Raw genomic sequence first — 144,179 nt, 5'->3', positions numbered from 1 at the left:
TTATAAGAGATGATTTATGCCACTAAGGTCATGTCATGGTGAAGTGGGACTCAATATTCTCTCCATAAACTGGAATACCATAAAAAGGACAATAAAGAAACCAATTTAGACAGAGCCAAGCTCTTCTCTGCAATAATTGCTTGATTCTGGCAGGGCACTGGTGAGATGAATGCATCACTCTGTGTGTGCTAATCCAGCACGGAACAGAATTTGAACTGTATTACACAGAGGGACAGTGATTTATGTGAACATGGAAGTAGCCTGGGTTTGAATTGATTACAGGTTTCAGGTCTTTGGATCCTCTTTGGGAGATGGCAGGCTTCATCACCAAGTTGCTGTGGATTACAAAGAATTCAACAAGCCAAAATCACGAAAACAAACATCTTATTTTTAAATATGGTGTTCTCTGCATCAAATCAAATACCTGATTACTTCAGTCACATACAAGAGTATATGCAGTGAACTGGATTGTTCCCTGGAATTCAGTAGCAGTCCCTGAACTATTGCTTTTTGGGAGCTGTAGAGATTATACAGGTGGTATTTTGGGCTTCTGAGAAAGCTGAAGTGTGCTTTTTTTTTTTTTTTTTTTTTTAACCTAGTCGATCAGTGGGGGTGGCATGTGAGGAGACTATGCAAGGTGGTGAATGTTGTGAGAAGGACCAAATGCAGTGAAAATTGTAGAGCTGTGTAAGAAGTAGATATTTTTGTCATGCTTTACATTCTAGAAGATAAAATATTTTTAAAATTTCTAATAGAGTGTTAGGATATTTTAGATGGACCTAAAGCTTGCACTTTGAGGAAAAATTAAAAAAAATGATTTTCCTTATGATCTTCAGAAAATATTTTCTGTACTGAAGCTATGCAAGCAGTCTCTAATAAAAAGCCTGACAATAAAATTAATTCAAATAATTGATTTGAAATAATGACAAATGCTTTGATTTTTGACTAAAATGCCTGCCTTGCATCTGTCACTCTGATTTCAGCTAAATACTTTTGACCTTTGGTGGGCAGTAAAACAAAACCTGAATGTCTTCCCACATGGAAGATGATGCGGCTTTTTTCCATTCACCCTTCCCCGAGCACAGCCCTGGGCTGCGGCTCTGCTCTGTGCCCGTTCTCAGGCTGGGATCTGTTTGGGCGAGCCCTGCAAGGCAGGCAGGGATGTTGTGGTACCAGCTGATCAAAATGGCTTGAAGTGAAAAAGTTCGAAGTGTAATTTTTTTCCTGTTTTTACTACACTGTTTAAAATCAAGCAAAAGCTGCCACTGGGACAAAAGTGCATTTGCAGCCACAAGATGAGTCAGGATTTTTCAGCTTTCTCCCTTCTTTGAGCAGTGGCTGACAGCTGGTCCTGTCCAGATCGGGCTGGCTGCTCGATGGCCATCTCCTGTCACCGTTAGCTGATGTGGACCCTCGATGGCTGGAGGCTTGAGTGGGTGCAGGAACCGCCTGCACTAACTCACTGGTGGGGTCTGTTCCTGTGTTTGCAGATGAGCTCTCTGCCTGTTTTTAGGGGTAATTCTCTGTCTTGTGTTTGGATTGCCTAGATGCTTCTTGCCAGAAGCTTTTTTTTTTTTTTTTCTTTATTCTTTTTTTCTTTCTTTTTTTTTTCCCTTTCTGTAGTTAATTATAGAATTATAATTGCCAATTAAGTGATAAGCCACAAAAGAGTTTGTATTCCTGAGGTACTGGTGCGTGCATACAGTGTATTGTGCAGCACAAGCAGCATAGGAAGTAACATGGGGTGCTTAGGAGGTCATCATAAAAGCCAGACATTTTTTTTCCATTGTCTATTGTGAATTTTAGAAAAGAAGACATTGCAGGTGTGAAATGGAGCTGAGATTTCCTTGTGGACAGGGAAATTAGAAGTGGCAACAGAAATCAGATGAGGAACAGAATGAAAATTCCTTTGAAACTCTTCATTCCTCTGCTCAGAGACTCTCCTTCCCTGCAGTTTAGTTGCTGTCTGTGTCAGCGTGGGCTCCATTTTGCTTCAAGTAATTTTTTAACATGGAGATGCTGAATCATTCTTAGGTTAGTGGATAGCAGCGAGAAGTGCTCACACTTTGGTTCAGGCTGATCAGGGCCTTTACATCCCCTTCGGCTCTTTGCAACAGCAGAATGCATCTCTCTCATTAGAGAGTACTTTTCCTTGGAAGTTTCATCAATGTTAATGTATTAATGCAATAACATTGCAAACAACCAACCAGCAAGTCCATGTATATATTTAAAAATATTTTCAAATAGAAAATAATACCCTAACAGATTTTGTAGAAGACCTATACAGGTAAGAAGTCAGATTGTTAATTAATGCAAATCGGTATAACATCGCTGCCATTAAATGGAGAATGTTCATTTTGTACCTTAAACTATGTACCTCAGAAAGATGCAGAGAGCAAACACATCGTATTCATGGTACGTATCGATACTGAGGTATTACTGATGTTCATTTTTGGTGAGAGCGTCACACCATTTACTTCAAAAACTTGTGCAGAGCCACATTGATTGTGGTGAGGATCTGGTATGGGCAGAGGGCCCCACCTGAGTGGGTTTGTTGTAGGGGCACATTACGGCTTACACTTAGTCTAGTCTATTTCAACAAGAATTTTGTTGCAGACTTGAAATGATTCAAGCTCATGCCTTGGAATCAGGGGCAAGTGTGATCGCTGAAGGGAGCTGCGGTTTGCAAATGGTGTTCAATACTGCCAAGCAGGCAGCGTTTCAGCCAGGTATTTTCTTTTCTGAGCAAACTGAATGAGAAATCCCATGTGCTGTGTAACACATCTAAAAGGGATTCACTACAGCAGAGAAGCAGATGGTCAGAACCTAGTAGGTTTGTAATGCTGCGAAACAAGTGGTGTATGCTGGGGGAACACACCGGGGGAGAGAAACAGTAAGAGATGTAGTAAGCTTTGACTGTATTTGAATCAGAAGCAATTGATTTCAGATCATGGGTATCTCCTGAGTAATACTGTTCATATTTTCATAACAAAGAATGACTTCTGTAGGAAGGCTATTTCTAAAGCACAGGAATGTGAAGGAGCTGAGGTTTTATCCATAGCTGTCACAAAAGAGCAAAAAGACGTTGTCATGGATTGTGAATAAATTTATTGTACATTTATAGAATGATTTTTTTTTTCCCCTCTGGAAATCTCATTATCCAAACAGAAAACCGCACAAAGAAAAGTTATTTGGACAAGAATTATTCCCAACTTTTAAAGTGTTTTAAAGTAAAACATTGTTCTTAAATGTAGTGCAGTTTGAAAATCTTGTTAATGAGGGTGAAAATCAAAATGAAGTTGTTCAAAATGACCAAATTGAATGTTTCAGTCAAGTCTTAAAGCATATTCTTTATTTTGTTAGTAACCTAACAAAAACCAACTAACCAAACAACAACAAAACACCACAACCTATTTATTTCAGCGTTGAGAAGTATGCTACATCTCAAATTGTTACAAGATTGGGAAAAGTTTCCTGCTCATTCTCATCAACTGAGTTAAGTTTGAAAAGCAGAACAATGCATTTATTTGGTAAATAAAGTGACCTATTGCTAAATTGATACTGTAGTTATCCTAACAATAGTGACCTACGCAGCACAAACAAACACCAAAGCAACAACCTTGTGGTTGAATTACTCTAAAAGGATTTTCAAATCTAATTTGGAGATCAATAGTGCTCTGAATACTTAGCAGAATGTGCTTCAGTGCAGCAGCTGCTGGTAGAAGAGATTGCAGATGCTTAAAAGCCTTCTATGGAATTTGGGAACACATTTGATTTTTTGGCTGTTTTAAAACAGAAGCGCTGTATTGTGGATCAGAGTTAAGTTGACGGCTAAATTGGTGAGCTATGAATCTGGGATCTTGCATTCAGTAATAACAGCAAATAGCATCTCGTCAGTCTGACCTGAGTTAAACATCTTCTCATGGCTATTACCATCAATTGTGATGCTAAGAATGACAATATTTTATTTTATGGTTGAGGCTCAAGATAAACAGAAAAATGGCAGGCTGGGTATTACGGATGAGGCTTGGATTAGATTCCTGGTAAATCTGTTTTATTCAAGGTGTGTTTTTTTTTTTTTTTTTTTTTTTTTTTTTTTTTTTTTTTTTTTCCTTGTTAGTCCTGCTAAGCTTTTGGAGTCAGTGGATGTTGTAATTTATTTCCATTAATCAATGTTATGCATTTATATATGGGGTCTGAACAATACAAAGGGGTAATGAGGCATGGTGTTTATTTTGATGCATTTTGTAGGAATGCTCATCTCTGGAAGAAATGAACTGAAACTTCTCTTGGGGAGTACCTATTAATGCATTACACTGAATACACTATTTCATTTTCACCTCCCTTAGGAGAGAGCTTTTTTCCTTCGGTCAATTGAGTATGGCACAAGGGTAATAACAAGTCTAATGGATGCTGTAAACCACCACTTTTTAAATGCATAATGTAATTGAATCAGAATGTAGTGTCTATACTGATGGAGTCCCTGGTGCTTTAACAACTGAAATTATGATTAGAAAGATCCAGATAATGCTGACTTCTCATACATTAAGCCCCTATTATAAAATTTTCTTTCTTCAGCACATTCACTTTTACTTTTGAATTATGCAGCGCTATCTTAAATAGTTTAATTCTACAATGGAATCAAATTCAAAGCTTCAAGAAGGCTTTATCGTTTTTGTGGAAATACATATGGAAATAAATCTGTAGTGGTGCTGTATGACTAATATTTCCTCCAAACAGCTCTCATATCAAATTCTCCCTTTAAAATTGAATTCTTTGGCAGAAAGTTAATTGGAAAGGTAACACTCCTCTGTAAGCCAGCTGTTAGAGAACAGAAACTGGCTCGTGAGCTGAGTGTGCGAGGGGCTTCTGCAGGCTTGGAGATAGCTGGGCTTTTTCCTTTTCTCCAAAATACAAACTCTGAAGACTCATTCTAAGCAGAAGTGGATTGAAGAAGGTGCTCTTAAAAGGCCCCATAAATCATATGGCCAGTGGGCTGCACATGAAATATGCTCTGCTTTCACACTTAGAGAGAAAACTCCTATATCACTATTAGCTGACAAGACGCTTCATATATACATACGTATATATATATGTACCAAAAATGGAGATTTCTAAATTGTTAGTTTTGCCTGAGTTGTCTGAAATACTCATTTGCAAAATAGCTAGGGTTAGGTTCTTCAGACTTTTATTTACATTTGCAATCTATGGTATGTATTCGCTGAGCAGGAATAGCTACAGTAGGCTGCATTTGAGTATTGCCCTCAATAATATGCTTGTGTCATTTGGGATGCTGGGGAACTGGACATATACAGAGCTCATTCTCTCTCACATGAAATATTTCACTAATTAGATGGCAGTTATGCTTGTTGTAAGATCAGTGTCTTGGGTACTCAGTATGTGTTCTGTAAATCTCATGTGGGTTCATAAAGTCCAAAGGCAGCTTGTCATATTTTCTCTTCTATCCATCAGACTTGTGCTGGTGATTTGAAGGATTTTTTTTTACGTCCATGATGTGTCCATCAGGCTGGTTTATTTCTAGGAGGCTAATAGATCCTGCACCATGGTTTTCACTATCACTACAAATAGGTTTTCTTAGCTTTTTTTTTGTTTGTTTTTAACAGGTGGCAAAAAATGTACAGTCAGTGTTGGGATATGATATTTAATTTAATGAATGACTTCAGAGATTTCTCCTTAACAGGTGTGTTCAACTGGGAGATTCTGGTTACTTATGATGCCAGTAAGAAAGGCACTCAGATTCTGAAGTATCTCTTTAAATTCCATTTATATGAGCTAATGCTATAAAGAAAAAGAGAAGTTTGTCTGCATTCATATGTCCCTTCAGGTGTTGGGAACCCCAAGTTTTGTGATATTGAGTGGGTCTCCAATGGCTGAGGTCATACCTCCAAAGACAGTGGCTCAGAATAGCTGTGTGGATAAATGTATGACTTGAATAAAGTTGAGACATAAATGCATCCTGAAGGAGAGAATATAATGTTTGAGAAAGCCTAGTGAAAACAGGCTTGTCCTCTCTGTTCAAAGCCTGCAAATAGCGACTACATAATTAAAAATATTTTATCTTCCTTGAGTAGCAGATATGCCTCTTCACTATTAGCGTAGTCAGTGAAGCTGTAGTGTAACAAAAAAGAAATGTGAACCCATGCTGACTGCCTTTCAAAACACCAAAGTGGCTTTTTACTGGTGTGGTGGCTTGAAAGATGCAGAAGAATTTGGAATTGCAAGGTAGGAAGTGCTGTATGTCAAAGGGGACCAGAGGCAGCATACAGTGTTTAGCCTTTGTGAGAGGGAGAGTATCTGTGGGAGTCTTCCTGTGCCACAGCAGAGAACTTTTACTTATTGGCATTCAGTGTAAATTTCTTGCTGCTGAGAAGGTTGATTTGAGCTAGTACCACTTGGTATTAAATATTTTTTTGAAATGGGCATAATGAAGGAAGGCTGAAACTTTGGCTTTCTGTATTTTAAAACATCTAACATTTATTCAAGAAATCTTCTTTGTCTTAGTGGATAGAACCAAGCTTCAGTGAATGAAGTATTGATCTTCGTGTGAAAGCTACTGAAAATTGCATGAACATTGGAGATGGTTGAGAATACAGAAGTGGTAATGGAAAATGCTATGGAACGTAGCTTAATAGTTCCTTGTATCCTAGCCTTGTCACTTTGCTTCATAGCTGACAGGCATGTCCTATTAATTAAACTTGTTTATGTACACAGAAGGTTTTACTCAATTCTGTGGATCAAATCAGGTGTTTCTTAAAAACTGAAGTCCTAAACATCTATGTACTGAGAAGAAAAGCAGGAAGTCTTGCTGAGCCCAGGTTTTAACACAGATTGAGGATGACAAACTGTCCCTTAATGTGACTAAACTCTCTGAGAATATGGAGATCATACTTGATCTTCAGAGATTTGGTTGCAGCAGAGGTTTTTTTCTTTTAGAAAAGAATGATGCAGAGATGGATTATGAGTCTAGGTGGGTTTGCGTATGCTCTATTTCTGTCATCAATTTAGCTGCGATTAGTAGGCAGCCCGCAATTTTCAGAGTTAAGTGAAGAGGGAAGTATTAGACACAGATCAAAGACTTCCAGCTTCTTTAATATTGTTAGAGATCCCTAACCTTGGGATCCAATCCTGGAATTCCACCTGTATTAGATACCTTTGAGTTATTTCTGTGACAGTATTAAAAACAGAAAAACATATCACCAACAAAAAACTCCTTTGCTTCAGCAGAGCAGTGTTACGTGAATGAGAGACTTTCTTACCATTTAACTGATCAGAATGGCACAGGCTGCAGAAAACATTTGATCTGTGCCAAAAGCAATCAGCTAACTAGCTTGGAAAAACTCTGAAAATTATTTTTGCTTGCAATAGTTTTGTAACTTTAAATAAGTCCTAACTGAATGACAATTTTAGTTCAACTACTAGCTGGAAATAAAGGTTTTAACTACATTGAATGTTCACACAAACCTAGGAAATCAGTAATGTGTGTACAAATTCATGCAAATCACTGCTTAGTACATGTGGGACTGTAAATCTCTCTCCATTGACTCCAGTACCAGCATCACTTAGCACAGATGTTGCTGTCTGTCATTTCTACTGGTTAGTTATACTCCATGGAATACCTTGATCTTTTTTTTACTGTTCATTGTTGAGCCCAAATGATTCTTGTTGTAAAAATCTTGTTCTTATTTCTCAGCTGCTTTTCTTTCGTTGTAGTAATGAATTTCCCTGATGTCAGCTGTCATGAGTGCACTTTATCTACAAGGAAATGCGTACGCTCTTGGTGAGGTTGCTTGTGGTGATTTCTAGGTCTCAAGCAAGTCTTAAATTGTTAATTAAAAACAGGTAGAAAAGACATATGCTACTTCAGATTTGTGAAAAGAAAGCAAATCATGCTTGTGTTGCAATTCATGTGCAACCCTTATTAACCCAATTAACATCCTAGAGTCGAACATGTTTTTTTATAGACTGCTTTATTAAAAGCTTCTTTGTTTTTTCCTAATGCCTCTTACCTGAGATGTGGTAATTGGCCTGTGATATCATATGCTGTCAGTCACTTCTGTTGATGCCACACTTCTTCAAGAGTCCATGAACCAGGTCATAGGATACTTGTAGTAATGGTAAAAGCTGTTTAGGTCATTATCAGTGTTAATTTGAGAACAAAATTCTACTAACATGCATGCAAATAATAACAAGTAGCAAAATCCATGCATTTTGCTTTTATTCAAATTGCAGGGAACAAAATCTTGTATAAACGAGTTTTTCAAGTACAGAAATAAAGCCATTCAGTTCAGTAGAAGGAGGTAATACATAGTTTGTTTCCATATTTCAGGCAGTTCTCAGTGGCTTTGTATTCCATAGGGGTACCTCTAAGCCTAAGCCGAGACTCATGATAGTTAATGAGAACAGGCCTCTGTTCTAGCTCCATTTGGGTGAGGACATTTTGGTTTCTTATAAACCAATGTTACTTGCATGCCATATCTTGAATTAAAATGACAGATTAGGCATACTTAAAATTATTTGGGAAAGTTCAAACCCTATAAGCGTACTGGTGAAGGAGAGGTCATACCTTAGTTAGTTTTTATTTTTCTGATAAATTTCTCTATTTAAAGTTAAATTACAAGGGTCTAACCCAGTTTCTACTGAAGCCAGCTTCTGGCTGACATCAGGATAAAGTTAGCAGCAAGGTAAAGCTAAGAGGAGCTGTATGTGCAAAATGAAGGAGATGAAGACAGAAGTCAAGAGAATGGAGGAAACCAATAGAGAAAATTGTCTTGAAAAGAGGTCTCCTGCAAGAAGACCTTAGGGATTGGCACGAGCAAGAGCAAACATGCAAGGAAAACCTGGTTTCTTTGTAGAAAATGGTGGTACAGTGGAGTGCTGAACAAAGCTCCCGGTGCAGTTCATTAGGTGGATATGTTTCTATGGGACTGCAGGTTTAAAATACTCTTTGTTGGATGAGCAAATATTGTCAGTATAGGAAAACAGCATGATTCATGTCAGGTACTTCTCAAAGTCTTCAGCACCCTTTTCCCTGTCTCTTCTTCCCAGATGGAGATCGATGATTATGTGAATGGGGGAGTGCTCATATTGCTTAACCATTTTCTTCTTTAAAAGCATCTATTTTATTTCTATTGAGAATTTTTTCTCTCTTTCCTCTATATTTTTTTCTCCGGGCTTTTTAGCCTAACTAGCCATTCCCCTCTTTGTTCCTGAGGACCGTGGGGTAGGTTGTACCCCCAGATGGCAATGCCGTGCAGATTTGCTTTGGCAGTGTGAAACACATCAGGCTTTGCTTTCCTAGGAAGTTTGTTTTTTGTTTTGTTTTCAGCTTCCAGTAGAAATCCTTGAGTGCATCTATCTTTTCAGGTGTTACCCTATATAATGGGTTTGCTGTATCTCTGTGGTATAAGCTGTTTGAATTAAATCAGTAGAGGGAACAATACTTGTAGTTAAAAATGCATACGCTAAATTATATGGCATCATAATTGCTCTGAATTGTGCTTGTCCACATGAATAAACAGATATTTCCTGCCATCGCATGTTGTTTTAAGTATTTTCAGTTAGCATTTAACTGAGAGAAAATGGCCATGGGGAGCACAGCCAAGATATTTACTGAATTCAGGTGTTCCCCACTGTGTTGATTTTCTGGGCTCCAGAGACAGCACAGCTGTTGGACTGTCACCGGAGGGATGTATTTTCTGTATGTTCTTACCTGCAGTAATCCTGTAAAGTTAGTGTATGTTCTTAATCACGAGGGGAAAAATAGGGAGAAATATGAATGAGGGGAAAAAATCAAACCAGCGTGAGTGGTGCGTATCTTCTGATTTTCTCCGTTGAAGTTCCTTGAGGCATATTGCATGAAAACAGTTTATTTTGCTGTAGACCCCGTGAGTGGGAACTTATGCTCTGTGCTGCAAGGTGAGAAGCAAATTTTCCTTAAACGTTCTGTTCAGCAACACTGGGGACTCTTTCAGCTTCCCTAGCATTGCTCTGGCAGCAGACTTGCAGGTATAAGTTAGCAAAAAAACATAAAAACCAAACTTTTTTTTTTTTCTCAGTTTTTAGTATATGTTTTTTGGAATAGCAAGTTTTTTTTTTGCAGTCTCTAACAGTGCTGAGATTTTGACTTGTTAATGATGTGATGTTTGATAACATTGCTCAGATGCTATAACAGAAACAATGAGAAAATCTGCACAGAGGAAAAATAGTCATTATAAAATAGTCATAAACCATCTCAGGAATTTGTAAGTACAGCAGGGTTATAAATGCCATGTGTGATTGAATTCACTACATGGTCTTAAACAGTTAACCTATTCTCACAATCTGTTAGTTATGGTAATAAATAGAAATATATCAAATAGTGTAAAATTATATCCTTCAAGGATAAGCTACTATATCCTTCATAGGCCTTGCATTGAGCCTATGAGCAGCACCTTTGAAGCTGACATTGCTAAATCCATAGTGTGAAGTAACTGCTTAAATATTTTGGTGGACAGTACTTATGGACTTGAACTCTAGAAATGATTATTCTGCTTGCAAAAATAAGTCAGAAATAACATTGGTTACATGTCTCTCTAGTCTTTTATTTGAATAATGAAGCTTTTTGTTCATGACTTGTCCAGTAAACTTTAACAGCTAACATTCCTAGGGATGAGTAATGATAGTTCTTAATATTTCTGAGTCTTTCTAAATACTTTTTTCTGCATATGCCTGTGTGTTAATATACACAATATTTTTTGAGCTATGAAGAGTTAAGGTCTTTATGTATAGGAATTTATTGGGCTCAGAGATGAGCAATCATTTGCATTTTACAGAGCAGATGCATCTCCTCACCTATGGTTACAGAACCAAAATAATAGTTCCAGAAACACTGTTCCAGACTTTACCAACGTCCTAAGATGCAGAAAATCTATTTTTCCATCTTGGGGTTCTCTTGAAGTATGCTAATTACATGGCAGCATGGTGCTTAATGGTAACTCAAACAGGGTAACAGTCAGTATGAGCCTGTAGCCAAGAGTCCTGGGTGCCTTAAATTTAACTTCTAAGTTAGGCACCTCCCTGAAAATGCTAGCTTAAGGTTTTCAGTCGTAGTGGTGATCAGCCAGGTTGACGTGGATTCATTGTATGTTCAGAGCTCGTCTCCATTCTGCCTGAGCTGCAGCCAAATTTAATTTTTATTTATTTATTTTTAACCAGGATACCTCCTCTGTTTTGCTATTTATTTGGCCTGTGTCCTGGGTCTACATCTTTTGTTTAGTGTGATCTTTGGTTGTGAAGTTCAATTCCCGTTTGTACAAGAACTGTAGAAGAACTGCACACTTCTAACTAAAAAATAAAACTTGTTTGGCTTATTAATATTCAATTGCATTTATTTTTAAAGTGACTTTGTTCAGTGCCCTAGAATGCTTGTACAAAGCTGCTTTATAATGTAAATTTGATTTGATTGAAAGTTCTGTAGAAGCCAGATGTACTTGGCAGTGATTTTGAAGTCACACATCCTGATGTTAAACCACAGATGACAAAAAGAAGATTGCTATGCTTGTATGTGTAAATTGTTTGAAAAAATCTTCAATGGGTATGAAAACTAGATATAATTAAATTCTCTACTGTATTAATTTGCAGTGTATTAACAAGGAAGTCACATCCTTTATTCAACATTTCAATTAAGAAGGGCTATGATGTTCTTTACAAGTTCTATATTGTCTTGGACTTCAGCAATCAGTTCTGTTTCACAAAAAGCTGTGCTGATATCAGGTGGAAGTGACTGGAGAGTCCATGCACATAAACCTCTGGGATAAGTGGTCAGATGGACTATGTGCTTAAAGAAAATGAGCAGCTTTTCTATTTCTTATAATAGAATTTAATACGGAGCTTTCCATTTTTCATCCATATTTACTTTTTTAAGTAACCTATTTCTCTGAAAGTCTGCTCTCTACAACACAAGCTGATTAAACAGAGTTTAAAAAAATAGAAGTACCGAATAATAAGGAACTGTAAAAGAAATAAAATAGCTGATTTATTCTCATGGGCTTCACATGTCATCAGCCTGAGTGCTGTCATCAGTCCTGGTGATGCTTAATACTAACCCTGCAAGGTTGGTACACAATATATCAGCAGTAACTTTACAAGGGTAAGAATAGTATACTAGTAAGTAATGTCTATCCTGCCTGAAAAATATAATGCACATCTGTGTTCAACCACTGTGACAGTATGGAAAACAAAAGAATAAGGTATCTTACTGTATGAGGCAGGCCACAATCTACTGGGAAAAAATAAATCCTGCTTAAAAAGTTCTGCTGTATGCTATTAGGACAGGCAAATGCAGAGAAGGAGTAATAGGGGCATGTTGCTTTAAAACTACCAAGCAATAAACTCCTCTTAAGGAATGATACTTAAACTCCTTATTGGAGAGAGAAAAGGAATAAGGATGTAAAATTATGTTATCATGTTCTACAGGTAATTGAGACTTGAAGGCACAGAAGTGAGAATTTTTTGGACTAGCACTTAATGCATCCAGAGCTTCAAGATGCTGGAGTCCCATGGGAGTGTTAATGAGCAATAACACTGGACAACATACAGCAGCAGCACACACCATCAGGCTCCACTTCTTGCTTTTAATGTGTCATCTGATCCATTTACTAAGAAGTCAGATTTTTTTTTCTTCCTCTCAAAGGTAAAGCCTAAAGCAAGAAATGCATAAGTAATAACACGTTGAGTATTGACTGCATTACTGGGTCCCTAGTGGGAATAATTGCCAAAAATCAATTATGTGGGAGAATGCTTGAGAATTTGAAAAGAAACCAGAATTAAACTATATGAAATTTCTTTGGAGAAGGAGAGGGGAGAATCAAGTATGGCATCGAGAGAGGCTTTGAGGTGAAAAGAAAAAAAATACTAGAAATAGATTTAAAAAATGAGGTCACCGGGCATTCATGCTTATCCTCAAGAAGAGGCAAGATAATAAATTTCATAGTCAAAGCCTGAAGCTTCCTTAATCATTTGTAGACCAGCTGTTTAGTTCCTGCAGCGTATATCTTCTCTGCTTTTCTCCTGTGATTTAGTGCAGGTCCTGGTTGTTTCTTCTCTCCCTGTGGCATGAGAAGATCAAAATAATAGCAAGAGTTTTTTTTTTCCTAGACCATATTTTCTCTTCTAGGCATAGATCTCTTGATTATTTCTTCTTTGTAACAATGTCAGGATAATGGTCCTGAGCACCTTAATGTCTGTTTTTAGGAATGGTGATTTGTGGGTGTTTGTGCTTTTCCTATAGCAGTCACCTGCAAATACAGTGGAAGAAAATGAGTTATCAGGCTCTTCGCCAGGCTATTTGTCAGTTGGAAGATTTGCTTCTCAGAAAGCTGGATAGCTGAATATACTCCTTATAATCAAACAGAATTACTCGGTGACAATAAATGCTGTCTGTGGCACTCAGAAAATGGAATCTGGGGATAAAGTTTCTTGAAGGTCTGTGTTCGTATTTCAGCTTCTCCTGAAAACGGCATGTGCCTGGGACTTCTGTAAAAACAGATTTTTATGGAACTGTTCAAGTGTGAGCAGTTTGGAAAAAGAATTGGGAAGGAAAGAACATCTAGCATAGGGTTATGCAGGAGGAACACGTGGTGGTGGTGGATCATGTGGGCATGCCTCTTGTGCATGGGTCACCTCCCTCAGGGGATGGGGCAGAGTCAGATTGTGGTCCTCCTCCCTTTTTATGGGTGATTGGACAAGTTCCTAAAGGCATGAAAGAGATTCAAGATCCCATATTCAAGAAGGGCAGTGGGACTCACTCTTCAACATGGTGTAATGTCCTCCTACCGCTAAAACAACAAAATTGGAACAAAACAACTCCTTTCTTGCTGTCATGTGGCAATGACTGTTTGATTCTTGACACAGAAGAAAATAAGGGACAGCTTGAGTTTGCTTCTATCTGATTGTTTGAAGTGCATTTCTCTATGTGCAATTTATGGATGTTGCTAGTAAAGCATGCAAGTAATTTCTTGCACCTAATGGGAAAAGATTCTGCAGCAAAGGTGCATGAGAAGATGAAAGTGGAAAGCAACAGTAGTTCAGGGAAGAAGAGTTTGCAGGAGGACAGATGACATCACCAAAGGCAGCACACTTTAAACACTATAGCCAAACTGAGCGTAAATTGGACCTACTGTATTCATTATTTTTTTTACTGCATTGACAAAAAAGCTAAGAAGGTCTTTTTTTGGGTGATAATACATTGCTGGCTCTGTCCAGCTGTGCAAATTGCAAACTGTGGGATTTACTCAGACTGAAGTTACTTGTGTCCCTGTGATGCTACTCATCTCCCTGCAAACCAGGAAGCTGGTCATACCGCAGCTCCTGAAAATGTGCATGTGGGGGGACAGAGATGGAAAGCCATCTCTGTCTGAGCCTTGCATAGGAGAGAAGAAAGTTTCAGCAGTGAGCCCCCACAGTACAGCTAAGAAAGCAGTCATTTTAGGTTCTTGGGTGTACCATGCCTTCGGCTGAGTGGTCGGCCCATTCTTATTCATGAGCTATCGAGCTTTCAAGAGCAGCACAAGTCTACAGCGATATGCTGCCGTGTTTGTGATGCTGGCAGCTCTGGGGAACTGGATCCAGGTTGTACTTGCTCGCTACTTACACACTGCCTATAGTAGCACATCCCTATCAGAAGGCTGTTGGCTATCTAGAGGAAAATACTTGGCTGTACTGGCAAGCAGCAGGCCATGGTCCTACTTCTTTTCTTGGCGTTGCCAACAGCGGCTGTGCCAAAATTCTGCCTAGACCAGGAGGAGTATTGATTGCTGTAGCTCTGTAGAACAACAGAAAGGTAGTATGGGGGAGACAATTGGGCTGTATCTACAAAATTTGTACCTTGTGAACGATGTGCATAGTTTTTAAAATAACCATTGAATATATATACTATTTCTGAAGACGCTGAGTAGAAGCCTGAGATTATACGTCCAATTCAAAAAAGGAAGGCGTTTAAGATAACTCTTTGAGAAGGTGTTTCTTCCCTGCATTTTTTCTGATGCAGAGAATTTCTCTCAACAAGTCTGAGTCAAGGTTTACAGATTTTTTTTCCTCTTATATATACTTTTTTTTCTTATTTCTAGTGGAGCTAGGAATGTGCTTTGGCTGCTACAGTAAACCTTTCATTTAATTAAAGTAGAGGAGTGAAAGAGCATGGTTAAGGACTCAGAAGCTGAGTGAGGTCATATTTTTTTATGGACTTTGCACAGATTGTTTTGTATTCTTACTGTTACAAATAGTTGATCCCCCCAGAAAAGTTTTAACATCGATCTAATTTAAATATTTGTTTGTTTGAAAATGGCTATTGATTTCTGGGGATCTATTTGGAATTTACGAGAACTTGCCAGACAGCTCAGCCCATATATTTCTGTGATTAGCCTCTTTGGGAGCTGCTCATTTTGAATTTTCATGGTGTGTGACTAGTTACCTAACTAGCACATTATTGCTTCTGTTTCATTTTTCAGCGGCAAGCTATTAAAATGGAAGTGAATAAATAGAGAGAGGCTTATAACAGATACACAGAACATGTTTTCTGTGTGATCCTTGGATCTTTTCAGCTACCATCTGTGAAAGATTTAGGCTTGGTATTTCCATGAATAAACCCAGGATCAAATACAGGAACAAAGAATAACAGAGTGAACAAGCAAACTTGTTTATATTTCAGAAACATTGGTAACTCACCTAAGGAATTGCTTTGCTCAGATGAGCTGTGAAATGGAGCACGTGAAGTGTTTAGTACATGTGACAGTATTCTGTATGTGGACATTCCCTATGAATTTGTATGTAACATAACATTTGCAGTCTGAGACATCAGTCAGTGAATTACTGCATCTTAAACTATTTTACAACCCCTTTTGTGTACAAAACATTAGGAAGATGAAAGAAATGACTTAAGCTGCATTTTAATTGTATTACTAGATTAGCTTTGTCTGCATTGCTTTTTTTAGTGTTGACTAGTTTTCAACCCTGAAGTTTCTCATCTTTCAGGACAGAATGCTGAAAAATTCTGGGACTTACTGGTTGGTTCAGAGTTCCTCAGTGTTTGGATTATGGTACTTTCAGCCTCTACAGTCTTTCTCAGAATGTAGAAGTTCTAGAAGGAAAACGATTTCTGACATTTAAAAAAAAAAATAAAGCTTTTTTTTTTTTTTTTTTTGAGCTTTGTTCATTCCTTCATTCCTTTCTTCTTCTTAATGAAGTGATTTCACTTGCTTCAGGAATGCTGATTAAAGGCTACCTTAGAAATTCTGTTGGTTATAATGGCATTGGGGAGAGCTGAAAAGGAGGTCACAATTGCTGATGATTTTATTACCAATCCATTTTTTTTTATTGGACTGATCACTGGAAAAAAGGTAACAAAACTTTAATTCAAACAAATTCTTGGTTGGCAAGCTAAGACTATAGTGACAGCATGGCTTCAGAAAATAGGAATGGAGAGGACTCGCACGTAGGCAGTTGCATTCTGTTCTAGTTGTATATGAACACAGTCTGTTCATCTTTTTCTTTCTCAAACAAAGACGCATGCAATTGTTTCACTTTTTTACTTGTAACATCAGGAGGATAAGGTTGCCACTCTCTATTGTCTTGAGTGCACAATTCCTTTAAACTATTTAATTAAACTATTTAATAAATTGTTTTCCCTGTTGTCAATAAAGTTGGTGGCAAGGAAGTTCTCATTCTTGAAATCTAAAAATAAATGTTGGAAAACATGGTTCACAGGCAAGTCTTTTGTTATTGCTACGGGGCCTTGGTGTAAGAAAAGATCAAAACATTTGGTTAACAAAAATGAGATGTTTGAGGTAATCAAGATGATGAAATGTTTATTGTGGGTAAAGGTGCAGAATATTTTTGTCAAACATAAAATGCAGGGCCTGAGTATGTCACTCCATTACTGTACCACTTTGATCCAGATCTTTGGGCTTTATTCAGCTCACTTGGTCGTGACAGCTCTCTGCATCTTCCTCATTTAAAAATAAAATTTTGGATCTTTTCTTACATATTTACCAGCAGGATAGCATAAGCTAATGAGAACCTAGTTACTTTTGCCTGAGGCATTTATTTCTCAAACATAATGTTTTGGCAGTTTTGCCCTGTAGCAGCAGTCTACATCCTCTTGCAGTGCAGCCTGTTGTGACCTGTACTGAAGGAAGAAAGATCTGAGACATTGCTGTCCCTTCTGACCAGCTGCTTTGCAGCAAAGATGTTTAATTTAGGCCCCAGGCAAGGATCCTTGGTCTATGTTTGTGTCATGGGTTTGGCTGGGATAGAGTTAATTTTCTTCACAGAGGCTTGGATGATACTCTGGTTTGGGATTTTTGAAAATAGCAGTGTGTTAAAACATAAATTTTGAATTGTCAAATAAACCTAAAAGGAAATTCTGGCAGATTAAAATCGTTTTGAGAAGGCACAGAGGAACGTCCAGTGGAATATGAGGATTTAGATCAGTCTTAATGTCAGAAAAAGAGAAGGAAAGGCATTCAGATTTTTTTTTTTTTTTTCCCTCAACATTTTAATATTACTAGAAGTTAGAGGTATTGATTGTGATTGCCAAGTTCTAGGTTAGTTGGAAAGGATGCAGAGCCTACGTTTTTGGTCTTCATGTACAGGGCTGCATCAGAAGGCATTTATGCAGGTGTGGAAGAATCTTATTCCCTTCTTTTTCCTGGGATAAGAGGAAGTATCATTCCGAAGTCCCCAAGTGCCAGTGCACTGTAAACTGGTTTTGAACCAGTTTTTAGGCAGATGTAGCATGCTAGTGTCCCTGTTATGCATTAAGGTAAAATTTTCAAGCTTAGCCTTCAGTATGGAGCAACTAATTTAATTTACAAAGCTGCTTGAAAATGTTAGGTGTACGCATGCTGTGCTGAAAAGTCGTGTTGATTTAAGTGAGAGCTTTGTTCAGATAAAAAAGACTAGATGTATTGTGATATGTTGTTGCTCTAGGCTTTCTTTTCAAATAGAAAGTACAAAATTATTTCAATTTCTCATGGTTTTCTCTGTACTTTATCCTGATTCTTAATTGTTCCCATTTTATAAATGCTGTTGTCCACTGAAGATACTCACGAGATATTCAGTGTGGTGATTAATAAAGCAAAAAAAGGCTATGGAAAAAATCCAGTTTGGTGTATGTTAATATGAAATGCGCTATTTTTCTTTAATGAACTGATTTCTGTCATTGAAGTGTCTAACAGTGTTCTGGTGCAAAGGGCTGACATGGATGACTAGCAAAATCAGAGCAAAATTAGATAAACCCCAATTAACTCAACGCAGTTTGATTTTTTTGATGTAGCAGAAATTTATTAGTATATCTAACATGAATCCAAAAAGCTACAGAGGATAATTTAGGAACAGATATGATTCTTTGTGAAGTAGATGTAATGGAGAAAAACATTCGACTGGCTTAGAAACAGCGATTGCAGTGTCATTCCCAGGATCATCACAGACAAAGCATATTGCGTTGTGATGGCTGTATTTGAAGACTTCTCTGAACTGCAAATGTGGTAAGCAATAAACATGGGAATCCTACAGATTCTGAGAGAATTCCCAGCACTTAACTGAAACCTGCTTAGCAAACAGGAAACAAAATCCCCTCTCTCACTAACTTAATAATACTTTTGCAGCAGGGGAGGGGATACCAGTCCTAACAACATCAGAGTTTTCTTGCAGAAGAACAAAAGGTCATCCATAATGTAATCATCAATATGCTTATGTAGGAAATTGGATGAATGCTGCTGAACAATCAGAGGAATTGGGTCCTGGAACAACCTCGTGTAGTCAGAGCAGTAGGGGCAGAATCCTTCCTGACCAAGATAAAAACTTCTTGGCTTCAGGAAAGGCACTATGACTTTTGCAAGACTTGCTGCTTTGTTGGGAATGCTCCTATGTAGAAATACTTTGGAGTCAGGGTGAAAGACACACACAGTGACACAATCAGGAATGGGGTTGCCTAAGTACAGCTGTATATGTGAAAACTGGTAGCAAGCAAAATTCTGCAGTCTCAAGGGTGCAGTAGTTTTTACTGCTGCTGTATGCCATGTCAGGAGAACCTGATGAAGCCTCCTTGGGGAGTCCTGAAATCAGTGCCAGGGAGTGCTCCCAGTACAATGGACCACTGAATGTACCTGAAAATCAGTAAAGAGTTATTGCTCTTTTTACTGACATTTTTAATATTATTATTATTATTATTATTATTATTTTAGAGAGGCACAAAGGCGAAGCAAATGAAAGCCTTTAGTGCAGATGAAAAAGGGAAGTTTTGAAGGCTCAGCAGTTTTGCTTCAGGAGTCTTAGATTCTATTATTTTATTAGATTTTATTATTTATTAGTTTACCATCAAGGTTTTTAACTGAAGTGGTTCCTCTGCTTGTAGGATTGAAAGCTATGGGAGGGGACTTCAGGGACAGTCAGAGTACAAAAAAAAAAGTAGGCTTTTTAGTACACACAAATGGGTCACTGAGTGTAACAGATGTTAAGTCTTATTCTTTTATTGGCATTATCTTTAAATTAGTGCAATTCTTCTGGCTGCATTGGCATTTCTCATGATTTCCATCTGTGTGAATATTAGAGTTAGACCTAATGATGTGCAATTTCATGTGCAAAATGGAATGCTAATTATCAACATGCAAAGTCTTTGTACATTTTTGAACAAATTTTTTCTTCATTGCTAGAACAAGTCTGCAGAGTCATAGCTTGTCTGCAATTACAATGCACTGTGAAAATAGGAAATCTTGTGATAGGAAAATGGCTTGAATGTATTTGAAAAATTTCAGCCATAATGTTCATGTTAAATATATTCATATTACCTGTCTTTCAGTGTATTTTGGAAATGTGTGCTGTGCTTGATGAATTACTGATTTAAAAGCTTAATTCAATTATCTATAACTACTGAGGAAAAAATGTATTGGCATTACTTCATGCAATTCGCTGAATGTACCTGCTCATTGCCTTTTGCTGGTTAGTCACAGACATATGTTTTTTTAATAAAAGCCTACAAATTAACCCTTAAAGTACAGGGCTGTTATAAATCAGAGGTATCTCATCACCTTCAATACTGGTGCAGGTGTTATATTTTGTCCCAGAAGAGATACTGTATAATCTGCGAAAGCTTACACGTACTGCAAGGTCAGTGATTAGGTTGAAGACGTAAACTAAGATGAAATGACAGTATAATTTTTACTGGAAGTTGAAAAGTCATTTGAGTATTTCCAATTATTACATTTCATAAAGTATAGAGAAGATATGGTGAATTTAAATACAACAGTCAGAAACCTGACAAAAATACTTTGTGGCACATATTTATCATGTGATGAGAAAGAGGCTCAAAAATATGTAGGATTTAAGGGTGACACATCTGTGATTAGATGGGATAGAGGTGCAAGAAATTAAGAACCATAGAATCGTTAAGAATTAGTTTAGCTGCTGATATGTGAAAGTAAAATAGAAGTTGTCATGAAGTCATTTTTGGTGAGGTACATGATTGCTTTTATATGTTTGCGTATACAACAGTACTAGGAGAGGAGTAAATGCAAGGAAGTAGGTTCATAATGTTTTCTTTGGTTTGTTTTCTTTAAATTAACTTATGTATGAGATGGAACATGAATCTCCTGGTTCAAGATTAAAGTTGCATGACAACAATCTGGAGTGAGTAAGAAGCTTACATCGTAAAATAGTTGTTGCATCATTATTATTTGTGAATATTTTAACTTCTCTTCCTACTTCTTCCTTTTTTCTCTCTCTCTCTCTCTTTTTTTTTTTTTTTTTTTTTTTTTTTTTTTTTTTTTTTTTTTTAACTATAGTTCTGATACTGATTAATCTCAGAAATGGACTGGGATACAATTACTCTGTCATGAGGCATTATGTTTGTAGATCTTTTGGAAACAATTCTCCAGTTTCTTACGAAAAGAGGAAAGACTTCAAAAAAGCTTTTGAAGGGTTTTTAAAGACTTTCTTGAAGACTATAAAAATGTTTATTTCATTCTGTTTTCTATGTCTGTTTTGATATCTTTTCTTGGGTGGGCAATATTAACACCTGATTTTTGTATCTCCGTATGTATTAGTTGGAGAACAAAGTATAGGATGGGAGCAGAATCATTCCACCTAGTTAGAAAGTAACTTCTGGACAGCCATCCACATAGTGGCAGAGTGAAGTGGCAGCAGGAGTTTATTTTAATATGTTTTTATTTAGGAGTTTTCATTTAATATGTTTATTCCCATTAACAATTAACTTAGCTATATTTAAACATACAAAAAATAGTTTTTATTGCAAGTAACTAACAGTCTTTAAAAGATCCTATAATGTTAATATTAATTAATCAGTGGTGGAGCTGTTTCTAAGAATGAATCTGTCAGGAGACTTATTTAAGTTGATATAATCTTTGATATCATGTTAATTAGTTTAGCTGATTAAATTTGTAAAGAAAGGGTGCTACTAATCAAATTAGTTTCTTCTGATGGGTAGAAAGCTTTAATGCCAGTGACCTCATGCCTGTTGCATGCTAGTGTCACTCTATTGAAGTCAAGGGATTAAAAAAAAAAAGTTAGGAACTATGAGCTCTAGACTTTGTCTTAATGGATTACTTGCTTGTATATAAGGCCATATTAATTCTTTAGTCATATTTGCAAAATTTACCGAATTTCATGGGTTAGTACTGTATATAATTTCAGTAGGAATTAAAACCGTATATAGTTCTTATCTGAAAAAGAAGACAATAAAATACATTATAGAAAGAAGTGGAAAGTAGTAGTAGGCAGAGAAAATAGTATCCATGCTATGTAGGTCTAACTTTTGCTCCCATCTGAATCAGTAGTAAATCTGTTACTGGATTTAATGAGGGTCACTTGGGACAAAACTGAATGCCTGGAAAAAATAATTATTTTAGGGAATTTAATAAGAAACTTTAATAACATGTTGAAACAAAGCAATTGTTTTGGCCACAAATGGAAATTACTGCTTGCTTATATGTACAGGTTTTAGAATGAATTTGTCCCACTTAAACCATAGAAAATTAAGTACCCAGTCAAGGGGTAGTTCATCCAGCCTTCCTTCTGATCACATAAAGAAGGTGAACAACCCAAGCAGGTCTAGGCTAATTCCTCTCCCTCCCCTTCACCCCAAGTAAATTGCCATGTAAAAGTGATGACACTTCTGTTGAACAACAGTCAGTAAATATGAAGAACTCTGTAGTCACTATAGTTGTGACATTATGAAGAACTTCAAGAATATATAGAGTAGGACCAAAGTTTGTAACCATTTAGTACTGCAGTTTGGGGGATGGTATTTTACAAATATTCACTGTGACAGCAGTCATTGCAATTCTTTCCTTATTTGTAAATCCATTAAATTTTTTTTACAAGTAAATATTTTCATTATTCAATCAGTCTAGAAAAAAAATAAATCAAATTGAGAGAATAACAATGACCAGTAGAAGATAGTATTTGTTCTGGTACTGTCCAGAGATTGGTGTGATGAGCACAATAAACTAAGCTAAAAGTTAAAGGGATTATAACCTTATGCAAATGTTGGGAATAAACACTGACGTGTACAGCTCGTTGACTAAAGTATATTACAGTAAGAACAGGAATCACGAGTGTGTGATTTATTAAAACAGGCATGGTTTCAAAGCATGAGTAGGAAGGGATAATTCATTGTCCGACAAGTGAAGTCAACTTATTATGAATGCCCTAAGCACCAGAAATAAAATCTGTCTAGTAGCCTATAAGAAATAATTGTTAGATGTAAATGACATCACACAGCTTTGGAAATATGGTTATGTACATTCATGCTCAAGAGTGAAGTGATTGGCATGTGATGGTTATACCAGATGGGAAGCTACAGTGGTTAATAGTAACGCCCATACAGCAAGCACAGCTATGCTTCCCAATGAGTTTTCTGTGTGTATTTAATGACGCCCTTTCTTCACTGCCATTTATCACAGGACCTTGTAAACATGAAGAAAGTAAGGAAAATGTATTGTGTTGTATTTAATGAAGTCTGTATTTATTCACAACAGTTTTGTATGTGTTTTTCATTACAGTCTCTTTTATCTCCATATTTACAGGTGATATAATGGCAGTGAGGAAAAAAGGATGTTATTTCTTCAGAATTTTTCTCCATATTTAGAAGATCTTGTCATTAAACTCTATTCAGGGAAACAATGTGACATGGATTCAGAATATAAGTCATGCTGTCAACTTGTATCAATCCATATCCATCCACTTAGCATTCATACCTGTTTGTGATTTGTATAACCTTGGTAGCTGCAGTGGTGTTTGATTGTAAACAGAAGGAAAACCATCCTCTTTTGCTTGCAAGCAGGATGACATTCAACAGCAGTGAAATAGGGTGTTCAGTCCTCCTGGAAGCAGGAGGAGTGATTTATTCATCATAATTTCTTGGATTCCTATTCAGATTTACACTCATTACTGCAGTTAATGCTCTGAGTGTGTAGCATGTGATTTTTCTGGCACAACATTTGGTCATTGCTATGATTCTTCATCGCACTGAAGAGTTTTTTTCTTCCCAGAGGCTGTCTTTGTCATTCAGTGGAGCTTCCCAGAACCCCCACATTTATTTTCATCTGCATCCTTCTCCATTCCCAGTGTTCTTCAGTTCACTTGTTTGACAGTTCATTTTCATTTCTATTCTTTGACTCAGATATAGACAGATTTTATTTTTCCATTATGCAATTTTTCTTTCCTTACCTTCAGAAGTTACTAGTAAAAAATTATTTCTTGCTGCTAGATCCCGCTTTCTTTGTTTAAGGAAAAAAAATCACAATTCTTTCACGGCATTGTGTCAATCTCGTGTTCCTCTAGCAAATCTCTTGCTCTGTTACATGGGAATTTTTAATGGTCATAAGTGCCCATGTTCATGTCTTACTGGTTTTCAATAAATTTTCATTCAAAAATACATGGATTCTCTTAACAGTAATTTAATACATGCCTGATTTCATTTGGAAAGTCTGTGTCAACAGAAGTTGTATTAAACCAGTACTGTATTTATCTTTCAAGTCAGACAGCGATTGATTGAATTCAAACTTATCAGTGTTCCAGTTTTATACCTATAAATATAACTTAAATATTTGCTTGAATGTTTTTATCCAAAACCTGTTCTGGCTCTTCTTTAATTGCTATTTGGTGTTTGTGGTTTATTATTCTCGTTTGAAATGTTTCAGTCATTGAGTCAAAACACTGGCAACATATAATAAATTAGCCAAACATTCCAGAAATAATAGAGGAGTGTGGCACTGAGGTGAAGATTTTACAAGAGTACCAAAGACTGAAGTTTGTTAACATTAAGTGTTCAGCAAATACTTGCAGGTAACTAATGTTTGAATAACATTATGGTCAATTGTTGGAGAATTTGGGATTACGAGGGGACTAAATTCACAAGAATATGATTCACAATGAATAATTCAGTAGGCACTGAACTAACCTTTAAAACTCTAATTTGCCTCATATTTCACAAATTTCACATCCTACTGTACATTATTAACAGTTAAGATCTCTAGAAAACTAATTAAAAGATTATCTATTACACAACCTTAGAACAAAAAAAAATTAATTACAAAAGTTTCTTTGAAGTTGGTTTATAAGGAAGAAAACATGGTTTAATTGGTACCGTTGACTTGAACAATGGTATTTACATAAGCCTGTAGAATGGATCTCTGTTAAATAGTAAATTTTAGAAATTCTGTATAGGTGCCTTGTTAGGCTTAGTTTGTTGCATTTTGATATTTTCTGTTTTGTTGAGTAGAATCATTTTAGTGTCTTATTTTATTTTGCAGGAGCAGGAGACTGTACCTTGGTATTTTTTTATACATAATTTTGAGGTATTATACATAATTTTGAGGTAAATTATTTGCTTAGTAGAGATGCTTATGTTTTATGATGAACATGGTATATCTTGTACTTTTTAAATAATGAATTATCGATGATCAGGTCTATTTGCTTTTAAAAATTATCTTCAAAAATAGTTCTTGACCTCAGAGAACTGAGGATTCAGTGTTTTCAGGTTTCCTAGCTATATATATATTTGACACCAATAGTGTTTACAGAAAGGGAGTTTACTTCATAGAAGGAGGATTGGTGAGTATTCCAGGCTGTGTGGGAAGGTTTTTGATGTAAACTTAAGCTTAGTTTCATCATCTTTTTACTAACTTCAGATAAAAAAAAAAGGTGAGTTTGTGTTGAGTGTGGTGCTGACTTATCAGCATATGAAAGTTGAATTGCTTTCTGTAAAGCACTTAATATTAGTAATGAAAAATTGAGAAAACAAGCTTACTGTATCATGAAGTGCACAAGTAAGAGGAACTTCAAAAAATGAATTTTCCTGTAGTTAGTTTAACCATAAATGTCATATAAAGCCTTGTGGTTTATGTGCTGTATGACAGACTGTATGGGTAAAATTTTAGAGATGGTGTAGTAACTAACTTCTAGCTTCATCTCTCTCTGTGCAACACTATTTTAATTAGTTATGAATTATGCAACTACTTCCCCAAACTGGCAGAAATTATATACATATACACACACACACACACACACACACACATATATTTGCCTTCTTTTCTACAAACACAAAATTGCTTAAATTATTCTCTCCAAATAAACAGCTGTGCTGTTGGCAAAACAGGCATGCTGCTGGGGTACCTTATGGTTGGTCTTCAGCGTTTGTCAGACACAAGACTGATCTTCATGTACAAATCAAAGCACTTCAGTTCTGAAGATGCAACCATGATAGCAAGGAACTCAGTGATTATGTCTTAGAGGAAAACAGAATAAACTAGTATGTGTTAGTCCACCAAGTGATGTGAGACTTGCTTCCTGGGAGATTTTTCCAAGCTTTTGCTTGCTCTCTCCTCCTGTGGCTTGCAGCTGAATCTTGTGGCCCTTTCAGAACAGGGGAATGTGGGATAATGGGGAGATGGAGCAAATCCTACTGATCTTAGGATTTGCGTTCCCTACTGAGTTCAGTAGGCAAACACTGATTTAAGGAGTACCCAAACTTCCATAGCAGCAACTTTGGCCTAATGCAATGAAGTGTATTACTAAGTTTCTCTGTTTCTCTTGTATAACCATTCAAAAATTGTAAATGGTGGCTGTAATTTTGAGGATTGAAAAAGAGACCCCAGCTGGACTTGGTCCTTGTTCTCTTATTTGTCCAGTAACGGTGAGTTGCTTGCTCAGATAAACCAATACAGAGCATGTTGTTATACAGGGGTAAGAATTATTGTCTTCATAGTGCTTTTTCTGAAGTGCTCCTCTGTATGATTTTCAGATCTTTTCACCTCTACTGCTGATTTTTTTTTTTCTAATTGCATATCAAGAAAATATTTACCCAATAATAAAGGTCTAATGTCTTGCAGAACCAATTTGATTGAAATGACTGGAAATTAAAAAGAAACAAAACCAGCAACAACAAAAACACTACCTCAGCTGCTGGTGAGAGGAGTCCAAGCTGTTCTGCAAGGTGAGGGCTGATCTGGAAGCCAGTGCTGGCAGCAGGAAGCTTCCTGTTTGCTGCAGCAGGCTTTGGAGTAAGCATTTTTATTGCAGACATTTTCATGAAAACTTTTATCTGTCTGTTGTATGTTACTGTGTGTAGTGGATAATTGATCTGTGCAACACATTTTAATTAATCAATATTTCTATTTGGGCTAAATTACTTATATGTTCGTAAAGTTTTTTTTTCCAAACAAGAATTCCCAAGAGATCGTTCAGAAGAAGGTATCAAAGGTATCATGCTTGATAACGTAAATTTTAATTCCTTCAGGTAGGTAATATCTGATAATTAAACAATTTCTGGTGTGAGGCTTTTCTTCTGTAGAAGATAGGGATTAGTGGATATATCAGGGTGGTTTCTAGACATTCAAGTAAAAAAATTGTCGAGTCTCTACTGCCTGAGGGTTTGGGAAGAACAGACAGGGAGTGATATTTTGGTTTGTTCATAGCTTCTAGCATTCTCAGAGAAGGTGAATTAAGTTTCTTGATCCTAAAGGAAGATAATTACTAGTTCTCTATAATCCCCCAAAGAAAATCTCCTTATTATAATGCTAGATCATATACCAGTTTGTCCCTCATCTAATACGACTGGCTAATTATTAAAATTCTCCATTTTTCTCCAGCTGTTGTCTTCCTGGGTAAACAAATTGCTGAGTTCAATTGGCTTCCATTTGCACTTCATTGCTTCTTGACAGCAAACACTCTGTAAAAATGAGCTGCCTCAGGGTGTTTATAATCTCCAAGGGAAGAAGAAACAAATGTATGCATAATTTCTCCAATTTTTTAGTATTGGCTTCCACAAAACGTAGCACTTAAAGTTTTGAGTGCAAAACTGTTTTTTCAATAAGCTAATATCAAGGTTACAACATTACCCTTTTTGTAGGCAGAAAGAGCCCTTCATTTGTTTCAAATCGTTTTCTGCTGCGACGATGAAAATTGCCTTCTGAGAAGTGCAAGGTAATTAAAAGGTCAAACCAAGGGCAAGAAGTATATGGCTTTACTTGTGTAAAGAATTCCGCTCAGAAATGGCTCAAACAGACTTAAACTGTGACCGAACTGCTCTGAAATGTGTTAATCAAGTATTTGGGTTCTTTGCTTCATTTATACTGCAAACAAAAGAGAGGTAGGGAGGGAGGAGAGGGACACAGTCACATAGTATCAGCTGATGCAAGTCCATCAGTGCTGTTGTGCCCATCCTCTTCCCATAAAAAGTTATACTGTGGGTGTTCTCAATCATATTTCTGCTGCAAAATAGCAATATCTTAAAAGCTTTTCTGTTTATTTTCTTTAGGTGTAAGATAAGAGGTAGATAATCACTAAGTAATAGGTATTAAGGAATCGAATTCTCTAAGGGGGTCCCAGAATCTCTGCCAAGAAAAAATACAGGCTAGTAGTTTGAAGTTCTTAACCTCCCAAATGAATTTTTAAAGGATCCTTAAAGGATGTGTATGTGCATGTGTAAGCCTGAATAATTTTAAGACCTTGGAATGTTATTTTTCTCTGCACTACATTTAGTTTCATGTCACTTCTCATGTGAAAAATCTTGCAAAGCAGCAAGAAGTAACGTAAGAAAACGGTGGTGCTGGAATTCTGCTTTTTCTATATATATATATATGTAGTCAGCAGGAAATATGAAAATTAGTGGCAATAATAAAAGGCAAATAATGTCCATGGCATATTTTGCACCTTTTCAAATCTGGTGCACTAAAAAGGATCTCCACATAAATTTTATGACTACAGTGCAACTGTAGGCAAAAGGTCATCCTCCATTTTGGGTTACTCCTGTAGGGAAATCAGGGTTATAAAGATGCTCTGCCATGTTCTGTAGCACAGAACTTCTGTTGGTGAAACAAAACTTTCTTGTTTCAATGAAATGCATAGAGTGGTGAGAAACCTTAGAACTAATCAGATCACTTAGTGAATTTTCTCATCTTAAATGAAGTACATGGTACATATTACAAAAAAATGTAGATAAGTGCATTTGTATTATTAAAAATAAGAATTAAAATATTTTACATAAGCTGTCTTTCCTCCTAATAATTTGAAGTTACCATTTTAAGTATGAAATATTTTACTTTCATACCAATACACTAGAATTAGTACACTTGGCTAGTGATGCTTCTGAAAATTGCTGTTTGTTTCATAACATAACATTTAATCATACTGACACTTTATAGTAATTAATGTACATTCTCTATATTTATATTTGGAGAACAAGTCCTACGAGGAGCGGCTGAGGGAGCTGGGCTTGTTCAGCCTGGAGAAGAGGAGGCTCAGGGGTGACCTTATCGCTCTCTATAGGTACCTCAAAGGAGGCTGTAGCGAGGTGGGGGTTGGTCTGTTCTCCCACGTGCCTGGTGACAGGACGAGGGGGAATGGGCTAAAGTTGAGCCAGGGGAGTTTTAGGTTGGATGTTAGGAAGAACTTCTTTACCGAAAGGGTTGTTAGGCATTGGAACAGGCTGCCCAGGGAAGTGGTGGAGTCACCATCCCTGGAGGTCTTTGGGGGACGTTTAGATGTAGAGCTTAGGGATATGGTTTAGTGGGGACTGCTAGCGTTAGGTCAGAGGTTGGACTCGATGATCTTGAGGTCTCTTCCAACCTAGAAATTCTGTGATTCTGTGATTATTCCCTTTTCACGTAGTGCTTCATACATGGATGCGCAACCTCCCTTATCATTGTAAGATAGGACTTCCCTTCCATTACTATCTAGTATCTATTTATGAGTTTATATGCATATGTGTTTATATATGCTCATGCGTATGTGAATATTCACATGATTATGCCTGAGGAAACTTTGCTGTTGATATATCTAGAGCCAGGGGGATTGAATTTAATTTCTGGTGTTAGCAGCTGGTTTATGGTAAGGATGGTAATGATGTGGCTGTGGCTGAGTCATTTCATTGCTTCACCTGTTTTTTTTGTGCACTCCCTTTACTTTTTTTTTTTTTTTTTTTTTTTCTGGAAGAAAAGAAGGTAGTGTTTTGTGAAGTTATGCCAGCATATATTTTAAAAGATGCCATACTTAGTAAGAATGCATTGGTTGCATACTACCACAACACTCATACTGTTCTATTGAAGATTGCTGATGTAATGTGGAAGGGGAAAGGAGATGAATGATTTCAGATTCAGCCTTTCAAAGAGGAAGATTGTTCAAAACCAAATAAAATGTGAAAAAGTTGGTTGTGTTCTACAAGTTTAACCCATGTCATTCAAGAATAAGAGTATCATTTATTGAGGAGTCAAGTTGGCTGCAGTATTATATGTGAGCATCTGTAGGTATGGAGAAATGAAATTAAAAATGAGAATTTGGGGTCTCAGTGACAACAATGGGCAAAGTTGGCTACAGTAAACTAAATTGCTGGAGTGCTTGGTTGTGCATAGATATATGTGTGCCAGAAGAAAGAGCTGTGAACTTCTTCCCACTTCTGCTTGTCTGTTCTGTTTTTGAGCAAGCTGTCATAATAATGGCATGGTACATGCTCAGCCTTATGTTAACAACTTTCTGGAGATGATATACTATTCCCTTTGGGCAGCCTGCATGCCAGCACTTGGCATATGCACAAAGGGAAGAACTGAGAAAGGGAAGGGTGGGTATTTCTGTGATCAGCAAATATCTGGGAAAAGATGAGACAGCAGGCTATTTCCATATTGCTCAGAGGTAGCCTTATTTTTTTCCAGTCTTTTCCTTAAAAAGATCGAGTGCTGATTAGACCTCAAATACAGTTTTTATTTTACTATTTAAACCAAAAACAAACCCCCAGACTTCACAAACTATATCCTATTAATTTGTTTTGAGGTTGTTTTTATCAGAATAGGAGTTAGCCCAGATTTGGAAAACAAATAAAACCCACCTACAGTGTGAGACTGATACGCTGAAGATGTCATCTGAGTGCCTATGCAGTAAGGCAAGGGTGGCTAAATTGCAGTGCTGTCCACAGGAGAGCAGTGCTGGCCACCAAGCAGTCTGCAGAACTGGGGCACTCAGCTCTAAGCCAGTTTCCTTGTAAGCTGTAAACACCAGCGATTCATTTACTCGCCCAGTAACCTAGTTAGATACATCAGTTCTATGATTCTGTGATTCAACAATGTGCTCTTCATTCCACGTTCAATATCATGCCATGTTCAGCGTAGCATTCATTTTAAGGTGTCACTGAAGTCTTGGTTCCTAACATAGATTTGCAATGTAGGTATCTTCTACAGATCTGTAGATGGACACTGCCATTCTGACAACAAAGTGGACATTTTTTTAGTCCACATTCTCAAGTCATGGCAGACCAACTCTCCTCCCCTCTCTCCCCTCCAAATTCCTTTTAGCCACGGTTTTGAATTCCTAGATATGATGGTCAAAGTTCGTGGACATACTGGAAAGAGTCCAGCAAAGGGCAACCAAGATGCTCAAGGGATTGGAGCACCTCTCCTGTGAGGAGATTCTGAGAGAGCTGGGACAGTTCAGTCTGGAAAAGAGGAGGCTTGTGGGTGGATCCTATCAAAGTCTGTAAATACCTAAAGGGAGGGTGCAAAAGGGATAGAGCTGGGCTCTTTTCAGTGGTGCCTAGTGTCAGGATGAGGCATAAAATATTCAATTTGCCATCAGAAAAAGTGTACAGAATCACATGCAGTAGCAGCAGCTGAAACATAGCCTTTTGTCAACAGTCAGGTTTCTTGTCAAGCTATGGCCGTCTCAAAACCTAGTGATATCATAAATTTGTATTTATTTTAATAGCATTAAAGCCTAGTTAACTTTTTTCATCTGTTCCTAGCAGCAATATATCGTAGAGATACAGTAACAAGTGCAGGGAGACATATACCATGTATTAAAATCAAGTGTACTTGGTTTGAACTGTACAAATACTTCCATTTCAACGCGGGCTTTTGAGGAAGAAGATACTACTCAGCTTGAGTAAATTAATCAGAATCTGGTCTACCATGAATGCTCATGAACTTGTAGCTTGAGTTTTCTGATTGCTGGAATCTAGTGTTGAGACTAGCAAGACTTGAAGCATACCTGCCACTGTGTGCTTGGAATTTCATATTTTCATTTAGGATTATGCATCTGAGATATGGTAAGCAGCATTGTGCATACTTTACAGCACATGCTGTTCTGGCACTTCAAAAAAGCCCTGCACTTTGAACAGACAAACATTTCTAAGTTGTAGAAATCAAGCTTGGCAGTATACATGGTTATATGAACTCAAACTTTTTTCAAGTCGTGTGCAATTAAAAATGCCACCATACTAATTTTCCTGGTATGTGGGGTGAAGTTAAGCAGACAGCTTGTGCAATTAGATTCCTCACGTGAATTAAGAGAACAATCCTGAGTAGGACTGATACAGCTTGCAACTTATTCCTGCCAGAGGCTTCCCCCTGCCAGTTTCCTTAGGTCTGTACTGGGCCCTACCATAAACTGAGAGAGACAGAGCTCCTAGGTCTGTCTTCATGATTTTGCTAGCTAATCCTGGCAGTGGGAATTTTAGCAAGGCAGAATCCCTAGAAGCTATACTGTTTCATTGCCCAGTCAGTACTTTCATATTTGTGGAGCTGGGATAACCTGGAAGAACAGGCTGCAGTCTCTATAAAGGATCATCTAATTCTCCACTCCTCTACAAAAGATTTATCAGGATAAATATTAATTTCTGGTGTTGCTATGAAACACTGTAGAAGTGGTCCAAACCTGTGTAACCACATTTGTGGCAATCTGTCCAGGTGCTTTTCCACTCAGCAATATTTTTAAAAGATTTATTCTGTATTTATTACGGCGTCCCTTCAGGAGTCCAAAATTAACTGTGGACCACTGTGCATAACCACAAGTGCTGGCCAGTCTTTTCCTAAAGAAGTTAGTACAGTTGAGACTAGGGTGAAGCAATTCCTTTCCATTGTGATCAGGCATCTTTTCAATAATCTGTATTCTATAGTTCGATGTAGAAAATGTTTACTCTATACCCTTTTATTAACTTGTTGTTCAAAAACAAATCTGTACATATAAGATTGGGCTACCAAGTTATATGTATTCAATGTATTAAAAACTGTTCTAACTGTTCTGGGCAGAAAAGGCTGTCTACTGGTAAGATAAATCCCTATGCATAAAAAAGTTAGTGGGTTAGCTATCTACTCTGTTCTTCATCCTCTGGGTATACTGCAGCAGCCTGGCTTTTGCAGGCAAACTGGAATTTAGAGTAGCTGTGATGCAGCTCTAATTTACATCAGAGAATAGGTATGTTCAGTGTGTCCCTGAAGGGCTTTTTATTAGTGAGTCCAAAATAATCTCCTTTTTCTGACCTCTGGGCAAAACCTTTAACAATACGATAATTCGAATCCTTTGGGTTTAGTAATAATGAATCTGTCTCAGACTGTTTCCTTATAAAATTGAAGTTGTTCTCAAATGTTGTTCTTTCACTTTTCAAGCCAAAATACTGCAAGTTTATTGCACTTATAGTAGAAATGAGAAATGAATATATTACAACGGTCATCCTTACTGCAATAGACAGCTGGGACCAACCTGGTTTTCTGTTTCATGGTTCAGATTCCATGTGCATCTTCATAAGCATCAGATAGGGAATGAAAGTACCACCAGAATTGTTTGGATACTGTGTGTGTTATTGCAAGCATCAGAGGGGGGAGAAGCTATCCCCTGAATTGTTTTATTTTCCTATGTAAATGTTAGCTTTTTTTTTTTTTATTTTGCTTCCTGGTTTTACTAATATTCTGAAGCCAAAACGTTTTTGATTTCCAGTGCACTATGAGTTTTGAGGTGAGCTCTGTCTATTAATATTTCTTTTAAGGTCTTCCAGTTTGGCCACCCACAAAGGAAGGTGGACGGAGTCACAGTTTACTTCCTAACCTAGACATTGACTGATGTGTCTTATCCCTCAGTCGCATTTTATCTGTAGGAAAGTATGACTTCAGTGGTGACTTTAATTCAAGCAGGTGAGATTTTCTAATGTTTGAGTAAGAATAGAAATTTTATTAGCAGATGAGAGCTGGCTGAGTGATGTTTATAGCCCTATTAATTTTTGTGTAGGCTATAGCACCTGGCTTGCCAGACAATTGTCTGTTCCAGTCAAAGATCAGGTGAAAGAAAAAAAAAATCAGTCAGGGATTGCAAATATGATCATACATTCTATTTTAATCAATTTTTAAAGTTGTAGTTAAAGATGTCTTGCATGCATTTCACACCAAGTACTTTGTATTTTTGCCAACACCACAGTTTAGCACATCCTAAAATCAAATCTAATCTCTACATCATCCTGAAAGGTGCTGAATGTTACATGAGAAACCACAATTATTTACACGTTTCTACTGAAATTATGTTAGTGTATTTGTTGACTTTAATTTGGTTGTAAACAAGTATTTTTATCAACATTAAAGTGCTCTTATTCATGTCAAGCTGCACCTGCCTTTCCATCCTTTTCCATGCCTGCAATATTCATGGGCAATTAATTATCCAACAAGCAATTATAGTCTCAGGTGTATTCTGGGTCTCTATCGAAAATTGGGCTGATGAATCTAATGAAGCTGGAATTTCAGAAATGTCTTTCAAATACTAAGAGTCAGAGTGTGGTTTGTTTGCTCACTCACCCCTTCCTCTATTTGTATTGCTTCAGAGAGGCATTGTGCAACAGTGTAGTTACTATAAGGGTGACTAGAGAATTTATTGTTTCTCTTTAAATTCATTCTTCCCTCTTGTGCAGAACTTGCAAAATATTGAGTATTTAAGAGGTGAGATGTGCTTTCATCTTCCTTTGCCTGGAATAAGACATAGGAATGACCAGTGTCTCTGTAGAAGCCTTCTGTACAGGTGTAGTGGAGACAATTCACAGAATATTATGCCTAGGACGGAATCAAATTTTCTTTGCCTTCTACTATAGCAAAACATATCTTTTATAATTTTATAACATTTAATAAGTGGAACTCAGAATTATCTGATTAGCTATGCAAATTGCAGTATGGAGGACTATAAATAAAGAAATTTGGGGGCAAACTGTAGAGCATTTATAATCATCATCAGTCAAATTTTACTGAAGTTAAATGAAGCTGTGATCTGTAAGCAGCTGAGGAAATTATTTACACCTGCTTATGTCCCTAGCTGTTATGCTGGGAGGGATCTAGAAGGCCAAAGAAACCTGCCAGTCTTCAATTTTCTTTTAGCATACTTATGGATATGATGCCCACTTAGTGCAAATTTAGGAGTTTCTAATCCTTCCCCATTCTCTGTTTCTTGGTTGAGATCTGCCTTTGTAAACATCAGGTAGCAACCTGCTGCTTTACTTTTACTATTTGTACAGTAAGAGGGAACTTAAATATACTCTGCATACTGCAATGGAAAGAGCGAAGGAATCACAAACTTTGCTCAGTTCATCTTGAAAAGTTTTAAAATAGAGAGGTCAGACACACAGAATTTTGCATTCTCATGAGTTGCCTGCTGGTTCTTATCCTGCCTGCCAGGGAGCATGAAGTAGTAGCACAGCTGACAACTCCAATCACCCTGGATCCAGCTCCTGCCAGCCACCTCCTCCTAGCTGGTCTGCACACAGGTCTGGTCCAGGCTTTTCACTCTGCCATCAGGTCACTTCACAGCAAAGGGAAAGCATCATTATTTTATAAGTAGGCAGTTTTTCTCTATTATGAAGAACTCTTTGTTCCTGGACATAAGTAAGCGGAATATAGTGCTAATATAATAGTAACTCATAAGATGTTGTCTGAAGAGGAAAAAATAGTGGTCTGGTGTTTCAGAATTTATCTGTATCACTTTTGAAGTTCTTACAGCAGCTTTTCAGCTTTAAATTCATATTCAGATTTTTGCTGGAAAGTTTTTGTTCCTCTTTTTCACATCTTGAAAACATCTTGAAATCTGGGTGTGAGATGCATCCTGGCATGCTTCAATTTATTTCTAGTATCATTTCATTTGTGGTTTATTTAGATGCTGTTTGTAGTCCCATGCTCAGTATACAAGTTAGTGATGTCTTTTCATGGTCCAAAACAATTGCTTCATAATCATACCAGGATGAAAAGAAAGGATGTTTTTTAGCCTGTTGTTTGACCCTCTACTTGCATTATATTCTATGTGACTTTTCTCAGCTATCATATCACATCTCTTTTGATCAAACACCTCATTAGGAATAGATGAATTGTGTTCTTGGTTGTAGAACTGACTCTTGTCCCCAAACTGAATTCAAACTAAAGCTGTCAGATCATGTAGAGAAAGATAGCCAAGAGCAATGAAAACAAATCCATTAGTGTCAATTGTGTGCTGGTGTTGGAAGAAGTTGTCATAACATTATTGCAGTGATAATTATTCCTAATATAAAATAATAAAGTGGCACTTCACTAAGAAGATGCACTGAATATAGACTACAGGTTACTCAGTGAATGATACTAATTATAGAAAATCAAATATCTTTGAATCAAAAAGTTTATACTGAGCACATTCTCCCCATGTCTCCCTTTTGATTAAAGAAGGGAAACTACCTATGAAGACCTAATAAGATGCTTAGTTTTGCACACTTTTTTTTTTTATTACATGAATTCAACAGAATTAGACTCATTATTGGTTACTTTTTTAACAATATTCACTAAAATTGTTTTTTTCAGAGGGGTGTCTGCTCTAAATGACAAACTTCTTTATTGTCTTTGCCAAAAAATTGTAGTATAATTAAAATATGTTAAAATATAATCAGCATTCACTTGACATTGTGCATTGATATCAGCAACAGAATTGATACTACTTGAAGAAATTCTGAAGATGGGATATTCATGCACTTCAGAACGAAGAGATTCATCTAGTAAAGCTTTGTATAGTCACATAGATTCAGGCAGGAAGAGTTTTGAAGCCTAACACAAGGTTGGAGATAAAAGTTATTCTGTTTCTATTTTACAAGTGAGCAGTGGTGGCAGAGGGAACAAAATTGTTGAGAGAATTTCAAAGCCTAACTTTTAATTGCAAGCAATAGGAGTAGGTGCAAAAATGTACTTATGGACTGTCATGCACAAACAGACAGAAATTAAAGTAAAATTTGATAAGGGCCATTTATCACCATTAATTAAAAAAAAAAAAAATCCAGGAGATCTAAATTAAAACCAGAGGGAGACGTTTATTACATTTATATAATGCCTGCAAGCATCATTCTCTTGCCCTGGTTAGGCATTCAGGAAGCACTCTGCAATTGGCATACCCAATATTTCTGCCAGGCAGAGTAGGACCTGGGAGTGACGCTGGATAGTCGGCTGAATATGAGCCAGCAGTGTGCTCAGGTGGCCAAGAAGGCCAACGGCATCCTGGCTTGTATCAGGAACAGTGTGGCCAGCAGGGCTAGGGAGGTGATCGTCCCCCTGTACTCAGCTCTGGTGAGGCCGCACCTCGAGTACTGTGTTCAGTTTTGGGCCCCTCGCTACAAGAAGGACATCGAGGTGCTTGAGCGGGTGCAGAGAAGGGCGACGAAGGTGGTGAGGGGCCTGGAGAACAAGTCCTACGAGGAGCGGCTGAGGGAGCTGGGCTTGTTCAGCCTGGAGAAGAGGAGGCTCAGGGGCGACCTTATCGCTCTCTATGGGTACCTCAAAGGAGGCTGTAGCGAGGTGGGGGTTGGTCTGTTTTCCCATGTGCCTGGTGACAGGACCAGGGGGAATGGGCTTAAGTTGCGCCAGGGGAGTTTTAGGTTGGATGTTAGGAAGAACTTCTTCACTGAAAGGGTTGTTAGGCATTGGAACAGGCTGCCCAGGGAAGTGGTGGAGTCACCATCCCTGGAAGTCTTCAAAAGACGTTTAGATGTAGAGCTTAGGGATATGGTTTAGTGGGGACTGCTAGCGTTAGGTCAGAGGTTGGACTCGATGATCTTGAGGTCTCTTCCAACCTAGAAATTCTGTAATATTGAATTATCACTTATTCACCCGTAAACACCAGCGTGGGGCAGCATAACTTAACAGTGATCTAAAAGCGTGATAACTGGGGTGGAGAAGCAAGCTTAAAACTGTGGCCCCAGTGCTGCAGAGGCTTGTTACATGTTTTTAATTGTTCAAACTCTGAAATCTGCTGATCACTGTGAATGTTATGCTTAGAATAAGTTGTCTACGTAGAGTCATGGCTAGTTAACCTCAGTACAGTGCCAATCCACAACGCAGTGTTACTTCTCACAGCAATTGATATAGATGAGCACATGTATTCTCAGTGTGAGAAGAGTCAGATTACCCACTTGGTTGGAAAATGTAAAGGAAACAATTATCTGTTTCCAGCAGCTGCAGTGCAGAGGACCCCCGGGCACTCCTGGATATCATCAGCTCTGTGCAGCCCACCCTCAGAACCATCTGTAGGCTCGCAGCCACCACAGCTCCACTGCCTGCTGGTCTTAAGGAGGGATGGATGAGTCAGAATCCAATTCTGCTTTGGTTTAACTGGGATGCCTTCTTTGTAAATAACTGCAACAGCTTAAGTACAGAAACACAGCAACCCATAATCTTAATTCAAGCTAATGTAAAAAGAGATATAAATGGGAACCATTGTTTCACTCATCAGTGCTAATTATATGGTCACAAGGGTTCAGCATCTTGCTAATTTTTAGAAGTGCTTGATCAAGAACTTTAGCTATGAAATATGCTATAGCATATTATAGCATAAATTGTTAATGTTCATATTTAAATGTTATTTTACTGGTTTTTGAAATCCACCTACCATAAGATAGTCCCTTGACTATTTAAAAATTCTTTGTACTTAAAAACAACAACAACAAAAACACACACACACACACACACAAAAACAACAAAAAAACCCACAACCAAACAACAACAACAACAAAAAAAAAACAACATAGGAATTGTAGGTGGCAAGTTGCATCTAAATCTGCTTCTGAAATGAAAAAGTATTTTGTATTTACAAATTCAAAAGGATAAGTAATTGAAAGTGTTGTGTAACAAAAATCCCATCAGTTTTGAACTGATAGCCCAGGCCTAAACTTTCTGCCTGATTTGATTTGAAATTGCTTGTTAGTAAATGTACAAAATTGGAGGCAAAATTGTTAAAAGCTTGCAGAGAGTGTCTTGAGCTCTTCTGCAAATAGTACAGAAAAACAGACTTTTTTTTTTTTTCACCTTGTATTTTTGCCTTAACTGTGAAATATTGCTCTTGGTGTAACTGCAAAGAGAAGGCAATTATTCTGTAATGCTGTGTATTTGCTAGACCAGCACAGGGGTAAGATTCATAGCTGATCCACTCAATTACTGTTTTCAACAATGTTCTTACCAGGATATTGCTTTCTGGGCACTCAAGAAAACTAAAGATTTTATTTTATGCAAAATAAACCATAAAAAAGGGGGGGGGGGGAGGGGAGGAGGGGGAAGGGGAGGCTAAAGAGCACTTAGTTATTGGCTCTAAAAAACTTAAATTGTCAATTTAACAGTTGATGTTTCTTGAAAGTTCCGATAATATTTTTAGTATTAGAAAATAAAGGTGTTTGAAAATTGTAGCACAGTCAACATGAAATCTATTAAACAATAGAAATTACCTTTTACTTGTTCTAAAATACAGCTGTGGTTCTAATTTTAGGAAAAAATGAATCCCATTTGTTTCATGCACTACTGACTTCCTCTTGATATACCACTGGGTAAAAAAAATAAACCAGCTCTGGAGCTACTAGTATTAACATTATTTTTGCTGTGGAAATTATGTATTTAGTAAGATATTTCTTAATCTGTCTGTTCTTACACACACCCCACTAGGAAAGAAAATGTTAATAAAACCTTATCAACTTTACACCGTATGGGATCTTCCCTGGGCTTTTCCAATCATTTTTCATCTTTTCTGAATGGAGAGTTGTAAATCAGATACAGGATTAAAGCTGATGTTATGAATTTCCAGAGTTTTGAAGATTTATTTAATGTATATATGTCCAATGCCTCTACTTGTATATGGCATGTACTAACATACATATTAGTACAATTGTGTTTTTTTCTTTTTTTTTTTTTTTTTTTTTTTTCTACACATAGGAGAGTTCTAATTTCATTTTCAGCTGGAGGTCAAGGATAACACCTTTTTTTTTTTTTTTTTTTTTTTCTTTTCTTTTCCCCCCAGATAAATTGTTATCTCTATCCTGTACTTTCACAGGACACCAAAAATAGTACTTTATACTCATACTTATTGCATTATATTGCATATATTTCATACAATTTCTTCACCTTTCCAAGATATTTTTGTATTAGAATGCTGTTTCTTATACCACTGATAATCTAATTTTGTATCTTCTGCAATTTGATGAGCATACTCGCCATCCTCTCAGTCATTACTGGAAAATATGGACTAGTACTAGGCAGAAGCAGAACTCCAAGAAATCTCACTTAAGGCTTCCTTCCAGTTTGACAATGTACTTCTGACAACTGATTTTCAAGTCCAGTTATTCAGTCAGCTGTGTACCTGTTTTACAGTAGTCTCATTTTTTACTGCATGTTTTCTTAGCTTGCTTATGAAAATACTGTGAAAATGTTATGCCTGACTGAAACCAAGGTGCATCATCTCCAGTGGTATCCTCTACCCCCCATATCTAGGTGTCTTACCCTGACATACAAGGAAATTAGTTTGGTTTGGCATTATTCTATGGGGGCTGCACCTTGTCCCTGAATTTTAGTAAGTCTTCAGTTTGTGCTTATACCAAAAAAAAAAAAAAAAAAAAAAAAAAAAAAAAAAAGTTGATATTGGGAAGATAACATTGATTGCAATTGAATTTTTCTTTAAATGTACAGAAAATCTGCCAAACAAATAGAAACTCTCACAATGGAGCATGGAACGAAACAAAGTTCAAAAATTTTACTTGTAAATCATTTGCATTATCTCTGTCTATGGCATGTCAATAATAGGACCGATTTTAATGGAACGCTGCACAGGGTTGTTAGTGTTCTGTGTATGAATGCATGAAACACAACAAAGCTTTTTTTTTTTTTCTCTAAATTCATGTATGCTGCTAACCTAAGAATCAGTGTATGCTGCAACATTGATCGTAACCCTGTCTTCGATTTGGACCTTGGATTTACTGTTCTAGTCCTTTAATGTGTTATCAGCCTAGAATTTTCCAGACTGAGAAAACTGAAGAGAATTGTAGAGAAGCACAAATGTGTTTATCTGCAGTCCTGCATCCTGAGGGAGCCTGTGCTTTGTGTGCTTGTGGTCTAATCAGTAGGACTGCCCTTACAAGCTCAGAGTCAGTGTGGACTCTTAAACCAAAGAATATGACCAATGAAATATCTGATGCCTGTGTATGTGTTAAATGGGCAGATTTTAGAAGTGAAGCAGTCTTATGGGCAATACACTAGGGACAAGATGTCTCTGTAGTACCTTGTTAAAGATTCTCCTTTTCTTTTTACTGAAAGAAAAGCATTGGTCTGCAGGTTGGGAACAATTTTCATTCTGCTTGGAACTAGCATTTCATTCAGTTATGCAAACTGTGAGGAAATGAATAAACATTGACTAAGAATGAGCTGGGTATTTTGTGTTATAGCAGGCACACAGGAGACACTGAATGCTGCTAAAACAATAATTGTTGGTATGTGTGCATATTTATTAGAGGCACAAATGGGAAAAATTGAGAAAGCCCTAACTTGAATTTTCTGCTGTTTGATAACAATGGCTGCAGATGTCTCACCCTTTAAAAACGTTCTTTACATTCTTAATGCTAATATTCCCCCCCTCCAAGGAGAAGCTAATGAACTGTTTAAATTAACTGTTTTAATTAGTGAACCAGCTGAATGCCTGAATGTGCTTTTTGCCTCTTCTAAGGGGATCATATTGAAAGGATTGATATAGAAAAGTGAATGCTTCTGTCTTCAGTTGAGAATATTCTAACAAAAAATGAATAGCAGACCAATTTTTGCACTCTCAAACTTTAGAAAGTTATGGTATGTTCAGTAGGTAGTATTTTTTTGTGTGTGTGTTAGAATTTGCATTTTGGAATCTGATATTTAGCAACATTGTTTTTTTTTTTTTTTTTTGAGCATTTGATTACGTACTGAATTAAACAAGAGCTTGGGGAAGTGAAACTATAGTGATGCTGTTCCTTTGACATATATGGACCTGTGCTAATTCCCATTTATGCATCTGACATAATGTGTTCTCTAGAGTTCAACCTCTATCACTAAAAATTAGATGTTCCACTGGATGCGGATTTCAAAAGTCAAGTGTGGTTCTGTAACAGGTCTGTTTCAGTGGACCGAAGTTGATCTGTGCACTATATCCCAAAGTTAATAAGTGTACACCAGCTGAAGTCACAGTTATGAATTGTGAATATAATTTAAATTCCCAGAAAACATGTAGGCATTTTGGAAGTTCACCACATTTGTTTTTAATCCATGCTTAACAATGTACTGTGCTTTACATGTACTTTTGACATCTTCACACCATTTGATGAGGCACACCAAAATCTTTCGCTGTCTAGAAAAATGTCCTTTATCATGTACAACCAGAGATGTGCAGAGATTGACAGACCTACTCTAGTGCCTGAAAATCAATGGTTAGGTTAGCTGTAGGGGAGCAGGGAACAAAGAGTCTGTCAGGCTCCTTATTGATTTTCTGAAATATGAGTGAAGTGATAATGATACAAAGCTGTGCATCATCCAGTGTTTTCACATGAAAGGAGGAGCAAAAGACAGCTTCTCTGGGAGGAGGTATGGTGCACGTGTGTGGATGGCTATTCTTCACTGATTTATCTGTCTTGTCTTGCCTTTTGTAGTCATCAGGTTCTGGGTGTAAAGGGGAGCTAAGGATCAGAAATGAAGGCAGTATTTATTTTCCTCTTCATCTTACTCCTTTTTCCCTGATGATGACAAGGAAGCTCCAGCTGGTAACGCTTAGCATACATGTATATGTATACTACTCATTGTGTGAGGGAACCTGCCCTGGAGAGGTCAAGTATCAGTTAAGAAAACAACAGGACTCAGAGCTGACTGAAGGTCATAAAGGAGTTGAGATCAGAGGGTCACCCTGCCTGATATCTTACATTTGCTTCATGGAGACATGATTGTAAACCACTCTTCACGGTTGCTAAAGCTAAGGTAGATATTCACCCTCTTCTTCATCTTTTTGCAGAGAAGTGAATATTAAACTGCCTAAGGCTCCATCATGCACTCAATTATCAAAGCATAGAAGTGCTGGAAAGATACTTTGCAGTTGCAAAATACCACAAATTAGTTCTGGCACTGAAGCGCAGGAAAATCCAGTTAATTGGAAATGGATTTTGTTAGACCAAACATTGATGGAGTCTGGATTTATTCTGCTTTTGTTTGACATGCAACTCCGTAATAGTTAGGTTAAAAGGAATCAAAGTAAACACTACTAAATATTCCTCTTTGCAACTTGATCAATACAGTTACTGTCTTCCACGAGATATTAAGTATTTAAGTAATACTTATTTTTCAATAATATTTAGTATTTCATGAAAGGAAAATAAAAGAATACAGCTTGTCTCTCTGTACCTACTTACATACATATTGCAAATTTCCCCTTTTTTTTCTAGATAAAAAATGACCATTTGACTGACTTTTGAAGCTAATTTGTACGTAATCTTCTAAAGAAAGCTAAGTATTTTAATTGCATGCAGCTACTGACACTTCTAGTTAAAAGAAGGAAAAAAACAAGCAGCGAAAAGAACAGATACTGTAGGGTACAGTTTTTTTTTTTTTTCTGACTACTCTTAATACATTATTTTTTCTTCATGCTGTGACAATTTAAATTTATATATGGTTGTACTGCCAATGCAATGTGTATCCATCAGAACTGCTGTATAAAGAGAAAAATGTCACAGCTTTAGGAAGGAAGGATTGTACACGCTGATAGGAGTGTAAGTCCTGGTGGGAAAAGAAGTATTACATTTGCTGCAGTCATGGTCAAAAATACTGTCAATTACAGTTTAGCTATTTATTTTGATAAAGACATTTCATGTAACCAGACCCTTTGTAGAGCAAATTGGCCATATTAATGAAAAGCATAAAATATTCATAACTGATGGTTTTACACTCAACTGAAGTGAATGAATGGACTTCAGTGTTATTTAACATTCACTAGCCTTCTCATTTTATGAATAAAATTGACCTTACAGTGCATATTTGTCTTGTCCCAATGATCAATGCTCTTTAAGGTGTGGAACTTCAGGTTCTTGTGTTTCTGTCTATGATTCTTCCTTTGGCTTTAAGGCATATTTCCTTGATGCTTAAATAGTTGAGAAAGACTTGAATGAGTGCTAAGACATATTTATCATCCAAGTACCCAACACTTATCCAGTAGTTGTGAGAGTCTGAGTTAGTTCCTGGCAGAAACTGGAGTAGGTAGAAGGAAGGAGACAATTGCTTCAATTCAGAAAAGATGGTATCCATTTAATTTTGGTATTTCTTTTTAACTGCAATACATCTCCAGCAGCTGTTCTGTTCAGGTGGTAATTCCTCACACCTTTGAGTCCTGTGCTATGTAACATCTGCTGGGGTATGGCAAGAAAAGAACTCATCCAGAACCAGCATGCGGTCCCTTCTTCTGTTCTTGGTGCTATTTGGCAATACATATGATGCAAAGTAATCAGAATATTGGGATTTCCTGCAGTTTTCTTATTGAGGGCAGTGTAAGTTTCTGATTTATTATGTATTAGGCATGGGTGCGTGGCTGGGAAGTAAGCTTACATTTGCAAAAGCAGATCGTCTTCTTTGCTATATCCTGCTCTTCATTGATCTTGTGCCAATGTTGTGCATTGATGTTGTGCCAATTTTCAAGAAGGGTCAGAAAGAAGACCCTAGCAATTACAGGCCTGTCAGTCTCACGTCAGTGCCTGGTAAAATCATGGAGAAGTTGGTTCTTGGACTCATTGAGGCGCACCTGGGGGACAAAGCAGTTATTGGTCCCAGCCAGCATGGGTTTGTGAAGGGTAGGTCCTGCCTAACTAACCTGATTTCCTTTTATGATAAGATCACCCGTATGGTGGACCAAGGGAAACCAGCTGATGTGATTTTTTTGGACTTCAGCAAGGCTTTTGACACGGTTTCCCATAGGATCCTACTGGACAAAATGTCCACCATACAGCTAAATAAAAACATCATACGATGGGTGAGCAATTGGCTAACGGGCAGGGCCCAAAGGGTTATGGTAAATGGAGCTGCGTCAGGCTGGCGGGCGGTCACCAGTGGGGTCCCTCAAGGCTCCATTTTAGGGCCGGTACTTTTCAATATTTTTATAAATGATCTGGATGTAGGAATAGAGGGTATTTTGAGCAAGTTTGCTGATGACACCAAACTTGGAGGAGTTGTGGACTCAAGTGAGGGCGTAAAGGCCTTACAGAGGGATCTGGACAGGTTGGAGAGCTGGGCGATCACCAACCGCATGAAGTTCAATAAGAGCAAGTGCCGGGTCCTGCACCTGGGACGGGGAAACCCTGGCTGCACGTACAGACTGGGCGATGAGACGCTGGAGAGCAGCCTAGAAGAGAGGGATCTGGGGGTCGTGATAGACAGCAAGTTGAATATGAGCCAGCAGTGTGCCCTGGCAGCCAGGAGGGCCAATCGTATCCTGGGGTGCATCAAGCACGGCATCGCTAGTAGGTCAAGGGAGGTGATTGTCCCGCTCTACTCTGCGCTGGTGCGGCCTCACCTCGAGTACTGTGTGCAGTTCTGGGCACCACAGTATAAAAAGGACATGAAACTGTTGGAAAGTGTCCAGAGGAGGGCTACGAAGATGGTGAAAGGCCTGGAGGGGAAGACGTACGAGGAACGGCTGAGGTCACTGGGCCTGTTCAGCCTGGAGAAGAGGAGGCTGAGGGGAGACCTCATCGCAGTCTACAACTTCCTCGTAAGGGGTTGTCGAGAGGCAGGAGACCTTTTCTCCATTAACACTAGTGACAGGACCCGCGGGAACGGGGTTAAGCTGAGGCAGGGGAAATTTAGGCTGGACGTCAGGAGGGGGTTCTTCACAGAGAGGGTGGTTGCACACTGGAACAGGCTCCCCAGGGAAGTGGTCACTGCACCGAGCCTGTCTGAATTTAAGAAGAGATTGGACTGTGAACTTAGGCACATGGTCTGAACTTTTGGGTAGACCTGTGCGGTGTCGAGAGTTGGACTTGATGATCCTTAAGGGTCCCTTCCAACTCAGGATATTCTATGATTCTATGATTCTATGATCTCCTCTGAAGTAGCCTGTAAATTTTAGTTTTCTGTATCTTGTCACCTAATCATGTTATCAGCTGCTGCACGTTTTTTTTTTTAAGTAGTTTTATGAATTCAAAAATTGTTAGAGGAAATCGTCCAAACACATGTCCATCTAGGACAGTATAAGGCTACTGTAAGCTTAGGAAGGAGAGGGCTGCTCTTGGAAACGCATGCTGGCACATTTCTGTTTTATTTGTGGATGATATGTGGATGTGTGATATATATGGATGATATGTGGAGGATATAAGGATGTGGTCTACCTTGACTTCAGCAAGGCTTTTGACACCGTCTCCCACAGCATTCTCCTCAAGAACCTGGCTGCTCTTGGCTCGGACTGGCGCACGCTTCGTTGGGTTAGAAACTGGCTGGATAGCCGGGCCCAAAGAGTCGTGGTGAATGGAGCCAAGTCCAGTTGGAGGCCAGTCACTAGTGGCGTTCCCCAGGGCTCGGTGCTGGGGCCGGTCCTCTTTAATATCTTCATCGATGATCTGGACGAGGGCATTGAGTGCACCCTCAGTAAGTTTGCAGATGACACCAAGCTAGGTGCGTGTGTCGATCTGCTGGAGGGAAGGAAAGCTCTGCAGGAGGATCTGGATGGGCTGCACCGATGGGCTGAGGTCAACTGCATGAAGTTGAACAAGGCCAAGTGCCGGCTCCTCCACCTGTGGTGCAATAACCCCAAGCAGAGCTACAGGCTGGGAGATGAGCGGTTGGAGAGCTGCCAGGCAGAGAAGGACCTGGCAGTGATGGTGGATAGTCGGCTGAATATGAGCCAGCAGTGTGCTCAGGTGGCCAAGAAGGCCAACAGCATCCTGGCTTGCATAAGAAGCAGTGTGGCCAGCAGGGCTAGGGAGGTGATCGTCCCCCTGTACTCGGCTCTGGTGAGGCCGCACCTTGAGTACTGTGTTCAGTTTTGGGCCCCTCGCTACAAGAAGGACATCGAGGTGCTTGAGCGGATCCAGAGAAGGGCGACGAAGCTGGTGAGGTGCCTGGAGAACAAGTCCTACGAGGAGCAGCTGAGGGAGCTGGGCTTGTTCAGCCTGGAGAAGAGGAGGCTCAGGGGCGACCTTATCGCTCTCTACAGGTACCTCAAAGGAGGCTGTAGCGAGGTGGGGCTTGGTCTGTTCTCCCACGTGCCTGGTGACAGGACGAGGGGGAACGGGCTTAAGTTGCGCCAGGGGAGTTTTAGGTTGGATGTTAGGAAGAACTTCTTTACCAAAAGGGTTGTTAGGCATTGGAACAGGCTGCCCAGGGAAGTGGTTGAGTCACCATCCCTGGAGGTCTTTAAAAGACGTTTAGATGTAGAGCTTAGGGATATGGTTTAGTGGAGGACTTGTTAGCGCTAGGTCAGAGGTTGGACTTGATGATCTTGAGGTCTCTTCCAACCTAGAAATTCTGTGATTCTGTGATCGGTACTTCAGTTTTGACTGCTTTAGCCTTTTGAATTGGTCTGTTTTGGTTTCGTTGGTGAGGTTTTCTTTTTGTTAACGAGAGACCCTGACCCTTGGAGATCTGGAGAAAAAACGGGTCGAGGCAGGGTTTCATGGGGCAGCCTTTCTCTCTGGCAAGCCAAACGGCCTGGGGGGGAGCCAGCCCCAGAAAAGGGGGCCCTCAGCCCCCCCAGCCCTCGTCCTTGCTCCACATGAGGGCATCTTCCGGGCCTCTCCCAAGGCAGCCGCCTTTGGCCTCGCACGGGCCGCTCCATCACAGAGCTTTGCCGAGGTCACAGTGGCCACCAGCAGGCCCGCCCTTGCCCCGGGCCCTATAAAAGGGGCCCCCCTGCCACTGGCCCTCCACTTGCTCAGCGATTTGGTCTTCTGAAAGCCAGCGGCTGAAGGAAGGCCAGAGTTAGGAGCAAAGGGAGAGAGAGGCGAGCAGCAGCCCTTCTCAGTGCGAGGACAAGAGATTGTTCCTAGGACCACTGAGGAGGATGTCTGCCTCTGCGAGAATGCGCCATGGGTCGAGGGCCAGCGCCTCCAGCACAAGAACCAGCAGTGCCCAGGAGGTGCCTGGTGCCCGGCCCAGAGGCTATTACGATCAATATCACTGGAGCCGAAGCGATGTGGGGAGCAGGCCGGCCCCTCGGATGGACACCAGCAGCAGGCCTGGGCCTAGCCGGAGGTCCAGTGATGACAGCAAAGATAGAGAGCGTGGGTTGGAGGGCCACGGGAAGCGGAGCCGTGCCCAGCGGACGGAATATGATGCGGGACCCAGCCGTGGCCAAGGGAGAGATGCCGTCAGGAATTCCGTGAATGAAAATCAAGCGGAGAACGGAATGGACTCGAGGCACGGAACTGGGAGGCGTCCTGGTGCGGCACCGTGGCCGGAAAATATGCCCAATGGAAGGCAGCCTGTGTGGGCAGTCCCTGCCAGGGACTGGCTCGTCCTCCAACCCGCGGAGCCCATGGAGGTGGGTGCACAAGATGAAGAGGAACCGATGGAAGTGGACCCACCTCGGCCACAACAAACATGGGACTCCCCCGACAGCTCTCTGAAAAGCGTCCTCAAGGAACACCGGCAGCTGTGCAGAAGGGCTCGGCAAGCTCCCTATTCTGCATCGCCCAGGCTCCACTCCAGGCATTAGCCTGGAGCCACGTGGCAATAAAGACCTTTGCCAATTGTCAGGGGTTGTGTGAGTGCTTCTTTCCCATCCGCCAGGCCTTGTGCGAGAGGTGGCAGCCCTTCTGCGCAGAGCCTCGAGGAAGAGCCCAAGAGAGGCCCCAGCTCCCTTCGGGCTGCTGCGCTGGGGTGACAGGTGGAGTCCCCAGGGGCCACCATGCACCTTTAACATTTGTGAAAATAAACCGAGGGGTGAAAACAGTAGTGTGTGAGTGATTATAGCTGGCTAATTTCTTATATTAGGAGTGAGTTTCTATATCCGAGTAATTGGTAATGACAGACGTGGAGAAGGCTGAGGTACTCAGCAACTTCTTTGCCTCTGTCTGCACTGGTAGAAGGGCTTCCCACATCTTTAATTTCCCTGACCCCATAGATGGAGGCTGGGGGAGCAGAGTCCCACCCAGTTTAAGTGAAGATCAGGTTCGAGACCAGCTGATGACTCCAAAGAGGTACAGGTCTACGGGACCTGATGAGCAGAATCCCAGGGTCGTGAGGGAACTGGCTGATGGAGTTGCCAAGCCTCCCTCCATCACAGCAGAAAAGTCCTGGTAGTGGGGTGCTGTCACTGGGGAGTGGAAAAATGGAAACGTCATGCCCCTACTCTTCAAGAATTAAGGAATTGAACAAAGAGCACTGCTCTTCAACAGGTAAAGCAATTAGGAGACATTACTTCTCAGAAGAGCAGTCAGGCACTGGGACAGGTTGCCCAGGAAGGAGGTGGTGTCACCGCCCTGGGGGTGTTCAAAGCAAGGCTGGATGCGGTGCTTAGGGCCATGGTTTAGTGGGTGACATTGTTGGTAGGGTGATGGTTGGACCAGATGATCTTGAAGGTCTTTTCCAACCTTATTTATTCTATGATTCTATAGTTTCATTTCCAAGTTAGTGGAATTATTTTTTTTTCCTGTTTATTCCCAATTGAAAAGTTTCCCTGGCTGCCCAGGGAAGTGGTGGAGTCACCATCCCTGGAAGTCTTTAAAAGACGTTTAGATGTAGAGCTTAGGGATATGGTTTAATGGGGACTGTTAGTGTTAGGTCAGAGGTTGGACTTGATGATCTTGAGGTCTCTTCCAACCTAGAAATTCTGTGATTATTTCTAGTTTAGGATTTTAGAGATTAAAGCTCAATTTCCTGCAGGGTTTTAGCTCCAACAGCACATACCATTAAATTATGTTTTCTGGGGTAAACAAACAGTGTAGTTTTAAATTCAGATCTGATGTCTTTATGTTGGTTGAATAATCTGTTTTATTATTGTATATGGTGTTCCTGGATGGTATGAGGTACTCTTTCATTGTATTTCCTATCTTGTGTAATCTGAATTCCATAAAAGCAACAAACAAACAAAAAAACCCTACTCTTTCTCTTATCAATACTTTTTTTTTTTTTTTAAAAAAAAAAAAGCCCCAAAAATATTAATTGAAAATGTTTGTCGCTAACAAATGTTAAGAAGCTGAGAAAGCTTGTCTGAACACAAATATAGTCATATAAAGAGGTAGAGCATTTGAAATTGCTGTTGTACGTAGGAAGAAGCTGTTAAAATGCCATTTCATATTTTTAAATATTCATTTGCAGTTTCACTTTGATAGATGATTTTAAACTATTGGAAAGTCAACGTAGAAAATGTCTTAATGAATTTCCTTAGAAAGCCGAAGACTTATGCTGGAGTTATATGATAACAGATTTTTTTTTTTTTTTAAACATGCCTCTCTGTGAACAAGAAATGTATTTGGCTCCAAATGCCTATCTTTACTCATGCAACAAAGGTGCACTACTTGTTCAGCCACCATCACTGAGTTATTGGAAACAAAATGCTCTTTCAGTATTGTTACTGAATTGAATATTTTCTAGGCTCAGTAAGAAGACCAAGTATCCTTAGAGAGAGGAAAGAATAGCATCAAAATAACATTTTATTTCTAGAACCTCTAAAGTCTTCAATGTTTGTAGCATGTAATTAGCAGCTGAAGTACTGAATCCTGTATCAGACTAGAAAATTACTAAATCAGAAATAATTATTCTAGGTGAGGTAAATCAACTTTTCTCTGAGAATAACTCTGAATGCACTTGACATTCTGTGAGCTGTTTCCATGAAAATATATTACCGATTTCAATATTTTAGTGAAACAAATCAATATTTCATAATATAGGTAAAAACTCAATGACACCTGAATACTGAGCCTGCCCTGTGTGATTTTGAAAGGCGATGGGGAAAACTCAATCAGTTCTTTCTTCTTCAGGAAACAATATTTTAAGAATATTTTAATGGTTCAGGATCTATCCTGAGTTGAATGAGTGCAGATTTGTCTGGCTGGGGACAGGTAAGTATGCTGGGTCCAGGCATACTCTTCCTTTTAACCCTTGGGGATGCTATGAATGTAGTAATTAAGGCTGAAGTATTATAGTCATATGCATGGGCTCAGAGACATTTGTGGAAAGATACTTTCAAGGCACCCATGTGGTGCCTCTAAAGGACTTGCTTTCTCTTATTGTGAGCTATTACCAAGTTCATTTGGTGAGGAGCAGAGTCAGAGGTGTGATAACCCATGCATGTGTGGTCCCTGAAGAGCTGTACCAGTGACGTGAGCAGGATAAGACCTCAAGGAAGAAAATGCTAGCAAAGAGGTAGTAAGAATGGATGCCAGCAGTTTGTTACTGGTGGTCCAGAAATGGACCCTGTTGTTTACTTGGATGGAAGAGGTTTAAGCTGGTGGCTTTTCTGGTTGGAAAGGTGGCTCCCTGCCACTTACTGATTTGAATCTACCAGTTCCCAAACTGTGAGATTCTCAATACGCTGTTTGTGTTTCATCTAATTCCTGCCAAACAGTCCAATTTTTGGATGAATGACATGCTTCATAAAGTTAAGAACCTCCTTTTGTACCTAATGGTATAGTAAATCTCTCTCATTTACATGAAGTGAAATATGTTAGCTTTGCACTGGTGGTTCAGAAGCAACATGTTATTCACAAGCATCATATTATTCTATAGGTGAAATCTCTACACAAAAATGTTTGGGGTGACAGTGTTCTGATGTTTGACCTGGATTTATCTTTAAAGCAATTGAAACATTCTATATCTAATATATTTCTCCTCCTTTTTTTTTTTTTTTTATTAAAAAAAGCTGTTTCAGATGAAATCTGTTCAATAAATTCATACACTTTAAAACTGTACAAGTTATTCTCATACATCTTTCTATACTTCTGTTGAAGTCTTTTATTTTCACTAATATTCAGAGTATATTAAGGCAGTTCTGATATAATCCCTTATCTTGTATTCCTGACCATTCTACTACTAGCAGTACAAGTTACAATAAGAAAAATGCTCATCTCTGGGAGTTTTTCTCATGGTTTAATCTTAACAGAAGTTCTTCAAGGTACTTATGTGATTAAAGTAGTATTGCCAGTATCCTCTTGATTTAGGGAGATTAAAATTAATTCTTTAAGAATCATCATTATTTTGTTGTTAAAGAATGAGCCAAGAACGATAGCTGCTAGTTCTTTCACAAACATAATCCCTTATAGCGTTCTTTTTATTTATGCACAGAACTGCTGATGAATGAATGGAAGTAGGATTTAGTGGGATTTAAAAATACTCTCGGTAGAAAGGCTTAATTTAATATGCAAATTCTAGTGGGAATTTTCTTTCCCAAAGAGATTTTTATTAGCATTTAGACATTTTAAATGTACAAAACAGAGATCCTGCTCTAAAGCACAGAAAACAAGTCCCATCAAAGTATTTTTGTATTCAAATATAGGCCTTGATAGAAGCTGCATACAAAACTCATAGAAGTGAAATGTGGGCTTATTTTTCTTAAGGCTTTGAGGTGTCTGTCCTATCTCATTTCTGACTCTGTTTAATACACTCTTTGAATTTGCTTGATAGTCCCAGTAAAGCAGAATGTAATTACCCACAGCTGGTCAATTGTAAAGAACCATGAAGCAAGTGTCAGCTACTGGGCATTCATCCTCATATGGTCTGAGCCTTCTCTTCACAATCTGTGTTTGTTATCAGCAGTGATCCTGAGAATGAATGCCTTTCGCTTTCCATGAGTGACAGATTTGCTGCAGCTGTTCCACACAGGTGTGATAATGCAGATATAAAATTAGCTGTAAATCTGACTAGTTGAATAGGTTTATGCTACCACATGGCATCGGTGAACTTGTTACACCATCTTCTTCCCCCCAGAATTTAGTGGTTGTGAACAACATATTTGAAACACTCTAGCATCTTCTGTGTCTGTAAGGAATTATTAGCCTTAGAAAACCATTTTAGTACCTCTGGGTTTTGTAGCTGAATGCTAGGATAGGATCACAGACAGTCCTGCTGTGATATTGTTGGATGGATTTTGTAAAATTGAGAAAAATTGTTGGAATATTAATGTGGTAATGGCTATCTCTGTCAGCTGAGTTGCAAAAATAACAGCTATCAGTTACTTAGTACTGCTTTGGAGATTCCAGAGGATGGTTTACTGAGCCAGAAAATTGTCTAATAAAGTGACTTTTTGTAGAGATGTTTTGTGTAAATTTATGGTTATCTGCTGAATTACACTCCACGTAATTGTGAAAGAGTTTGAAAGGTATTTATTTCAGCCTTTTCTACTGAGGTTAGAGTGATGGGCTTGGATCAATTAATAAAGAAAATACTTTCTGAAGCAAAGATTGCTTTTTCAGAAAGATGATAACTTACACTCAGGAAGATGACGCTGCTGTTGTTGCATACTTTTAGAAATCTTTCTGCCCATGGTTTTTTAATATACCGACTTGGAAGATGAGTAGATAAAGGAAATATGTTCACAGGACTGTTATTGTACCTTCAATGGTGAAAAGCAAAAGTATACAGTGAAAATCATTGGACTTCTCTCTGATAAAATTAGATAGAAATATGGAAGTTTTTAACTCTTGTATACTTGTAAAATAAAAATACCATAAAAATACCAGTTAAGATGGTTGATATTTACAAGCATCATCTGTATATACATCACTGTATTAACTGAAGTGAATAAACAGCCAGTTCTGGACTCATAATTACATAGAAGTAAAGGTCATGCTAGCCACCAGATAACATCTGTCAAGATCATTTGGCTTGTATCTTTCCAAACTATTTGTGTTTCTTTAAGCCATACTGAAACAGCTTGAATTCCCTCTGTATTCCTGAGGCTTGTGTTTCATGTTGGATAGGCATCTTGGCAAGGCAGAGCGTGCCAGGAGAAACCCCAGTGTAGGGGATTGGTGTAATTTGGACAATCCCTGTAATGCTTCTCTACTTACCCAAAAGCATTTACTCAGCCAAATCTGTAACTTTTTCCAGCTGCAGCTGGCTGGAAGACAGACTCTGTTGTTGTCAAAGTGAACTTGCTGAAAAATCTGGAGAGGACTTCTACTGCAAATACCTAGGATGAAAACTACTGTCTTAAATCAGTTCTCTACAAATGTAGCAGCTTCCCTAATCAGTAACACAGAAATCTGCATCCCTCTGCCCCCCTTAGCCCATCTGTCAGTGTTTCTTCAGTAGGAAATGCATTATCAGACGAAGTGTACCACTAGGATAAAACTAGCTCACCATAATCATCTATGTAGCTAGTGTAACATTCTTTTCTTTTAGCCAAGGCAGTTTTTAAACATCATCTTAAATTTCTCCAAAAACAGGAATGCCAGTTTGCTGCATCCTGCTGTTTGTAGTAAGTGCTTTTGGTTTTGTTGCTTTAACATTTATATTCTAAGTGCAATTTTAACTTTTGCTGTAGCCAAGGCAGAGGTCTGGAAAGCTCTACATTTTGTTACAATTTACTATTCAGTTTGTAATCGTGTTCCAAAATTGTAGGGCATACTGCATATTTTCTGTTTAACTTCATTTCTAATTCAAATCCAGGCGTATCACATTCTTTTACCTCATGAGATATATACATCCCAGTGTGTGTATCAATATGTGTAGTTGTCTACCTACATCCTCTTTTTTGGACTTCTTCACCCTAGATTATTCCATATACCTGTTCTATAGCATACCCCACAAACAGTTGTATCAGCTCAGGCAGGCTGTGAGCTGCGGCAGAGACTTGGAAACAGGCAGAGAGATGAACATGGGAAGCTCTTTAACCGGTTTTCCTAATATTGAAATGGAAACGTAAAACTGTTCTTTCTTTGTAGAAACTTGTGATTGCAGTCTTAATTCATGCCAAATCTGTAGCATTCAGTGATAAAACAGAAATCACTCTACAATTTTTCCAAGCGAAATACTCTTTCTAATAAATCCTCAAAGTTATTTTTAACAATTTTTCCTGTACATGAAAAGATGATTAAATGTTGGTATATGTATTATCAAAGGACAGCCCAAAGTAACTATTGTTTAAGAGTAGTATTGTCTACTTTTGTATAGCACAAAGTCGTAAAGGGTTTCGTAACAAATTTCATAAATCCATGTGACTGTCTAGGTCAATAATTCAATAAGCACACAAGAGTATGTGAAGCAATGGGACAATGTCTTTAACTTTAACCTTTTTATGTTTCTTGAAGCATCACTGTGTGTTTATTCAGTCTTTATAAATCTGAATGGAAGAATGCACCCGAAAGAGCTGATAAATGCTTCAGATATAAATATGTCAGAGATTCCTGCAGTCAGAGTTTAAGGCTATAATGAATAATGCACCACCTAATCTGACCTTTCCTATTTCACAGACCATTACACTTCTCCAAAAGAGATTCCAGTATGGGCTCCTTGTTCAGTCCCTTATTTGGGATCGAAGCAAAACTGAAAGTGCCATTTATGCCAGTTCACAGGTAGTTAACATCACTGGGTGAGAGATCTCCTCAATTATTTTACAACTCTTACTGATTTTAAAATGTTATTTCTTTAGAAGTTTTTCCTTAATGTTTCCACTTTAAAGTTACTGCAGAGTATTGCTTATGTAGGAATATAAAACAGTGTTTCCCAAACTCATACCTCCTTATATCTAATTACCTGAACTCCTAAGGCCCCTTGTCTGTAATGTAGCGAAACACTTGTAAAAGGGCTGAAGAATTTAGGAGTGTGCCCAGCAGTGTCAGCAAACAACTGAGCTGATCCTATTGAGAGGTGGATTCAGACAAGATCATATCCAAGCATGACAGTAGAGCCAATTTGTATGTCAATGTATGCAAATGTATGCTAATTTAAATGGGTAATTTGGCAGGCCAAAGGAAACCCTATTTAGCTGCAGATGAGCAAGGTAACCCAAAAGAATACAAATTAGGGTAAAGTTGAAAAAAAAAAAAAGAGAGAGAGAGAGAGAAAACTTGATTAACTCTACTAGGCCCGCTGTAGCTGTCTGCTTGTTTATCAAAATTTCTGTAATAAATCTCTCATCTCCCTCACCTAATTTCTGGGAGGCCAGGTGGCAAACATGTAGAGAAATGCCCTGTTTGTGAGGCTGTGTGACCAAGTGGACTAGTTAGGCAGTGGCATGAAACTTTGGCAAGCGGGATTTATTCTGTCAGGCAAAACTGCTTATGCTAAGTGCTTTCTTCTAAAGCTTGTTATGCTGTACAGTTTGCTTGACTTTATTAAAAATGTTCCTTTGATTATTCAGGCAAGCAAAGGAGGAACACGATAGCTCCTCAAGAACATGTGCTGAAAGCTTTACAGCTTCCCCTGGATAAATACCCAGCTGGGCGCACTGAACTGTGGCAGCTGCCAGGGCACTGGGGTCTGTGGCTGTCCCACTGTGGCAGGCTGCGGTCCCTGCAGGGCATGACAAATGTTGTTCCAGGTAGTGAAATCATCTTGGGTTCTGGGAGTCCAACTAGGAAGGGGGTAGTTTTCTCAGGTTGTATGTTCTTAGATTTTTTTCTGCTTCTGGTTGGTTTTGCTTCAGTTGGTGCATAAATGATTGCCCCAAGATGCTATATTCTCTCCAGGCTTGCTCTTAAATACTATGTAAAATTCAGGCACAGTCATGTATCTATGATTACATCTGCTTCTATAGTATCTATAAAATCAGTTCTGTCCTTTTTGATTTGCAACTTGGAAGGAAAACCATGAAATAGAAATTTGTGTAGCTCTGTCATTCAGATGTATTTGCACTGTACATACTGATTTATAATTTGCCTTTAACATAAGGATCGCCTTACTCTGTGGTGCAAAATACTTCCGTTCCCGTATTTGTTTTCTCACAGTTTGAATGTTGTTGAATAAGCAGTGTTCCATGCTCATAATTATGATTTTCTAGATTTTGTGAGCCAGTCTAATGACATAGTAAATACCCATTTTCATACGGTACATAAATATCCAGTTTCATAATTATCTAGGCATATGTCATGCATATTGACATTCAGTAAACACTAATAAAATCAACAGAGTTTGTGTTTACTTAGTATGTTGTACTGAATAGCTGTAACTGAGTGCTATTAAGGTAGATGATGTATTGTGAAAAAGTGTACTGGGATCATTTCATTTATTTAATGTTATACTTTGCAATGTTTATCGCCTTTCAGACTGGGGAGTGTGCTGCATATGGTATCATTTTTCTGCTCCGTATCATGATATTGCCATGCTATTAGAATAACAGCATATTAACATTTGCCATAAAAGTGCAATTTAGTCTTTCAGAGTGAAATTCATGGCTGGGCATAGGGCCAGGATGAGGCTTGTGAATCTCCCAAGCCCTACTTCAGCTCTCACATCAGTGTAAAAGCATATACAAAATGTCATGCTTTCTTCCTTGTTTAGCCTGGTGAACAGATGCTTTTGTATATACTTTGGTATATACTTTTGTATATATTTGGTGAGGTTTGTGCTCTGAACTGAAGGGCGCTAGTCTAGACGTGTAAAAGCCTAAAATACATGTAGGTTCCCACTGCTCTTTCCCAAAACATATGCACAGCATTGTGGGGCAGTGCAGGACTTGGATAAAACACCCTGGGCTGTGCTTAATTCTTGTCACGAGCAAGGGAAGCTGGTGAAGTCCAGCAGCACTGGAGTTGCTGTAATTCAGTCTGTAGGAAAGACGGACCTTTGCAGGTATGCAAAGTAAGGGCAGCATCAAAGTAGTCACACATTGCACCCTTTGGATTTCTTCCCCATGAAAGGAAACAAAAACCTCCTTATAGAAGTGGTATTTTTTCTTCAGAAATCACTTAGAGCCTGTTATTAATGGCGGGCACATGGTAATCATGAGCCAACTGGCTGCCTGTGCCATACGTGCTGCCGGGACTGAAAGTGTCGAGTTAAAAATAACACCTTGCCGGTGTGCAAAGACATCTTTGCAAGGCTGAAAACATAGAAAAAGCCATTAAAAATCAGTGTAAGAGTGCAGGAACAGAGCTTGGGAAGAGGTATTTGATTCTGCAGATGAATGGTATGCTGACTCGAGATACAGGAAACCTAACATCTACTCTTGGTGAGCCAAAGAAACCTTATTAGGTTTAGCTTAAGCTTAGAAACCTTATTAGCTTTAGCCTAAGCTAAGTGCAGCTTAGGCTGAATTGCTCTCTGTCCACACTGCTCAGTCTGGAGAATGAGATTTGTAAAACTGTTCTGTCCTCCCTGAAGGTGTGGGAAGCTTGGTTAATTACTGTCTGTGTATTGCCTTACAGTCCTGAGGAGATGGCTAAGAAATGCCTGCTGTGCCCAAGAGCTGTAGGAATGAGTTAAAGCTGTTCTTCTGTGCACTTTAAAAGGCACTTGTCTCTTGAAATCCTGAGAAACCATTAGTCTGTTATGTCCTTCAAGGTGACAATAAGCCCAGCTTACCCAGATGAGGGAAGGCTGAATAAATGGCCTGTCTGCATGCTGTGACACGGAGTTGGAGCTCAACGCGAAAGGCATAAGCGTCTTTGACAGGATGCACACTCAATTACTGTGATGCCTGATGTCCTGGAGATGGAAGCGTTGCTGACCACCTTGAGGGTGTGATCCAGAAGGGAGGAAAGGAGGTTTAGCCTGCTCCGGTGAAAGATTATTCTAATTTAATTTCTCACCATTGCAGATATGAAACAAAATATTTCCTTAGAAATAAATAAAAGGGAAGAAAGCTATCCTGTATCTGTTTTAAATTATTTCTTTACAGCAGCCCATGATATACAATCAGTACTGCTTGTAGGCACTTTTATGGGCACAGTAGATCTAAACTTTACATAACTGGGAACATAAATTTAGGCCTTCTCCAGATGAAGCTTGCTATGCTATAAACCTTTTGTACAGTTTGAGTTCTATCTAAATAACCCTTCATTAAAATTCACACTGCAAGATGAGAGGGGTTGGGGAGGCTTAAGTGAAGATCAAGAAGATTAGAATAGAACGAACAGAAGAGGAAACTACAAAGAAAAATAAGCCGGAGTGGTTTGTGCATGTGGCTGATGCTGTGTGAGGGAAATTAAAAGAATTACTTTAAGAAGCTGAAGAAAATCAAAGGAGCACCACAATTCAGTAACACAGTATGGTACATTTCTTTCAAATTACTTTAAAACAACAGCTTGCCATATAGTCATTTTTGTCTCCAGTTGTTTTTCGTGCTGTCATCTTTCAAACTACATGTATATCTTTACATAAAGGACGTATGGCAGTTGACTCCCATGGGCACAAAAATCCATTCTCCTCATGCTTCCAAACTCACAGCAGTGAGACTCAAAGCGATCGGATCTCTGGGGCAGAAGAGTTATTCTCCATGCACACCCAGACTGCATTGCCTCGTCATGGGAACGAGCGACTGCAGATCGACTGCACCTCTCCAGGCAGCCCACTGTGGGCTCAGCCCTGTGCATCTGCCCCAGGGAAACTCATCCATTGCTAGCCAGTGTGTAAGCGCTCCGCTGCACCGTGCCCGAGGAAAATGGCATTTCTGTACAGTGGATGCAAAGCTGGCGGGTGGGATGCAGCTGATCTAAATGTTACCTACATTTGTGGTAGCCTGTGCTTAAGACTGCCATTTTGGGAAGAAAAAATCCTGTAGAAACTTTGCTTCGCTTTGACGGCCAAAAGGTTTCTGCAGTGTAATTTTAATCAAGTGGTCTGGTGGAATAGATACAGGCAGACTCCACAGGCTCCGCTGCTACTGCTCAGCTGGCAAGCTGTGTGTATGAGCCCAGCAGAAACTTCTAAAGGTGCTTTCCCCCCCTCCTTCAATCTCAGTGATAGACTCATCCTGAGTCTTTAAGAAGTTGAACACTTTTATGATAAGCTTCTGCAATCCCTATTGATATGCAGATCAATAAACATGGTTTGTATTTTAAGAACAAATATTTCTTCCACATGCTGTTTCAGGGGGAATACATATTTTGATATTTGGGGCCAATCCCGACATTTATGAATAATTCCTATTGACTTGGATCAGAGTTGGTCACTGCAGCGAGAATGTCTCTTGTGTCCCTAGTCTGATCAGAAGGATGGTCTGTTTGCAGTGTGGAGAAAACTGCACGTCTGGTTTTTGTGAATCTGTGGTTGCATTTATCTAATCAACGCAGTACGTCTCCTTCCCAGATCCCCGGCAGGAGCCATTCTACACATAACTTTTGTTCGTGGATAGTCTTTGGAACATGGTGCTGGGTAACTGTCTCCTGTTTCCCAGTAACTGAATCCAGAAACCCCTGTAATAAGGAGCTTTGTATAATCTGTGGGGGAGAATAACCTTATTAATGAACAATTCGAGGATAAATTTATAGTTAGGTTATTTGCTTGCATATTGATGCACAGGTATGCGGTCACACGTGGGAGAATTGCTGAGGAAAGCTCAGCTTAGAGAATCGGCTTTGCTTTTCTTTTTGGCGACAGCATTCTCTGTGCTTAGTGAGGCAGAGGTTTCAGGTATGGCATGTGGAAGTTGCTGTGCATGCCTGAGGCCCTTTGCGAGCTTCTGGTGGAAGGCAGCTCCTGCAGGGTGTGGCAGGGCAGGGGCAGTGCCTGCAGCAGCACGGGCAGCCGAGATACAGCTCTGCAGCTGCATCAGCCTACTCTGAAAAGCACGCCCAGATGCTCAGCATTGCTTCCTGAGCTGCAAGGGTGTAGGGTAAGACTTGCTGCAGGGAGCGCTGAGGTGATTTATAGGAAGATATGTTCCCATCCAAAGGATTTCCAGAAAGTACAAATCAAAATTGTTCCCTGGAAATTCTTGAACTAGAAAAGGACAAAACTTACCAGCTGAATAATGTGCTGTGAATGGTTTGTTCATGTCTCGCCCTCCTGTTTTCTAAGCACCTGGGTATTATAACAAATTACCAGGTAAGGGAATTATTCATGCCGTGGTTTGAAACAATCCTGTTGTCTTTTGCTGTGGATCCAGCCTACCGAGCTGAGTGATAGCTAGAGCCCTGAGCTGTCTAGAAATATTCTCAGTTATACGTTTTTTTTTTTTATTATTATTTTTCTAAATTAAATATCATCTTTTCTAGTAGTGATGAGAGTGGTAAGTAGGCTCCAGGGTCACTGCCAGTGCCCTGCCTAACGCACTGTGACAGATAGGAGCAGCTGAGCAGCCTGCCTGCGTAACCATGGACTTGATGGTTACTCGCTGGGACGAGCTGCCGCAGGGGGCTATAAGAGATGATTGCTGTTCAGGGAGCCTTCTCTGTGGGGAGTTGTACCCGTTTTGTCGTGGGGAATGGTTAGCCTGTTGCAGGGAGGAAGCTGCAGGCCTGGCAGTGTGCATCATGCGCAGTCCTCAGGCCCCTGGGAGAGGCACGCATGGGGCACTGCAGGCGTCCCCGCTGCCAGCTGCATGGCTCTGCCAAGTTTGAGGTGCAGAAAGGACCTTTTACATGCTTATCCCTTGAAGCAGGAGGCTGTGATTTGTCACCAAGTTAGTAAAATAGGCTCTACAACTAACTTTCCAGTGTTTAAAGAGAGATTTTTTCTTTCTAATATATCAGTACCTCCAACAAACAGCCTATGCTTCAATTATACGAATAAGTTTATTTGATATGTAGGTTTCTGCTATATTACAAAGATTTTCTGCTTGTGCTGCTCAGTTATGAAAGCAGAGTTCGTAACACTTAAATTTGCACATATTGAGGCACGGTGTGTTGATCCAAATGTTGTTCCCACATGGGAAATTCCAAAGTCGTATTCCGCAAAGACATTTGGATCAACACAGATTCACAGAAAAATGAATGCTTCCTAACAGGGAGCAGTGCTACTTCCCTGGTAGTGTGCCACCAGGTTTTGTTGTGTTGATGCTGTGTAAGCTGTTATTTCATGTTCAAAGGTATTGGAGTCCAGCCCACTGTTACTAATTTAGAAGGACAGGATTTCTCCAGGTATGATATCTACGCTTTAGTGCAGTAATTTTGTCAGTAAGACAAACAGCCCTTCAGAGGTGCTTTTCTTACCCATATCCAGCACCCTTCAGTCGTCTCTTTCCCTCCTTTGACTGATAGGAGTGTAGACATGTTGCTGTTTAAATTGCTAACTAAATGAGATTAATCCTACTGTAAGAAACATTATCAGCTTGTACTAATGCATGTATGATAATTACACTTTATGAAAATTTCATAAGCAAGTATGGTAGTGACTTTTCTTTTTTTCAGATGTGTTTATTAATGTTAGAAAGGAAGTTTAATTTCTCCCTAAATTTCTTGGGAGCACTGTATTTTCAAAATCTGTTTTGTTGAAGTTACTCTGTGAGGAGGAAAGGTTAGTGTTTGTTTTAGGGCTTTTGATTAAAAATCTGAAGATGTTTCATTTTGATAAAACATTCCTGTATGATATAAAACACCTTTTAAATCAGCAGTCGTACACTTTTGCATGTTGCAGAAGAAGGCTCGTTGTATAGACAGGAAAGTGTGCTACCAGCAAGTGGGTACAGGAGTGCAGTGGCTGAACGTGTCTGCTTATCTGGGCTCCGTCTCTGCTGTGAGTGATGTTAAAAGCTAACAGCGACTGTTTTAGCAAGGTAGGAGAGTAACTTCTCTCTGGTCCTGTTGTAATGTACTTGTTGTTCCCCTGCTTTATCAGTTCTTGAAACCTCACAGGTGTTTTTTTGTTTTGCAACCAGTATGAAAAACAAGGCAATTTGTTATTCAGCTCCACATGGGCTTATATTGTAAAGCAGACTTGTTAGCGTATATACAATATTTATAATAATGAGAACACTGATGAGACTTAAGGTGGTCTCAGCTGGTATATTGGAAAAATCAACAAATCAAATGGCCTCTAAATAGATTTGGCAAAAATATCAGTGCATTTATTTTTTTCTTCTTAAACAGGAACACTTTTCTACATGTTTTTGCTTTTTCTATGAGCCCAGTTTGAAAGGGTTTAAAAGAGGAAAAAAGGAGAGTCTCAGGTTTTGTGAGGAACAAAGCTTTTCATGCTTTCAGATACCCATCTCTCTGCCTTACGTGACAGCCCACTTTAAGAACTAGTTATAGACATTTTATTAGTGTTAGTTTCTTTCTGTACGTGTCAAAATAGGTAAATAGCACCTCATTCTTTTTCCTCAACAGAATACTTCCCCCACCCCCCAAATTTCCAATGAAATATGGGGCAAGCCTCATTCTTTCTTCCTCAGTAAAATACCCCTACCCTCCAACTTCTACTGAGAGAGTGCAGCAAGCTGAATAGCCACCACGTTACTCTCCCTTGCCAGAAAGCAGCCACAGCACGGACACCAACTTTTTGCAGAGATGTTTGGGTTTTGCTAGCAGTAATAGCATTACTTATGGTTAAAACTAATACCTTTAAGAAACAAGTATTTCTGGAAGCTATCAGGTGTCACACCAATGACTTGAACATTTTCCTTTGTATTTTGTTCCTAATTACTGTCATCCCTAAAAATCCTTCATCAACAGATAAATGTTTTTCTGTTATGAATACAAAGCCGGGCAGATGAAGGAGCGACCCCAGACCAGCGCGAATGCGGTACATGCTCCGACCCCCAGGGGCATCGACAGCAGCCCGCTGTCAGGTTCAATCTTCCAGGGCCCAGAGCAGGGAGTGAGCATAAAGGAAAGAAAATAGTGGGAGGGAAGAGCGGGAGAAAAAGACCGAGAGCTTGCAGGGTGGTAAAAATTGGACATGGTGAACAGTTGTAAAGCTGGGCTTGGTGTGAGGCTTCAAAACTGCAAATTTGCCAGTAAGCACCAATGGTGAGTAAGAAGGGATCTACCAAGCAAAGCTGAGAATGGGGATCATGCACCTGAGAAACTATTGATCTGTCTTTCTGAGAAGTAACAACCTTTTCTCAGATTTACCGCTTTAGACTGACCCATAGCCAGAACTGCAATTAAGCTTCAATATATTTTATAAAAAATAGTACTTAGTTTACTTTCACAGAAGTGAAGAGATACAATTGCACAATGGTGGTTACAATGGTAGAAATACATACTGTTGATAAAATGTTTGCAAGAGATTTAAAAACATACTATACAGCACCACATCTGAAATTGGTCGATGGCAAAATGAGTCATACTCCATGTTCACGAAAATTAAATTCCTAAATCTTTCCTTTAGAATAAATAAAAAATATGATGTGCAATATGTCTGCTACCAAAATGTTTCCTGATGTTGAACAATAGATTAAAATTAAAAATGAGGTAAAAAAAAAAAAAAAAAGACATTCATGCATTTAAGCCACCATTAGTCTCTGACTCTACAATAAGGCAGATCATAATCTTTTTAAAACTGTCTTTAGCCACTTAAATCCTCTTTAGTGCTTTTCACAATAAGGTCCATTAAGACCTTGTAGAATCATGAGTTAAGATGCTTTTATATCCAACAGGTCATTTTTGACAGGCTCAGTCATATTTGAAATGCATTGTGTAGTACAAAATGTTGCTTTTCCTTAATGGAAAAAGGAAATGTAAATTAAAAGGAATGGAGAGAGATGAAGGCTTTAGAATTTATCACAAATGACACTGCTTTGAGGATGGGAGGTGAGGGAAAGGAAAGGGAAAGAGAATTATGTATCATCTTCAGTCTTAATGACGTGGAAAAGGGTGACATTAAACAGGACTTGGTGTCCATTATTCCAGGCATAGAGAGCTCTATCCCTCGCATTGTAGTCAAGCATGGATATATGAAAATACTGATTATGGAAAGGAATGTCTGTGTATTCGTAAGTGGAGGTTTTGGTGGAGTAAGAGTAGTAGACCTTGGCTCCTGTTAGGTGAGAGTTAGTAACGTACAAGGTGCCACAGATCATGAAGGACTCTCCAGCACTTCTCTTTGGGTAGCCTGTGCTCCAGCTCTTCAGCACCTCCAGCGTGTCTTGGTTTAGCTGGCTGATGACAATGTTGCCTGCATTCTGGTTGGTGGCATACACAGCCCATAGCCCAATCTCATCTGCCATCAGGTCAATATCGGAAAAGCCACCCCAGGTGTAAGGGTAGACATTGTGAAAGCCGGCATACTCAAGGCTACGCTGTGCAAGCACCCGCCCAGTGTCAAAGCTGTATTTGATGATGATGTTGCTCTGATACTTGTTGAAATAGAGGGAGCCGTTGTAGACAACGTGGTTGGTTCCTGCCCATTTGAATGGAAGGTTGTATGTCCGTGATTCTGCCCCACTGACGAAGTCTGCAATTGATTTATATTCGCGGACAATTTTATTGTTAGTGTAACTGTCCATGTACCAGACCTGGAAAGAAAACAAAGTTTGGAAGTGAACACCTGGAACACAGTTTGTGGCACATGATCATGATATGGCACGATGGATACATTGCCAAAAAAGACAGAAAAAGGTTTTGGGTGTGCAACAATCTATCAAAGTACAGTATTGTCCACCTTCCTGTTAGAAAGGCATTGAGGAACTCTTGAATTTCTACATCAAAACTTACCTCTACAAGTGCACTGTCAGGGAGACTGTTACAGCTGCAGTGCCTGCAGTTATTTAATGTTTGGGTCTCTGCTGTATGGGACTTTCTGAAGATATTCTCAGAGACCAATAATTAAGGAGAGAGGTGGAAAGGGCATGTGAGTTAAGCTTGGTTTTATGCTTAGAAATACACTTGGCTGAATTTTCCTCAGCTGAATCTTTGACCAGTGAAAAATGGTGCACAAAACCATTGTAATAGCAATGAAACCAGTAAAGTTTGGGAACCACATTTCCCTTAAAAAAATAAAGGAAAACAAATTCACTTTTTATTTAACATTCTGTATCCCCCGTTTTTCCCATTTGTCTTTTCTCCAGTTAGTTCCTCTCAGAGGAAAAATCAGATCCTGACTAACAAAAGAGCAGAGCAATTTCTGCAGACGTTTTTGCGCAGATTTCAAAAGCCCCATTAACACACTACATGCATGGACACCAGCAGAGCTCCCCATCTTCCTGGTAGCTGAGATCCTGCAAGGAATATGGTTTGCTTCTTTCCTTGGTGTGCATGGGGCAGCCTGCGTGCTGCTCTGAGAGGGTGGCACTGGGGGAGCATGGGGAGGGCCTGTGCTGAGGACTGTGGAGCAGCCCCATGGGTGCTGAGGTGGCAGGAGAGACTTCTCGGACAGCGCTGAGCAGTGTCTGCTGATCTCCCACAGGTATCCGGGACTGCTGGTGGCAGCTGCAAAATGCTGTGAACACGGTGGGTAGGAGGGAGCTGCATGGGAATCTTAAGTTATTACCATTTGTATGCTGCCTTTCCTATCAGCTGTTGTCTTTGTTGTTGTTGTTCAAAAGATTAACCTTTTGGATCTCACAGGAATGAAACCTACTGTTTTGGCTTCAAAAACACTTTGAGGAAGGGAGAACCCCTACAAAGACGTGTCCATCTGGGATCCTATCACAGACTGAAACAATAACATAGCTTACATATGAGGAGGCCAGTGGTCTGAAGACCACTTATTTGGGGCTTAATTCTGTGATTTTTGACTGTTGTGTGTTATGGGTTCTGCTCACTGGTGAAACTGTTGATGTTTCTGTTAAATTACTTAGGTTCTTAAAGAGCCAAGGTCAATAAAATGGTAGAGAGAAAAAAAGCGTGTAGCCATTTCAGGTGGATGTTATCCCTAAACAATGTAACGAAAGGGCACAAATGTGCTCAGCTATCTTCTCTCTTTGGACATTTCCTAGAGGGAAAATCTCTTTTTAAAGATTTAAATCAAGCAAGTAAATCTGTAAAAGAACCCAAAGATATTTCAGCGCCTTAACATACTCGGTTGTTTTTCTCTGATGCTAATGGATCTGTCATCCAGGCTCCAAATCGGGTTCCAGATATCTTGACTGTAATGGGGCCTGTAATTTTCATCAATTTGCCACATGCTGAAATTAGAAAAACAAATCCATTAATGCAAATAATTACACAACTCTCCTTGACATAAGACAGAGCACAAGACCAATTGCTCAAAACTAAATAGTGGCTCCAGGGGATTCGGGATTAGGTTGAGGATGGATTGTCATCGCTGTATGAACTTTTCTCTATTGAACAACAGTACAAATAAGTTAAGAAAAATATTTGTTTTTGTTTTTATGTATTTTAAAGCACGGTCACATTTTTGGGACATGAAAAATACAACATAGTAAAGTATCTTCCCAGCTGAAGTGAATAACATTTAATAATAAATGAAAAGACACAAAAAAACCCCTTATTTTTGTCTTCAGAAAGTTCAGTGAAAAGTTAGGATTAATGGATGTTTGTGATCAATGGAAAACAATACTTTGGAGTTTTCTATTTTAAAGAATCTTCTGCTAACCAATTGTAGAAAACATATTACATAATTTTTTATTCAGGAATTTTCTATAGATAGTATCACCGCTACTTCGTGTGCCAAGCGCTGTTTTTCTACAGTGATGAACTGCAATTAGCGTGGAAAGTGGAGAGCTGTATCTTATAGTGGTCAAGTGCTTTTTTATTAGGGAACTTATACTTTTATAAGTAAATTGTCTAAGAAATGGGCATTACGTAAACTCAAACCTTTGCATGGGACTGAAATACCTTAAAGAAAAATATCAGTAAACTAATAGTGAATAGAAAGAAATTAAGATAAGAAGTAATCACTCTCAAATTTGTGGTTTTAAGGTTAGCAAAACACAAGTGTAGTATGAGTGAATGTGTGAGTTAGAAGGGTCCGCTAGTTGGGTAGCTTTAACACACTGTATGGACATGAGCAGCAAAATGTATGCAAAGAATTTGGAACTCTGAAACCCACCATTTTTTTACTAAATAAATAAACCCACGCAGCAAACCAACACTGGGCCATGAAATTCAGGGTCCGAGCTGACAGCAGTTGAGCAGCCCGTGGCAGAGGCGTGGGGTGCAGGGAGCCCACCTCTGGCACATGGGTAGGAGCCTGCAGCACGAGCCAGAATTGCAAATCTCTCTGTGAGGGCAGCTGTGTGGAGCTTGAGGAGGCAGGTGGAGCAAACAGTACTGCAGAGGCACGTTGGCAGCAGCCATCCATCCGGTTTGGTGTGGGCAGCTGCAAAACCATGAGTTTTGCTGAGGCCCAGCAGAGCAGTCACCTCAACGAGTGCTGCAGCATCCTGCGGGTGTGTCCCCATGTCTGTGCACTCTGGCAGGCTTTCTCAGCTGTGTGTGGCAGGTTGTGGGGAGCAGCATGCACCCACCTGCCCGCAGGAGAGATGTATGAGCAGGCAGTGGGCTCACAGCCCGTGCTGGCCATTGTAGGGATGCGCACACAGCTCTGCCTGTGGGGCGTGCGTGTGGCTGGAGCTTTTTGGCATGAGCTAGAGAAGGGTGTTCAGAAATGTGTAGGTTTATTAATGTTTCTTAAGTGCCTGCTATTGTTCATCTGTTTTATCACTTATATTGATCCTGAACGTATAGTTCACTGATTGCCGGTTAAGTTTGTGTTGTCATTAACTCAATAAAACTCCTCAGTCCTGATTTGGTTTAACTGTATGAACTGAGCAGCTTCCCCGTGTGGCAGGAGTCAGATGCTTTTAGAGAATGGTCTTTCAGAATGGATTGAGCAACTGTTCAACATGAAAAAGAGATGACATTGTACTTCAGCGGCTAAATGGTCGGTAGTGTGAATCTGGGGTCTATCCATGTGATTAAATTTTTATTCCCAGATAGCATGTAGTGATATGAAGAAAAGAAGACAGCTAGGAGATTTGCTAGGTAGCTGAGGGGCAGCTGAGTGAAAAAGTGACAAAGCTTCTCTTTTCAGCATAATGAAACAGAACATCTTGTAAAAGGCATGAGGATGTTTTTATTCTCCTGCCCTATAGTCTGTCCCATCTTTCCTTGTTCATTAAACACTCTCAGACATCTGCCTATTTGTGATATATCTTGATGGAACAGCTATTCAGAACTAAGTAATGTTACAAGTACTCTTTCCACCTATGGTAAACCAGTCCCGTTATACCCATCCTTTTCATCCCATCAGCAGGTTTCTGCTATAAACCTCAGCGGTACCTGAGGTCTGTTGGCCTACTGACAGGCGGCATGGGCAGAAGGAAGGAAGCAGCAGAGCTCAGTGCCCACCACTGTCCTGGCACGACAGCTGCCTTGCAGCTTGGAGAAATTTAGGCACAAGAGCTTAATACATGACCTAAACGTTGGAGGACGCTTCGTGTAAGTCTATACCCTGCTATTGCAGACAGCCTCTTCATAAATTTGTTAACGTGGCTGCAAAAATGGGAAATAGCTGTTTGCACTTGCCCACCCTCACCCTTACTCTACCTGAAGCTTATTTCACAACCTCACTCTTCAGTTCGTTTGAAAAATATTTGGAGTCAAGTACATAGGTGTCATCAGTCTTCTGTTCTGAGCAGTCAGATCTCAAACCATTGCTTCCAGACACATGCAGACTGGAACCAGACACCAGGGAGGTCTTTGAGCTTGCAAAGAGCTGCTTGAAAGAACTGGACAGGCCCCAAATCATGTCTCAGCTGAACAATCAACTTGATAAATCAGCTTATGTTGTTTTGAACTGTTTAAGGCTGCACAAGGAACTTTTATGGAAATAAATCATCCCAAGTGTTCCCCAAATCAACTGACGTTCTAAATACTGGTCCTGAATACAGTGAACCTGTGCTGGCTGATGATCAGAAGGCAAATGTGAGACAATAGGCTTATACTACAACTAGGAAATGCAACCGAGGCCACATTTTCCTCCCTTCTCACCGAAATCCATTTGAAATTCATTTCACACTTTATTCTGTCAAAGCTTTAGACAGTTATCTAACATGGTGCTGCTTCCAGTATATGATTGGACTGTAAAAGAATCAGGTGAATGTAATTAAGAAAACAGTAACGCTGAGCTCTCATTCCTCAAGAGAATGGTATCATGCTTTTCTCCAGTTCTGTCTTTTGGAGCCTTACTTTCTAATGTGTTTACCCATTTGTTACAGAAGAACTGCAAAACATTGCCAAAATCAGGGTCATTTGTGGTTTTGTTCCTTCTGAAGTAGCAAGTGTGCTGCCTGTGCTGAAGTATTATTGACTTACTACTACAGTTAAATAAGTTATTGCAGATGAATAACACAGCATTTTGATGACATGATGCTATAAAATGCAGTTTAACACTGATATAATTAGTGTTACTGACTTTATGAAGATAATTCCTTTATAGCTTATCCAAGCCCAGTCTTTAATTTGATACAGAAAGGAAATGAATGAGAGCTCTTTCAAGAATAAAGCTCAATACAGTCTTTAAGAGTTCACTGACAACGCAAGGTGTTTTCTGTGTAGTTGTAAATACTTCCAACTTTGTATTAGTGCAAGAAAATTTATTCTTTCCTCCACCAGAATTGGAAACAGCTTCTCATCTACCTAAGTGTGAAATGTGTTGATTTAATCCCAGCCTATATTTGCAATGTGAACCTTATAATTGTTCATGTAACTATATTAAAATTGATCTTGCATGCCGAGGTTTCTTGCTAGGGTGTGGTGATGCTAATATATTGAAAAAACAGTATTATTTACATAAAACATCTGTGGCATGGCATGTCTAGGAGTCTGAAATTAAAAACAAACATACAGACAAACCAAACACCCCAAACTCCAAAGAGTTTCCCATTGAGACTTTTCTTTATCTTGGTTTCTAGGTAGGAAAGCATAACATAGAAAAACACCATATGAAATGAGAAGCACTTCTGAGCTAGCATCTGTTAAACCTGTTAGGGATTGTCTTAGACAACCCGGGGATTCCCAGCTGCCTCAGTACCCTGGTGACTCTTAGAACCCTTGGGTTTTATTCTCAGAACATCTTTATCAGAGGATTCCTGCTTGGGAAATGGGAACTGTCTACTGGGTCTGTCGGCTTCAAGCTTTGTTACCATTTTGGCGGTTTCTCTAGTCCTTGGTGAATCTTTGAAGAGACAAGAATACATACAGCTGTATGACATGGGGGGTCAAATTCTATATCTCTGTCTCAAGCCCCTGTGCCTTGCTACCTGGCAATGGGAAGGAGATGGTAGGTGAGCTTCTCACATTGTGTGGCAGAGCCTGATGCGACTTCTGGTGGGTTTTTGAGTTAGAGCTTGTCTGGGTCTCATCATATGAAAAGAAAATTTTGAGGCAGAGTAACTGAGAGCACCTGCAGTACGCTATTTGAGGTAGAATATTGGCTTAATTGGGAGGGGAACAGACCACCAAACTAAAATAAAAAGAGCTGAATTAATGGGCACAAAATTATCTATATAGAGAAAATTTTGGTGCTGTTTCATTCTTTCAGTACAAATAAAAAAGGGAGCTCTTTCTTATGACGTTCAATAGATATCTAATGAAAGAAAGGTTTTGTGTTTCTAGCAAATGTCAGAAAGTTCAGGAACATAGAGAATAAATAGGAAAAAAAAGTGATATTTCTAGGCATTTTTCTCACCACTAAAAGGTTCAGTTGGTGTTACATAGAGTGGGATTTTTAGAAGCAATGTTGGTCTCTTTTCCTTGACTTTGAAAGAAGCAGCTGACTATCTGAGAAAGTCCTAATGATAACTCATTGTAGTAATTGGAAAATCAAACCTCTGAGAATTTATCCATTCTAAATGGGACTGTACAAGGAACATGTGATGCACAGTCTGGGTGTTTATGGCCTCTCTTTGTAACAGTTTTGCACCATGGACTTCAATAACTTTGCTTGTGATTTTGTGTATTTATATTAGGGAAGAAGTTAAGCATGAATTGGCCATTTTTTTAAAAAAAAAAAAAGTAGATGTACTGCTTCTGTAGGCTGGAAATGTCTGTGGGGCAGAAAACATCTGGAAGGCTGTTCCGAAGTGAGCAAATACCAGGAGAAGGTTGTGAAAACCAATTGGACAGAAGCTATTTTGAAGATAGCTAGGAAAGATAGTTGATATTGCTAGCTGCCATGATGCAAATGAATATTGGTAGCTGCTACATATACCAAGTGAGTGTATGATTTATAGCAGGACTTGAAAGGGAAATAAAATCAAAGCAACCAAAACATCCTCCTGAAGTGTTCATAAGCATTATTATTCTATTTATTGGAGGTAATAAAGAGGGGAAAATGAAGTGAGTATTTTTTTTCAGTGGTTGCACAAACCAATTGCAAGTACTTTATTTCTTTCACTCTCCAGCTTATGATCAAATTTGTTGTAACATTTCTTTCCCTCACATTACAAAGTAGAATTAGTTCTTACTTAATTGGTGCACGTCTGTTGTCATACATAATACAAATCCAGGAAGCTCTACAGTCTCATTATTAGAGCTTGCTGAGAGGAAACTCTGGATCCCTACTGCATGTGTGCAATGACTTGCTAGGTAATCTTTGGCAAAGTCACTTTTCCTTCCTGACTTGTTTCTCCATCTACAAGAAGGTGATAATGATACATCTCTCCGTTGCACAGATTTGTACTAAATGATATTTGTAAAGCTCTCAAAATCCCACTGGGGAGGATGCCTTGGAAGTGCAAGTACCCTTGCAATAGAAAGTAATCTTATGTGTGCAGTAATACATCTTCTGCTACTGATATAACAGCATTTCTTTGGATAAATGGAATATTGTACTTTTGAAGTTTTAACCAAAAATATGAATGTAAAATCTTGTTTGGATTTTGTTATAAGATATATATGTGAATGAATCCAATGTGTATCTGCTTGAACCACTTATTTCGTAAGCAATATTTGGCAGAATATTGGCTTCGATGAATGCCAGCTAGGTCATTTTATTCATTACATTAAACAGATTATGACAAGAATCAAAGGGTCCCAGACTTACTGTGCAAGCTGCATTGTCTTACACAAGCACGTACGTGGCTGCCAGTGACAGACCTGTACGTGCATAAGTGTATGTGACCTTGTGGTGTGCGCAATGATATGCACTGTCTCTACAGGTTTAATTGCATGCACTCTTTTAAAATTTTATGGCTAAATTTCTCAGCAGCTTTAGCCTGAATTTTCTCTTACTCCAAAGAGAAGGAGCAAGTTTCAGTCAACACAACTGCTATGGTAATCATTACACCTCAGTGAAAGGGAGACAACTGCTTACTGTATGCTAATGAGCATTGAAAGTGTTGCCAGTGCAGATGGAAGATCTCTTTTAAGTGGCCAGGACAGTATAAATAATGCATTATAATGCTGAAAAACACCTGCTAGGGACAAGAATGGAAAATAGCTATTACACACACTGGTTAGATAATTATATTGTGAAACACAGCAAAATCTGTGAAGGTTCGAGGCAGATCCTGTGGGGGCCAGTCCGCCTTCTGCTGCCACAGGCCATCAGATTGGCATGGGCAGTCACAACTGGGTCACCTCCAGCATGGTAAATATGGCTGGGAGAGGGGGGAGGCATGAGAGCTGTTTTTCATTTGTGCTTGCTGATCTGGGCTCACGCTACCGTTTGTCAGGAGTTGCTCTCAGAGATCCTAACTTAAGCTGTTCTTAGACTAATTCTAAGGGTGTGCAAGGATAGTCATTTAAGCATCTAAGTCCAAATAATAAGGATAAGTCTGTATTTGTGCTTGAAAAGACCAAAACACTTATAATAAAGAGTCAGAAGCAACACATTTGAATTTTAAAATACGTAAAGAAGTTGCAACTTTAATATGAAAATACCAGATTGATAGTAGACCTCCTAGATGACACCATGTTACATTATTGTTACCTCAAATTACACCTGTCTTGGGGTTTTGGAAAATGTAGTTATGTAGTTTGCTATGGGACTGCAGTGGGTTGACCCTGACACTGCCACTCACTTACTTGCCTACCTCCCAGTGCAACAGGGGTGAGAACTGGAAGTGCCAAAAAAAAAAAAAAAAAAAAAAAAAAAGAAATTGCAAAGGTAATCAGTCACCGCAAGCAGACTGGTGCCCAGACAGTCTGAGTTGCAGTTACCTTGGAAAGCTACCTTTCCGTTTTTATTGCTGGGCATGTTGTGACATGGTAAGGAATAAACCTTTGGCCAACCTGAGTCAGCTGTCCCAGCTGTGCTCCCTCCCAGCCTCTTGCCCATCCCCTGCCTACTCTCAGTAGCAGGAAGAAGAGAAAGCCTTGATGTTGTGTAGGTAGTGCTCAACACTAGCTAAACATTGGTATTATCAACACTGTTTTAGTCACAAATCCTAATCACAGCAGCATGCAGGATGCTAGGAAAACAATTAAATCCCTCTTGGCTAGAACCACTACAAATGCTTCAGAGAATTTAAAGCAGAAAGGATGTCCAGGGAGCCATCCATGTGTTAGGAACAGGTTATGTTTATCTGGAATGCATTGGTGGCATGGATGTGCTCAGTAATCTATTTCATAAACATATTTTCTATCTAGTCATAGTTTTAATATATATAATTTTTCTGCATTATTACATCAAAAGAAATAGAACGTGTTGCAGGAATTCAGGGTAGATAGGAGGGGAAACATGGCTAAAAATTAGGGAAATAGGAAATTTATAGGAAATAGGAAAAGGAGAAGAGATCCTTCATATGAATACTTCTGGTCATATGAATACCCCAGTGATATTTTAAAATGTATCCTCTACTCTAGTCACTTCACTAATCATTTTTAAAAGAATACACCACAAAATCAAGGAAAAATAAAATGCTTGTTAATGTGATGATGGTCTTCTGTTGCCTCCTAAACTTACTGGAATGCTCACTATCAGAAAATACTGTTTATATGAATTTGCTTGTTTGCTGCAGTATTGTAATGCGGCCACTTTCTCTTGACTGCCTTCTGCCAATGCAGTAGTGTGCTATAATATGTGCACTGAGAGGAAAATAGGATTATAAGATGTTTCTGTTTGAAGAAGTCTTTCATTTACTTAGCCCATCATCACTGTGTTATTTCTAGTATAAAACAAAGAAACTGAAAATAAATAATTTGAGGGTAACCTAACCTAGATTTTTCTCATTCCATTGCCTCACAAAAATAGCACTGCCTATCAAATTAATAACATCATGCATAGCCTTCAAAAGTAAACATCCCCCACCTGATAACTGAGATACTGATCACAGGATTGAACCTAGGAGTTTGTATTTTATTTATTTTCCTTCTTAACTTACAAAGCATTTATTTCTCATAGAGGGGGTGGATTGTTAGCTATAGCGACCAAAATTTCCATAGTAGCGCTCTAATCAGGTTTCTCAGAGTCAGTGCATGCATTCTGAGGGCAGACTTTGCATCATGGCTGCAAAGTGGGTGGGTACCAATTACCCTGTTTGGGTAATGGAAGTTAAGGCTGACACTTAACGATACTTCAGACTTTTACTTTTGGTAGCTAATACTGAGCTAGTGCTGATTTTTGGAGATGCTGAACATCAACTTTTTCTAACAAAAGCCAGCAACTACTACCCTGGCCAGCATGTTCCAATACTTCACAACCCTTTTGGTGAAGAAATTTTTCCTAAATGTTTTAATTTTTCCTGAATATAGCTCAGACTTTCATCAAAAAAGAAAACTTCATCCTGCTACAGAGAAAACCAAAAATGTACAGCTGTGGGATCAAATCTGACAAGAAATTGTAAACTTACTGAGCTTTTTCATGCAGTCTCGAAGCCTGGTTTCTAAACTGAGCACCCGCTGGTGTAGTTCCTCATAGTCATAAGCACCAATCTCTTCCTGAATCCCAGTGAGGACAGCAGACAGATTCCTAATTTCTTCCTTGAACTGGGTGATTAGTTTGGCATCAGTTTTGTATTGTTCCAGAACTGGGATCAGTGGTAGGAGCTCATCCATCTTTTCTTTCAACTCCTGTTAAAGGTAATCAAATGCGTATTAGAGCAGTTTAAAGGAATTCAATTCTCTTATTCCCTTGTATGTAATATTTATGCCTCATTATTAAAATGACTCGAAAATGACTATTGATTTTAGTTAGAGCTATTATTTCAGTGTACTGTGAAAGTCTTAGAAATCTCAGAATTAATGGCAGTAAGCAGTAGACAAAATGTGTGAGATGATAGTTTATTTCTACTGAGGTATATGATTAGCTTGCGGTGATCTGAACCAGACCTGTTGAGGGTCTGACTTTCCATCCAGAGGATATAAACCCCCATGGACTGTATCTTCCTTGAGAAAAGGTGATTAGACCTGAACACCTGGTGACAGTCAAAAACATCACACCTGTTCTATAGTGGGTAAGCTGTTCATTTGTATTTCACTCCTTAGAAATACTGAGTTCATTTTTTCCTAAATATCTGTTGGACCCTGTTTAGTTCTGATCTGGACACAGTGATATATACCTCTTTCTTCTGAAGTGAAAAATCCATGGTTCTTAAACTGTTTCGTACTTGCGGTACTTCTACATCACTAGGTGCCTTTGAACTTCCTCAGGCGTTCTTTGTTCTGGACTGTAGCAAATCATTGCTATGTGCAGTTGGTATTGTGTCACCACTCCTGTTCCTAAATATCGATTAAGGAAAGCAAGGCTCCACTTGGGAATTTTTGGTTGCCCCTTTCTCAGACTTTTGTCATGTACGTTGAGAATTTCTCTTTGTAACTTATAATGACTGCTTGTATTTTGTTTTTGTAATAATTCTTTTAAATTCAGTAAACTTAATCTTTACTATATTAGTCTAGATTGAGGTTTTTTTTTCTTTCTTTTTATTTTTATTTTATTATTATTATTATTATTTTTTCTGTAGATAACCTCAAAGAATCCTTGCAATCAAAAGGTTTTGCTTTATGAAAAGCTTGTAGGTTTGCCCTTGATTTGCATATCTGTTTATATTTTGAGAAAACAGCAGGACTTCTGTGAGCAAATGCCAGAGGCATGAGGAGATGCAAGCCTGGACAAAACAAGAAAAAGGGTGGAAATAGAGACTTGTTAGGTACTAGTATTAGGTGATAATAGAGACTGAGAATGGATGAGGACACACAGGGAGAGGCTATTGAAGAGATTAGAAAATGGAGTCCTGAAGGAATAGATGGAGTAGTCAGCAGATTAAAAGGGAAAGCAGAAGAGAACTAAATGGATGCCTAAGCACAAGGAAGAAGTGCAGAAGCAAATGTGGTCAGAAGTTTGTATAGTCAATGAGATGCACGGAGATATGTACAGTTTGTTACACCACTTGTATAAATGGATGCAATAAACATAGTAAAACATTTTCAAAATAAATAACATAATGTCAAACAGAATGCTTTTCTACTGAGGAGATGTATAAGAAGCTGATAGGCAGGGTTGGCATTAGATTTGCTTGAAGATCTGCCTCTGAGTTTTTACCTCTCAAACGTGTTCTAGAACAGCTTGAGAGTTCTACGTCTCTTCAGTACTCAGCTCATCCGTGCAGTTTTAACAATCGTTTTCATAATGGAATTATTATTTGCTCAAAATAAAGACCTATATGTGGAGTTGGGAAGAATAGTTTGCATGCATATTATCTTAATATCTAGAAAGTGGCATTTTAAATTACAAAGAGATATGTTGTTATAAATGAATTAGAAACTATCATAAGTTTTCTTTGTATCTTTGGCTCTGTTCTCAAGGGGTCTTCCAATTATAGAATATTAGCAGAATTATTGAGGTGGACAGGAAGAAATGAAGAGTTTTTGTCTACGGTTAAAACTATTTTTCATTTGACTATCCTTATTAAAAATTCATCTTGAGCCTAATATATCTGTAAAAAACAAACAGTTGTGTCTTTCTTGATAACAACAAGACTAGGTTTTGTGATGTGGAATGCAGAGCTCCAAAAGCCAAAGTTTATATTTGATTTTGAAATGATGAACTCAGGCTTTGGTTCTAGGGGCACTAAGCAGTCAAAAATCATGGGTAAACCATGGATGGAAAAACAAAACTCAGAATGATGATGTGTTTAGAAGAATTAGTGGAATTCTGACAGAATTTATGTCAGATGAGGTATCATTTGATCAAACTGCTGTAACTTTTTTGGGGGGGACCAGACATCTTTTGCCTGGTGTGAATGCTGATTTAACAGAAATATGACCATATTCTCAAGTGTGACCTGGATCAAATTTGTACTATTTGGCTCTCAGAAACATGTAACCATAGCATAAAACATCTCACTTCAGTAAATGATATAAAGATGTTTTTGGTGTTTTCATGAAAAACAAAACAAAACGAAAACCATAGTGTTTGCTGACATTCCTAACTTGTTGCTGTGATCAGTGGTACAGGAACTAAATTGTACTGCAAAATGAATGGCTGGTAGGCATGTTCTGGTGCTTTGCACCTGCTGGTGTGAGGGGTTATGTTATATCAAGAAGTTCCTGTGTCTCAGGTAAGATAAAGCACTGGAATTTTAGTAGGCTGAATTTCAGAAAGCCAGCAGCATGTTGTGTGATGTTGACCTTCTAAATTCCTCTATCATTTGATTGGCTGGAAATCTGGTTTATGCTCCTGGCAAACTATCAAACTGAGGTTAAATGACCAATATAAATACTGAATATTTAAAAGGTTAGAATACTGCAGGAGTCTGCTACCTTTGACATCACATATCAGACAGTCAAATTTTGATATTTTATTCAAGAAAAACTATTATGAGGATAAAGAATATATAATGGCATTATAGAAATGTGTTGTAGCAATGAGTGATAAAAGGAAAAATTGCAGAGCTTTACTACCTGAAAATTACTAGAACTATGTGTTCAGCCTCCTATATGAAGAGTGATGACAAAGAATAATGTTTGGTAGGCAGATTATTAATGTACTTAATTCCTAATGCTATTAAGTACACAATATTCAGTGTCTCTAGAAAATAAAATAGCTATGTAATTGTTTAGGTATGTAACTTTAATGCTGATTAGAAAAGTATGTCCATTTTGTGTTTCATGAAGGGTTTAAATATAAATTTTGTTAATGTAAGCTTTGTAATATATTTTTTAGATTCTATCTTGCTGTCTTGCAACCTGAAATGCTGTTTATCAGACTTGATATTTGAAGAACTTAACTATGTTTTTGTAAATTTTTCTTCTTAAAACAACTTCAGATACATTTAAGTGTTTTTTTTTTTTTTTTTTTTTTTCTCTCTCTCAGAATACACAAAGCTGTTTTGTAATCTTTGCAACTCTCCTTCCTCACAAAAAGATTGGCTTGTGTTTTTTTCTTGTCATTAAAATTCCTTATAAGTCTTTTTTTAATCATACAGATGCGACTGGGAATGATTGCCCTCCTCCCCTATCCCAAACTCAGAATAGCAAACCTTCAGACATGAAATTAGATCTTAATTCTACTGGATAAAAATGACAACAACCTGATTTATTATAGGCTTTCTTCCCTTCTACTGCAGTGAATGTCAGGCAGCAGTAAAAGTGCAGAACTCTCTAGTTACTTGCTATTAATTCCATTGGATCTGCCCATTTATCACTGGAGCTTGAATGAATATAAATTTCTCAGTATGACATGCACAATGATACAGGAAAAACAGGAATCTGTTTCTAGTGACATATCTCCAATATCTTAATAATTAATGGTTACTTCCTAGTACAATTAAATTGAACAGAGCAAAAGATTATTATCATAAAGGAAATCTTATTACGCTTTTCATTTTAATGTTGCTCTTGTATGAACATTTCAAGCTGAGATCTTAGCAGTCCATGCATTGCTGCTTAGTACATCGCTTCCAGCAGGCTTTCAAAGTTATTGTTAAAATAAAACCTACTTGAAAATGCTTTGTCATTAATGTCTTCCGATCATCTTCAATTTGCCGAAACTTGGCCTTCAGCCCTTTCATTTGTGTTTCCATTTTTAAAACATACTGGAAATCCCTCTGAGTCCGTAGATTTAAAACTTCAATAGATTGGGACATATTCTGAACCTGTTAAAGAAGAACACTCTCTAAATGCACTTTTTGTTGCTTTACTTTTTTTTTTTATTTTATTTTTTTTTCCTGCTTAGATAGTTAAATGTCAGGCAATAAAATGTACTTATGTCAAGGCTTATGGCAAGGCTTTAGCTGTGAGTCACTTATACCACGGTATAGGTTTTAAATTCCATAACTGCATGACCGTACAAAAATTGGGAACAGGGCTAACAGAGGGCTAGCAGGACTGAGATCTTAGAGCCACAGAGTATTTGGATAGTTTCTTTGAGGTAGAGAGGGGGATCCTTTCAGCACCATTTTCAATGGGCTGGAAGAATGCTGTTAAGTGTTAGAGGCTACTTTGTCTTTTGTAGTAGATGCTGCCTGTTCTTCAGGATGCTCCATGCAGCATGTGTTTTCTCCTCCACTTGAGGAACAGGACTAAGATTAGGAGAAAATTTCTGGGCTGTTACAAAGAGTGTGATTTTCATAGCTAGTAGGCATTGGTATAATAACTCACTATAAGGAATACATGAGACTGTCCAGAGATAAGCTGGGATGGGACCATCATTAAATTGGGATTTGCTTGTGGTTTTACAAGTATAAAATTAGAAACGTTAGCCAATTATTTTAATAGTAGAAAAGCATTTTTTATAGATAAGTGACTGTTCAGGAAACTGTAGTACTGCAAGTGACCTCATTTAGCACTTTCACTAAAATGAGGCAAGGACTTTTCATCTGGAGTTAATTATATAATTATATTATATATCTATATAATATATATGGATATATATATCTATATATAGATAATTATAATTATCTAACAGTACCTATTATAAAAGCAATGCTTTTCCCAGTCATAAATATGACACATTTTGCAAATGCAGTTATTATTTGTCAGTAAGTGTTCCGTCCACTAAAACAGGAAAAAAGTGGACTATGAAAAAAAAAAATTAAGAATATTAAGTGCTGTATTGAAGTTTTGTCTCAAAAAAAATTGACCTTCCTAATAAACCACAAAAGTAGCAGTACTCCTGTAGTCTGCAAGAGCATGTAAAATTTAATTTAAATTTAAATTTTGTATTTGAAATTAATATGTTGCAACCTACGGACTGCGGGGATTCAGAAAAATATATACTTAAAATAGTACAAATCAGCTTTTGGACAGTTGCCATTGGCAGTTCCAAGAAGTATTTTTAAGTGAAAAAAGTAATGTTTTTATTTCTTCTTTGCTTTCCAACTGTTGAAAGCAAGCAAATAGTCCTTTGGTTTTGTGGTGACACACGTGGTCCACAGGTCTGTAGGTATTTTTGTTGACAGACAAAGCCACAGGTTTTTCTCTGTGACTTCATTTTGTACCTGTTCTCAAGCTGCATCTGCTGAGTATCATGAAATCTGTAGGAATGGTGAGTAATAGGGCAGGCATGTTGTTAAAGATGAAAAACATTAATAAGGCTTAAAAATTACTGACTGGTGGTCATAGCTGACACATTTACTGAATTAGGTCTTATCCTGGATTCTGATTTTTCCTACCTCCTGTCATGGATAGTAAGTGGAAAGCCAACTAATTGAGTTTGGTTGGGATTTTTATCAGTTTTGGAACAATATGAAGGTGGTGTGAACTCCATTCTAGGAGACTTTACCCTCACCAATGTATTTAGCTTGGAAAAATTCTGATGTTTTATTTTCTTGGGACCCTGAGATAGAAAAATAGCTCATTAAAACCTGTTAATATATTCTGTGGAGGAGAGGGCAAGGAGAAATAACTGAAGATAGGTACCAGGAGCAAACACGACTGCCTGTCCTCCCATCTCCTTTACATTTCTCCTTTCTACATTTCTACATTTCTCCTTTACATTTTACATAAGATGAAAAACTTCTGAGAAAGGGATTGTTCTTGGGAAGTTTCTAAAACTACTTAGTTACATGTCATGCTACGGACTCTGTCAAAAACTGAAATTAAGTCCCTCCTGAAGTTCATGGAGGTTTATGAAGGGAACATCTGCTGGATTTAGCATTGGTGTGATTTTTCTATAGCTGAAAAAATATTGAAAATTGTATGCTGAAAAATGCATATTTATTTATTTTTTTGGGGTCTACATTTTATGTTGCTTTCTGCTGTTGCTGTTCAAATGCTCTGTCTCAGTCCCTCAGGTTATGAACTACTAGCTGTTACACAGTAACTATAAACTTGGTTACCTACACAGGGAATGCAGAATAATAGTTTGTGTTTTCATGGTTGCAGTGTTTTTTCAGTTCATACGAAATAACAGTTTACCAATTTTAAAATATAAACAAGAGTGGATAATACTGGGAATAAGAATTGGGTTGTTTAGACAAAATTTGCACCACCGGAGAACGAAATAAATAGTATTAACTGAGGAAATAAGAAATAAAAATAACTTAGAACTGTTTCTCATCTGTACGGTCTGCTTTGATGGTGCTGTCATGTCTGTATCTCATTATTTGCTGATAAGAGACAAGGAATGACCTTCAAGAGACTTACACGTTTGAAGCAGCAGCTGTAGTTTAAATCCCACAACAACGAGGAAGTTTAAGGTGGGATTTGTAACTGTTTTGACACAGGGAAAGTCAGTCCTGTATATGTGTAAGAAAGGGTTTGGGGAATGAGCACGAGAAAACGCAACTTCAGTTTGCTAGATAAGTGGCTTGGGTTGACAGAGGTGTGCTATGAGGGAAACAGACAAATTACGATAAGTGGTGAAAACACAGGTGGGGGATATACCCTGAAGGAATATTTTTATAGATAATGCTTCAGGGCACCATTATATATTAAACTTAGAGAGACAGGAGTGGATTTCCAGGGGAAGTTCAGTGATCAAAAGGAGAAATTCATTGGGAAGACTTACCTTCTCTAGCAGCTGTCTAAGTTGTCTGCTCTTGGCATCTCTTGAACATAGGTTTTGTTCAGGTGCAACAACAGTACAAATGCAACGGCCATCAGGATCCTGGGCTGAACTATAAACTTGCCACCCTTCCTTGGGGCTAATCTGAGTCTGTAACACAACAACAATAAAAATAAAGGGAACAGAACAGATTTCATTGCTGTTTGAAAACACCACCTATTTTTCTTTATGTTTTGCCTTATATATTTGCAGTGAGGTTCCTCCTAGTCATCACTCATTATCCTCTTAACTAATTAGGCTGGTGATTTTGCACAGTTTTGCCATGTTGCACATCTGCAGAAGAGTCTCTGAGCATTGCTTCCAGTGTGGGTGAGAGCAGTTTCCTGTTAGTGATTCAGCACAAGTGGTTGATGTAATTCTTCGCAGTGGGATGGTAAGGTTTTTCATTAACAGAGAACAAATATGTCCTTTCAGCTTGAATGACTTTTACTTTAGACTAATGGAAACAACAAAGACAGAAAAGAACAAATACAAAATCCCAAAGAGAAAGCACAGTCTCTGTGACTCACGCAATAGGGAATTGGCTGGGAAGCGGTTCTGGAGGTGTGTTAGCAGGTTTGCTCTTAAAGATGCAGCACACAGAAAACTCTTCTTGGTTGACTTCAGCTACACGTACACCAAAGGGAAGATGGGCAGTACTGAAAAGTACTAGGTTAGTTTAGATGATGGGGGGTGATGGCAGGCATGGCACATGGCAGGAAAGGCATCACACTGTCCTTTACTGGCACAGAATTTTAGAAATTCTGAACCTCTTCTTTTTCAGCAACCACCATCACAAAGAAGAGCAAAGCAAAAAACTGTATTTCAGAGCAGGCCAACACTACACTGCCTTTAAAGCTCGTGTGATACCTTGCAAGAGTAGGTTTCTATCTGCTTAATGGGATTTACAGCACAGCATCAGAACGAGACAAAGCACCATAATCAGATGATCGAACAAATTCAGGTGAGGGAATGAAAACTAATTGGCACCAGAAATATTTTCAGGCTGTAATTTCAAGCTAATCATCTGCATTATTCTTTTCTAATAATACAATATTTGCTGCTGAATTTTACAGTGCAGTTGCTAATGGATGACATTGAAATATTTTTGATCTGGATAAAGTTGGAATAAATTAATTTTAGTATGAAATTCTACTTGGTGTCAGCACAAAGAGTGATTGTTAAAATTGGCAAGCTTTGATATTGATGCTTAGTGAGGAGTAAGTTGCATAGTTCCATGCCTCAGAAAAGGTACAGTATCTCTATAGACTGAGGTCAGAAGGAAAGGTAGCAATATTTTTCTGAGTATCAGTGCAATGTTAGAGAAGAGCACAGACTTTTTGTCCCCCACAGTGTCTATTTTGAAGAAGTCATTGAAGACAGCAGTGGCCTCTTTTACTGTGGAGTTAACTAAAACAATTCAGAACTGTATTGTTCCCTTGTTTTGCAAGGAAGAATAAGGTATCATAGCGTAGATGACTAAACAGAGGACAGTCAAACCTGGGTTTGATAGAAAGGCATATCCAGAGGTCAGTGCTAAATTGTTGTGCTCTTGCAGCCTTAATTCTTAGGGCACAGGTGATCTAGTTTAAGACATGGAGAAGAATAAAATCTAACCAAACTTACAACTGGAGAGATGATTTAAATTAGATTTGAGCAGCTACTAAAATTGCAAGCTAGAACAACTGAAACCTCTTATAGCTGGTGACACTTGTGAAGTGTAAGCTCTGTTCACAAGTTTCCATGCTTCTCTGTAGAAAGGCTGCCCAGTGTGCCCATACAACAGCAAGTTCTTGTTGAAGTTCAGGAGTCTAAAGCTTGCAATTGTAATTCCTACAGAACAGAAATACTCCGTATATTTTATGAATAAACTGTGATATTTGCGATACCTGCTATTTTTAGATTGATAGCAACAGATTTTACTGCATTCAAGTGAATAGAGTTCTCTGCAGTGGGGAATGGATGCGATAGCAGGATCGTGCATGGTCATAGTAAAGCAATTACAGTCCATGCTGTATTGTCAAAGGTATTTGTATATGCTAACAATATGTATCGGTGTGTTTTGTCTGAGAAAATTATGTTTATTGATTAATTTGGCTGATATTTTCTTATGGCACTTAACATATATCTTGATTTAAAAAAAAATAAAAAATGAAGTAGCTATTTGGGAAAATATTTTTCACAGTGAAAGACCTTCAGGCATAATATGAATGCGTTGTGATGGGCTGCCCATGCAGAAATGAGTGCTGAGACAGCAGCTCCAGTGTGGGCTACATTTTTTTTTCTGGTATTCTTTGTTACCTGTGTGCATGCTATTGGGGTACCTTTGTTAACTAGGATGGGTAATATGAATAATTACAGAGAAAAATAAGCATGTGCAGGTAGGTGCACTTAGCTTTTTTTTCTCTCTTTCTTTTTATTTATTTATTTATTTATTTTGAATTTTCTTTGTCATTTAATACCTATTTCAAGCAGAAACTGCTGTGCCACATGGAAAGAGCTAGAATGCATCAAAACCTTTTGAAAACTGCTGAATCTAGTCTCCAAATGCACGCTTACTGCTGACAAGCCTTAGTCAACAAATGAGAAAAGAAATAACGAGTGGTGAACAGCAGCAATGACGACAAATCATTCTAGTTCTTGGAAATCTGGGGAAAACAGAAGAGTCTCTACAAAGAGCCATATTAATCTGCCTTGGCAGGCTGCTGAGTTACAGTCACTTTACTTACCTTACAAAGATTAACTTTTTTCACTTGCACTCACATTCTGATAAAGCTGCTATAGCTGCCTCCATTGTTACTAGTAATTGGGCAAATGGAAACACGTATACTCAGTATCAGTGCTTAAATATAATGATATTTGTCAGTCTTAGGATTTTGGTCCTGGGAGTGAAACGTTGCTGAAGAGGGGGGTCTTTCCCCTGACCCCACCTCACCCTACATTTCTTCCAGCAAGGGGAAGAGAAAATGTTAATAAAGATGGGGAGGTTTTGCTCTTTTTTCCTGGTGCAAGATGTACAATTTTTGAGCTGTGTATAGGAAAGAACTTCTGGAGAACCGCTTGCGTGGCACCGTTCACTAGAGAAGCTGCCAGGGGATGACACTAACTTGACAGCTAACTTTAATTGACTGCTGCCAATTAAAAAGCAGGTAGTGATGACCACAGCATCACTGAGTACCTGGGCCATAAGGTCTCAGCTAGAAGCTGAAGTTTAGAAAAAGGCAGCAGATTTGTGGTGCTAGTTCTATAACAACACCCCACCTGATTGAAGATGGTATTTTTTCCACTTGGTGGATGTTGCCAAGCTCAGATAATCAGGTTTTTATGCTTGTGTCCCCAGCTCTCCAGGCACTCCTGCTAGCCCTCTTGAAACCTAAAATGTGCATATAAATCCAATGTTTGAGTTTGAAGAGCATTACTAAAATAATACTCAGGAAGCATTTGTAACATCATTGTTCCGACGAAGCCAAGGGAGGCATGGCAGTTTACACTACCTGGAATTTGAAAATGACAATATATATAATCATATATTAGTGTGTAAATATACATATGCGTACATGTTGCAATAACAAGTGTGCACCTCTTTGCTGCTCAATTGCAACCTTAAACTTGGATTTAAATTAGACAGGGAACCTTATTTCTTATAATATCACATTGCCACAAGAACTAGCAAGCTGTATTGTAGGTCAGTGGGTGTAGAAAACAAACTGGAGCTTTTCCTTGTCTTCTCACCTTGATGCCCTAAAACTTAAAAGAATTGTTTCTTACAATATAATTAAATTTAAAGTAGCGGTATTTAAAGTCTAAATGCAGTGGCTTTCTGCTGTAATGCTTTTCCTGTGTGCATATATTCAATTAATTAAATGTTGATTAGTTAATGCATTTTTATTTACAACTGAAAAATTAAGTTCTGTATATTGTGCTCTACTGTACAAACAGTTAACTATATCTTTTACATAATACACTATCATACAAACATCTGACTGCAGTTATAATAAAATCGTTTTACTAACCATTCAGAAAAAAATGTGTTCTAGTGTAACTTGCAGATAACTTATAACTAGGATAGTGTTCCTAGCTAAACTATTATTTTAATTTTTACACTTTTCATTAATAGCTAATACAGCTTTTCTGTAGGTCTTAATTAACAGAGGCTGTTGGATATGAGCATCAAACATACAAGCTGATATTTGTTAGTTGTACAATTACATTTCTAAAGTTCTGATACCCAGCTTCCTAGTACCAATTTTATTTTATCAGCTATTATTTGCTTAACTGTGCTCCAATAAAGAAAAAAATAAGAAAGGATCAGGCTCCTTGAATATTGTAGTCAATAGCTTATGTATAGCACTAATCAGACAAAAATTAAAAAGAAATCTTCTGATACATGTTTTCCTTAATGATGCAGTACATTTTTTTTCTGGAGCAGTAAACAGGCAAAATATCGAAGCAAAAGAAATGGCATTGCTGTGCTATTTTTAGCATTTCGCCCTCAAGATGAAGGCATTTGTTCTTAAATATTTAAGGATGCTATTTTAAAATCTTTTCTTTCATAGTAAGACCACAACATGCTCACCAATGTGCAGATTTATGATGCCCAAAAAGAAGCATGCATTAAGTGATGATAGGAAGATTAGTACTCTAAAAAGATTCACAAAGAGGCAACAGAGTAAAGCTTTTGCTGGCACTTCTATTTGCTCAGCATTCAGATGGATTGCAACACATCACAGCTACTTACTAGAGTATCTGAAGTGGGTAGTCTGGTGATATTTAGTCCTACCAGAGATGGGAGAGTTTGGGACATCCAGTTAGAGATCATTGCCACGGTACTAAGAACAGCACCAAGCTTCAGCAGTGGAGGGCTCATTGCTGTGGAGCTAATGAGTTTTCATAGTGACTGATTATCATCCCAGTGCAGGCTGGCGGTGAGAGGCGTGACTGCAGCACACGCCAGCCTCAGCGGGGAAGGAGAGCAAGGTACCCAGATTGAATCATCTGTTAAGAACACTGTTATCTTTATTTGGTCTCTTTCTTTGCTCTTACTAACAATGCTTATCAGTATTTATTTGCTATTTATGACTATAACACTTACTATAGGACTTGGCAGTCCTTTACATGCTAATAGCCATTGCAGTTTACAGTGGGAGATGGGATGAGTGAATTACCTCTTTATAGGTGCTGGAAAGTTAATTAGCACTTCATTAGTTTAGTCCTTGCAGAATGGACTAAAACAGTACATTTAGTCGTCCTGTCTGAAATTCAAAAGCACAATCACAAAACTGAAACAAAGAAAACAAAACAACAAACAAAAAACTCCCCACTCCCCATCGCTGTTTTGGTAGAAATATGCTCAGGTATACTTCAAAAGATGGTACAGGAACTATAGTTGTCCCGGGGGACAGGGGAAGGGTGAGAGCTGTAAGCCTGCCCATGAAAAGACAAAAGGCAGGCATTCTCAGAAACCTCACAAATACCCCTTGATTTGTTGATCTCACATAAACTACAAACATCGGCAACTTTATAATTTGCAAGGCATGTTAAGATACACGTTAAGATAGTATTTAGTGTTTTATTATTTTTATTTTTATTTTTTATTTTTTTTTTTTACTGTGCATGTTTTTACACTGAAAATTTTTGCATTACAGGGCTGGCAGACTCAGTGTGTCTTCACTGTTGTTAGGAATAGAAAAGAAGTTGTGGGTTGCTCATATAGCATTTGGAGGCTTCTCTTGGCCCTAATCTGCTGTTAAATCTGATGTTCTCTAGTGCTGTAGACTGATCTCCAGGTTCAGTAGCAATTAATCTTTTTCAGAAACTTAGTAAGTGTGGGGGAAAAAAAAGTGCATAAATCATTGTGTTGAGGTAGCTTTCCTTTTTCTTTCCTTTTTTTTTTTTTTTTTTTTTTTTTTTTTTTTGAGTTATTTTAAAAAGAAGAAATGCTGAGTAGGGATTTCTAATGGCAATTATTTTAGAAAGAACTTGCTTAAAAATTTGCAGAGATGGACTACTGTGTATGCTTCCTGAGGCAATTATGGATTTAGTTTGTTTCTGAATTTGTGTCCAAAGGAGTATATTTTTCTTAAAGAACTTCTACAGTTTTTATGAAGGAAACCTGTAATAAAATGGAAAGGGATTCATTTTAGAGCAGTGTGCCATCACAAATGCAAACTTCCTATACTTACTGTAAGTATAAACTTATAGCTTACGTGTAAACTTAAACTTGTAGTATCAGTCTTGCAAACAATATTTCAGATTCTTAGATCTTGTACACCGGTCAGGCTAAATTGTCTCTTCCAACATTCATTTAGAATGATTTCAATCTCTTGTTTAACAAAGACACACGGAAAACTAGTTTTTAAAAAAGAAACAGAAAACCACATGGAGGGCTATTATCTAATCTTACAAGGGGTCTTCAGGCACAAGGATTCAGCAATGGAATACACCGAGAAATTCCTCGCATCCCAATGTTATATATTTTCTGGGAGTCACACAGTAAGGTGAGCTGCAAAATGTTTCAGGTACTCAAAACAAAAACACACCGAATTCACTGAAGAGGTGCACTTGAAAACTGAAAGAATGAGTTTATTTGGTTATATGCAGATTCTACACAGAAAAATAAGCTTTTTGCTAATTTCCATATACATATATAGACATGAAAGTAAAAGATCTATCTGAAAAGGATAAGTTAAAGTGTTAAACCTGTTGCAGTTTTAATTTTCTGATGCATGTTGAATGCACACACTTGTGTGCATTTTGACTTATTTCACATATTTTGGCAAAACTTTTGGGACAAAATAACGTACAAGGGCCATTTTCTCCAAAGAATTCAAATTGCTTTCAGATTATGAGTCAATAGCAAATAATTCTGACACTTGAATAAGAACGCATTGTGATTCTTTTGTTCAGTTTGAAATAAACAAAATCCCAGAAAAAAAAAAAAAAAGAGTTGCACTGGATCAGTCTCCTTGATTCATTTAGTTCCTTTTTTTAGCAACAGCCAGCAGCAGATGCTTAATAGAGGAGCATAAGAGAGCAAACATACTGCAATACTTTCCTTGCTGTAGCCTTCCAGCAAAGTGTGGTGCTTGCAGGGCCTGAGCTTGTAACTGTGTTCAGTGGCCTTTCCAGGAAGCTTTCCTCCATGACTTTCTCATCACTTTTTAACTCATCGGTAACTTGGGGTGGCACATCATCTACTGATATGGAGTTCTGCAGTTTAATTATGTCCTTTGGGAGAAGTATACTTACCAAAAGTTGTGATTAGACTGCAATTTTAAGAAATGCTGTGTTTAATTCCAGTCTGCTATTTTCCAATGAAAAATGCATTTTTGGTAAGTATAACCTTGATCTAATAGCCAGAACATCGTTTGGTTACTTAGTTGAAAAGAAAAAAAAATCATCAATGAGACTGAAAGGCTGGTCAGGCGTTACCTCAGCAGAAGGGCAGAGTGAGTGGAGGTGTCTGAGTGTCCAAAATAGAGTTCCTGTACCTATGGAGATATTTTGTGGCTCAAAGTTGGGTTTTGTCCTGTGGAGCAGATGGGCTTGTGTTCAGGCTCCGTTTTTCCCCTCTGAGCATGAGGTTGCTGTGCAAAGTAGTATGGCAGAAGAAGTACACATAAGATCTTTTTAACATGACTTGAAGGATCAAGCATAACATTTTATTAGAGCAGCAAGAGACAGAAAATGTAATGGAACATCACTGAATTCAACCTTCAGCATTGACTTTTTTTTTTCTCTTTCCCATTTTAGGGTGTAGTTACATAAAATGTAAATCACAAATGTGGGAATAGAAATGTTGTTTTTGCAGAGTTACATTGTTTAGAAGGAGGGAATGTGGTACTGAGATATGCTTACAGTAATAAGAAAGTTTAGCAGGCGACCTTGTAAAATGCAGACAATCAGACTCCTTAGGACAATTAGGTGAAAATCATGGTGTCGAGTCAAGTCAGATAAGTGAAGAAACATTACCACTTCAAGCAGTAAAAATGTCAAAAGAAATTTGAAATTTAACAGGCCGGCGACTGAAGGCCATGCATTGTTTGTGAAGCATCAGATAGATTGTGAACGTGGATTACCCACTCAGTGGGGAAACAGGGGAGGGTCCTGCCATCAAAAGGTATATAAACTGTGTTTTGGAACTAGTAGATGCGCTCTCTCTTCAGCTTGTGGGGCGCCCGCCATTGCAATCGCGAATAAATTACTACTTCACTGAGATCCTCGCCTGAGCCTAAGTTACTGGCTACGGAGTGTTTCTCACACAAATACAGAAAACTAAGGCTATAGAGCAGATATGTGAGTGCCATGTCATCAGAATGTTGAAGACCAGAACAGCAGCAATGTTGGACCTTTAACACCTCTAAAATTCTACGTAAGATTAGAAGGGAGTGAATTTCAGTCAAGTGCAATTGCCCAGGGCCATGATATCAGTCAGCCTAAAACATAGCATACAATGTAATATCATGAAGAAACGTAGACAGAAACATAATAATCACTTTTGTCTCTAATACGATTATAGGTGCAGAATTCAGATTACAATATCCAGGCCCTAAAAATGGAGAGAAAACATTTGAGACAGTTTTCTTCAACAAGAAAACTTAATGGTCCATGAGAAATCATTAAGACTACTGGATGAAGGAACAAGAAAGATCTGCTCTCAAGAGGTCCCCCAATTGTGTAAAGGTATTTACAAACTTTGCTGTGTTAAAACTGTTGGAGCAACTTGTCAGAGGCTGGGTATTGAGCAAACCGTAGGACACACATTCTAAATGCCTGATAATCCAAGATACATGTACCAAGTGCATAAGAGAAAACTAGAGTAAAGCCCTTATGGTATATTAACATGTGCACACCATAGTTATGTAGACATATTATCATGTTCCTATACTTATACATACTATTTATATTTATTCAATAATTTCAATGGCTACTTTTATCTCTGAAAAAATGAATATCCTATAAATTTTTTCCCCTTTCCTTTTTCTCCCATTTGTTCTGAATGACATCGAGAGCCAGTCTCTTTGCTGAATTCTTGCAATTACTTGCCAGCCTGACAATTTCACAAGTAATTATTTTATTTTATTTATTTTTATTTTTTAATTCAGAGCTGAATTGTATATCGTTTCTCTATGTTGTATAATTTTCTCATATAGGTTCTTCTGAAGCACTTCAGCATTCTCTCTAGATCTGACTAACCACAAAAGATTCTGCTGTTCACCAGTTTTATCACCTTTTTTGTTCCCGTGTTCTTTAGAGGTTTAATAAGCACATGAATACCCCCAGTTCCAACACATTTCCTAGAACAGTCATGCTACATTTATACTACGTTGAGCTGCAGCTGTTTATAGTTTTGTTTTTCTTTTAAACATTTTCTGATCCACAAAAGACCATAGTCTGTCCCTTCCTGACTGTTTAAACCTTTGACAAACTGCATTGCAAAGATAGTAACTTTTCTGAAGTTCAGATGAGTAATTACTGCTGATTATCCTTAATCCCATGTATTGTCAGCTCCCACAAAGAATGCTGTTTGTTTGGGGGCACATGATTTTTTCTACAGATGATATGCTGCTTGGCTTTTGTGTATATTCATTATATTCATTACATACAGAATATTCATTAACGTATTTTAGAATTTTATTTTCTTCCAACTAGTCTGCCTGCTGAAGTGAAAACCTGCTGATGTGTGATTCACAGTATTGCTGCTAGATATGTCTTTAAAGGTAGCATACCAGGAGATTCTCCTCTAGTATTCTTTCTGGTTCTATAATTGCAAATTACCATGTAGGTGATGTCTGGATTCCCCACGGTGCTGAAGTTAGATCTGCTGTAAGTGCATAAGGGCTTTAAAGCACATTTGCACTGCGGTGCAGTGACGTGATTGCAGATTGTAGAGAGATGCGAGTCTCCTAAAGCAACCCTAGCCCAGGGATTGATGGTAGTGTAGCTTACACTGGAAAGCTGCAAAAATGCTTTTCCAGGACCTTAAGTATTTAGAAGCTGTGTCCTATGCTGCTGCTAGACTTGTTTTTTGTTTTTTTTTTTTTTTTTTTTTTTTACATAAGCTACACCTTTCCCCTAGACATGGACTTGACTTGTGCAGCGTCAGCATAAGCAATATTTCTTATGTCATGCACCCATTTGTCAAATAGCTACTCCAGAGTGGTATGCAAAGGAACCCATCCATGGGAACAATTAAAATATCATTTTTCCTAAACAGTGGAAGTGCTCACTGGAACTACATTTTATTTGTGTTCTTATTAGAATTGGAGGAATGCTTTAAAAAACCTTTCTGTTAAAGAACAGAAACTTTGAAATAATTTTAGCTTTATTTCACCATAAACATTTGGGGAAATTAAAAAATGGCAAGCAAATATTAGAAAATTTTCATGAGAAACATACTTGCAATCATATATACAAAGACCTTTTCAGAAACCACAGAAAAACTGAAGGGTTGTTCTCATCTAGTTAGATCATAAGTTTTTGTTTTATTTCCTATGTTTCATGGAAGCTCTGTTTTAAAGAAAAAAAAAGTGCAATTTCACATTTCCAGTTCTTGATATGCTACTAAGAAATAGTCTTATGAACAAGAGCTAGAAAGCAATAATGCTGCTAAAATCTAAGCACTATTCTTTTAAAACAAATTACTGTGATTTATTATTATTATTTTACTGGCATAGTGACTTTCTCTTTTTGGAGCCAAATTATCTTAGAGTGAAAGCTAAATTATTTATACAGAATGACTGCACGTGCCATGTTTTTATCTTATATGGAACTGGGTAAATCTAACAATTTCAATGTTGTCAGCTGAGATACTTGTATGCCAGCTTGGTACTATTCATTTATAAATTATTTGCAGTGTAAAAGGTATTATTAAGGGTAGCATATGAATGCCCCAATTTATTGGTATTAAATAAGAGGTATAAGGCTTTTCTATTCTATGATATTCAATTTACTTTGAGTTCCTGTTAGATTTTCATATGGTTTAAACAGGGTCTAATATAAATGAGAATACAGCCCTACTTTATGTTGTCACGTTGAAGTACGATAAACTCTGTATAATAAAAGTAATTAACATCAGTATTAGGAACATCAACAAAGTAAATGTTCTGAGAGTCATAAATATGGGAACACACACACAAATGCATAAAAATGTCTAATTATATCCAGGATGGAGGAAGAGGAACAGTGACTGTAAGAAAGAGGAAATAGCTAATTCAGTAGCAGTCACTTAACCCTCATATCATCTTATAAATGTGTGTAAAAAAATATGTTAGCCTCCCAAACAGTTCTTAGAACTGAAAGCTGTATTCATGGGTAAATGCTACAAAAAAAGTTTTATTTGGTATGAAAATATATGACTTCTGTATAAAAGCTTCGCCTAAAACTGCATTTTATGTAGACAGAGATCAAAGTGATTGCACAGTCACGTCTCAGATTTCTTAAATAGTTTCCTTTGAAGCAGAGCAAAGTCAGGAATCTTAAGCCACTCTAAGTTAGTACTTTGACAGGTTAGGTTTAGGAATTAAGCTCATGCATGGAAGTCACAGTTTCCCATGGTACAGTGGTGTTGTTCTGTAGCGTGTACTTTCTTTTCCTTCATGTAATGTATTCTGGTGGTGACTCAGCAATATGTGGATTTAAAAAAAAAAAAGTGCATTAGTCATGTTCCTGAGCACTGTTAATTATTCAAGTGAGGCTAATGTGTGTATAAACCCAAATTCTCAAAATTTGAATAGCAATTACAGTTCTTAGTCCACCTTCAGCTCTGTGAAAGCACATCTTTGCCCTTTCAGTTCAATTCTAGTTCTCTGAATTTAGAAACCCAGGGGAATCCCGAGCTGCTTCATCTAACTCCATTTATGTTCAACAAAAACCTCTGGCTCAGCAGTGTGACTTGTAAGTAGTAATGTCCAGGTTCTTTGCAAGAGTGGATCGAGAGGCATGTGGCCTTTCTGGAGAACATTCTTACACCAGCCTTGTCTTTGCCTACATACATGGTAGTTGCTCTGGTCAGGCATCTCCACTGACAGGAGGAGTGTGAAGGGAGGGCTTATGAGAAGTCTGTTCTATCCTTACTGGTGCTCTTGAGGTGACATTCTTTTTAAAATAAGTGGCCTTTGTTATCTGTTTGTTTATTTTTCAGGATGCTCTTAGTCCCTTTGAATGAAGGGACATTGTTCTTAGAGGGCATTTTCATTTTCTTTCTCACCTATTCCCTTGTGTTGTGCAGTTAGCAATTCCCAAGTGCACAGAGTAACAAAGCAGTGCGTGTGCAGTGGGCTTAGTGGATGGTGTGAATTGCTAGAAGTGAGGACTAACATCTACCTAGTCGAGAATGATGAAAGATTGTGCAGAGTCCTTTCCCCCCAGCAAAGGCTGAGAATCTGCATGCTTTGGAAAACCTTGAGGTCCCTCCTCTTGTCATGAGCAACAGGACACAGGACGACTGGGTGCAATGTGATGTGCTCCTGGACCTGGTATTGCTTGGGCTCAACACAGTACTGCCGTTTAATTCTTTTGAAAACCACTATGGCTGCATATAAGGATTTATGCATAATCCCTCCTGCGGTAATCCTCTTGCTTAAGGCTTTTAACCACTTGTAATTTTTCCCATTCTCAAAATACATGTTATTCTGCTGGGGAGTGAACAAAGCCTCAGTGATATTGGCAGCTGAGGAAGCTGGCTTTCACAGAAGGTAAATTTAAAAAGGAACTTGGCTCTTCTCAGATATTCAAAGGCTGAAATTCACTGTGCAGGTAGATCATATAATTCTGGAGTAGGGCTTGTGCCATGAAAATGAGTGAATTTGTTATAATTTAGTAAATTCAGTGTTTTAGATGGCTCTGAATTCACCTGCATGTCAGAAAACAGAGGGAAGGTATTTTCTAAGAACAGCAGTCCATCCCTGTGAAAGTGGCTGGTATAACTGAACCTCCTTCAGGTCGATGTGTGCTTGCCATGTTTGGCAGTCGGTGATTACAGGGAGCTGGCACTGTTTGCTCAAAGGCAGGAGTGTGGTGGCTAGGGGATCAAAATGGCAAATGTTTAAAGCTTCTATAATCCTATGTACTACAGGATTACAAACATTCGGACTATGAAAATAGTTTAACTGCAAAGAAGGATGGATACAAAGAGGGAATAGATATTTATACTCTATTTTAAGGGAACTCAAAAACCCTGTGTACATTGCAATTTGTGGGTAAGGCAATCTTCCAGTAAAGGGGTCTGACTTGCCAGTCTGCAGTTTAATAAGCACAATGTAGAAATGATTACAACTATACAGTTCTTTTCTGTATTTTACAATAATCTGTCCTGGCCAAGCAAAAATTCTGTTCTGAGCTTTTGTCTTGCGTTACTACATTCCGAGCCAAGGTTTACATTTTCTGGCATTGAATACATCACCATACACAGAATCACTTTGTAAAGGCACCAAGAGGTTAAACAATAAATGTAAAGACTATTAAAATGAAACTGGAAAAAAAAAAAAGATATGTCTTAGCCAATTTGTCAAAGTGCTGGTGCTGTTAAAGCAATTAAATAGCAATAAGAAAGCAGTTATGTCCATCATTGTTAGTTCTGGAAATCACTTTTAGATTTATAACTATAATAAAATGATTTAAAATCTCTATAAAAAGAGATGGTTTGACAGAAATAAGAAGAAGCTGAAGAAAATATTGCAGCGGTTGAGTGGGAAGTGGGAACCTGAAGAAGCTATATTTCACAGATGCTTCCTTTCTTATTGACTTTTCACTTTTGATGGACTAGCAAATTATTGTTCATTGGTTTTCTTATGAATATAACCCATAGTCAGTCTGTCACAAATAAGGACAGATGGAGGCCACCTCAGCTAGTGCTTTGGGATGATGATGTTCATCATTTTCACGCTAGATGAATGTCATTGGACCATTTGCAAGAAGTAGGTTTTTTTCTTTAATGAAACATAATATAGGGGGGGAAAAAAAGATGAAAGTACTTTCTCCACCTTGAAAACATGCTTGCTCTAGGAAAACTTTTGCTGCCTGTGTACTTCTCATAAGGTTTCTTGCAGTTAGGGGAAGGAAGGAGTAAAAGGAGCAAGGAAAGTAGAAATATTAATACATTACTTAAGTGATCAGTCAGTAATAACAAGAAAAGTTGCATGATGCATAGACAGTACGTAATTTTAAAGAAATTTGCTCTATGAATAGTAATAAAATAAACAAATACTTAGGTGTTGCAGTTTCTCTATTTTAGATTATTTAGCAAACAAAGTTCTGCAGACTTTAAATTTGCAGTGGATGAGCATTTCGGGCTGAAGGCTGTTATTAATATTTTAATAAATTATCTCCATCAAGAGCTCTGTTTCTTTTACTACAACATGCATGTTTTACAGATAATAAAAGTCATTTCCTGAAAAGCACTTCAGCAAAACCCAGCTTGAATTTATGCCAGGTTTTCATGGAAGAATTTAAATGGAGTTTTAAAATGTGCTAAATTTTAGCTCTGGAGTAACTTAATTAAATGACAGTCACTTTGCAAATAGCTTTTGCTCATTATAGTCAAATAATCACAGTCAGTTTAAAGGCAAAGCGTGACTTGCATGATTTGCACAAGAGATACATGACAGTTCTTTTGGCTTGGATGAATTACTTAATTACTTTTTTAAGCTGTGCCTCTGGACACTGAGATTTTTGATTTGTTGTTCAGTGTGCTCAGGATGCAGATGACTTATCCCATGAGATGAGTTAAAGGGAAACTCAGTAGATAAAGTTAGCAACATGCACATTTTTACATCTATAGTATGATGAATTAAAAATATTTTGGATTGGTACAGCCCAAAGCTGTTCAGCTCTGGAAGCTGTTGAATGGCTATACTATCTGCTGGAGGTGGACAAACATCAGCATCATAAATGTAACATGGAGTTCCTGAGCCTTCCCAAAAGGTAAAAAGAGCTTTGGGTGGCCTGAGCTATATTAGCAATAGCCTTTGTTGGTGCTGCAATTCTCCTGAATGAAGTAGTAGCTACATTTGAAGATGTATCTGTATTTAAACATATGAAGTGTAATGTTGTTCTTAGTTTCTGAAAATCTCAGGGAAAAAAAAGAAAAAAAGATTGAACAACCTTTTTTTTTTTAAAAAAAGCTATTATATCTAAACTATTGGATTTGTTTAAAAGGTTTAACTTCTTTTTTTTTTTTTTTTTTTTTTTTCTTTTTTCATTTAACCAAATAATTTTTCAGAATATTGAATATCTCAGAATTGCACAAGGTCATTCAAATGACTGTTGTGACTGTTTTGGTGAGAATAATTTTGAGGAATCCAAGTAGGTGGTATGCAGAGGCTTAGATTAAGTGCTGGTAACGTTCATTAGAAAATTATTATATTCTTTATTAGATGAGCTGATACAATTAGGAGAAGCAGTCAAGGTTTTTTTTTTTTTCTTTTTTTTTTTTTTCAGCGAGTAGCAGAAGCAGTAGCAGAAGTTGTCTCAGAAGCAAGAGCAATCTTCAAACTTCTCAACTGTTTTTAATTTTTGGAGTGGTTCTTGCTACTTTGGACTGGAAACTACTGAGCTTGTGTTCCCAAGAACTCTTTGAACACTTTTTTTTTTTTTTTTTTTTTTTTTTCCCCTTAATGAAATAGTTACTTTGCAAAGACTACAGAAACATTAGAGCACATAGAAGGACAAAGCTCAGCCATTTGAAAATGCATTGAAACAGAAGTGCGCTTTATTGGGACTGGTTAAATGATTTCTGTTATCAAAGAGTGGGAACACCAGATTTCCTCACAAAGTCTGTCATGCTTATTATGCTGTGATGGCTACAGCAACAGTACTGCTACAACATGGAAGCCAAAGTGATGCTCACTGCTGTTCCTTACTCATGACTTTGGTGGGCTTCAAGTACTTTCTCTGAAGTCACAAAATGCAAGTGACTTTAAATAGTGATATTTGGAAAACAGGCTGCTTTGAAATTACAGTACATGTTTACAAAGGAATCATCAGCTTAATATTTTAAGGCAGAATCAGAAGGAAGACTGTTACTTCCATGATCCTGTGATGAATATTGCTTCTTAATAGAAGAGATTGAGAAGTTGAGATCCCCTACTATAGAACATAGAGTAGCTTTGCTCAGCAAGTTTAGCACAAGTAAAAATATCATATTTCTTTATGCTGTCTGAAGGATTAAACAGAATTCTTCAGAGAACTGTCACCCAGTGTAACACCCAGCAGAATTTCATAGTGATTAGAGGTTAAAAAATAAAAATTCTGATCTTAAAAATACATATATGGCAGCCTATAAAGTCCTGGAGCAGTGTGTACAAGGAAACATAAATCAGGTGCTGTTCTCTAAATACCATACGTATCAACTGTACCAACTTGTAAGAGTTGCTTTAGGAAAAGGATAATCGCTACATGGTCACTATGTGCATCTATACTTTATAAAGAATAGCTAAAACTATACCACAATAGTATAACCACCATGGTGCCACCTCTGTGCTTTTACTTAAACCATTCCATCATTTCTCTCCAGCAATGTGAAGTTAGAAAAAAAAAATATCTCATCAGGTAATAGTTACTTTGCAAAGACTACAGAAACATTAGAGCACATAGAAGGACAAAGCTCAGCCATTTGAAAATGCATTGAAACAGAAGTGTGCTTTATTGGGATTGGGTAAATGATTTCTATTATGCAAATAGAGATAGTAATTAAATAAGGACTGTATATCAAATTAATAGAGGAGCACAGAAAAATGGAATTTCAGGAGCAGTATAAATATAATTTGCAAAGATACACAGATCATTTAAAAAATATGTAAAAACAAATCTCTTGTGAATCACTAAACAAGAAAAGCTGTGTTATCATGGTGACACAAAAGCAAATCTGTTCTACTTGATTTTTTTTCCAGGCAAGGGGAACTGCAAGAATAAAGTGACGTGGGCAAATGCCATATGCATAGATGTGAAAATGGATGATGAGTTACAGTTATTAGAATACAAAACAAAAAAGCTAGCAGAAGAGGAGAAAAACTAGTGGAGATGGTCAAAAACTAGTAGGGTGAAATACCAGATTGTGTGGCAAATATTCAAGTGATAGCTGATCACATGGAATGTGGCATTAGGTTTATTCAAAACAATCAGTGTGGAGACCTTGTTAAACAAGTTTGATATAAAAACAAACATTTTGGAATGCTACCTTTGAATGAATTGCTAATACATTAAAGAAACCAGTCCCTAGGTTACAGATGACAATGATCTGGGGAAGGCTTTCAAATCAGGTCATTACACATACATTTAATGGTTTATTAATAGTATGAATAGATATTTTGGGCTGAAAAACTTTATCATTTCAAAGGGATGAGAATAAATATCAGTTTAGACACTTCTGTTCTTTTGAAAAATAGGTAGAGACTTGAAAAATTCTTTGGTCATTGTACAACAGGATACTGGATATAGCCACACTATAAACACAAAAGTGAGTCTATGGGAATGGGTTAGTGCCTGGGAAAGCAGACCACAAACACACACTTACTGGTGACACTCAAGCAATCTTGTTTTATCCTGAAATCTAACTGAATGTTTTGCTGCCGGCAGTCTTTCATGTTTGCTTATTGTTAAAATACATGCTTGAGCTGCATAGAAGCTGATTGCAGTATGCGTGCTTCTTGATTCTTCAGAACTTGTGGTTATGGTTTCCTAAGCAATATAAATTGCCAGATTTTTTCCCTTAGCAAATTGTTTTATCCAACTCTATCAGTTAGTTTAATGAATGATATGACTTTTTGTTCGTTTTTTTGCTTGGCTCATTTACATGCTCCTGTAACATGGATTAATTTTCTGTGCTGCAGTTTGCTTTGTGCTTAGAACAATTGATTTCAGAATCAGATTCCCAGGTCTAGATCTCTTTTCATATTACTCTCCAAATTCAAATCTGTCTCCAGATTTCCCAACTTTCCTAGCAAAATCCAATATGTTAATAAGGAGTTGTAGCTTGAGGATACCCGTATTAAGAAAGCGTAGACGTAGATTTGCTAACGCCCAAGCCTTCCTTATGTGGACTTTCCTAGTAGTTCCTTGAGGCTATGATTAATTACCTAAAAATGAATCTTGGACTGTGCAGTATGTTTAGAATAACAAAACATAAAGCAGTATCCCAAGCAGTGTTCCTTGATGACTTTCATTCCTGCTACAAATTCCCAGATGTTTACAGGAAAATGTCATGGCTCTAAATCCCTTGAGATGATTGTCAGTCCTAGAAGGAAATAAAACATGTAGAATTTGTAAGTATTTATTCTGAAATATAATAAGATATTGTATTTTAATGGAGCTCATGTGTTTGATGCTATCCCTTCTCAATGTGTATAGTTAACTTGAAACTTTTAGGAAATGAAATGTTAGTAAAAGTAAGGCTGAGGTAAACTGCTTTTAGTGGGCTGAAATAACAATGACTTGATCATGAGTATAGAAGAAAGTATGTCTGAATCCTGCAGCCTTAAATGGAATATTTTTCTGAGCCTGAATTGTGGGATCACAGACAATTCTATACCTGAAAATATCAGAGCAAGGAGGCAGAGTCGAGGAGATAAAAAAGGACTGGTTTATACAGAAGATGAGAGGAACTTCAGCACCATATCTCTCCGTTCTGTTCTACTTTAGGGATAAAGTTGTAAAGCCAGAGTTACAAATATAAATATAAAGGTTACAAATACTGTCTAGCTACAAAAGCCAGTTATTGGTTTTAGTCTTTCTTTTTGTACTTTGTGCCTTTGAGGAATTAGCGTTTAATTCAGAAGACTTTGTTCCTGTGTTGCTGCAAGTTTATGTTTTCCTGGACTTGGTAAGCATGCCAGAGCCAAATGACATCAATACAGGAGTGAATGCTGGGAATCAGGAGATCAAATAGATTCATCACAGGAATGGCTGGATCTCTTGATTTGACTTAGAAGTGAGGTATTAGAAGTCAGATGCATTAAGTATGCATTTAAGAGGGAATGAATGGAGTCTCTAGTGCAGCTCGCTTGGCAGTCACAAGAATGTAATTATAATGGCTTTTTAGTAGGGTGGAAATATCCAATTTCCCCAAAGACCAATCTGTCTTAGCAATGCAGACTTTCTGACCTCACAGTCTAATGCTTACTTCACAAGATGCCTCATTTCTTCTTATGTAATGAATTGGAAATAACATTGTTTCAGAGCACAAAATGCAAGTACTGCTTCATTAGACAAAACAATTCTTCAGGAGCTTGCTAAACAGAAGAAGAGAGAAAACTGGCCCTGCAGTCTACCCATGGACTTAAAATTTTAAGTATTAGATAATTGTAGAGAAGATAATTATTACCCAGGAGAAGATAATATTACCCAGCACTGAAATAATCCGGAGAAAATTGGCTAAAATGACCACACAGACCCTTTGCAAATGAAATAGAAACTGAAAGGATTGACAGTGGTAAATATCACTGTTTTGGAAAAGAAAAGCATCCCTGAAGGAGAATATGGCTTATCAGATGTTGAAGGACAGATGATAAACCCCATATTACTTACAGTCATTAGTTATGCCAAAGGCATATGAACTGCAATGCAACTGTAACACGGTTTGCTGTTCATGCATTGTGCATGTAACTATTAGGATAAAAACCTTCCAGCATTCTGTATGGACAGTTACATTAATGCACAAAGTCATTCTTCAGTAATTTTGAAGAAACTAAGAAAATTCACAGGCTGTATTTGTACTTCAGTTTTAGCCTTCTGGGTCTGGAACACAGTCTGCAATTTATTGTAAAAGGGGAAAAATATACTACGTAGGCAAAGACTTACAAGATTACATGAAAAATAGGGAAGAAGGAAAACAGAGCTATCCCAATAAAATAGCAAATTAAAATGGAAGGAAATGTATGCAGTAACAGAATAACCTGAGATTTAATGGCTAATTCCCTCTTTTCAGCTAGAGGCAGTCAGGGTAAAGAAACAAGAGAGGCAGTAGGTGTATGGGCTTAGAGCAATTGGTGGAATGTAATTATGGAAAGCCAAATGAGGTAATATTCTTTATTCGTTATTACAGTGACCCTTTTTAATAAGATTTTTCCTCAGTCTGGCATAATATTCCCACTAGGTAATATATTAACAATCTACGAAAAGAAAACTACTGTAGCTGAAAATTGAACCCTTTCACATTGAGGCAGAATGAAACAGAAGAGTAAGAACTAGGGCTGACATAATTCAAGAAACAGACACCTTCTGGTTTGTTTGGATGCTTTGGGACTCTCAGGCTGTCCTGAGCCGGCTGAGGAAGGATGTCTCTGCATGAAGAGGTCTCTAGGCTATAATAATGTGACTCTTTTGCTCACTGTTTTCCTGGACCTCTAAGATGATCATTTGTTGGTGTTGTATGCTTCAGTCAGCTCTGATTTATGTTATGACAAGCAGGTTCTCCTGGCAACACCAAGACTTCAGTAGTGCAAGTGATTTATTATTATGTTAGTCCTCCTCCTCTGGTCTTTTATTGGATATGTGTCAATGGTTCGTGAAAAAGCAGTAATCTTTAGCAAACTGCAGCGCAAATGCCAGGTTCTAGTGCTAAAATACAGTTTAGAAGGAAAAGGAACAGTGTTACCGTTTCTTCTGAGTTCCTTATCAATAGTAAAGGAGTGTGCATGTGTCACTAAAAAAACCTTGTGTACATGTATAGTGTTGCTTTCTGATGTTTTTTATTCCATGCATAAAACAAACAACCCAAGTTAGATTTAGTTTTACTGAAGCATAAATTTAAATGTGAATAACATTTCCTACAACCAGTACCCAGTGAAACCTCTTTCACTCCTACGAAAAACTGGGGAGAGTTTCCTGCTACAAGTTGACTGTATTTCAAGAATTAAATTATGGCAGAAAACCTCTTATTTCACCATACAGAGCCATTGACTATTATTGTGGCTTTTTTTTTTTTTTTTCCTGCTTGTGATACAGTCATTGATATCTTGTAATTAACAGAATATGCTCAAGAATGTGAAATACAAATTCTGCCTCTGCTCATAAACAAAAATTACGGGTTGCTCACAGGAACTGAAAAGAATACTTAGAATTGAGGAAACCGTGTATGGAACTTCCCAAAGCATTTTGTAAAACACGATATGAATTTCTAAAAATATAGGACATTATTATCATCACTCAATACATTGGTATTTCAATGTCACATGATCAAATAACATTGGTTTCAAAGATGTGTGCTTGTGTTTAGTGAAACAGAAGCACTGAGGTAGATCTTTCCAGGCACATGTGTTTCCTGTGCTGTGCAGGTGAGAAGAGCACTTCCAGAGGGCAGCAACACCCCAGCTTCTTGCCCTAGACCTTCCACAGTGCCGTAAGAGGGAGGATGCATCTGTGAGAGTGGCTGAGGTTGTTTTAATACAAGTAGCATCTTATCAATTGAAATACATGTTTAAGTGCTCTAAGAAACTGTTGTGGGAAACAAATGGAGAGTCACTACTGTATTTAAAATAGAGTCATAGTATAAAGTATAAGTATAAATATGGTATATCTTCTTTTATAATTCAGGCAACGCTAACGAAGAAAGTAATGAACTGGAAGTAACTTAAAGCCTAAAGGGAGCACAGGGTGTGCCAGCTGTGTGTTCAGAATAAAGTTTGTGAACTTCAGGCCACACACAATTTACAGCACTGACTGCATCACTGTTTTTCCTCTCTCTTCCATAGCACCAGCTTTTAGATCTGCTCATTCCCAGTGGCACATTCCATCATATACCCCAGTGCATAGTTACAAGTTGCAAGTGACAACTCTGTAACTCGTAGATGATAAATTCCATAAGGTGATTTCAGAGACTTCAGAGCAAAAGGAAAGAGCTGCATGGCCTGAAGTCTTTGTTAGTTTGAGGCAGATTTGCTCATTTCCAATTTAAGGAAAAAGGTCTTATGACAGCCTCTGTCAGCATAAAACACTCAAAGATAATTCAGTTCAGTTGTATTTCTAGGATGATGCAGGGCTCAGAGTTTAAGAGAAAACGTACCTCAAAAAGTCAAATAGAAAGACTGTGTTATCTTAGTATATGTAAGTTAGCCGTGCCTCTTAGCTTCTCATCAAACCAGTTGTTACGTTTTTATCCCTTTGAGATTTTCCGGTTTGTGTTCATCTTTTCTTTGTGTTTGCATGTGTGCTCAGGCTATGAGCTGCAGAGATGGCATAATGAAGGTTAATGGAGCTCTCAGATTCATGTAACTCATATGAATTAGAAATAACTACTAAAACAGAGAAGGCTCAACAAAATCAATTCTAAAAATACTTCATGCAGAGTTCATAATGGACTAAATAACACTTCTAAACAGCTGCATTGTGATTTTGCCAAACTGAGATAAAATAAATGCCAAAGAAGTGTCAGAGTGAACAAAGGAAGGATTCCTCCTGTTTCCCTCTACAAATATTTTTTCTACATTACTCCTTTAGTTGTCAGAGATGGAGTAAGAATAGAAACAGGAAGAAACACTCAAAACCAAGCAGCTCTGGGATGATTCCCTCCTTCCTCCAGTTGATAAAGGAATATATATTCCTGAAAACTCTCATCTGAAATCAAACAGTATTCTCTTCCTTATTTTGTTAAACACTGCAAGCATTAAAAACTCAGCCTTATACTATGAAATCAGCTATGTGCCTGCTGAAGGAAATAAGGAAGAATGAGTCCTGTTCTTCCCACAGAGAGCTATACAGAATTACAGAGCAGGGAGGGATACAAGAACAGATATAGCTTTGCCTTTTCTCTCCCCAAAATACCTGCCCTTGCAGATGAGCCAGTGTGACAAGAATAATAAATTTTCTTATCACTAATAGCTATAATTAATGCCATTGAAAGGAAAGAGGGAAACAATTATTTCTTTGTGCTGCTCATGTAATAGTAAAACAACGTAATGCTCATTAAGAACTGCATCCTGACAGTGTAATTTAGATATAGATGACCTATATAGTTTCCAAAGGCTTAATCTTATAATGACAGGAAGAGTGCTCTTAGATCATCCGGAAATGAATTGTGCCCTACACACTAGAAAAGCTTGAAGGGTTTGGAACACAAATTTCATTAAGGATAAGGGATCAATTTGTGCCACTTGGAAAATAATTCTACTGCACTTTCAACTTCTCAGGTTCAGTCAGTAAAGAGCAGACTAATTTTACAGTAGGATTTCACAATAGGCATGCTGTGGGAACTCCAGGGAGGTGGAAGCTGGCCCAGCAGCCCAGTTAATGAGCCAACCTCCCCAGTGCCATGGGATTTGCTCAAAGGGACTCCACAGAGCTACCGCATAGGGGTTACTTGTAGGTTATCCAATCTCAGGTTCTTTGTTCAGCGATATTTTAATTCACAGAAAGACATTAAGCATTTAAGTCCAGAATAAGTTGGACTGAACTCTTATCATTTCATTGAATTTCACTTTCAAATTGCTCCTTAATTTCTCTTTGGTAGTAATAATAATTTTAATTTAAATGTCAACTTTAACCTAAGGATGTCATAGTATTTAAAAATGGTTAGTCCAGCCAACCCCCCCCCCCCAAAAAAAAAAAAAAAAAAAAAAAGCAGTTCTAAAAGCCTCCAATATGACATGAACATTGTTCTTGTCATGGGGATGGAGCTACAGTTAAATTCCTGAAGCATGGGAGTGACTGCAATAGTGATAGAACTAAATGTAAAGTTTGTTGGTTGTACTGGAGTACTCCTGTGATGAAATCTAGCCCATAAGCTGTAGATTTGGAATAGAAGGGGTGCCCTAAACATGATAAAAATGTATGCTCTGTGTGACTCTCAGCATGTCTATACGCTACTTCATAGTGTATGAAGAATATATGGGCATGTGTGAGACAACATCACCTAAATGCGCTTTGTTTCTAAATTATGCAAATACTAAGTGACACCATTACCTTATCATTAAATGTGGTAAAGGCAGTCATATATTACTAATGTGAAACAATTGTTATGGAGAGCTAAATCTCTAAACTCTTATTCATTTAAGGATTGAGGATTTTGCTCCATATTGTCTGTCACTAGATGTACTTTCTTGACTGCAAGTGTGCATGGTAGGAGAAATGGTGTTGCCTGTCACTGTGTAGAGAGACAAAAGATCCCATTTCATTTTTCTCATCCTGCTATTGCACTGTTCTCCAAATAGTCTTTGAAAATTGAGCTGAGGAAAAAAAGAAGAAAAAAAAAGATATGAATTCAAAACCACCATATTTGTATTTCATGGATTTTCAGTCCTAGTGTTAGCAGATAGGGAAACAGTGCCTGCATGATAACTGACAGAAAAAAAGGAAGAGCAAAATCTCCAGTATCAACGAGCCTAGCATTGTAGGCTTTTCTGTGTATGAAACACAACTCTGAGCTTACCTTAAGGTGATCATCAGTGGTGCCTCTGAGTATTAAATGAATGTAGATTATGTAAGTTCATCTGTCTTTAAAAATAGAGCCCTGCTGTGTCTTTAGCTAATTTGGGAGCAAACCTGAGAGCTGTCATCAGAATACTGCCTTGTTTACACACCCATTTATGCGATTTTAGAATTTTGTTCTCTTGGACATTGCTTTTGCTTGTTGGCTCACCAGATACACAGAATGAAAACACTCTGGGTGATTTAACCCTTCCAAAGCATAACAATTCTGTTTACTGTCTAGGGGAAGAAAATCTTTATACATGTCTGGTCAGCTCAGAGCAACCTGTAATAATGGACAACTGTTTGTCACAAATGGTAGCATTGTTTTCTTTGTTAAAAATCTTTCAAGCAGAAGAGAAAAGATGATCAAGAATTTTGCCGCACATGAAACAGTCAGACTGCTCTTTAGTGCTAGAATGGGTGACAAAAATGCCTCCCAGAACATCGTTTTATTTCAGTGTCGTATTACTTTACTGAGGAGGAGGGAAGGAGGGAAATGTGGGCCAGGAGGTTAAATGGTGGCCTGATTCTGTATCGTTCCCTGAGCTTTTTAGTGATGTGTAGGTGTCATTCCAGGTATAACCAGTAATTACTGGTTTGGGGATGGCAGGATCACCTTAGCACTTGGTAGCACCACAAAATTATGGCAGAGGTTGGTTAGGGTCAGACCCTCAACTGGTACAATTCTGCCTGCCTGACTGCTAACAGTGCTTTTGGGCTGGAGCACCTTCCAGCTAGAAGCAGAGGCCAGAGAGAAGATAATTTTATGTTATTCTCTTGTACCACATACAACCTGAATGGCCAAAGCAAAAGGGCTTATCAGAAGGGTTACAGCTTATGGCATCCTTAGTAAAATTCTGGTCTGTTCTTGGAAATATCCAAAGTCATAGAACAATCCAAGCAATATGCTGTCTGCATTGATCTGCTGTGTCTGGCTCCTTCCCTTTGGGCACAGTCACTTCGTCTGGTGTTAATGAAGGAATTAATTTCCATTCTCCCTTTCCTGCAGCACTCATATGTTGGCTTTTACAGTTCTCAGTGTAAGAGGGCTTCCCTCTCAGCTCCCCTTTTGAATCTTCAGAAATCCCAGAGCAAAAGTAACTAAGCAATCTGAAGTTTGAGAAACTTTCAAAAAGTTTTATTTTTTCAGGCACTAAAAGAAAAAGAGCTCTGAAATAGGAAAATAAAATCATTCTTTCCCCCAAGGACTTGCTTTGGAGTGCAGTGTGATTGTATTTTTCTGATACAATGTCTTTATAACTTTCCAGCATAAATAAATAAAAGCTGTAAAACAGCTCAGGCCTATGCCTCCCTTGGGTAGTCAGAACTTTTAGAATCAGATGCCTATCTGATGTTCTGTGGTCATAAGTCAATCCCTGATCTTTGCCTCTATTTGCCTGCTGCAGTGCAGATACTGTTTGCAACTATTGATCCTTGAGCAGAAACATTGGCCTAGGTGTTCTAATGCTTTTCAGCTGTACCTCAGACTAACTTAACTCCAACGCACGCCTTTTGTAGCTACAGAATAAGGAAACTTATGACTTTGAAATTGTGCTATATGCATCCCCCATGGATCCCAAAATAACAGTCTTCTTTACACTTTCTCATATGGAAGTTATCTGTAGTTTATTCTGCCTACTGTAGGATTTCCCCAGGAGGAAAAAAAAATGGACAGACACAGAAGAGGATGGGTTAGCATCTCCCAGGAACATGATTAAAGATTTGGTTCAAGTTCTTTTAGTTTAAAGATTGAGTTCAAGACAAATCTATACACCGTATCCATTCATAATTGTATATTCACTTACATATCCTATATAATAGTTATATAATAATCTTACATATAATAATAATATATAAATATATATTATATAGTAGGTCCATGGTATGGTATTTGTTTCCTAGATGGACAAGAAAACATAGAGGTTGCCTTCTTGCTTTTCTGCGAGTACTGAAGCGCACAACTTTGAAATTGTATGTATACATATTTTAGTGAAAATCTAATAGAAAAATGGTCTTGAAATAAACAAAATGAGTAAGATATAAAATAAGTAAGAATTATATATATATAAATTATATATATATTTTTTGGTAAATATTGGTGGTATTAAGGTATTACCTTAATGTTTGCTTAAGTCAGTGCAATGTGAGAGAATACTAAGACTTAGAAATACTATTTCTTGTCTTGGTAGCAGCAAAGAAAATGCCATCTCAACTTAAAGTAGTGTTCTCATTTATGACAACACCTAATGAGACTTTTTTCCTTCTGTTCATTAATATCCACCTATCTATCTGTATAGACACTTCTTTCAAAGATCTATATAATTACAGAAGAAAAAAATAAGCAAATAAAAGTGAAAAAAAATAAATCTAAGCAGCTAATTACTTCCACTTATCCTTGTAAATGTATTTATGTAATTGTGCACGTTATTTAAAGGTTTGAATAAATGACTTCAAAATCTACTGTTGCATGAAAGTATAAAAGTAGCAGGAAAGAACATTTTTTTCCTTGTTGCAAGCTACTTTAAAGTGATGGCTAAAGAGAATGATAAAAACTTGGGAGCAGCTGTAAATCATACTGTGTAAGATTCTATTTCAAATAGATTGTAGCTTGTTCCTTGCTTTGTTTGTTTTTTTTTGACACACTTCTCAGATATATTTTGAAGAAAAAGCAGTTACCCCTTACTCTTTCACTCTTCCCTGCCACTGAATAGTACTTGATATTTTCCTGCAAGGTTTCAGTGACTGTACCTTTTCTATCCCTTTTTATCCTTGAGTCTACGCAACGAGTCAGAGACCCCTTGCCTATTTTCTCTGCTGTCTGCCATAATGGTATGGAAATACTTTTTAGCAAGAACTTTAGGAGAATACATTTCCTTTCCCAGCAGTGAGTAAAAACAGATATTGCTTTGTAAGTGTTACTTAAGTGATACTTACGGGTTCTGATTTTGACACATTAGATAGTGGAATGAGAGAGAGGTAATTGTTTCCACATTAACTTTGTGTGGTTCTGCTATGAACAGTAGTAGGGAATATTGAGTATTTATACTCAATACCTGAGTATGAATAACTGGGAAATAAAAATTGCAGTAGTAGAAGTGTTGTTGTATCATAGGCTTCTGAGAAGTGCTGAGAAACACACTGCCAGCAGAGTTAAAAATAGACTGCACTATATACTCAAAATAAATATAAAGATACTGTGATCTAAACAATTTAACAAAATTAGCTTCCTTTTTAACTAGAGTCAGTCTAAACATAGAGTACTATTTTCAGCAACATTTCCATAAATAGTTCCTGATGTGTAGCTTCTATGAATAATTCACAAATCTGAATACTAAAGTTTGAATTACTCTGGGTTGATAAGCCATAAAATGTATTGATATTTCTTTAATGAGCAGGCAAAACTGTACATATGCATGTACAAATTATTAACTCGTTGTCAAAAATATTTTACAATATTCACGTAATGTTCTCCTCTGTCATTAATTTTGCTTGCTAAAAAAGGAGCACAAATATTTTTAAGCTATGCTTGTTTAAAACTGGAATGAGTATTCGTGGAAGATTTTATTTCTGGTTTTCTTCCTATCTACAGTGGACACTGCATTAGGAGAGGAAAACATTGAATCACTTCATCTTGTTCATCCTCATTTTCTTTTATAGGCATCTTGCACTGATGTGCTCGTCCAGTAGGAGATCATCTTTGATGGGCATGGGCTGGCTGACTAGTAATAGACACAGTAACATATTCTAACTCAGGATTGATTGATTTGGAAGTGAGAAGTGAACCTAGCTTTGCTGCTGTGGCTATTTGCTGGCCAAACAGTAATGTATTTTTAAATTAAATAAATCCCAGTTCCAATTTACTTTGGTACTGTATAGACCTATTTTTAATATGCTTTTTTATTAATAGGTGAGTACCTTTATGAAAGACAAAACAGTCCTGAAGATACGTTTTTTCAGATACTTAAAATTTCAGTGTTTCCAGCAGAATTATTTACTTTAATCTCACGCTATGTCATTTGGCAGGACTATTCTTTCCACTGTTCAGTGTACTTAGTGCCTTTTTCACAGTGTGCCCACTGTTCAGAACAGTGTGCTAACTTACACCTGCCATCCTTCTTCCCATCACCAGCTATCACTGCATCACAGCCTGCTATTTAAGATTGATCTTGTAGTCTGCCCTATAGGGTAGTCAGATATCTCATATATTTGGCATTTATAATGCAGGCATTGTTCCAACAACATGCTTCAGAAGAAAAAATTTCTATGTGCCATGTGACAACTGAAGTAGCAAGAAAGTGTTTGAATGCATTTTTCTGCTAAACTGGCTTCCTAAGCTTGGGTTTTTGAGAGTGCTTGCAAGCTGTGAGCCTTGGGTAAGAGCTATGGCTACAATGCCACATTGGACCAGTTACGGGCATTTCATCAGGCTGCCCTTGGACCTTGGTTTCAGTGGATGACAAACCTGAGGGGAGCTGCAAAGATGTCTCATTGCTCACAGGCCAGGTTGTCTCTGACTGATCAATGAACAAGTCAATCCTTTGGTGGAACCCTAAGCACTATTTAAAATAATCAAGGAGATTACTTAAGACATTTGTTAAGCTCGTGTTTAAATGGGTGGTGGTAGGTATGCTGATCATAAGTTCCTCCTCCTACGGTCACTGCTATTTTAAGAAGGCTTGTGTTAAAGCATGGCCTCCTCACAGCAACAAATATATATATTGGGGGCAGCGATACCCCGCCTGTCATGAGACATTTTAGTTTAACTGATATTAATTGGAGTAACAGTTTCAGAGTTTGGATACATGCCCTTGCAAGGATAGCTGAATGTCCTTCCAGTCCAAGGAACAAGTTATCAGATCAGTCTGTTTTGTCCTTTTTAAGTAAAATTAGACATGTATGGTGCATGAACCAGAATCAACATGAATTCTTGACATCTTAGGATGTCTTTCTTAGCTGCACTTACATGTAGCTCAGAAGATTTGGTTTTAATTTTTATTAAAATAAATTTATTAAATAAATTAAGCACATTAAGTGACTTGGAGACAACTGGAGGAATTTGTCAAAACTTAACAAAATGCTTAGGAGTCTCCTAAAACTGAAAAAGATCAAAAAAGATTCCTGGAAAATGAGGCCATCCTTTGAAGGCAACTGAATATAGCAGAAGCAAATGCTTAGCAGCTAAAAGGGCTTATAAGGAACACGGCTGGTCAGAAAACATTCCAAGATTGCAAACAAGGAGTATAACAGCATTCTGGAAGGTGAAGAAAGGAGAAAACTAAGGGCTTTGGTATGAAATTAACTAATAATAGCATATTTTGCACAGAGGAAGAAGAAAAAAATAGAAAAGAAGGATATCACTTGTAGTAGTAGTTTACATTCCTAAAAACTATGAATGTTTGGGAAACCAAAGATGAGATGATATGGCAAGTCTTCAGAACCTTAACTGAAATACACGACAATGGATAAGAAAACAATGATATTTTAACAAGAAAAATATTGCCTAAGAGACTAATTTCTGGAGAGAGGGAAAATAATTAGCAAGTGAAAAGATAACATCAGTGCTTAAGAGTTAGGGTCAATTAAAACAGTCAAATCACGCAGTACAAATGTTTTATGTCCAAGAATACTAATGAGAAGGAGAAAGTAAGCATTAGACAATACTTAATTGCATGTGCTTCAGGAAAATCCCCAAAGAGAAAAAAAATGACTTTGTTTCTATTTAACAGAAGAATTGGGCAGTTAGGTCATATCAGGATTTTATCTTATTTTTTATTTATTATTATTATTATTAATTTTAATTTTTTTTTTTTTTTTTATTATCTACCACTATTGTTACATTCATTTGGAAACCGATTTGTGGAAGCATTTGAGAAAACATTAACTGGTTGTTCATTTCCACTGTATGGAGATGAACTCAGTAACGTAACCTGCTTAACCTTACATCTTCATTTCTGCGGCATCCAGCCTCTTACAGGAATCAAAGCCTTGCTGATAGGAAGGCACCTCTGGATGTTGTCTAGAGCATGGTCAGCTAGAGCAGGTTGCTCAGGGCTCTGTCCAGTCAGGTTTTGAGTAGCTTCAAGGATGGTAACTCCACAGCCTTCCTGGACAGCCTGTTCCAGTATTTGATCACCCTCACAAATAAAAAGAAAATATTTTTTTGGTGGAGCACCAGATTGAATTTAAAGTGTAGCTGCTAAAAGGCATGTTAAACATCATACCTGTGGGTGTTAAAAAGGAACAAGGTTTATCCCTCAGATACTAGCCAGGAGATGGATTCCAAGTCTTAATACTGATTTACTGATGTGTGTCAGAATTATCTTCTATTGAGTGAGTCAGAATGTTCAGTAAGAAATCTAAGATCTTTTTTTTTTTTTAGCTCAAGATTTTATAGGAATGTTAGTAAAAAACGGGAGTTTTCAAAGTTGAATGAATCATTCAAAATTGTTTAGAAATAAACATATAGAGATATAGCTTCAACTGCATACTCCTAAATAAATCTCATTTCTAAATGGAAGAGAGCTATAAGCAAGAGCAATTTATTTTATTTTTGACAGTCACCTGTGAATATAATCTGAATACCAGTAGCATCTGTTAATTTTTTTCTTCTGTATACACAACAGAGGTGAACTTTACAATTAGTGTAGCTTTCTGACTTGTCAAATCTAAAGCTTAGCAAATCCGAATACTACAGCTACTGCCAGTATTACATCAAGATCCTTCTTTCATTTCCCCCAAAATTTCAAGGCTCTCACTATTGCCTAGTCGCTTCTTGTACAGTGTGGTTGTATCAGAGACTTCTGCAGGGGTTTCTGTTTGCCCAGTGCAGAATTCCACTAACTATTTCCTGGTGACACCCACAAAAACAAAGTTATTGGTCTGAAAGCACGTTGAGTAACTGCTGTTCAATACAAATCAGTTACCAGAATAGCAACGATGCCCAAACTGAATAAAGTGAATATAACGTTGTAACTGACACTTTGAACAAGGTTTTTTGTGTATCTGAATAATAGACACTGATTTAAAAAGTAAATCAATGTGTGTATTAGGAAGGGTAATTCAAAAGAAAAGTATGTTGAATGATGCTGATTCCATAGGATGTGTAATTTTACCTAGAAGCCAACAACCACAATTTTGAGCATTCTTTGAACAATGAAACTTATATTTTAAAATAATTCCTTGGCTAAGCTGAGGTGTCAGACTCAACTCTATTTTGCAGAAATCTTTTCTCCGAATAAGGTGTTTCCAACAAGCTCTCCATTTGTTGTCAGTTTGAGGACTATTTGTGCAGGGAGTGTTGTAAATAATGCATGAGGTCACAGTTCTCCAGGAATGTCAGAGCTTAGCAGTTCTGATTTTGTTGACTTTTTTTTTCCCCATTCATTTCTGCAGTAATCTTAATGATAGACTAATGTGATTATTGCTTAATAACATTTTTTTCTTTATTAATTTAGTTGAAGCTTTTTGTCATGTCTGAGCTTATGTGACTTTTGTAATAGGATACCAGACTTAATTGGTAGTTGATTTCTCCTGATCTGAATTACCTATTAGATATGAAAAGTTCCCTACTTTATGCTTGGGAAGGATCTTGTTCGTTACTCTGCCTGATATGCATCTCAGGCATAAATACCTGCGATGACAGCAAATAACATTGATCTGAAATCTCATTATAAAGGCAAACCAGTCACCTGAATTTTTCATACCATCATCTATATGATAATTCATATCACACTCAAAAGTTAAGATACTTACCTTCAGGGCACAGAGCCGAAAGGACCTTTACTGTCTAAAACTAGAGGACAGCAGGATCTGTGGTCATGTTTAGTACAAGTACTATATATGTGCTCTTGCAATGGCAAGGTTGAAGAATTAGCCAGCTCTTGCTAATATGCAAGAAAACAAGAAAAGCAAGGAACAAAACAAAAAAAAATAGGAAAAAAACACCCTCCAGCATTACATGGCTTAGTAAATTATATGTAAGAGAGATCTTGCCTTTAAGACAATTTCTTTGTAATTTTTCTGCCAAGCTCACATGCCATGGCCTCTGGAAACTTTATGACCATGCAAACAGAATGAATGTCATAAGTACGATCCTGTGTATCTTTAGAATTATTAAAAAGCTGAGAATAGTGGAGAATAGTGAAAAAGAAGACCGTATCTCCCTTCTAAAAAGGGTAGTGCTGTGTAGATTTAGTGCCTTAAAATGGACAATGAAAGGTCTGATGAGTTTGGTGAAGTAGAGGTGGAACAGGGATGGGTCAGGAGGTGATGCTGGGCCTGGGGCAATTTGCAGTGTGGTGTTGCTGGGGAACTTCAGCTCTTAAGAACTTGGATTCAATGATGTTAACAATAGATAATTTGAAAATAATGATCTGCCACTAAGCTACAACTAATGGGCTGTCTTTACCTCTACAAAATAAGAACAATGAAATGCCTATTCAGTTCAGGGGGAATAGATCTGGTTCACTTGGACCCAGACCAGCCAAAAATGAAAGCAAATTACTGATAGCTCACATTGAAAAGCAGGTAAGTTTCACTACAAAATTACATCTAATCTGAGAAAGCTAAAGCTAGTTGTTGGAATCGCAGTCTGTACTCCGTGTATTGTTTGTTTCTTGGTAAAGTATCTTGGTGTTACAGCTACACTGTTTACTTCGTATTTTCTTGGAAAAGTCTCAATACCGTATATTGAAAATGCTCAGAATCTTATTAGAAGGTGGATTTGTTAGAATACTGTGTAAAAGGCTACATGGAAAAATGAATACAAAAAAAAATAATTGCAGTACTGAGGCTGGGACTTGCACAGAACAGTTTAATTTGAGTAAATAATGGTGTAGTAATATATTCTAAATACATTGAAGTTTGTATATCTATAAAACCAAATTTAAGACTAATGGCCAAACTCAAATAGCATTTACAATTTTGGATGTGGTAAAAGATTTAAATGCTTAGTTATCACCTTGAAAGCAATACATTGAAACACATTTTATAGTATTTTCCTAAAGCAGGAGTTTTAAACAAACAAACAAACAAAAAACCAATGGGTTCATTAAAATATCTTTAAACTGCATTTTTTAATAACATGCACCAATAGTTTAACATTATTTACAGTGTAGTGATAGGCACTTAATTGTAGAGCTCACGAAGATGCAGTCCTCTGAGCAGAATCTTTTCCACTTGTTCTACCTGTTCCCCTTCCCTTATGAGTTACTTAACAGCTGCAGGAGGATGTTAACAGTATTTCCCCAAACCACAGGAGTGAAGTGGGTTACTTGCTTCCAGCATTTGCTTAAGCTATTGTTCTGCTGATGAACATATGTTTTTCAGTGAAGTAATAAATAGAAGGAATAAAAAGATTAAATCTGCATTCCACAGTTGCAAGGATTTGTTTGGTTAGATGGCAGCGCAGCAGGCAGATGACTTTGTTCTTGAAGGAACTGAAGGATGAAAAAATTACATTTGTGTTATTTGGGGCTGCTTGTAGTGGTTTAATTTAAGTGAGAAAGGCTCAGAAGGGGGTCAGAATATTAAAATTATTTAATTTTTTTCTTGAGGAAGAATTTTAATAAATACTGGATGTTTTGTGAATATTTTCGTATTATATTTTTCTTTTCTGTGGGAAAAAAAAAAAAAAGTACATAAAGTGCATACAGAAGCAGCTAGGTAAGAGTTTACAAAATTCCATATCTGCAGGCCTGGTATTTCCTATGCAGCCTCCTTTTGGCTATAACTGAAGTTCCAAGTTATGATTGTTTAGTGAGTTATGACAAACATGCCTGGCTGTTTCTTTTGCTTTTGTGATAAGTCAGCTTCTGTCATGAAATTGAAGAGGGTATAGGACGGTATGGAAAAGCATATAGTACATGTGATACCACAATGAAACTTCAAGGAATCAAATTGCTGGGTATACCCTTGTAGCCATCATTAACAGAGTTCTGTCCTTAATGTTAACTGCTTATACCACCAACATTTTGTGTTCACTGTCACCTCCTCTAAGTATGGAAGTTGTGTGGTGTGTTGAGTTCATTAATAGGAATCACTCATATTGTGAGAAAAAATATTAGGAAACTATTTCTAGAAGTTAGTCAGTAAAAATGAAGGCTACGGGTCATTTAGTTTTAGTCTACACAGAGCTAGCTAGACAAATGGTAACAATTTCCTTTGTCCAGTACATACAACGCATGGTATTTCCCTGTTAATAAAAAATCTTTTAGTACTGCTCCCAACAGGAATAAGATAATCTGTGTTACTGTAAATACGGTTACATGCATGTTTTATTTGCATATTAAACAAGTTATCTGCTGGCCAGTAGTCCAGTTTGCCACAAAACAAGTTTAAAAACACTGAGAAGTGAGTAATAAAAGCAGGGCACAGTAACAAAGGGCCTTATAATTTAGCATTCTGGTGTCCTTTCAGGCAGAGACATGAATTCTCTAATTTCAGATAAACCAAGGTTAGACCTTAAACACCTTTAATGACAGGAATAAAACAAAGACACTAAAAATAGTAACATTTTTGAAATAGTTTCAAGTGTTCTGATAAATTATGCTGCTGATAGGAGTGCAATTACCTTTAAGATTGGAACCACTAATGAAAATAACTGAAGCTGCAGTCCATGCTCGGAGTGAAGTGTCTCTGATTTCTCTATGCTCCGACATAACACGTAACATCCGAGTTCACTCTCCTTTATTCTGAGATACATCTCTCAACACTGTGCTCAACTTTAAGAAACAATCTAAGAATTGTCCTAGGCTTCACCATCACCCAGACATTGTAATGTGAATTTTAAATTCCCAGAGGCAAATGCTCCCTTAACTTGTCATGCTGGATTCCTTCATCTTGAATTAATTTTATCCCCTTTATCTCAGCCTGTGAAAGGTATCAAGTGGCCATCAGTGGTGGATCAGCGTCCTTCAGATAAATAGATAATGTCGTAATCAGAATTGTTAAAGTTGCAACTTTTTATCAATTTCTGAATAAGAGTTCTACGCAAAGTTGTACACCTTTGCACTTTTGTTTTACTAATATTCTTACTTCTTGGATAAGATGTGCCATTCTTTGCAGTTAATAGGCAGTGTACCCTAGAGCAAATATGACGAACAGAAGAATCGACTTTATGAATGGCTGGTAAAGATAATTTAGTACTGAAGTAAGAGGAGTTATGTCCTCTAGAAAACGTATTTCTTTCTAGTATTAGGAAAAATTCCCAGTTGACTGAATAAAGGAATGGCTAAGATATTTATCATCCATTTTTTCTTCTTAGCAAACTCACCAAAAACATCATTAATGCCAAGACTAAGTATATGAAGATTGATGTTGTGCACTTCAAGGGTTCTTAAGAGATCCCCTTGTGAACACATTAAGATCGTTACCTCTTAGAAAAATAAAAAGTCAGTAAAAAAAAGCTGAAGGAGGCAGATTCGGAGCTGTCATATTTTGAAAAAGATTTTTTTGAAAAATGACGGTCAGATCAGGTGAACAGCAAATTGTTCTGTTCTGCAGGTGCACCAAGTGCACATTTATTAGCTGACCATGTGGAAAGTAGTACACATGACCTCATTATGCTAAACAAGTACAACATAAGCTCTTTGATCTTCTTTGGGCATTCTTGAAGTATATAAAAACATCTAACTCTTGAATGTTTTTCTATCTGTAAAGCTGTCTATCTGTTCCTGCATGCTGGCATTCTCCTTTGTGGAAAGAGTTCTGTATTTAAACCCAGGCACACAAAGTCCTCACTTCTCTCAATTTCATCTTAGACAAGAAATCTACTGCCCTGTGAAGTGAAGCAGTACAACAGATTGATGTTCTGGTGAAAGGTGGTCTTCAAAATACTATTGCTGCAAAGATTTACACAAGGATTTTTAAATTTTACCTGGTTTTCAGTGAAGATCCAGTAAGAATGCTGAAGTGATGCCCTGAAGCATTTGTGTCATACTAAAGTATTGAAAAAGGGTATTTCAGTGCCCAAAGTAAACTGGAGCTGCTTTGAGGATTTCCTGTTCATTTCTTAACAGGTCTCTTAAGAATTGCAAGGATTCGAACTGGAAATTTATAATTGCTCAATCTGTAGGCAACTAGAAACACATTTTTAGAGTTATAGCTGGGTGTTGTTTCAACAGCTATTAAACTGCATTTCTGCAAACCGTTACCCATTGACTGAAGTTACTGGACTGCGAGTAACATATCTGGGAGAAGACATAGGACACAGACAGCTCTGGACTGCTCTTCACTGGGTTTTGAATCATGTTGCTCAGAAATGTTAAGGCAAGAGTTGACCATATATATTCAGCAATGAATTTAGAGCATTCTTAAATCCTGTAGGTTAAATAATTCTATACGATTTTCATATTGACTAATGACCAATACTGTGGAAAACAGTGTTAATTAATTTCCAAAAAGATAATGAGATTTCCACACAATTTTGCGCTGTATTATAGTACTATGACTCAGTATTTCCAACAAAAATTGTGTATTACGGTAACCCTTGTTTGTACATAATATCCTTGTTATACACTCTCACAGCAGAGATGAATTAGCTTATACTCTGAAGCAGCGTTAAAGTAATGCACTCTTCATACAAACAAGTTCTGTTGATCTCTGGGAAAAAGAAGGATTTTAGCAGCTAGTTGTGTAGTCTGCTGATGTGTGAAAATTGTGGATTTTTGAAATCTAGAAACATGGCTGTTCCAAAGATCAAACTGCAGAAGGTATGGGTGCACTCAAAAACAGTTAACTTTTCAAATTTGCTTTTTTTTTTTTTTTTTTTTTTTTTTTTAATGCTCCCAAAGATCCTATTATCGCAAGCAGTGAACATAGACAACAGATGCTTTTTGCAACTGTCCTTAATGATACTACACATAGCTCCTGTTTGGGACTGGACCCACCAGTCTTCCTTTGAAACACTTCTTTTGGCAAAGTGCAAAGAATAGAAGCCCACCAGGTGTAGGATATACAACCATTATAAAAGTTAAAGGCATAAATTTTATCGACTGCATTGAAAAATACCTATTTTCAGATCTGTTTAAATCTTCAAAAATCAAACTTAAAAAACAGCATCTAGACTTGGCAACCTGCTGAGCTTGTTCCCTGTCTGGTGCAGCATTACATTACTCTAAAATGCTCACTTGGTTATACTGCTGTGGTTATTTGGGTATAGCGATCAAGTGATGGCCACCAAAATAACACTTACAAAAGAAGTCCACTTTGTGTACTATGAAGGTCATTTCAGAAAACTCCAGGCTTGCAGAAAAGCAGCACAGAGATGCCATCTAGCAGTAACTCTTAGAAATTTCCTAGTACTTAATAGTTCATTCTTTCAAGATACTGCTTTTGAGTGTAGGAGAAAGGAAAGATTTTATATTCCAAGTCTTTTTATATAGTTGGCTTCCTGCTGAATATCTAATCATCCTGCTGGAAATAAAACTTTACTGAAACACATTATAATGAATAATTTCCTTGTATTTTTCAGTATAAATACAGAGCAAAATTAGAATCAAATTAACAGATGTGACATTTTAATAAGTGTCTTAAAATTGATATTCTACAATTAGCATTAAGAGTATTTAAAATTAATCAGTAGTGAGCTGTCTTCCATTTGTTAAAGGCTAATTTCCAGAGCAGGTCAATATTCTACATCAAGCTTAGAAGAAAAAAAGAAATAAAAATACAACATGGGCAATAAATTACTGCAATTGAAATAAAATTTTAATGTGCCAGAAATTTAAGAATAAACTATACATATTTTTAGCATATATTACCATAAGATGGCAATACTTAAATACTTTACAATGAGTAGATAACATAGTAACTTTAGTATAAAAGCCCTGTCATAGTAAGAGTGCCTGTGAACAACAGTCTTTAAAGTCAGTGATAGCTAGTTCTAAATCAAAGCTTTTTTTTTTTCTTATTTTTTTTTCCTGAAAATTTTTAAAAGTAAGAGATCAGTTACAGAAATTATTACTTTATTACTTAGATATTATGCAGAACATTAATAGGAATGTACTGTGGCATGCTTTGAAACATCTGTCATGATTTATTTTCATTTGTGTGTGTCAAGGGCATGTAAAAAGTTGTGTGTAGTCATGAGCATGTTGCACAATTATTTGTAAAAGAAGGAAATAATCACCTCATTGTTTCCTATGACTAATTTCACGTAATATATTTGCTTCCAAACCTGCAGGGCAGAACATTGTTATGCCATTTAGCATAAAGTAAGCTAAATACCTGAGAATTACTTCCATTTTTAAAGTGATTTCAATCATAACTTGTATTTATTTGCTGAAAACAAACAAACAAAACCAAACCCAAAGACCTTGTATTCATTTTGCATACATCATTTTTCACAGAAATACGTCAACAAAACTCAACTATCATCTGTCATCTATATGTGGCACCTTTTCATATGCTTAATGTGGAGCAGTATCTTAATCAAGGATCTGAATAACCATTTGTTCTCCTGTTTTAATTTCTGAAAACCCAATTTATCTCTGATAAAAAGCAGACTTGGATTAAGGGGCTCTTGTTTTTACATATTCTTAAGGACTTTAGAGCTTCTGGCTCATGACCTCTTCATGGAGTTAAAAGGGCCTGCAACGAACATTTTAATATCCCTGAAAATGTCACACACAGCAATGACTAAAAGGCCATTTTTCTGCCCTCTGCACAGTGTGCCACAGCAAAAAGGACTAGAAGCAAAGTTTCAGAGATAATTTATGCCGTTCCATTCCAGTGGCGCATCCAGCTTTTCAGTGCTAGATGGTAACAGACACCTACGATGGAACATTTCTTCCCAGTGTTGTTATGGGGCATATCTCTGACACCTAAACTAAGCAAAGTTCTGCCAGCTGAAGCTCATCCGCTTCATTAGTGGTTTTACTCTTCTGTGGATAGACAGTGATACAAATTGTGTTTATCCTGTCTTCAGGCAGCCTCTTTGCCTGCAACAGATCTAAGTGTACCAGAAGACAGAGCAATGACTGGAGACCTGTGCTTGCAGTGTGGCCATGTGCTCGGGCTCACACAGATGAGGAGCTCCTGTTCCCCGCCTGATACGAGTCTCTTTGCAGAGCACAGCGATAGCCGATGCTGTCAGATAGCTGCTATTTAATAACATATGGGTATAATTCACTATTAGCTAATGTTATTAATCATATATCATCTCCTTTTATGTTGTCACCGTATCTTATGATTCCTGCAGCTCTAAATCTGTTTTTCACCGAATTGCTTATTAAGTTCCGTCTTTATATTTTCGTAGCAGGAACACCCTTTTCATGCTGTTGGAAATCCCGTGCGTATTTTATACGACTAATTCAATTATCTAAAAGGGAAAATCAAACTGTCAGAAGAGCCAAATCCCGTCTCGTGGGGCTGCCTGGCACCCGAGCGGTGCCGCGGGGGGGACATTCACCCGCACGGCTTTACCGACCGCGGCACGGAGCGGGCTGCTGGGGGGATGGCCGCAGTGCCCCGCGATCCTCTCCCTCTCCTCACTTTGTTAGGAGGCGGCTGGCAAGGTGCGAGCTCCCGCAGCGCCGCAGGCCCGCCGGGTCCTGCCCATCGCGGCGATTTAAGCGGCGCAGCAGCGGTTCTGCTCCTCAGCCCCCTCCTCCAGACCCGCCCCGGCCAGGCGCACCGCCGGGGCTTCGGCACCTGCCCCGGGGGAGCCCGGGGCCGCTCCTGCTGCCGCGATCCCCCCCGCCCCGGCCCGCCGAGCCCCGTCGGCCGCGGCCCCCGGCCGGCTCCTACCTGGGCAGGGTGCAGGGCGGCCAGCAGGGACAGCAGCAGGAGCCTGGGGACGCTGCCGGGCGCCCGCATCCTGGCGCCGGGGCCGCCTCGCCGCGCCTCGCCTCGCCTCACGCCGCTCCCTCACGCCGCTCCCCCCGCGGGCACCGCGCCTCCCGCCGCAGCCCGAGTGGAAGCGGCGGCGGCAGCGGCAGCCGCCCGGGGGCCGCTCATTCCGCGGGCGGGCGAGGACGGCGCTGCCCGTGGTGCCGGAGCGGCTCCGCTGCCCTGCCCCGGCCCGCCCCCGGCCCGCCCCGGCCCGCCCCTCCGCCAAACTTCGCGCCCGGGAGGCGGCGGCAAGGATGCGACATCATGGCTGCCGCCCGCCCGCTGCCCGCCCGCCTCAGGCGCCCCCTCGCGGGGCGGCTCCTGCGCAGAGGAGCCTGTGGCAGCGCCGTCCTGTAACAAAGCGCTGGTAACATGGGTTACAATTGTAATTAGTTTCCCGCACAGCACTCAAGTTCACGACCCATAGTCGGCATAATCTTAGGTTTCATGCGTTAGTGGTTCTCAGAGAGGCTGGGGCACGCCTGAGGTGCAGCTGGAGAGCAGCCCCTGTCCCCTCGCTCTGCTTCACCCGGGGGCTGCCCGAGGTGGCTGCCAGAGCCCCGAAGGGGCTGCAGCGCCCCCAGGAAACCAGCACAGCGGGGTGCCCAGAGGCCTCGGGGTGTCCCCTGCTGTGCTTTCTCAAGGACTTCTCTCCGACAACTGTTACTGGTATTCGTTAATTTTAAATATCTGTTTTATATACATACAATACTGAGTTCACTTTTTTAATCTGATTCGGCTAGAGAACTTAAGCCTAGCTGGTCATCAGAAAAAATGAGTCTCCCTACTCGCTTCATCCTAGTAGTTGAGGACCAGGAAACATTTCTTCATTCTCTCCCCACAGCTCTATCCTACAGCAGCAATTCTAAATGCTGTTGTGAACTTAACAGAATTTGCTGTTCTGTTTGAAAGAGCCCCGGGTCCTGGATGCGGTGTAAGATTTACTAGCTTTTATTAAAACACATACAGTGGTTCCAGTATTCAGTGGTAGCAGACATCCTTCTCTTCACCAAAACCAACCTGAGGGTAATTTAAGTACTCACAGAGAGGAAATAAACTTGGAACTGTAAGATGTCATCTTTTCTGAGGGATTGGCACATTTTTACTACTGGGGGATGATTGAAAAGGAAAACTTTCCATATTTTCCTATTACAGTGTGATTGGAGCACCATTCCTCTCTCTTTAGGAACCTGCAGGAGGCTTCCTTTTCATCTTCCCATGAAAGGAGAGGAAGAAACAGCTGCTAACTGGGGACTGAGCTCCTGTGTGCAGGCAGTAGAAACAGTAAGTAGGTAGAGGATTATTTGGCTGAGTCCCCATTGTTTTGGTTTGATTTGGTTTTATCAGTTGGGGTCGTAGGAAGTGAAACGAAAAGAAGCTCCTTTTGTATTAGGCTTGGTATTAAGATTAAAGAGGAGAGAAGGGAATTGATTCAGGGAAACTAATAAGACAGACCTGTCACTTCTGTTGTGAGATACAAATGAGTTTTCCAGTTTTGCATGGCAAAATGTATCAGCTTTACTGTTGGCATGTGTTTGTTGGTTTTGGTTGGTTGGTTGGTTTGGTTTGGTTTTGGTCTTGATTAGATGTTAACTTTTCTGGGGTCTACATTTTCCCTTTGTACTTTTTCAGCAGCTACCACAGAAAAGCTAATGCTGTCATGGATTTTCAGGTGCTGTGTAATCTTAACAAAGAAAATAGGATCAAAAATATTCTTAAAGAAAGAAGAAAAACATCACAATAAAAAATAAAACAGCAATGCAAAATATTATTTAAGGATGTTTTTAGGTACAATATGTTGGTGAGTTCTCAAGCCCAGGAGAGTGTTTTGGTTAAGTGCCCATTAGGATGAGTATGAAAATGGCACTGTTTTCTAACCTGTTTCCAAATCTACAAGATTGGTGTCTTATGTCTTCAGGAGTTCTGCTGAAAGATACATGTAACAGAATCTGTTCTGCCCACATGTTATCTGAAAGGATTGTATATCAGTGGCATAATAATTGGATCAAGGATGCCAGTTTTCCCTACAGTGATTTATTATCTTTCTGCATTCTGAATTTTTTCCAGGATAAAAATAATCAGGTTTGCTTTTGTGAGTGAATCAAAATGTATGTTTTATGGTAAGATGACTTAGAGAAGACTTCTTTCAGTCATAATTGTCTTTTTCAAAGATATGGTCTTAAATTTCTATGTAAGGTAGATCTGCAAAGTGTGGATCAAAATAATAATAATCTGCAGAATTTATGAATGAGTTTCTATTTAAATTCTATGAATTTACAATGGAAAGAGAATACCCTCTGATACAGACCCTATTATAGAGTTTCCATCTATAAAGAAAGTACAAAAAGATACAGAAAGGAGACTGGTTTCAGCCATTTCTATTCTCTATGAAATAAGGATAAGAGCCTATCAAGGGGATAGCTGCATATATGTGGCTTCAAGCAAAGGTAAAGTAACAGTACCAAAACACCAAAACTCTGACAGTTCTCCAAAGGATGAAGTGAATGGTGTTTTCAAAATAGCCCATTTCTTACAAAAGCAAAACAAAACAAACAAAAAACACACATAGATTCTAAAACCACAAAGGTAGATATAAAGGTATTTACAATTTTACTAGAATATGTCAGTGACTAGTTCTTTAATTTTCCCTTCTCTTTCTTCGTTTACACTTTTCCCTCTTCTTTTCCTCCCTTCCTTTTTCTTTTTTTTTTTTTTTTTTTTTTTCCCCTAGTTTATTGTAGATGAAATTGGCAAAACGTATGAACTATTAATCATGGCATGCAAACTTTCTGAGGAGCTTCAGAAAAGCTCTATGTTTGCCCACTTCCTCATGCTGCTTGGAACATCTGTCTATGAAATCAGTAAAATATTGAAGAGTACAAGTTAAAAATAAAACAAAAGCTTCCCAAGGCCCCCGAAAAAAAGTGAGACATCAGATCTCCTGAACTCTTCAGATACTTTCACCTGTTATAGAAACTAATCATTTGTTTGGTACATGCAAAAGCACCAAAATGTGTTTTAAAAGAATGCATAAGGATGACATAAAGAGACCCCATTCTATTCTGTTTGATTTTAATGGTTCATTACAGAGAAAAAGAAACTACCTAATAGACTAACTCGTCCATCCTCCTGCAACCTGACAAGTAATTTCTGAGTCAGAAAAGACTGCAATCAGACTAATGAAAATTACTAACAATTGCTACCTGTAACTGAGTAATAATTGAGTTTGTTAAAACATATCTGAAAAATTAAACAAAATTCAAGCTAATATGAGGATGTTTTGTTTTTGCTGTGTCTCCTATAGTGGCAAGGGAATACCTCATTCTGAGGATTTCCTTCTAACAAAGCTTTTAATCATATCCTTAAAACCTATCAAATTCTATCTGTATGACATTTCTTCTTGAATTCTTTGTATGGAGACAGTTGCAGTCAGGGTAAAATACTCAGTCTTGAGAAAGAAGAAAAAGAGATATCAAAAGCTTTCCTGCAGGCATCAATGACGGCGTATTAGCAAAATGGTGGCAAGCTGAATACAGCTTGTCTAGACAGTGAAGGATATTCTCAGTGTGTGGCTAGAGTTATAACAACTTCTTTTTGACACCGTATTGCAAGAAGCATTGCTAGCACTTGGAATAAAGACAGATACTTGTTCACTTGGGTACACTGGAAATTGAAGTTGATAAATTGGAGGTAGATACTGAATTATATATAAGTATATTCCAAGTTCTGCAATCTGAAGTTGACAGCTCAAAAGTACTGACTGGAACTATGATAAAAGACAGCATACATACACATACCTAGAAAGATGCTACTAAAATTATTTATGGCAGGTCATGTCTGAAAGCTAGTTTTAATTGCAGTGCTATCAAAGGTTTTTCTAGAAAAGAAAATATTTTATAAAATCTATCTATCTTACACTCACTGATTATTTTGTGGGTGTTGAATATTCCACCAAGTCAGGAAGGTAGTCCAAAATTGGAATTTCAGGCATTCTCTATGTTTATGATAAGGATGAAGAATTTAGGAAATTGGAAAGAGAAGGGTTAAATACTGACCCTGTTGACTTTAATGAAGGTGAAATGTCTTTGGAGAGCATTATTACATCCCACATTAAAGAAAAGATTTTGATTCGAAGAGATGAAAGTGAGATAAAGATGAAAACAAAAACTACTATTGATGCAGATGCTAGACTTCTGTGATAGGTGACTACATTTGTAATAAACATTAGAGACACAGATTGCTTAAAGTGTTGTCAACTCAGGTGAGTAGAGGATTCAGTAAAGCACTAATTCATTGAGTTTAGTGAAGAGTACGTAGATGTTAAATGAAATACAGAGACATTGTAGGTCTCTGGACAGAATTCTGGACTACTGTAAATCACTAAATTTGCCTGTGTAGATTTTACCATCAGATATATATGTATATATGTATGTATTATGTATTGACCAAAGTTCAATTGCAGTACCAGGCTTTGTTGTAATTATTTAAAAGCACACATACTTAGAAGAAATATTCAGTCATAATTATAAATTATAATGCAAACATTCAGATGAATTTTGTGTTCTGATCTGTTTTCAGGTTATGTGTGTTATCTTCATACCTGATATATTTCCCCCAAATGAAGAGTCAGTGCATCTAGTGTCCTATGTATCTCTTCAGTGCAGAGATTTCTGCTGGACTGGAGAAAGAATAATTTGAACAGGACTTGCCACAAAGACAAATGAGCTTAAGTTTTTTTTTGTTGTTGTTTTTTTTTTTTTTTTTTTTTTTCTTTTCTGTATTACAGTACGCCATTGCTTTGATTTTTAAACAGTTTCTGTTTTAAAAAGAATATAGCATTACTGAACTCTCTGCGGTACTATTGCAGTATTTGTGGTTCTGTCCCATATAGCCAAGGATGCTTGTTATAGCTGATGACATAAACTCAGGTACTGTAAGGTACTCTAATGATAATTTTTAGTTGACATGTATTAGATATTTTAATTCTAGCTGAATGCTAGAATGTAACTGATCTAGAAAAAAATAATTGTGTAAGCTGATGCTTAACAGGCATTCCCCTGGTGCTTCTGTAGAGCTTGATTTTGAATACTGATGTAGGAAAGGTATATATTGGTGTTCTCTTTGAGATCAGTTTAAGAAGGAAACTTTTTACAGCTTTTTAAAGATAAATGTGAGGAAAAGAATGAAGAGAAATATTTAAAAAAAGGTCTTTCAGTTTACTTCGTACAACATTTGTCAGGTTCTAGTGCAAGTCTCTCTGTAAAGTGAGTTGATATGTCTCCTGGCAGTTATCAAATGGTATCTACTATTCTTCATCTGTGAGGTTATCCAGGTGATACACTTTGTCGTGAATGAAGAGATCTCCAAACTGGTGCCAGGCAAGTCTCAAGGCAGTGTTTGCTGTGCTCACTGACAGATGTACTGGGTTGTCTGAACAGCTCAGCAAATTCAGCGTCCCACAATGTACAGTGTAATTTGTTTTCTGTTTTCTTATTACAATACAAAATTTAGGAAACCATAACTTTTTTTTTTTTGTTGTTGTTGTTTTTTCATTTGTTTCATTCATATGTTTCATTCATCCAGTGTTACCCCAAATACATTTTTACTGTTGGCTCTAGTTTTGTTTTGATTTTACTCCTACTCAGTTTCACAGCAGGAACAGAGGAACAAATTAAATGATTCCATTCATTTCAATTTCAGTCTGAGTATATTTTTATGGATCAATATAATGTGTGCTATATAGCTTTAAACAGTTATACCTACATACAGTTTTATGTATAGATAGTTTGGGGCCATTTTGAGGTATAATATTATTTACAGGAATAGTAGGGTACAAATCACTCAGTTTTCTAATCTGATGTGGTTTTGTTGAAAATCAAAAAGAAAAAAGATTATGGAAATTAAAAAAAAAAAAAAAAAAAAGGTGATAAGAGATATCTCATTTTTTTCTTGAAAAAAGGTAGCCTGTAAAAAAGGTTACAAGTTTTCTCATAATTACTTTTTTTTTTTTTTTTTTTTAAGTCAAGCCAGAGGACAGCTTTTTAAATCAGGGTGACGCTGAGGCTTGACAAGTGAGGTGTATAAACTATGAACTCCTTATGAACATCTGCACTGCATGAGTGTTCCCATAAATCTCATGAGCTTTTTGAATATACCCTAGCTCTAGCTGTTAAGCTGTGGGCTCAAAACCAAAGTTTTAATGAATACTCTAAGATAGTTTCCTTTTCCATTTTAAACATGTAGGTCAAAAAAATCCTAAGACACAACCAGATCTCTTTCAGAACCAGAAGACTGTCTTTATTTGACTTGTTAAATAAGCTCTGAATGAGGGGTTTGGTAGCATATTTCTTGGAAGGCTCTACACTACTTGTCTTCCAGAGTAGTACAAATCCCTTGCTGTCATATTCAGCAGATGGCAGCATGCATGTTAGTCGGCTGGGTATCTGCTCATATCTTTAAGCTGCCATGCCATATTGACTAGCAAAGTAATTAATTTGTCAGTGTCTTTAAGGTCAATCGCACTGGAAGCTTCCTGTCTGTTAATGTAAAAATATCATCTTTACCCTGAGGGGGCACTGTCACAGCAGGTAGGAATTAATTGTGGAATTATATCAGTTTATTCCTAGGGTACAACTGTACTGGGAGAAGGAAAACATACCAAACCACAGGAGTGCAATTCAGGACTGCAGCATTTAAAACATTAAAACAAGGGTTTAATGTTTGTACTTGTGCATATCAGAATCAGGCCTGAGGATTATTCAAAGCTCATGTAAAGCCATGCAAAATACATATGTCATGACCAAGCAAATGCCTGTGTGGGACTTTTTAAGAGCAATGCCTGTGTGCTTTGAATTAGGCCAGGTTTTTTGTGTCCTGCCAGATCAAATGTGGTGTAGTTGCCATACTATCAACCCCTGAATAAGATCAATGAAAGCATATGATAACTGTTTAAGACAAACTGCCAGGTAAAACAAACAAACAAACTTGTCTTTCTGATACAGACAGGACATTGAGAGTCTTTGCATATTAATGTTCATAGCCATGCAGAGACAGGAATAATGGGATACTGAACAAAAAATCTGGAACAACACGTGAATTTTTCAGCTACGGTGAATTTTGGACAGTGGCCAGTGCAATGTGGGCATTTATGTATCACTTTAATATCCTCTTTGCAAATAGCACCATTTCTAGCCTCAGTATTTGCAATCACTATTAAAAATGAATCTTAGAAATGGGAGACATAATGTTTTTTTTTTTTTTTTTTTAACATAAATTTTTCATCTGTCAGTAACCTCATAGAAGTTTTGTGAAGAAAAGGCAATGGGGAGTTATGAATCTCTCTCTCTTTGTAAGTTACTGCATTGCAGCTATTGCTATAGAATAAATATTTACATTTAAAGAGAACAAGCTGAAACTTGGAATTTCAATTTCATAGGGAATTGACATTTGTTTCTTCCTGAAATAATCAAAATATATACAAAACATTTCATTCAAAAGTACATTTCAGCAAACAGGTACAATTTTGTACTATTATTGAGTTTGGGAAGTTATTTTACAAGTAGCTCTTATGGACTTTCTATTACTAGGCACTTCCTTTTAATTCCTTAAATTTTTAATGAAGTTTTTAATCCTAATAATGCTTTTCATATATATATTACATATTATTTTCCCAGCCAATTGATTTCTGTAGTTAATATGGAGTGTGAGCTTAGCTGAATTTTCTGTAAAAGTCAAGAGCAAACTATTATGGTATCTTTGACAGCATTTAGTTTATACAAGGGAAAAATCAGTGTTCCTGTTTTTATACAAGTGTAATAGTTTCTTAACTAATTAAAGAAGACTGGAGGGGAAGGAAAGCTTTGTTTAAATAATAGCTTCAATTTTCCTTATACTTAAAAGCAAATATTTGCTTTCTCATGTTTGAGCCTGTTACAAAATAAATGCTACAGTTCAGAATATTAATGTAGCATTAGAAGAATAACATGAAGAAAAAAAAAAAACAACAAACAACAATTGCCTATAGACTAGGAATTGCTTAAGTCTGTTAACAGTTTTGGTTAAATCATTTGGCCAAAAAAACCCAAAACAAACAACAGTGTGGACCACTGCAAGCTTTCAGTTAGATTCCATTAAAACCTGTCACTCAAAAATGCTGAGATGCTTACAATCAAATAGGTTCTTGGCACTGATCAATATTACTGAATAAACCCCATTGTAATGGAAATTCATTATACAAATGGTTAAAACTGTCCTAATTCTTATAGTCAGTTTTTGTGCATAGACATTTGATACTTATACGCAATTAAGCGTAACAGGGAAAGAGAAAAAATTCCTGATTGGGCAGAACTGTGAGTTGAGTCAGGAAGAGAATGATAAAAGGTTATAAATTTATAACGTCTTAAAATTCTATAAGTGAATTAGTTATTTGGAAAGTTACTGAAGTAACTGATGTGTTAATAGAATATTTTCTATGGGTATATATTAGTGGTTTTTTTGTTTGTTTGTTTTGATTTTTTTTTTTTTTTTTTTTTTTTTAATATCTCAGTGCTATATATTACAGAGGAGACACATAATGGTTACAGAGAAATAAATTTCTAATAAGTATGACAAGGGTTAAGATAACCCTGAATCATTAGTTGAGGAGATGCTGTTCCCATCTGCCAAGGAACATAGGTCTTATGCTATTAAGATATAAGGTTTATGCTTTATAGAACACAAAATACTTATAAATTATTGTCCAGAGAAAAGTGATGCTTTTTGAAGAAAAAAATTATAACTATATAAATATTCTAACTATATTAGAATGTAGTATTCAGTTGCGTTTAAACACTTTTGAATTGTGCTTCAGATAGTGGAGTAACAGTATTTTTGAAACAGTAGCCTGACTGGGCTAGAACACAGGCTTTTTTTTTCTTAGTTAGATGCTGTAAGAATGTGGTTAGGTATATTCTGACACATAATTCCACAAAAAAAAAAGTCTTCACTTAGATGAAATTGGTGGTCATTCTATGTATTTTAATTGCTTGAAAGCAATGAAGTAGAGGCTCTTGATTTTATTATTCAGTCTTCTAAACTGAGAAGATGTTTTGCCTACATAGATCTGGAAAATTATTTGAAATATATTAACATTATTCTAAAAACTAAAACTATTTGAGACTACTTGAAACTACCCTCTTTCAATAAAAGCTTTGCAGAAATCATGCTAAAAGTTTTTTAATAATCTTGCTTTTTTTCCAAAATATTAAATTGTAGCTTTTAAAAACATACTCAGGATTTTAATGCAGCTTGAATATTAAGTTCATTGAGACTTGACTAAAACAAGAAGGTCAAAACAGGATCAAAGACACACATAAAAATCAGGTATAAGCAAGCAGTAGGTGCTTTCTCAAGAAGTTTTGCATAGGACAACAAAGATTAGTAAAGATGGCATAGCTATCCAGGTTAGCACGGGAAGATACTAGAAGTACTTATGTAACATTTTGCTGTTCGTATTTCAGTAGACTTCAGAGTATAGACTTGGGCTGATTGAACACTTTCTATAAAAATTACTGTTTTGTGAGTATATATATGTATAACTTATGTACACACATAAAAGACCGAATTAAACAGTTTTCAGTTTTGGTAAAGAACTTTCAACTTTTGTTAGGAAAAATATTGTTTGTTTGGTAATTAAGAGCACATCACATAGAAGGAAATCTTTCCTGATATTTTTTGACCTGGTCAGTTAAAGATTTTTTTTTTTTTTCTTTAAAACAAACCTTTTGAATAGAAATGTAGAAGATGTTTACACTGCAGATATTTATTAATTTTATATGTAGCAGTGGAAGTAGAATTAAGGTACGAGAAGTGGCGGGACTGTGAATGGTATAAAAAGAGGGAATGTGACTGAAGCAAAAGGTTTGAGCGATAAAAAAATAAATCTGAGCCATAGTCAGAATTGTGTAAAGGCTGTCTCTTAGGGTACAAAAGCTGTTCAAGATGTATTGGAGAAGGAAGCAGTTGCTCTGCATGAACACACATCCCCTGTATTACTATCATAAAATAGCCTCAGAAAATATAAGCGAGCTAAACTGTCAAAGATGTAGCCTCAGGTGTAGGTTTACTTAGATCTTGCTTTTTACCTGTGGTGCCAAGCTGATAAGTGCATAAGCCTCCCCATTTTTAATTGTTTTACATAATAGCTAATGCACTCTTGTCTTCTGGATACTTTCCTAGGCTCAGACTAACAGTTATAAAGTTACTAAACTGGGAACAATGGGACTGAGTCTAACCATTTGCAAGAAGTTGAGGATAGTTTTTAGCAAGTGAGAAACAGTGCTATGAACAGATCCTGGGCATTATTACTATTGTTATTATTGTCGTCGTTTTCCTGTTCATTTCAGAGGGATAATTGCTGGAAAAATGTTCATTTCCTATCAGTCTTGCGATGAGCTGTCCATACTGTGTACTGTCCATTCACAGTTTAGATGTGTGCAAGGTCAGGCACGATCTAGTTGTGGTCTCTGCACTCTTCTTCCAATTGTATATGTTGGTGGTGGTTTGGTACTCCTTCAAATCACAGTGGTCTAGATCACTGCAAATTAAATAAAAGATTAAATGAGAGCTCCTTATTTGTATTTGCTCTGCTCTCTAAGTGTGGCATGTTGACTTGTACAGACTAGGTAGTAATTTTTATGTCAGATTAAATACCCTAAATACAGACAGCATATGAAAACTAAGCTAAAAGAGGCTTATAATCACTAGCAAAATGGAAAGCACAAAAGGTACTCATAAGCCTAAGTATATATCATTAGGACCTTTGCGTTAGCAGACATGAAAATTCATATACTTGCTCTTTTATAGATGTTTAATGGCCCTAAGGGAGCCAAATTTTACCTTCTGAATTTGCTTGCAACTATGAAGAAGTTCAGATTTCTTGCCTTTTCCAGCTGTGTTGTATATGAATCACCACAGGGCTAGGTTAGTGTGGGATTTGCTAAATATTATGAATTCCTATGGGGAAAAAAAATAGTCAGGAGAAGGTGGTGATTCCATCAGCCCCACCTTTGACTCTGTCGATAGCCTGCTCTTGTTGGGAGGGTGCTGGGGTCCTTTGGAAGGCTTGGGAACCTCTCTTGCTTGGGAACCTGCCCAGGGGCTTTTATAATTTCAAATCTACAAAGACTTTAGCATGCACTTGCAGGGTTAGGAAGAAGAAATAAAAGTCATTGATCTAAGGGGTAGATAAGGAACATTCCTTCTACTTTTTTTCCTCCGAGTTGTCTGGGTGAGGAAGGAGAATAACGGGTTGCTAATATAGGGAGTAAGTTTCTGCACACAAGGTAGAGTATGTACAAAGCTTGTTTCTCCATTTTGAGAGAAGGGTGTAGCTTCCACCCTTCCACCTTTTAGAGGTTGGCTGTTTGTTTTGTCAGATGTGTTGTGTTAGACACACACCTTTGTGGAACAGGAAGCTTTTACCCTCGTGTCCAGTTTCGTGTAGGTTGGCCACTTTGCACCACCTTGTCTGGTAGGAAGATAGTTCAAAATGTCTGTTTATCAGGCTGTCCCAGCTCGGCCAGAAGGGATCCAGAGCATTAATAAGCCATAGAACATGGCGTTAAAGAAGAGAAGTAGAGTTATCACACTGTAGTCAGAGGACTGTGCAGTCTTAGCAGTGGGTAAAGGGAACAATAACAACTTTTTAGCCAAGGGAAACAATCGAGTAATAATCCACGACCTTTGCTGTATGAGGCAGTGATGAGTAGTTCCCTGGTGAATTAACAATGTTTCTGCTTAGTTAACCATATCCCTTGCATGTTGTCTTTCGTTCCTCCTGTTTGGCCAACAATTTAACCCTAACTACCTTTTCTTGAAACTAGTGCTTGTAGAAGAGGAAAAATTTTCAGCTACAAAAATAGCCGTGGAATTAATGTAAATGTAATTTGAACTTTGGAGGAATACTTCAGGAGCTCTATCAAACATTTCAGACAAAAGTACCAGAGTCAAGGCCCACACCAAAATATGATAGAAATGGGTTCTTCATAATTTAACAAGAACGCTTTTGTCTTTATTGTTATTTATATATAGGTTTGAGTGTATGTGCATTCACGAGTACAGGAATATCCAAGAACGTATTTCTCCTAAATGTAAATATTATAAACAATTATTTTGTACTCTTAAGTAAACATGGTAGTATAGTAAATCAAAACATAGGCTTACAGTTCTGAAGGCATGAGATAAAGTGCAGTTCAGTTCATTAGTTGAATGTGTTGGATAAACTAGGACTCCTCAGTCCATTACTGAGCTGAGAGATCCAAGTTTTAGTATTATGTAGGACAGTACCTGATAAATTTTCTGATCCTGTACTATGCACATTAGCATTTTAATTCTAAGAAGAAAATTGTAATTTAAATTGATTTTTTTTTTCCTGAAGCTCAATGGACCAAATATTTCCCCCATTGCTTGTACGTGGAAAAAAAATCTGTCTTTCAGCTTAGAGACGGTGGCAACAATGATGAAAAGACTGTATATATTCCAGCGAAAGCATTTACATGTTTAAATCTGGTAAATAATTTTTTATGATGAAATCGAGTTAAAAATTAAAGTAGAGAAACACTAAAAGGGGATATAAAATGTTTCCTCTCTGAAAACAGTGAAGTGTGTGCCACTGAAGAAAATTCAGTGGTTTTGATCTATAATTCAATTGTTGCTGCATCATTGTTTCATGTGCATTTGTAAAAATAAACCAAAAATCTTACAAATCAACTCAGAACTAAAATCTCATTGTTTAGATATACATGACAATGCCCACTATCTAATTGCTGTATATTCAAAAGGATGGTGGGGGCATGGAGAGAGAGAGAAACAAAACAACTTCATTATTTAGTGAAAACAATAACCTATAAGCAAGTCTGGTTTTTGTTTATTGACCGTCCATCTTAACAGCTACATAACCACAAAGGAAATATCTTTCATTTAGGGCACTATAGAGAGAGTTCTGTCTGAACAGGGCTTATTGCTTACTATTCTTCATGAAAAAATGTGGCTTTTAATGAAATATGCATAAAAGTCATTTCTGATATATAACCTACATAATTATACCTGTCCTGAGAGGCTAGGTTCAAAAATTATTCTATTCAGAATAATTAAACTCCCCCTTTGTATTATTTCTCATTAATTCAATATTCTTCTGAAAAATAAAGCTCCCACAACAGTTTTAGTAATCAGCCTTTCAGATTTATGAGCTATTTTTATGCTAGTATTGTTCTATAAGACAAGGCTCCTTGATCAATTGCTAGGTAACTGTTTCAGTCTTTTCCCAACACCCTGCTAATCCAACACATTGACTTGATTTTAATTGAGTAACTTCAATATGCAGAAAATCCCCTTTGTCATACTTCCAGAAACATGAACAGTATTTTATAAAAACAATTATTTAAACTTAATAATTCTCCCCTCTTAGTCCCCAACTTTCTCCTGTGCAGAAAAAAAGAAAAATCCAAAACATAGAAGGGAAAAAGTAAAGCTTATGGTCATTAAAACTAGTGACTGAAGTGCAAGAGTAATTTTAATCAGAGGTCCACAAATCAGAAAGCTCTGAGATAATTTTTTGAGAAACCTAAAAGTGATTCCAGTATATTCTTATGAAAACATAATAATACAGATGTTTTTCTCATCTGCAAGGAAGTGTTACGTCTGAAAGATCATAAATGCACATACAATGTGAATGTAATAATAATAGCTAAAGAGAAGTGATTCAGGCAGTAACATTTTCAGGTTGAAATATGGAAGAGACTGCAATATATCTTACGTATAATTTAAATATTGACTTAAAAGTTCTCTCTAATCTGTCAGGTTTGAATGCAGCTAAAAATGTATGGACATGTAAGTAATTTTGCAAGAAAAGAGAACTATTTCACATTCTGCCTCTGTTAACTAAAGTATTGTTACACTTATTTCACTAATACTGAAATAAATCTGACACTTGTTTACCCTTTCATCCAGTTAGTCTAAGGAGGACTGTAGATACCTCTGAAAATTTACTATTCATTACTGTCAATTTTTGCAGGAATTTCTTATGTTGTGTTTTTGTGTGTATGTGAAAGAGAGAGAGCATAGCCTTTATTAATGAATTCTGAATCCCTTTCCACTCTTGTTTATATTATCTGGCATATTTGTATTTCTTTTAAAGTGAGAAAAAAATCATAGATGCTTAGAATATTCATCTTCCATAATCAGCTGAGAAATTTCATATTCTATACTGTTAGCTGTGTGTTGAGAGATGATGAACAGCTGCAGATAAAAGGCTTTACCTTTTTTAAGTGTAATATTCTTCTAGGCCTATAAATTAAGATTATTATTCACAAAAAGTAGTTCTCAATCTGTTCTTTTTTAAGCTGGCAGGCTTGGTGTATGCCCATACTTAATAGGTCTTAGCAGCTGTCTGTATCTGTGTAACAAGCTTAAATTCCCTACGCATAACACCAGTTACATGGTAATCCATGTAATGAATCCAGTTATTTATAACTATTTTTTTTTCTAAATCAAGCTTTTTTTTTTTTTTTTTTTTTTTTTTTTTTTTTTTTTTTTTTTTAAGCATGATAAACAGAAACATTTCAGACCTGGACAAGAATAGATGTATTTTTTGGTTGATGTTTTCTTCAGTATATGTATCAAAGTTTTAAACGTTTTGCCTGTTGCTCAGTTTTAAATGAAAGCTTGTCTTAGATGCAATGCCTATTAAAGTGGATGTTTTAGTGCATCCTGATTTTTTCCATGCTTTCCCAAAACTGCAACATTTTCCATATATATAGTGTAGTATGGCTTCCTGTGCTGTTAAGTTCAAACCACTCCTTCTTCCAAGTACAGTTCCTATCTAGTATGTTTGCCATTCTTGTCACGTGCTACTCATCTTTCATGAATGATGTTGAGGTGGTATTAGGTGATTTTGTGTTTGCTGTATGTTACCATATGTTGCATTTCATTTTGAAAAGACTGGCAGATTAATAGGAATGAAGTCTCCTGATTATTTTTTAATGGATGGATACTGTATTCTGTGTCAGTTGGAATGCTTTGGAGGGAATAGAGTACATTTCCCTTGATGCTACTGATATCTCAGCTGGGAAACTTTTTGAGTTGTAAATTGTTTCAAAGTCCTCCTTTTCTCCCATCATCATTTACAATTATTAAAAGAATTGTTGATCGTTGAAAGGAAGAAGTAAAGTAAGAAATATAGCAGAAAACAAACAATAAAAGAAGATGGGGATAAAATCATATGTCATTTCTTTGTACTTAGTGGGAAAATAGGAACTAGAAGGAGCATCAAGTCCAGTGCCCACAGATGTAGGCATAGGCACAGTCTGAGGGCCTGGTTGGAAGACTCACAAAATACTTATGCTGCAGGCTCTAAACCAGCTCCCTGTAACAATGCCAGTGCTGTGGTAGAGATGAAAGAATGTAACTCTAGTGTGCTACGAGTAGAGAATGTGAAGACTACGTGAGCTTTGTAATTATCTGTAAATACCCTAAAAAGCTGTCAGATGTGTTCATGCCCCATTTTGTGGAGGATGATGAAAAAAGTTACTATTCTGATATGGAGAGGGGAAAAAAAAAAAAAAAAAAACCTTTGACTGTAGCTGGCAAAAAGCATGCAAAAGGGTATTCTATAGGATGTTATTGAAAGTAGTGATTAAGTAGGTATTGGGGAGGCAAGGACAATCCCCAGACAAGGAGTGTATATCTCAAAACAAGACACTGGAACTCATGATAAGGAAGCGGCAGATGGACAGAGAAACGAATGTAGGGACTATAAATCTCGAAACTGGACATTGGAATTCATTATAAAGATACAACCAACAGAAGAATTAGCAACAACCAGTTTTTGCAATTAAGAAACCTGCCAACTCAGCAGATTCCTGGCCAAAGGTGAAAAGTACACTGTGAGGAAGACTCAGGGTCTTCCTCCCAAAGACCCCTGCCCACGTCCCAAAGACCCCTGCCCACGATTCTTGGGAGGCTCTATGCAGGTGCAAGGCGCCAAAAGGCTAATTAGCATGAGAAGTGAGGGAAGGCGGGGATAGGTAATGAATATGTATAGGCGCTTGTAGAATATTGATAGATTGATTGTATAAATTCAAGACTGCTTTCCGCTTTAGGTATGCACGATAGGTGGAGAGATCCCCCGTGCATCCAGCGCTGCAATAAAGAATATACCACTTAAAGGAATTTTGGCTTCGATCTTTGAATCAGTAGGAATGAGGCACATTGTTTTGCCTTCCTAGGGAACCAGTGCCAACATCCTGTGCTTCAACTCAGAGGACTTGAGTGAAAAGGTAGATGTAGACCCAAATAATAGAAATCTTCAATGTTTCTTGTTATTGTTTATTCAATTCCTGCTTTTCTGGCAAATTGGGTTGTATTGGTACTGATAGAATCCAGTGCTTTCAAGTTTTGTGGTTTACCAAAGTGGGATTGGAATACTTAGAAATTAGAGATTATGAAAAAGATAAAAAGCTAAATTTGGATTTGACCTTGCATTTGAATATCCTGGGATGATTACCATTAGCTACTTGTTAAACCTTTGAATCTTTCTGCTCAGTGAAGCAATTTTATTCCTCCCCTTATGTGCCTTTTGGAAGAATGTATAGTAGGATTTTGTGTACAGCAAGACTATGCTTTCATTTACAAAATTGACTTATAGTAAATTGGACTAGAACCAATTCTGAATACAGGTCTTTTTTTCATACTCCCCTATTACCATTTATAAAATAAAATTAGATTATGGGGAAATGCAATTTTGGACTTTTTGGTTTTTCTTGGAGATAGGAATTGTGTTAAGTTGTCATCTCCCCTGTAAGTGTCTCTTCTCTTACATACACTTCTCTTGATGTACAAACATGTACATGCATACTTGTAGTAGAGGAATAAGACTTCCCTGTTCCTACCTAAGTGTCTTTTTAAAAAAAATAATTTATTTTATTATTATTTTCTATTTGCGGATAGTAGAACTGTGTTAATCCATTTGGCCCAGGGCATGATGGTTTATGCAGCTGATTATTCATCATGAACTGCAAATGCTTTCCAAAGTCCCTGCTTTCCAGAATAAGTACTTTCTCTTATCCAGGTGACATTTATTCTGTCCTTTCAAGATGTAGAACCTTTTCTGTGTGATGCAGATGATTCTATATTGATTGCCCCATGTCTTTGTTACTTACAGTTTTTGTGATGATTGTCATCATCCAAGTTTCACAGTGATTATTTTGCATTTCATTTCGGATTATGTATATATATGTAAGTAGCTATATATCTTAAAGCATTATGTTCCAAACAGGGCACAGTACGCCAGTTCAGACCCAGGATAAATGGATACTTGGTAAATACCTTCATTTTGACAGTGAACTGAAAGTGCTTTGCCTATGGTTTCCTGACAGTTTTTGCCCACATTTAGAAGTTCTGTATTACCACTATTTCTCAGCCTTTATTGTGAGGATGTCATTTTAACCAAACAGTACTTGAAGGCCCCACTGTATTTTTAAGACATGGTTCCTTCCATTCTTATCCTTTAACTTTGTTGAAGAATGAAGGAATTGAATGAGTTTGGGATAAATAGTGTGACATTTAAAGTTCTGCTAAAACAGGTATATTTAGCCACTCCTACTTTCTCATATGTTTCCAAATAAATTGTTTCTAGAAGCTAGCAATTTCTAGAAATTATTTGTAGAAGTTTACATTACTTCTCTTAGAATGATTTTCAGTTGGAATACACAAGAAAAATCAGGTATATTTCATTTATATTAGAGACTTTTTATTGCTACAGAAAAGTCTCTTAAAACTTAAATCTTGTAGCTGCTTGAGCATTTGAGAGTTATATAGCATAGTCAATCTTTTTCCCTTGCCATTGCCCACCATTTTTATCTCTGGCTTAGCCCCACTGATGTTGCTGAGCAAATGTAGCAGCTGTGATAAATTTGAGAGAAGGGAATACCTGCTAAAGATGAGGTCATTTTCTTTAAAAGTCTATTTTGAAGAAATAGTCTACAGTCTGATAAGAGGTAAAACTGAGTTATTAAACAACTGAGTTATTTAATGTTCCACAACCTAGTTCAAATTTAATTAGAGGACTGTTAAAATTTACTTTTCATGTGGCATCATCACTAGAAAGGACAACTGAAAAAAGTTCCTAGCACACTTGCAAGAACATAAAGCGTGGCTCACAAATGTTTCTGTAGCCATGAAAAGAGAAAAGGAACAGCTTCATTATGAATTTCAGGACCAGATTAAAAAAAGAACAAGCTTTGAGATATTGCTACATTTTGTAAAGTGCTGTATTCTTCATATTGAAAGGCTGATTTTATAATTCAGTGATTTAAGAACAATTGTTTTGTTCTTTCTACTAGGGCTTTTAAAGAAAGTTTTCTAAGTAACAGATCTGTCCTTACAGAGGAATTGAATTTTCTCCCTTCAAGCATTGGTTTTGATACGTATTTCACCCCAGCATTCTACCACATCATTTCAAAGCTGATCACAGGGCTCAAAGCAATGTGTCTGCCTATATTTTAATGCAAAGGATATCAGCCAAAATTATTGTGTTTAAAAGGGGTAAAATTCATTATCACACAATAAAGCCATTCTTTTCCTCTTTTCTCCCATCTTCTCTTCTCTGCTGCCTGATTTCCTATTTCATTAACAAAGACTGAACTGAGTATCAAAGGTAGTTCTTAATTTCTTCTGTTTCCATTCTAAATTATGTTCATATGCAAATGAAATGTATTTTAGATTTTAAAAAAATCCTATCAATTTATATTGATGTGTTTATTTATAGTAGTGTAATAGTATTCTTCATCAGTTATACAGGCTTTGTTAAGATTTAGTTTTGTATTTCATCATATATTTATGGATGTAATAAGTTATTTTCAAACTCTCTTTTCCATTTGTAAAGCATAGTTTCTCACTAAAAACATTTATTTCTTTTTCTTCTTGTACATAGGGTTTGAAAAGCTTACAAGGTATCATTTAGAGATGAAGTTCTCCCTCTGGTAGTGGGCCTATATAATTCCCAAATAAGAAGGGCTAGATGTAGCAGGACAAAAACGGTTTCAACACTTGTGGGTCTAAATCCATACTAAAAGAGCATGGGAGCTGATAATTGGCTGTTGAAGCAAAGTGTTGAGTATTGTAGGGTTTGGGGTTATAATTCTGTCTAGTGCATATACTTTCCCTAGTCACTAATATTTAGTTTGCTCCTAGAGTCTCCTCTTTGCTTTCTGAGACCGGAATAATGAGTGTTGGGTAGTAAGGTCAGTGACGAAGAAAAGATCACCATTTCCTGCTGTTGACACTGGAATGATGGTTAAAGAAACCATTAGGCTTAGAGTATGACAACAGCCAGATTATGCCCTCTAGAATCCCCTTTTTGCTTAAATACCTGCTTTTGCTTCTCATGATGTCGACTTCTGGCTTCCTGAAACTTTTCGTTTTCTGGAGAATCTAGCAATAATGCAATTGTCATGCTAGGGATGAAGTCTTTTGGTAATTTACTAAACTAGTTAAGATACTTCAGAATGTCATAACTTAGGAGGAGATAATTTAGTAAGTGATCCTTAAATTCTATATATATGTCTTTGAACTAATTTGTGCTACCTCCAGCTTTCTAGTATTAGCTATAGGGAGTATTGAAAAGAGCTACTTGGTAAGGATTTTAATAAAGACCTTACGTAACTTCACAGCTTGTATAATGAAAGATCACAGCAGCTAGGAATAGAAAAATGTGCTATTATAAATAAATGCTCCATGATGAATATTCAACATACCTCTAAAGCCTAATTTAAGTACATTTGGTTGTTTGTTTCATTTCTTCTTCCCTCAACTGATTTTCACCTGGATGACTCTATTTTAAACAGGGACAATAAAGAAATTAGTAATGACTGAATGTTACCTTGGCTCAGCTTAAAATCAGTGCCAAAAAGTAATCAAATGTTAATGTAGGTCAGCATCATCCCACTAGTCAGCATAGATGTGCAGCACTTGATATTTTTATTTGTTCAAGGTCAGCATCAAGTGCTTTCTATTAGTACAGTAGCCCCTGTATTTGTGGCATAATTTTTCTTTTGATAGCACGCACAGACCAAGAGAATTCTGAGCTGGAGTGTCATTTCATTTAAATACATGGTTTACCATTTGCAACTTCAATAAAAAAACATTTTATAATACAGCTCCTCTCAGGAGCTGTAGAAGACAAATGAAACATGACCTTCATTTCTGCAAGGCACTTTCCTTGCACAAAAGAAGCCATTTTAAATTTATTTAAAAAATGTTGGTATTAGTGCGTCTTTTGAATCTGTTTCAGTTAACTATATGCTCTAATTAGAAATAAAACCTGGTTCTGTTGGATAGTCTTGTTTTTAAACACCCAGTCAAGTAACAGATACATACAGATCTCAAAGACAAGGTATTTAATAGAAAATGTTATAACCTTCTCCTCATTCTTTTCAATGTTTTACACAGATGAAAGTACTTTTCATCTGAAGAGTTCAAAGTAGGTTTGTCTTTTTCTGCCATTTTACAGCCCGGAAACAGAAGATTTTGATTCAATTTTAAAATGCATCTTGATGATTATTATTTTCTCAGAAAGTGTTTGGGAGATAGAAGGCAACAAAACATCACACAAGATAGCAAAGAAGTCCAGAAGTGCATAGATTTATTGAAGTGTTCTTCATAAAACCTTTGTCTCACTCTGTGGTGATTCCCTTACTGTATTCAATATACAAAATAGTTTAACATTCCACTGTTCTAAGGAATTATCTAGCTACATGTATATTTTAAGGCTCATATTGAACATGTTTTATTATATGATTAGCAAAAACTAAAATAGAGATCTGTTAAAAAATCTGTTGCTTGCATTCTTCCCCTGATCTTTGAATTAAACCCCAAATGTTGAAAATATCTGTAGCATCAAACATAAAGAATCACACTGAATTACTTCTGAGAAGTTGTTGTGAAGACAGAAGCACCAATTGGTATTTTCAGATTCTTCTGATTGAGCATTCTGACTGATCATAAATTTGCTACTAAACAACATATGGGCAAATCCCAGAATGCTAGGAGAGATGTTAAAGAGTGGTCAAAACATCAACATCTTATTGTATTTATAATTAAAACATGCAATGCAGAGCACATGCACATAAAACCACTGAAAAAGAGAGCTTGTCATCCTTTTGGAAGTATTTGAGAAAATAACACATTTCAATGAGATACCATGGAAGATTAACAAATTAATTATGTATTAGCTGACCTCCTGTATCCTTGGGCTGTCACTGCTACCTTACTGTCTTGCAATGCTACTCTGATACAATTTTAATTGGAACTGCATTTCCTTATTGCCTGTTTGAGTTTGGTTTTGTAGTTTTACTGCTGTTTCCTTGTATGGGGAGGACTACCTCTGAAAGCAAGAAATATATATTCCCTTTAACAGTTTTTCCTCTGCTGCAAATACAAAGACTAATTCTAAAGGAATATAAAATGCAGATACTAGTGGACTAGATATTGGTATTACAGTTTCTTTACAGGTTTATCAAAAATGAAACTTAACATTCTGCAAATAGCATTGAGTGCAAGAAACACTTTAAAGAAGAGCAGATGCAAGGAATAAATATCATCTGTTCAACTAGTTCATTACACTTCCAGTGTAAAGCTTTTCACATTTTTTTCTTCCATGTTTTGGGAGGCCTTTCAAAATGAATCACGTGATAT

At 37.7% G+C, this 144,179-nt stretch overlaps 1 protein-coding gene across 3 annotated transcripts; it reads right to left on the bottom strand.

Annotated features, from left to right (window-relative positions):
* Positions 1–63,808: 63,808 nt before the first annotated feature.
* On the bottom strand, positions 63,809–122,441 carry OLFM3 (olfactomedin 3). Of its 3 annotated transcripts, none has more exons than XM_032192339.1 (6): positions 122,367–122,441; positions 82,185–82,331; positions 79,174–79,329; positions 75,088–75,307; positions 66,347–66,453; positions 63,809–64,842 (listed from the first exon to the last, which is right to left on the bottom strand). In XM_032192339.1, the coding sequence occupies exons 1-6, from the start codon at positions 122,433–122,435 to the stop codon at positions 64,165–64,167; spliced, it is 1,377 nt and encodes a 458-aa protein (XP_032048230.1). In that variant the 5' UTR covers positions 122,436–122,441; the 3' UTR covers positions 63,809–64,164. The 3 variants fall into 3 exon arrangements, with proteins under 3 accessions (XP_032048230.1, XP_032048232.1, XP_032048231.1); XM_032192341.1 differs by lacking the exon at positions 122,367–122,441 and adding an exon at positions 86,959–87,087; XM_032192340.1 differs by lacking the exon at positions 79,174–79,329.
* Positions 122,442–144,179: the final 21,738 nt, after the last annotated feature.

The sequence above is a fragment of the Aythya fuligula genome, chromosome 8, assembly GCF_009819795.1.
Source record: "Aythya fuligula isolate bAytFul2 chromosome 8, bAytFul2.pri, whole genome shotgun sequence".
NCBI classification, from domain to species: domain Eukaryota; kingdom Metazoa; phylum Chordata; class Aves; order Anseriformes; family Anatidae; genus Aythya; species Aythya fuligula.
The sequence above is the reverse complement of the archived record's forward strand: the minus strand, read 5'-3'. Positions and strand labels throughout refer to the sequence as shown.

What these genes read in the sequence shown, in the direction of transcription:
- OLFM3 (XM_032192341.1), bottom strand. Translation starts at nt 87,087, where the DNA reads ATGAGCCCTCCACTGCTGAAGCTTGGTGCTGTTCTTAGTACCGTGGCA. An exon ending in TACCCACTTCAGATACTCTA is followed by an intron (nt 82,332 to 86,958) that starts GTAAGTAGCTGT and finishes GTTGTGTTACAG; the next exon opens with ACTCAGATTAGCCCCAAGGA. An exon ending in AGACTGCATGAAAAAGCTCA is followed by an intron (nt 66,454 to 75,087) that starts GTAAGTTTACAA and finishes TTCTAATTTCAG; the next exon opens with CATGTGGCAAATTGATGAAA.